This window comes from Strongylocentrotus purpuratus, unplaced genomic scaffold (genome assembly GCF_000002235.5).
Source record: "Strongylocentrotus purpuratus isolate Spur 01 unplaced genomic scaffold, Spur_5.0 spur5_scaffold_3, whole genome shotgun sequence".
NCBI lineage: Eukaryota > Metazoa > Echinodermata > Echinoidea > Camarodonta > Strongylocentrotidae > Strongylocentrotus > Strongylocentrotus purpuratus.
The window spans coordinates 15,448,262-15,581,927 of NW_022145609.1; the positions used below are offsets into that span (position 1 = coordinate 15,448,262).

At 36.5% G+C, this 133,666-nt stretch overlaps 8 protein-coding genes across 10 annotated transcripts in view; 1 reads left to right on the plus strand and 7 right to left on the minus strand.

The window, feature by feature from the left end:
* LOC100891498 (receptor-type tyrosine-protein phosphatase delta) overlaps positions 1-2,364 on the minus strand; it is a 26,241-nt gene extending 23,877 nt beyond the window's left edge. The window contains exons 1-2 of the mRNA XM_030995776.1: positions 2,049-2,364; positions 1,026-1,099 (exon numbers count right to left, since the gene is read on the minus strand). Of these exons, the coding sequence (XP_030851636.1) occupies positions 1,026-1,074 (49 nt within the window). The 5' untranslated portion in view covers positions 1,075-1,099; positions 2,049-2,364. The remainder of the gene's footprint in view (positions 1-1,025; positions 1,100-2,048) is intronic.
* Positions 2,365-8,033: 5,669 nt separating this feature from the next.
* On the minus strand, positions 8,034-23,223 carry LOC100890084. 3 transcript variants are annotated; one of them, XM_030996898.1, is made up of 15 exons: positions 22,865-23,223; positions 20,927-20,980; positions 18,030-19,153; positions 17,197-17,467; positions 16,506-16,778; positions 15,288-15,455; positions 14,778-14,939; positions 13,886-14,047; positions 13,031-13,189; positions 12,428-12,530; positions 11,395-11,541; positions 10,668-10,872; positions 9,717-9,765; positions 8,991-9,096; positions 8,034-8,500 (listed from the first exon to the last, which is right to left on the minus strand). In XM_030996898.1, the coding sequence occupies exons 2-15, from the start codon at positions 20,976-20,978 to the stop codon at positions 8,254-8,256; spliced, it is 3,228 nt and encodes a 1,075-aa protein (XP_030852758.1). In that variant the 5' UTR covers positions 20,979-20,980; positions 22,865-23,223; the 3' UTR covers positions 8,034-8,253. The 3 variants fall into 3 exon arrangements, with proteins under 3 accessions (XP_030852758.1, XP_011667983.2, XP_030852756.1); XM_011669681.2 differs by having other exon boundaries at positions 8,991-9,102; XM_030996896.1 differs by lacking the exon at positions 22,865-23,223 and having other exon boundaries at positions 8,991-9,102; positions 20,927-21,104.
* Positions 23,224-27,801: 4,578 nt separating this feature from the next.
* On the minus strand, positions 27,802-37,145 carry LOC100890328. Its single transcript, XM_030995777.1, has 10 exons — positions 37,072-37,145; positions 36,005-36,228; positions 35,088-35,249; positions 33,831-33,989; positions 33,126-33,228; positions 32,471-32,617; positions 31,777-31,981; positions 31,251-31,299; positions 30,254-30,365; positions 27,802-29,797 (listed from the first exon to the last, which is right to left on the minus strand). The coding sequence occupies exons 1-10, from the start codon at positions 37,143-37,145 to the stop codon at positions 29,557-29,559; spliced, it is 1,476 nt and encodes a 491-aa protein (XP_030851637.1). The 3' UTR covers positions 27,802-29,556.
* Positions 37,146-39,554: 2,409 nt separating this feature from the next.
* Positions 39,555-40,829, minus strand: LOC115928866 (fibronectin type III domain-containing protein-like). Its single transcript, XM_030996877.1, has 2 exons — positions 40,558-40,829; positions 39,555-39,950 (listed from the first exon to the last, which is right to left on the minus strand). Exons 1-2 carry the CDS (start codon positions 40,799-40,801, stop codon positions 39,754-39,756), a joined length of 441 nt encoding a protein of 146 aa, XP_030852737.1. The 5' UTR covers positions 40,802-40,829; the 3' UTR covers positions 39,555-39,753.
* Positions 40,830-41,112: 283 nt separating this feature from the next.
* LOC105445613 lies at positions 41,113-42,989 on the minus strand. Its single transcript, XM_030995778.1, has 3 exons — positions 42,372-42,989; positions 41,447-41,717; positions 41,113-41,126 (listed from the first exon to the last, which is right to left on the minus strand). The coding sequence occupies exons 1-3, from the start codon at positions 42,987-42,989 to the stop codon at positions 41,113-41,115; spliced, it is 903 nt and encodes a 300-aa protein (XP_030851638.1).
* An 11,999-nt stretch (positions 42,990-54,988) lies between these two features.
* Positions 54,989-62,879, minus strand: LOC593296 (elongation of very long chain fatty acids protein 4). Its single transcript, XM_792776.5, has 7 exons — positions 62,779-62,879; positions 60,214-60,347; positions 59,489-59,676; positions 58,664-58,744; positions 58,077-58,248; positions 56,326-56,453; positions 54,989-55,598 (listed from the first exon to the last, which is right to left on the minus strand). The coding sequence occupies exons 2-7, from the start codon at positions 60,311-60,313 to the stop codon at positions 55,422-55,424; spliced, it is 846 nt and encodes a 281-aa protein (XP_797869.3). The 5' UTR covers positions 60,314-60,347; positions 62,779-62,879; the 3' UTR covers positions 54,989-55,421.
* Positions 62,880-63,584: 705 nt separating this feature from the next.
* LOC593286 (ectonucleotide pyrophosphatase/phosphodiesterase family member 5) lies at positions 63,585-72,088 on the minus strand. Its single transcript, XM_792766.5, has 5 exons — positions 71,546-72,088; positions 66,953-67,263; positions 66,226-66,463; positions 65,596-65,781; positions 63,585-65,120 (listed from the first exon to the last, which is right to left on the minus strand). The coding sequence occupies exons 1-5, from the start codon at positions 71,832-71,834 to the stop codon at positions 64,780-64,782; spliced, it is 1,365 nt and encodes a 454-aa protein (XP_797859.4). The 5' UTR covers positions 71,835-72,088; the 3' UTR covers positions 63,585-64,779.
* Positions 72,089-80,134: 8,046 nt separating this feature from the next.
* Positions 80,135-95,428, plus strand: LOC105444595 (ciliogenesis and planar polarity effector 1-like). The gene is made up of 10 exons (XM_030996524.1): positions 80,135-80,262; positions 85,327-85,520; positions 86,604-86,742; positions 87,250-87,374; positions 88,096-88,322; positions 89,172-89,284; positions 89,902-90,162; positions 91,166-91,348; positions 92,205-93,202; positions 94,445-95,428. Exons 6-10 carry the CDS (start codon positions 89,277-89,279, stop codon positions 94,723-94,725), a joined length of 1,731 nt encoding a protein of 576 aa, XP_030852384.1. The 5' UTR covers positions 80,135-80,262; positions 85,327-85,520; positions 86,604-86,742; positions 87,250-87,374; positions 88,096-88,322; positions 89,172-89,276; the 3' UTR covers positions 94,726-95,428.
* The last annotated feature ends 38,238 nt before the right edge of the window (positions 95,429-133,666 follow it).

Genomic DNA, 133,666 nt, shown 5'->3' on the forward strand with positions numbered 1-133,666 from the left:
AGCACACTAATAATAAATACCTACAATTCCAACAGATAAAACTGAATTTCGTCTACTATTATATTTCAAGAAAATTAAGCAATTTCATCTCTCTAGAATAAAACTGTGATTATGATAAACAATTAAATTACTTGTTTCTCCATTGATTGCTCCAAATAGAAACCTACATATCGGGAAAGAGAGAATAAATGATTTAATTTGACTCTATCACACAATAAAATTACAAAGTACCATCTCTATTAATTGTATCGTAAATATTCAAGAGTCTAATTCTATTCACCGGGCTGTGCTCATAAGTGCTCCATGGTAATTCCCCCAACTTAACTTCTTAATTTCAACTCGGGACCAAACATTATGCCTACCCCTAACCTTAACCCTAAATATAGCCTAAAACCCATTACAACCCTAACCATGTACTTGTATTTATGAGAAATTATAGTCTGGAGCAATTGTCACCTGAGCAAATGTTGGATCACTGCCGTTTTGATGCAGAACATGGAGGTGCACAAGTACATATATTTAATACATGATGTCCCTGATAAACAAATCCCAAGTTTATGGGTAAATTACTCATTATTCCAAAATTATTTTTTAGTTAATGAATACATCATGATCACAAGAAGTTAGAAATGTATTCTTCTTTCACATGTCATACAAAGCATGATAAATAAATCACACATGGGCGCTATCAGACAGTGTGAAGTGAAATTGTCAGTAGCCCATTTGTCCAAAATAAGTAGGTGGCCGTTACCTTTTGTTCATTATGGTTTTCGTAAAAAAGAAGAAAAGAAATGATTTGGAATTATCAACTTCTCAATATCAACATCAATACAAAGTTGATGTTGATGACAGGATGACGCTCAAGATGGAAGGATAAGGCTTGACTAAACAGGTAGCACAATTTGCAATCGCTATTTTGTTTGAGAAAATGAAAAGATTTGGAATCAATTAGTAATTTGCCGATGATCAGGTGTCCATGTTCTGGGACACAATGAACTGTGAATACTAGATTAGGAATAACAAACCTGTCAATATGAGCAATGAGCACAGATACCTTCCACCTCTCCAAACCATTTTGATGATCTTCTATCGTGCACTCCTGTATCATACAGAAAAAGAAGAGGAGAAAACAGCTAGGTATAAATATTTAAGTTTTTAATTCTTGAGAATATAACATATTGAAGCTTGCATCTAAAAGCATTCAAGGAAGGCTTGTATTCATCCAGTGGCCACCTTTTATTCTTGAGTAACGAAAAGCAGGGGGGGACATCAGATTTATAAGGGGTATGAATAATTTAGTTGTTCACTGTACATGTACTTTTATTGGATCTATTAGGCAAAATACTTTTTACACAATTATTTTACAGTTTAGCTCCATGTATAATTGATTTCAATGTTGGCAGCATGAAATATACAGTTCTAACTTTATTCATGTAGCACATGTAGCAATTACTGATTAGTGTCCCTTGCACAGTAAATGTGTTTGTTTATTTATTTGTACTTTTCTTCTATTTCTTTCAATAATGAGGTAGCCAAATTGCTGGAAAAATTTAGGTCTTTGGTCTTCGGCACAGATTTTCACTATAAAATGTCATAATGTCTATGATTAAGTTGACTGAATCGGTGTACTAAAGACACAAACAGACCGGAAAGACCTAAAATGTTCCATCACAAATACAGATCATTTTCAGCTTCCTTGATATTTGTTTATCCAATGTATAATGTACAATATACTTGTCCATGTTTCAGCAGTTACATGGGGAAGATATACATTTCAAAAGAATCGGTAAATTACACCAATGTTGGGTTTAAAAGGCAACGTGCATTATACAGTATTAGGTTTAATGAACCCCACATTTTGTAAAATATACCCAATGCGGGGCAAAATTATCGCACAGTTGGGTATTAGGCCTATTTCACGCTAAACAAAATGCATCTCAATTGTTTTCAACCCAGAATTATGGGTAAAATGTTATCCAACCTTTATTTTGTACAGTTGTATTCACACCACATCGTTACATGTATCCGATAATGTTACGGAGACTTACCTCAATCTCTCACATCTATCTGCATATCTATTTGCACGCTAAGGCCCTATCGTATACCAGTCCTGTATTGGATATACATACGGCTCTCCATAGAAACCACGTCAGGAGTATCAGGGGACCATATATATGCTGTCTGCAAAGCTGATGACATTTGCTCAGGGCATGCGGCAAAGTCTCGGGGGAGGCAGGGTCATTATGACGTTTTATAAATTGGGTTCAAGAATGTAGCCATTGAGAAGCGTCGAAGTGGATCGCGTGTGCACATCTAACAGTCCCTAATGAAATCGACAAGTCTCGTTCATTATCCTACCGTGAATCACTGACCTTTACCACCTGGACGGATCATCGCTCATTCCCGGCCGTACGTGCTAACGCTTGAAGCGGGCTCGCACGCGCGGCGGCCATTTTACACTTCCAAGAGCGATACGGCTCACTATACATTACGTACTAAAAGGCTGTATTGTCTGACAATTTTTCATTACCTGGGATGTTAGCTTCAGTTTTTATTATTATCAGAGGCCTTAGAATTGAAATCAAGCCCCTTGTTTTTATTATTCTCTAGAAAGAATATATACAAATGCATAATTAATCGTACAAGGTGCACGTTAAAATTCCTCCTTCTGAACACTTTCCCAAAGTCCTCGAAGGCTATCCCGTTTCCTCTCTCTCCCTCCCATCTCTCTCTGATTGATTGATTGATTGATTGATTTTTATTCGACAAGCTTCCAACATACAACAATATACAATAATAACTAATCAAAAATAAGTCAGCTTGAACAGGATAACCCACGAAAGCTCGAGAGCTTATTTCCAGCGGGGTCCCTTACAGACATGTATAAAATTAATAAGTTAGAATAGTAATATTTACAGACAGATAAGAAAATTAAAAGAACTACTTATTAAAGATAATAATAATAATAACAACATTAAACTAATGATAGAAATGATTATTAAGTACAAGAAGAAAGAGGAGAAGGAAGAAGAAGAAAATAATGATGAGTTTGTAGAATTTCTATAACGTACGAAACCATAAGTATATACAACATGAAAAAGTATGAACCGAGTCTCGATATTAATGTTCATTTGACTCTAAAATTGTCAGCCAATTATTTTTGAATATATAGTACCCTCTTCTTCTCTTGATACTTTTTAATGCATTGCAATTCTCCTTTCTCTCTTTTTTAAACTGTCTCTCTCTTTCTAACTGTCTCTCTTATTCGAACTGCTTTCTCACTAGTGTACCTTTTATTCTCTCTCCCCCCCCCCCCTCTCTCTCTCTCAGTCTCTCTCTCTCTCTCTCTCATTCTAACTGCTCATTGCACTCTATCTGAAGTCGATCACAAGGTCCGCGGTTCGAGACCCGCAACGGCACTAATGTCCTTTGCCAAGACATTGATCTACATTTGCCACATTTAACCCAGGTGATGTAAATGGTACCTGGCAGGAATTTATTCTTTGAAATGCTAGAGCGCCGCAATGGCAGCACAGCTAAAGTCGGGGTAATAATCTCCAAGTTTGGAAGCGCTTAGTGATTCTAATACGCGCTCTATAAACCTGAGTATTATTATAATAATAATTATTATTATCTCTCTAATTCTAACTGCTCACTCTATCTCTCTCATTCTCACCGTATTTGTGTTTCTCTCCTTCTCTTTCTAATTGCTCTCTCTCTCTCTCTCTCTCATTCTTTATGTGTATGTCTTTCCAACAGCTCATGCACTCTCTCCCTAACTGTGCTCTATCTTTTATCCGTTCTTCTATCTGCTCTCTGTCCTTCTAACTTTCTTTCTATGCATAATATTTCTCCCCTTCGTACATATACATCAGAAGGTTTATTTTCAGGGTGGGTGACTGTAAAAAGTGTTCCAGTATTTTTAATTAAATGATATTAAATTGATCATGTGACATCTTGACATCTGTTCACAAAATTGTCTTCCTTTGTGGTAGTTTAGTACAGTTATTATCTATATAGGGCCTATAACAGGTGACCCGTGAAGGAATGTAGGAAGTTCAGATACTTCCACAGTTCTAGAAGAATAAAGACTACTAGTAAACCGATGGGCCGTGAGAGTAGTGAAAGTGCCAATGCTTCTCGACGTTTTACTAATTACTTATTGTATTTATATGCATAAACTTCAATATAGTCACTCATACTGTAGTTAGCATGACGTTAAATGGGGGTAAGTCTATGATAAATATACAAATAATACCCTTTTCAAGTAAGACACTGGCGTTGTTAACTTTAGTTTAAGACGTTATCGTGACTGTCTATTTCAAGTTACAATTAATAAGATAATATTAATTATGACTACAGTAGACTAAACGTTAGGAATTAAATCTACTTAGTCTATAGTCAAAATCTACTCCAAAATATGCATTGGATTGCTATAAATTTTAGTATAGATTATCAGCAATTGAAATGATCAGAATCAGATTGAATTGAGTTTCCATTGGCATTATGTCATACGTGATACGTACATGAAATAAAAAACATGGGACTACACAGAGCGCTAGACGCGAAGTACTTCCAACTTCCAACCTGCTTTTAAAATACATAGGACACATAGTTGAACTTTCGAATGTAATATCTGTCAACATTTTTTATAATACTGGTTTGAGAAATTAATTGCAGAATATGCAGGCATTTTCAACTATTACATTCCTCAAAACAAAGCTCAGAAACAGAACCTGCAGTCGAATTGTACACAAATCTGTATTCCAACCCTCTCGCACGTCGATTTTTCGGAAGTGCAACATGGCAGACCCACGAAGTCAGTCCTCTCAGCCAATAGTGTGGTACGGTATGTCACTGAAACAGCTCCCGTAGGACTTGTGTACCAAAGTTGATTTTTTTTTTTTTTTTTTTTTTTTTTTTGTATTTTTGGATTCTTTGGGGTCCAAACCATCAGAAATTGATGGGGTTTAAATTTTCCCGAAGACACCAATTTTCCTATTGCGCGTTATATATGCCATTTTGGCGCCCAATATGAAGGAGAAGTCTGAAAAATTGAACCCCATCATTTTTTGGTCAATTGGGACCCTTTAGCAACCAAAACAGCAACAACAAAAATCAACTTTGGCAAAAAAATTCTTCGGGATTACATACCATACCGCACTACAATGAAATATCCAGGTGTAGAGGTCAGTGCCGTGAATAGTAACCTGCGTGCAGTGCATATTCACCAATTCACTCACAAGCTTCTATTATTTGTACAATTCAGAAGGTGCGCAGTTATCGTAATTATTTTTAGTGCGCATTTCCTCAAACTCCCAAGCAACGTGAGGCTTTTTGTATGACATTCATATTTATCGTACTTCATTTAAATCAAGAGTTGTTATTCCTGGCTTCCTAGGTAAATATAGTATTTATTCGCCCCTTCGTGCTTTTGTTTGAGGGTACTCGTTCTAATTTTTTCCCTCATATCTCCTCAAACTACAACGGCGTGATGCCTTTTATCTGAGATGTATATCAATCATACCTTAAACGATGCTCGTTTTGCAAGTAAATATTCCATGTATATTCCCTCGTTTGTTACTCTGTTATCATAATTATATGTCCGCGGTCATTTCCTCAAACTATAGCGATATGAGGCGTTTGTAAAAGACCTAAACTATAATATCTCTTGAGATTTTAGGTGAATAGTGTAAATTCTCTCCTAGATGTTTCAAAATTCATACGTTATTGATGATTATTAATAATAACTTATCCAACTTATATTAATACGTACTTAAGTTTTAAGAGAGGCTTACCATAACAAGCCACGCTTTTCAATAAGCACCACATTTTCAAATGTCACATAGAAATCGTTTTACCTTCAATGATGTTCAAACTGTCAAATTTGTTTAAATGTCAATAATGTAATTAAACTATTGCAATTTTTTATGAAATATGCTCCATTTTGTTATGATGTTTGATTTCTGTATAACATTCGAACATGTGAAATAAATAACTTCAATTCAAACTAATAGCTCATAACGAACGACTTATCCCATTTTCTACTAGACATGTGCAAGGTGAGGGGTTGGGATCGGCCCCATCTGCATAAAACGTCGTACTGATTTTATTACCTTATTTGTTTTTACTGGCCATAAGTGAAACGAATCTTTAAAACGGGTATTGAGATTTGTTTTGAAAGTAAAAGAAGCCAAGGAGGGCAATGGAGTAATAGTACAAATAAAAAATATTACGAAATTTCAATTTTCTAAACAGCGGGGCAGAATGGGCACGATAATGACATTCCACTTAATTCTTGTTTATTTTGTTTCCTTCAGAATTAATCTAGAGGCTTTAGAAATCACGAAGAAAACTCCCCTTTTCGCTCTGTTTAATGTGCCTTTGGAAAATTCGTTAATTTATGTCATGTTTACGTTTTCAATTATCAACAATAGGATCACAAGTCAAGCACACGATACACAGTGCACAGAACAACATGCATATTAAGTTGATCAGATTATGGGTTGCCTATATTCTGTACTGGTATATAAACACGCACCCACGCAGGCACACATTAACATTGCTAATGAAAAAGCTACATAATGTCCCCCTTTTCACTCTGTTTAATGTGCCCTTGGAAAATTCGTTAATTCATTTCATGTTTTTCATTTATCAACATCAACAATGGGATCACAAGTCAAGCGCAAGATACACAGTGCACAGAACACAATGCATAAGTTGAGCAGCCTCAAATTCAGGATTGCCTTTATTCTTTAATTGTATATACACACGCACCCACGCAGGCAGACATTAACCAGGGACATGATATGTCCCTGCATTAACATTGTCAATGACAAAGCTACATATGTCCAGGGACATGATATGTCATTGTTGTATTACCACAGTACCCAATAGGATCATTTTTTAATCACGCGAATGATGCTATCTGTCTGTTTTGCAACTCATACCATCTAACCTTTAAAGACGCACGGTGGTGGGCTCTCATTGAGAATTCGACACCTGTCCATTCGGGTGTTTACCAAATCACAGGTATTGTCAATCGCCAGGATTAGCCTTAAGTTTTACGACCAACGAGCCTTACGTAATACTCTGCGTATTCCACCAATTTCCCCATATGGTAAAGTCGTTATCTTACATTTACCTCACCCGAATACTTTACTAGGTACTATATAGGGGTTATTTCTTGATGTGACTACGGTTTGTTGAGTGCAGACTTGTACACGCAATGGTATTTTCATTAAGTCTGGTGTCAGCAAATTATGAACCACTGCACATGGATACTGACGACCGCTCACTTAAACTTCCTAATATTGAAAACCATAAAATATCGAAATCAAAATCATAAGATTGAAGAAAAAAAGATAAAATGAAGAAGAGCAGGCATCCCCTGTACCCAACCACATAAATTAAGGCCAAGAAGAGAGATTTTCTTGCTGAAAAAACGGACCATCAATGGCTATATTAGGAAAAATTGTCTTCCCCTTTCGCCAAGGTCCGGCGCTACAATTGCTTACTATATTTATTTTCTTTACATCTAAAAATCGACAAGTAATGAGTTGTGACAGTCTGTGCTATATCCGGTATTAAACATATGTCAATTTCCATCTCTCTCTCTCTCTCTCTCTCACGTTATACTTATACTTACATTTTAGAATTGTAGTACTTTGTTAAATTTTATGATGTAAACGCAAACACATGCACAGCCCAATTGGGTTAACTTTCTCTTTCAGTGAACATGCCTTCCTATACTTAATTCTCTTCTCATTTTCTTCTTCCATTTACTATTTTTTTTCTTTCCTATATCAACGTTCTGTTATACAATATGTAATTTTCATAATGATATCTATAACGTTCTCTCAGTAACTGTGTTAAGTTATAATAGGCGTTCCCAACTAAAGCTATGCTTTTCGGGTTTTCGCCTCCTTTCGTATCTGAATTATTTACTGTATACTCTATGTCGAACTCATTGTTACATATATAATTTATATATGCATTATGTTTCATATTTTACTGTTGAGAAGAAAATAAATGTTAATATTAAAATACTATTTGAAAATTAAAATAGGAAATAATTATAAAGGCCATTTTCCTGTTTGAAATTTAAAAACTCCCGTTCGCCCTTCCCTGGCCTGCTCCTCACTTTATTTAAGGTTCTTTTCTTACAACTATTCTGGTACAAATTGCATTATTACAATTTCACAGAGTTTGATGGCAAATATAAAGCAAAATATTTCCTCACTGTGCAACAATTTACAATTGAAGAACCCTAGTGTCGCTCTTGTATATCATGAATTCGTATTCCCCTTCGACAAGGTCGTTATTCACAGTTTGATTAATAGGTTTTGACGGTTGATATTCGTGGTATGAATGGTCTACTTGTTGGTTTCCCGTGCTTGTTGTTGAATGTGCTGCCGGTAACGGGTCTGTGCACATTCGGTGAGTCGTGGTGAAGCCTGCCGGAGCAGCGGGGGAACCCCTGTTCCTTTGCCGTCGAGATCTAGGGACCAGAAAAGAAGAGATTACCAAGGGTAGAGAATTATTTAGACTTAGAGAGGGAATGAGGGTTAACTTGTCACATGTGATTTATTCAGAAAACAGAGAATTATAACTTGTTTGTTGCGACTGTCATTCACTTTGACATTATCCTTTGCATGCATGCTATAGAGGGTAATACAATAACATGTGAATGAAACCTATTTCTTTCTTCTATAATGGTCCATAGTTATGATTGTGTACCTAAATATTTTACACTCATCCTCTATTCATCTCTTTATTTCTCGCCTCTCCTCTCTTGTCCTCTTTCCTTCGCCCCCGTGATTTAATTTGACAGCACCGCTGTTCTACCGACCTGTCCTATAAAAAGGGATACACTTTGACATGATTTCCCCTCTCCCTGTCTTTATTTCCTTTGTTTTTTCCGGGGTTTTTTCCCGCAATATTAGCATTGATACTCTCTACTTGATTAAAATGAAATGAGTACAAATTACCTTTTTCGTTTACGGAGACAGATGAATATCACGATGACTCCGATGACGACAAGAGTCACAGCTATACAAACTATTGTCAAAGTCACATGTGTGCCACTACCAGGAACTTCAACTTCAAAATGCAAAGATATCAAATCAAGAGCAATTTCCATACCATATCAGAGATCCTATATAAATCATGTTAGGATTACATAAAGCTTCATCATACTATCTGAACATTTCAATAAATGACGGAAAAGGCTATTGAAATGGCTTATATAACGCGCAATAGGGAAATTTGGTGTCTTCGGGAATTTTGAACCCCATCAATTTCTGATAGCTTGGACCCCAATGAATCCAAAAATGCAACCCAAAAAAAAAATCAACTTTGGCACAAAAATCCTACGGGAGCTGTTTCAGTGATATACCATACAACACATTTTAACCGGAACCATGATGCCGGAGCCTCTAACCCAATTACTATTTATGACGATTTTATGGAACTAATAAATACTTGTAGGTACAAAAATTTAAAACAAAATGAAAGAAAACCCGTCAGTTCTTTAAATTATTTTCTCAAGTCTATGTGAATATAATTTGTTGGAAAAGGTATTAAATGAATAGGGAAAAATCAATAAATAGGATTTTTGAAATGCAGAAAAAAAATAAAGAATTATTTCAGCTCATAATAAAAAAGTGAATTCCTGGGTAATGGGAAGACAAAAATTAATATATTTAAATATTCACCTTTGAGTCGAATTGGTTCTATGAATGGTCCATTCACAAAATAAACATCCTTTAAGAGTGAGAAACAAGTAAACGAAAATAAAGAAGCATAAAACCATTCTGTAATGAGTATTTCAAGAAATTTAAATTCATTTTTTTTCTTTTCGGGGGGGGGGAGGAACAAACTAAGAAAGTCATAATAAGTTATCAATTCATGGTCGCGTAATCGGCTCTAAATGATTGCTTACTTAGCTTTGTTCCTCCTCCACCATTGAAAGTAAATAAAAATTATTTCGTTTTTTTCCTATTTATTTGTGTTCTTGATCGGATTTCATTACATGTGAAGTAGAATATCATTTTGCATTCTATTATCTTAATCACAAGAAAGAAGGAAAAACATGAAATTTGATGTACAAAAGGCATGGAGAATTGTTCACAAATGATGTCATCAAATTGAATATCATTTCAAAAAGCGTTAACTTCCTTATTCCTTGCCCGATTTTGTTCAAATTTTCACTGATTTTATTCAAATATCTTAAACTTTACAATAAAAGTAACTTGTATGAAGGTTTTGGTTCCCAGTTCCTAATTACCATATTCATGAATACCATATGAACAAAATGCCAATTGTTTGGGTGTGTACATGCATGCAGTGAGGATTTTATAAATCTGTGTGTGTGTTCCTACTATGAGTATTGTGCTGCTAATTATTTCAGAACAATAGTTTCAGTTATGAGGCTAAAAACAAGTAAAATTATTAATAAATAGAGAATTAAAATCATATTTCCCGTTTTTTACATATTTACCGGACGCGCATCTCATTTACCGGACGGTACTTACCGGTATTTACCGCCGGTAATTACCGCCACCGGTATTTACCGCCCAACCCTGCCCTGCTCAACCAAAAAATCAATATGCCTCTCCCCTACCCCCACCCTCATCGTAGGTAAGCAAAGGTTGTTTTTTTTTTACCCCATCTTGATGAGAAGGTGAGTACACTCTGATAAAGCAGGAATAAAAGCTGTCCGGATTCAAAGGACCACCGGTTGAATGCAGGGTCGTTGCTCTCACAGTAGCTCGTCTTTTTCGATGATCTTCATTTGCTTCGCCCCAAGTGTTGCATTCAGATTGAACTTCATATCGAGAGCCCACTGTGATCACATTGCCAGCTGGAATGCTAGTTATGATACATGAGAGAAGTTTGTTTGCATCTTATCTATAACTCAATATTATTAGCGAAATAAACACATCCGAACAATATAATTTAATATATGGCCTGCACCACAGTACATTTAATTGTTTATCTTAAACTGAAGAATTTGTTCGAGATAAAAGATGATTCAGACACGCAAATATATTTGACTTGAAACTTAAAATCTTACCCCTTTAGTACACTATCATTATGCCTCACGAGCACTTATTCTACACCATTCATGCCAGGATCAAGTAAAACTAACAGGAACACTTAAACCTGTGGCTTTTAAAATGTCATCATTTTTATTCAGATACTCGTTATGAATTCCTGAAGAGGGGGAGGGGGCATATGTTCCAAATATATCATGATCCAGTTACTTTGCTATATTGCTTACCTGAATAATAATTACTTCATATCATTTATAATTGAACTGTTTCATCGAAACTGCTTTTTACAGGAAATAAAGGCTCACTACTTCTTTACAAAAAAAAAGATCACACTTACGTCGAGAAGACCATCGCACTGAACGGGGTTCCTATCCGGTTTCTTGCGATGCTGTAGTCCCTCGTATTGTTAATGCCGTAAGCATTGTCATTGGAATTAATACTAGTTGTTTCATCATACAGCTGAACAACGATGACTTCAAAGCAACTATATATATAAGATATAGATCGAAACTTTATTGACAAGAACATTATTCTATATCATACTGCAAAATACTATGATAAGTCGTTTTGCTAATATTTATAATGAGTTATTTTACTCCAAAATGCCAGTATATAATTCAATTCAATGTGATATACTTTAATTCAATTCAGTTCACCTTGAAATGAAAAAAAACCATATCATACTTATACCATCGCAATAAGTAAAAATAACCATAACACATGTTTAAGGTGTAGGGGCCTAAATTACAGAAATGGGAATCCACCAAACATGCTAGAAAGTAATAGTCCATGCTTGTATAGTTGGCATAATATTGTAGAACCGGAGGAGTTCATTACAACCTTTTTATGTCAAACAAAATACGAAGATTCATGCATCATATCGTCGTACAGGGGCTTTTACAGACCTTGGCCTCATAATTCATTCAATCGAATGTATTTGCCTTTCCAATGTTTTTTTCGCTCACATGTAAAATAAGGGCACTGACTCGGAACCTTGAGGGGCGAGACGTTAAATCTTACAGAGAGATACATATTAGTCACAGTTTTTTCTATGTTTTACAACGTTTACTGTCATTGGCGTTATTAATCTTGAGATGTATACGGTACCCTCATATTCGTATGTTTCAAGTTCGGCATCATCACACGTATACCTGCCGATCACCCGCGAACAAGCAAATATTGTTCAGGTATAATTATCTTATAATAAAACGCTTTCGATAATACTTATTGACGTACAAATGTTTTCCTACCTAGGTGAGAGTTATTTAATGTTCTCCTTGGTTTGAAATATGTAAAGAGGGGCAACTGCCATCCTGTTCCTCTTTAAGATATGCTAGTGCCCTAGTACCAGTGATGAAAAATGAAAATACCTGATAGGTCCATTTGGATTGCGATAAGCCGGTATGTTGATGTCAAAACTGTAATCTCTGATGCCACCAGATACGATGGTTGGTGTAGGTGGTTTTACTGGAACTAAAACATCCAAAACAACAGTAAAATTCGATGGCAAAAAATGATGTCTATTTTAATCGGAAGGGTAATATAATCCCAAATAGATTGAAAATTGTCCCAAAGCTGATTTCTTAAAAGTCTTTACGATCACATTAACACAACGGGTCGGCGGATTCTTGATTTTAAAAGGGAATTTTTTGAAATTCAGGTATTGAAAGCAAGATCAATCTAAAGATTTAAAGCTTAAACATCAATGTATCATTGTACTCAAATGATAATATTCTTTAAATATGATGATATGTTTTCCTTTGCAATGAGACCAAAACCTGTCGGAATATATCTGATTTAAAGCAAGGAAAGTATGGCAATTCATTATATTTTAGTGGTAACCCTTTTTTCGAACACCATTTCAGTGATTAAACGTATTTGAATTTTCGTAAACATAATAATTTTCCACAAAGATCAAATGAACGAAACGATGGAATTATGTAGATCTTTACATGTATGTCCTGAAAGATTACCTGTTTGCAATGTTGTAAAGATCTCACTGTAGGCCAATGAACTATTCAGCTTCATATGATCAGATATCCGTAGCTCTAATGCAAACGCTACCACAACAGCTCTGTACGAAAGGTAAGGCCGAAGGACCAAAGTATGTTCCAAAATATTGGCAGTTACATCTGTATCAAAGCAACAAAATAACAAACAAATCAACCTATTAAGTTACATTGTGATTTGAGATGGGTGACCATGTAGATTTAGGTCGAATTGACATCTAGCAGTGCAACCTTTTGCAGAGAATAGTCATTTTTTGCGAACAGATAACTGTCAAATAGCTCCTATGTCATATAATGGCTTAAGTTAAATATTAGGATTTTATTAATATTGCCACCCCCCCCCCTTTCATTTCAATAGTTAGAATAAACATTTGCAAAGACAATTTATATTCTGTTCTCCATGACAGTTATTTTTCTGAGCAGACAAAGTAGAGATTTGCGTGGGAAAAGGATAATAGGAACCACCCAAATGATATAGACGTTTACGTATATATGTCAGGGATCGTTAATTTGCAGGGGCCGGTCATAACGAAATGACCTCAACCGAATTTCAGTTCCAGTACGCCCCTAGTCCAGAATCTGCCCGGTCCTTTATAATTCCCTACACACTTTCAAGCCGTCGAAGATGGCGTTATCAACAAACTCATAATTATGCTTACCAGCCCAGCCTTCGCCGGGCGTCTTAATTTGATCACGCCACCATCGGCTGGTAGCAAGTAAGTAGGGAGAGGTAGCGTTGGTGTGGTGGAGATCAAAATTAAATAGGCCAGATTCTGGTCTAGTACGCCCCATGCACCCGTTACACATTTATTTCCATACCTGTTGTATCTGTTGTACATGAGAGTGAAGAACAGCTTACAGGGACAGCATACACAGTGTACCCGTCCACAGGTCCATGGCTGAACAGTGGTTGTGTCCAGGAGACGATGGCTGAAGACTCTGTCACTTCCTTGACCGATACGTTGTTAGGAGGACCCGGTTCTACAAAAGAGTGTCAAATTATATCATGATTGACCATGCGAGCGGGGTGGGGGTGGTTCGCTAGAAAAGGGGATGAAAATATCCCCCGAAATTTCAATCAGCAAAATGATGTGTAAACAGACCTAGATCATATGTGAACAGTTGTCGGGTCCAGGAGACTACCGCTGAAAAATCGGTCACATATCATTGACCGTTGCGTTTAGTAGGAGGCCAGGTTCTGTGTAAGAACTTCCAATTGTAGATGTGTAAATTGGTTGAAATCTCCTCTTAATATAATATTTAGTTCAAAATTTGTTTGATTTTAAGAGTTAGTAGGTTGTCAATTCTGTGGCTGTCGTTGACAATCTAACAACCTAGCACACGATCGTTTCGTTTGTTGGTAAATTTGCCTTGATTGCATTTATTGATAACTTTTGGAGGCACAAGAATCTACTCCTTTACAAGTACTTTTTATACATGTATAATATAGCTGTCTAAATTGAGAAAATTTGTAAATTCTCAGGAAATATGCATAGATTTCCATCGTGGCAATGGTAATTTTATAAATTATATGAAGTATATAAGCATTAGAATAATGTATTCATACATCGAGATAAAACTTGGATCAAAATTAGAACTCTGTATTTGATGTAACTACGATTCGATTGTTTCATCCTGTCAAGGATATCTAATTGAGACTAATTAATGCCATTTCTTTCTTTCAACAAACTTCGTTATATTATTCTCTCACCGGCTTTCAATGTTGTGAATTCCTCGCTTGTCGCCTGTGAACTGTTCAGTATATCCCCGGGACTAGGTATTCTCGAGTCAATGGTGTATGCAATGACAATTACTCTGTATGTGGCAAACGGATCCAAATGTAGATTTTGGCTCACCGCTTCTGTCTTAAAATCTGGAATAAGAACAAAAAAATGAGACCATGTATATTGACTTTTGATTTGATTTGATTTACCAACAGCAATCCAGTAAACATTCCATACAATGTGTTTATATATTATACAAGAAGAGAAACTATTAGTTGGTAAAAGGGGGCAGATACTAGTACATGTCTAGCCTAACCCCTTAAACAGCTAAACAATAAAGAGAGAAAACAATTTATAATTATATTTATTCTTACAACCAATACATTAGACAACATTTGGTAAAATGTCATCATAACATGAGAAAATATAATATATCACAAAATTTATTTTTTTAATAAATAAATAAATTCGAACTAAAATGTGCATGATTATCTTGCATTTCAACACCGTGGAGCATGAGCTGGACAAACAGTTCTGAAGCTCTGTGAAGACCACGTATCCGTCGACTGTTCCATTCCCTCTGGTTACACGAGGGGGTTCCCATGATACAACAGCTGATGTTTGCGTCACTTCCGTTACCAGTACGTTGGTAGGTGGATGGGGCTCTGGCAAAGAAATTGGTAGTTTGTTTGTTTGATAACATTTCTGCATTTTCGACATAATAAAAAGTAATATACAAAGTAGGTACATACACTTTAAATAAAAATCGAAATACACATATAAAAATGTCGTATTAAAATCAATCACATAATTATACCTATCCACACAAAAACCCACATAGTTGACAAATCATTTTACAAATTGCATTTTTCCCCGGTTCCCAATATAAACAAATCTTCTGTGTGCCCATGCCTCCAGCCGTAATGCATGGCCTTCCAGAGAATTTTTTTTATGTTGGGGACTAGGTCAAAATGCAATAAATTATTGAAAATTTATTGCATTTTCTGTGTTTTTTTTTATTTTTGGAAACCGCCCCCTACCCTAGCCCCCGATGCGTACAGTCATGGTTCGGTGACAAAACAATGGCCTCGTAACTGTGATGCCCCGGGATCAAAACCGTGTCGATGTGCTATATTAGTGCCCTTTTGTGGGGCATTAATCCTCATTACTGTCATTTATGACTTGAGGGCGTAGGTCCCCTATTTAATAGGCATAGTAGCATATACATGCTTTAGCAGTCCCGCAAAACACACATTGGCAAATTATTATTCAATAAAATCTGAGAATGTATACTATTTTTCAGATCTATTATTTTTAAATAATTTTTAAAATAATTCCATGAATTGGGTAAAACTAAAATATTCCACCTTTATGAGCGACAGTGTATATGTTTAAGAAAACGCTATGAACGTTGTCATTTTAATAGAAAGAACTTCAAACCATATTTAAACTCTTTGATCCTGAACACTTTTTGGGTACAAAGTCTAGAATTCATACCACGAGTATAGATACACACTACCGAACTACAATGTCATGGGTCTGTCATTTGACAATCAAAACTACATGTACATGCTTTCCTCACTTCTTACATAATCATACGATGAAAACTATAAATGTTCGTTTAAAAAATAATTATCAGTTGAAATTAATTTTAAACGTGACAATGACATCATCCAAGAAGGATTATGAGCGACTATAAAGAAACACTTGGTTACCAGCTTTCAGTGTAGTTTGAGCTGGAAACTCCAGTCGGGTTCGCATTCCTAAGCTGTTTGAGCAGTTCATGTAGAACTTGTACTCTGTGTATGGGTAAAGTCCTGATAGTGTCGCTGGTGGATGGGTTGTTATAGCAACGGCTCTGGTGATGCCTTCCTCACTGGTTATGGAGACCGAACATGATTCGAAGAGACCAGTGTTGCCTGGACTTGTGCTCCAAGTGATGTTGAGCTGAGTCGCCATTAAGGACACCACTTCGGGATTAACAAAAACTGGAAATGCGATAGAAACACGAAGAATGCACGTAGGTTCATTAAAAGCAATCTCTAATGCTCATTAAAGAATTTAAAGGACAATCAATAGTTAGCTAGACACGTTCATGCGTACATTACATAATAACTACTGTTAATTTCAAATTTAAGTGACCTACGTAATGAATCACTTAATCATTGTTAGATAAACTCTAGTAGGAAATTTTACATAGTAAGACCTGAGCATCTTTGAGGACCACAAATCTTTGGTTTCCACAGAATACCAGGTTTATTTCTGACAATCCAATGTCCAATGATAACCTTGAAGCTCCCGAAATCTTGAACTGTTTTTTTATTACTGTAAATGATATTATAATTATGTTTATTCCTTTCATCTTTTCTTTGCGGTATAAGCTTTAGTGGTCATTCTCATTCTTACTTGGACAATCGTGTTCTTCTGCAGGCCCTGCTCCACTAGGGTTAAAGCTGCAGGTCAACGGTCTATCACTGGAGACTGCGCTGTACAGGTAAGATTCGCCTAGACCGGTCCCGTAGACAACAGCACGAAACCTGGGATAGAATGCTTGACCCTCTGTGGTGGTCTTCTGTTGACTTCGCAGAAGATATGATCCGCCACTGACCACTGCCCACTGTGAGCACATCCTTGTCCCGTCCAGTATCTCCATAGAGTAGTTTTCATTCCATGTCAACTGTTTGAATATACAAAAGCTCTTACTAGTATGTACATTTTATGGAAAGGTAGGCATCAGTTGTGTGCATTAGGAATGGGAGGGCATTCTTGAGAGTCAGATTTGGGATCGCCTTTGAATTAAAGTGGAATCTTGAAAGATTCTTGAAAGATTACTGTGGTGTGAATTTCACTAAATCTAAAGTGGCTTCAACTTCAAACGAAGTGATCTCTAGTACGACTCGAAAATGTTGATTTCCACTCCTCTGAAAGTATATCCTACCAAATGGTCGAAGTTTGGAAGAAAGAAAAAGGTGTGTTTATTTCTTCCCAACATGACATGAATATTATCTAACTGGCTGAAGCGTCGTTACCCCTAAATATGAATCCCATTGGTTTTTCCTAACTTTAAGAATCTTACGTAGTGTTTTCTTATTTTACTTCCCTATTTGACCACTAAAAGAATCTGGCTTACAGTATTAATATTTTGATAAGTAATTTTTTCATGTAAGGATAATATCTACAAGTTTTATGTAATTAAGAGAAACATTTTTATCTTTTGCTTTAATACAGACACAACTTACCGACAACGATTGGTAGTCTTTGAAGATGGAGATGTTCTTGAGGTGTTTGCATTCTGCCGTGAGTTCAAGATGAATGCTTTCAATATACGTGTACTCTTCACCAAACTCATGAACCGGGAAAGTAGCCTCCTGAACATACTGCTCAATCGGCGAAACCCGAATCATTGATGGGTCACTATTATCAGTTCCGTCACTTCTTCTCCCTTTGGGATACTGCATAACGGTTATTGGTTTGTCAGCAGAGACAAACGTCATGGTCTGAGATGGTACATCTATTGTTCGAAAGTCACCCATGTTCAACCTCAGAACTATGTTGCCATAGAGGACAGTGGTTTGATCGCGACCTGTTACAACTTGGAAAACATAACCCGAACCACGACTGACAAAAGGGCTCAACAGGAACATCTTTCCCCATGACGTGAACGGAGCTAGTTGTTCAGCTATATGGTCACAGTATTGAACACCTTCAGGGACGTTTGCACATTTCGCTCCTGTGCTTACAGCGATTGATGTGTTTGTGATGATTCTTGTTCCAGTGATGCCTGTAAACTGCGGAAGGAGCTGTATTGATTTAAATGGATGAAGAGTATATCGGAACACGTCACCAGCATCAAACGTCTCGTCAACAAACTGCACCGTAGAGGTCATATGAATTTCGACAGAGACACCTTCCCCAAGCGACGATATTGTCACAACACCGCTACCTTCCGTCGGGTTACCTCCCCACGTTATTGTTGCTATGAAATATTCCTGGCCTAAAGACTCTGAGGGCATTACGGTGAACATATCCGAATTCGATGGATCAAGGTTATAGTGAACAACAGTAATGGCTTTGTTGGAGACCACATGAACTGTAGAATCAATGGGCCCTGATGTTGTTTGGTGAATAAGTTCTCTCGGTAGCGGGTACTTACGGGGACCTGAACCCGGTGTTAAAGTGATTCGTTCCTCGAGAGATTTTCCAGGAAGTGATATATGCACGGTGGTTGATTCATTCGTAGTTCCTTGAAGGATCATACCGATAATGGAATGTATTATGTAATTTGGATGATTCGGCATGGGGGCAAAGACGAACTCTGTCCCACTTAGTGCACTAACAGAAGATTGGACAAACGTCGCCGGAGCTGCAAATTATAATTAAACATGATGATAACAGATTCTGTTAACATTGTAATCCGATATGGATAGTACATTGTAATACGACACGGACACAGTGTTTTCACATTGTAATACGATATGAATAGTACAGTGTGCTAACATTGTACTACGATGTGGACACATTGTTTTCACATTGTAATACAATGTGGACACAGTGTGCTATGATATTGTAATAATATATTATATCAAGAGGGAGAGAGGGAGGGCACCAATCTCCCTCGAAAAAATTACATGCTAAGTTACAATGTATATGATTAAGGGATAGATGTGGTATGGGGTCCAATTGTCTTTAATTCCAATCCTTCTCCCATTTCTCTCGGTTTATATATTCATTTTCTGCCTTTTCTTCGCTTACATTCGTCTTTCTACGGGGGCAGGTACTCCCAGTAGCTACGCCACTGTTATTCAACATTATGAGAGTGTTACCAAACGTCTCTGTGGCGCTTCTTGTTAGGGGCTCTGTGTTCTTTCCATAAAAAAGGAGAGAAACATCTGGCACCATGGGGAAGATGTGTCATTTTCACTACTCGTTTCTCGGTTTCGATGCACGCAATGATGATGCATTCCGTACTGACAGCAAAAGCGATGTAAATCGCATGCCTCCATAGGAAGCCAAGATTAATACTTTAATACCTGTAACAGATTGAATAAGATTTTTTTTTCCTTTAGAGAGTTGAAAGGTCAATACCAAACGATTTTTTTTTTACACACACTAGAAAACCTTTCTCTGAAAACCAATCTGATCTCATTTGCTAAATGTGGCAATGGAGGAACATTCATGTAGGTTCCATTTTTCTGAGCCCTGTTACACAAAACTAAGCAGTTGATTGTAGGAATTGATAAATCGATCGTACAATCGATGGATTGTACATCATGGTCCATTGCCAAATAGCTAGCAATCCATTACTTTTTTGTGACGAGCCCAGGATGTGTCTTGGCCTCCGTGACCCAAATTGTATCGTTGCTAGGAAGTGATAAAGTAAAGAGAGAACTACATTCTGATAAAAATGAACAGAAATATGATTACATTGACCTTGTAGAGTGCCGAACACTCCATAATGGCAGGACATTATCCTCTTTTATATTCAAATGAGTAATAAGTTACACTCAAGTCAACGATAGAATATCACTTTTGCATGATTCGAGACGATCATTCCACATTGTGTGGTTTTACCTACATTACTATTGATTCAGAGCCCTAAAAATATGCCAGATGCTCGAGAAGAAAGGCCATCAATTTCTCCATACACTGTCCGTAGATTTTGTTCATGACCTTATTGCGTTTCAGAACGGGAAATAACAAGGGGGAAATAACCTTTAAAATCCTTAAATTGGCAACTAGTTGAGAGAATCAAAATCAATGTTTTTAAATCAAAAGTGAAGATTTTCTTCTCTCAACTTTTCGACGATTAAATTGTTGTCATAGATATTAAATGCTATTAGAACGATGTAGCAATACAAGAAAAATTATCGCCAATTTGAAGATGTATGTTTGATCAATTTAACCATTTAAGAATCCTTTCCTGAAAGGGATTTAATGGAGCAATGCGATGGAAAATGAAATGTCCAAATTAATCTTGTAGCTTCGATGATATTGATTGGGAAGTCATAATTAAATTGCTCTAATTGTATTGTGTTTTTAAAATTAGCATTGGTTATGTATTAACCACTACTAAACAGAAACAGCCAAAGCTGGTATTTAAAAAAAAATGAATTACGAAAAGAAAATATATATTTACCGGACAGGATGAAAAGAAGACACATGAAGCAGACAGGTCTTCTGAACGCCATGTCTAAATACAAAGATATTTGAAGAAGAAATTACTGCAGGAAGAACGCTGCTACGATATGATAAAACTTCCTTAAATTTCGGGAATTTGGCGCGAACTTTCACATGTACGAAAGTCAATGTCAGATCGATGCCTTGAAAGAAGGATCCTTCCGTTTATACATAATCATGTGACTATGAACTGACACTGTTCTCAACCGTCATAAAAGAAAGTAATAATAACATTACCCATCATTATCTCGCAGTCGCTTGGACGAAACTTCCTTTGGCTATACAATGTATGAAATCATTTATAAACGAAAACTTTACTGGAGAAACATGATCCCAGAAACTTAACACCAAAATATTGTTTTAAGAGGAGTTGACGTTCTCAACTATTCAAGAGCATAATGTCAAAATCCTCTTCAATATATGTCAATCTGAAGAGGCTTCGTGTGGTTTGATGATCGTTTGTATTGATTACAGGACCTCGATGGCAAGTCGTTCAGTTCCTTACAAAAGGGCATTATATAATTCCAAGCATGCTCATTTCTACACAAATGCAAATTCGCACAATATCTATTTTTAAATAGTAAAGCCAAAGTATTTTGCCAGACATCTAAAGCGTCAAAATGTAATTCCTAGTTATCGATTGTATTGGTGCACATGTTTTTCAAACGTATATTTTAGAAGAACAACAAAATGTTTTCATACAAAAATAAATAAATAACGCAGCCAACTTACATTTCGCCATCATTTATGATAACAAATTTGGAAATAAGGTCGATGAAGGGATGAAATATGATTCTTAGTAATCCATGACTGGAAAGGAAATAGTTCTATTGTATGCAAAATAGACGGGTCTATATTCCGGAAAGAACTTTCATGAATTTGGAAACGTTGGCACACTCGTCCACTTACACCACTATGTTGTGCATTGTATATGTAGTGGTGACGTATATAGCAACTATTAAAACAAAAATAAAATAAATAAATTCCTTCAAAATAATTTCTTTATAAAAGCAAAGCATTACTGTTTATTGGTTGAATAATCATGCCTGGCGGGAATAAAGTAATGCATGTGCAACGCTGGTGTCCAATTCCTCAGAATTTCCCCCAAAATACACCTGTTTTAATTAAGTTACATTGGTTGCCAATAAGGCATAGATTTGCATTTGCATTTGCAAAGCATTGAACGGTCAAGCCCCAAATTGATTAGTCTGAATTGTTATCTTTTAAATCATATCCACGATGTACACAGAACAATGTGCTTCTAAGCTACCTCACAAAAACAAACAAAAAACTTTTGGAGACTGCTTACAGTTGCGCCCCTCCAAAGCTTTGGAATAACCTACCACTAGCCATAATAAATGCCTCATTTGTTTTGAGGAGCTTTTATTGTGTGTCCGTAAAGTAATCGGCCCATAGTACTGTTAAGAGTTCTATTTTCATCATAGCGGAGTAGAGTATATTCATATAGCAGCTGCGCTTCAAAAATTGAATTTGTTTTGGGGTATTGTTATAATTAAAGTTGTTTTAATTGTTTAAAGGGTATTAAATTTAATCTATATACATTCATTTCCAAATTAACACTTGAAGTTTATTGTAATAATGGGGAGAATGCTTAGAATAAACATATGTGTGATAAAAGTAATTCAGATATAAGTTGTAGTTACTAATTCGTCGCTGTTTTCACGAAGTGACGGTAGTGAGAAAAAAATTGCATTCACTTTGCGTTACGATTTTCCTCACTACCGTCACTTCGTGAAAACAAGGACGAATTGTAGTATTCTAAAAAACGAGTCGAAGTTAAAAAAAAGCATATGGCACAATAATCTATTTCACAATTATGTAGCGCTATCGAAGTTCAATGCAACTACATATTTGATGAATAGATAATTTAACATACCTGAAGCTTTTCGGCCAATATGAAGACAGTCGAAAAGTAATTGATCTCAGTAGCCAGGGCAAAGTACCAACGAGAAGAGACAATAAACGGCTTCGATTGATGGGAAAATGTTTGCTGCCTCCCAAATCCCAAAAGTAGACTTTTGAACCAAACGTTTGTCCAAATTTGGAAAACTTAGAGCATCTGGGAGACGACGGAAAAAGCAGGTCAATACAGAATGGGCATCAAACCCCTTTACACGTCGTAGGTACCTCCCACAAGAAAATAGCACATCGAAAGGACTAGTAGAGCCAATTATAATCCATAACCCTGTCTATGTTGGCAAAGCCATCACTATACTGTCGCGTTTCGGGATAGTTGTGAATTTGAAGATCCCTATTTTTCCTTGCCGATCCTCTTTCGATTTTCGAAAGCACTGTCGTTTGCTTAATAGATCTAACCGCCTCCTTTCACACTTATATATATATATATATATATATATATACATATACATACATACATATATATATATATATATATATATATATATACATGTATGAAGCATCAAAGAACTTTCCCCTTTCTTTCTTGATGAGAAATTAGCAGAAATCTTAAAGATAAAATTGGCCCCTTAACCCCCTCCCCCGCCCCCCCCCCCCCCCCCATCATTGAAAATGTTCCAAAGATACACCTGACGGAAGCAGGTATGATGGTTTTGTGAAACATCCAATGTTGCAGTCTCGCATACACTTCCTCTTATTACTCTTGGGCTTCATGACCTTATCATGCATATCCGTACAAAAACATAGCCTAACTATATGACCTTAACCAATTGAAAACATGAATTATTTCAAAGGCATAAGTTGATTTTTTTTTTAATTTGTTATATTGCCATTTTTTGCCACTTTTTCTTATTTAATGGAATAATATATGGACAGAAACTTTAAAGAAGTTGATATAACTTAATTCATAAATATATGAACGGTTATATTGAACTTCCCAAAAATTTATATCAATAATTAAACAGATTATTGCTTAAAGTTTCTTTTATAATGATCCTGTCAAACACCAATATACTCAGTAATATTGGGGAGAATAGACCACTCGGAGCTGCCGAGGCACAGGTGGCGCCAAATACATAATGATTCTGATAATAAAGAAAAGAATACAGTTTGTGTGTTATTTTCCTTGGTATCTGGATCCAAATTTCTCGAGCAAAACTACAAAATATGGAAAATCGTATTTCCTATTTCCCTTCGTGTTGTACATTGTTATCGTATATGAACCCTGTCATTGTATGTGTTTCTCTTGTACGAACACAAAACTTCTAAAATTTACAAGGAAATTATCATTTAGGATAATTTGACTGAAAATTATAGGCCTAAACGTCCGAAATGAAAGTGCAGACTACAACATCCTTCTTTCGCAAAGAATCCCCTTTTCGTCATGACGAGTATTTAGAGAGGAAAGAAAGGAAGTGATAAAAATGGCAGATATTAGGTATGTATGACGGGCGGGGGGAGAAATAAATTGGGCATCTGTTACGATCAAGCTCAGCTCACCGCAAACTATTCAATTCACCTGCGATCCGATTGACAAGAAAAAATGGAAATTATATTAGATATGAAAATCTGAGCAAACATCATCTTCCTCATTTAGGTTCACGAACATTCGAAATCTTAGGTTTATTCAAATCCAGAACAACGTTATCAAATCGTAGACAATCGCACGTCTACCGGTCTGACATCACTACGGTTCGAGTCGATTTAGCTTTTCCTTCTCCAAGGAAACGTGAAATCTCTTGAAATTTAGATTTTATTAATCATATATGTCCACTGAGATCTCAGTTCATTAAGAGCTTACATGTTAGAATTTTTAAAACAAATGCTATTGCAATTGCTTACAAAATCAAATCGTAATTGTATCGTATAAGCGTACGCCGGGCGTTACTTACAGAGGGCGATGTTTTACCAATGGAAGTAAGTGATTATAGGACACAGAATGATGATTTAGAATCGTCCTCGATATGACGATCATAACATTCATTCTGTTATTGCACTGATAAAGTATAAACATATGGAACAAACAACGAATCGAGTTTCCTTGTTTAGGGGGTTTGAATTATATCATTTTAACATTGATACATCTTAATTTCTTACGTCAAGTGTCAGAGATTACTTTCATGAGATTCAATTTTCGTTACCTTGGTTACCTTCAATTGCGAAACCTTAACAATGCACGTTTCTAAGATAAAAGATGTAACCTAAACGCTTTCTGTTTCACTTCAACGAAGGAATTAATCTAATTTGACCACTTCATATGTCACACAACCCTCCTATTAGCAATCCACTTGCTATCAACTTAATATGCAGTACGTGGTAAGGACACCCTGGATTTTATTTTTCTTTAAAAAAATGATACTTGACCCTGATATTAGAGACACCTTTTCCGATGTTTTGGAGCTGAAGAGTAAACAGACTTTCTGCGGTTAACTTATCCTGTTTAACCGCCCCCACCCCCCCCCCCCCCGACAAACAAAAACACAAAACAAAAATCCCAAAAGAAAACATAACATGGTCAGGAAAATGACGATGTACTAGTTCAGAGTACAATGTACAGGACGTAGAGGGGGTAGTGAGTTTACCCCATATAGATCTCTATGGTTTACCCCCAAGGGCCCGAATTCACAAAGCAAGGTTTGAGCTCAGACCAAGGTTTGAGCTCAAACCTCCTTTTGTTTCGTCAAACCTCCTTTTGTTCTTTACAAACCAGGTTTGTAAAAAAACGCGTAAAACGCGTCATATGACGTACGAAAACTAAGGTTTAAGCTCAAACCTCCTTTGTGAATTCGGGCCATAGAGTGTCCTTTTATAGAAAGGGACACTAATCCCATACAGAGCCATCTATACACAGAGTTTGGCTAACTTGATTTCACTGTGGTGTATATTCTTTTGTTGTGTGCTCGCCCAACAAAGCAGTAGTCGCCATATTGTGTCCAACTCGAACCGGGTCCAACTCTGTGTATAGATGTCTCTGACCCCATAGAGATATATTTAAATTATGTAGATCTCTATGGCTTACTCTCATCAGAACCATCTACACTGTACACAGAGTTTGGCCGACTCGGTTTCAGTTGGTCACAACATGGCGTATTTCTTTTCTTATGTGCTTGCCCAACACAGCAGTATACACCTTCGTGTTCCCAACTCGAACCGGGTTGGTCAAACTCTCCCAACCAATGGTACTTACTGACCCTCATGTTGTATGCTCGATGGCTAAAATCGCCAACCTATTTCACCCATAAGATTCGACCCCTCGAGATCATTCTAGTCATTGCCAAGACTTTTTTAGTTTATCCTCCAGAGCCCCCAAAGTTATGGTAAAAATGATATTTCGTCATTAAAAATACACCAGAAAAGGTGAATACAAGCACCTAGCCGCATACTCGGTTATGGCGTTATTCTGGCAGCTTGCTGCCTGGACATGAGGTGACGGTTGCCAAAATATCGATGCGTTCAAAATAATGAAGGTAGCTAGACCCCCATTTGTCTTATCCGCATTAAGAACTAGACAGTTGTGGTGTTACCCATGAAAATATATTTCCATACCTTTGGTTAGCTTTTGTTCTACTTCTGTAATATTACTCCCGCTGACTGTTAGAGTCGTGACGTCATCATTAATATCAACAATGCCATCATAAATACATTTGGGTAAACTATTTATGTATATAGATTGAAAAAAGGAGTGGCCCTAGAATCGAACCTTTTGGGACTCCTATCATAACTTTGGAGGACCTCGAAGTAGCCCCTTTAAAACAAACCATCTGTTCTCGGTTGGACAGATATGATACGAACCACTGAATACTAGTACCAGAACATCCAATGGCTGTCAATGTCTGTTACAGAATATCGTGATCGACAGTGTCAAATGCTTACCTCGAATCTATGAAAGCTACACCTGTTAAAGTATTGTTATCTAAATTCAGATTCTCTTAAAAAGTAATTTCCAAACGTGTTCAACACTAGTTATACATGTCCGTCATTTTTTTCCAGCAGCATAATTTCAAGCTAGTCCACCTAAAAATTGTGCATGAAGATTCCCTGAACACGTTCATACCGAACAATCTTTTCTTTTTGGGAGGACTGGGTGGAATATACAGATCATTATAAGGCTTGTGACTGTTTTTGCTATATCCGGCATAATTCTATTTCCACATTGATCTCTCTCTCTCTCTCCCTCGTTATACTTTATGAAAATTAAAACACAACTCAGCTTTACCCAACAGTCAATGTATAATTTTGGCCATTTTCCTGTCGAAATTTAAAAAAAAAAATCTCGTATGCTAATCCCTGGCCTTTTCCTCTTAACACCTGACCCTATTTTCGTACAGCTATTCTGGTACAAACTGCCAATAATTACAATTTCGCAGTATTTTTTTCTTCTTGTTAACTCTTTCAGGGAACTTTATTTCACATATCTACAACGTTTACAATTAACATAATTATACACATACAAAATTAAAACATCATCTTAAGCGCATTGGGAGGTCCTGCGGTCCTGAAATGCGCCGTATAAGGACGAACTATTATTATTATTATTAACATTTCAGTCAAAACTTTTACCTGTTTTTCATTAACCTTTGCTTTTGTTTTAGAATTTAAATGTGACATCAATTCATACTTCAAATCAGTTAAAAGAGTTTTACCATTCATTTTGCTTTTTGCTTTTGAATGTCTAACGTAGTTCTTATAAATAAATTAATCAACATTTTTACCAAGTAGTTATCTAACTTGCCTATATCATCTCCAATTACTAAAGTCTTCATTCAGACCATTATTATTGATTTAAACTGGGAAAAATTTATCCGATCGATTCCTTAAAATTCTCCAAACTATATTATTACAATTTAATTATATTTTAGGTGAATTTAAATCGTCACAAAGCAATGAATTGGCTTAATATAATATTCCAGACATTTAAGTGTTAAAAGATTTTTAAAAGCGTGTCTTATGTCTTATTTTCAAGGAAAAACCGGTTGGGAAAATTTTCCTCAGGATTTTATGCCTGTTAGAGGGTAAGTACAGTAGAAGGAATATAATAAGTAATATTTCATTAAAAAATTACACACTTATTTACATCAACCTTAAACAATGTTATCAGTTGTATTCAATTTTCAAAAATGAGGTTTCCTAGACATTCCACATAGTTTCTCGATGTCTCAGATATTACAATTACTAACTGAAACACCAATATAATTCCACCTACCCTATTTAACCAACAGGAAATATAATTTTCCATGTAGCTTTCTCATCGTCAAAAAAATCTCCTTATCAAAGAAAGTTGCAGAGACCCGACTTTTGCCTGCTAACCGACCATATCTAAATCCCCTTCAGTAATTATATTCAAACATACATTTCTTTTTTTTCTTCTCTTTCTTTATAGACCCCCATAAAAATGAAAACATCATCTTATTAATTTAGGTATTAATAGAATGTGGTATTGAAATAACATTTGCCACATAATAAATTTGCGACACAACTAAAACCTTTAATATCACAATTTTGCAATAATATTTTAAATAACGCATTCCTCACATATCTGAGATAACTTGAATTTTTTAATCTTCCTATCCCAATTTAAAACCAAAACTTTTTCTTTATTTTTATCTTCATAGTATCCCCAGACATTTCACTGGCTCAGCCGAAAAATGGATCCCATTCCATTCCATTCTTGTTAAATCCTGCACTTAATTATATCAATTCCGATTTTACACAGTTAATATAAATACCAGAAAATGACTAAAACAAGTAATTTACCGCAAAACAATATCTGCTGACCGTAAGAAATCAACGAATAGTACAGTATCATCCGCATACTAATTTTAATTTCTATTTTACCGTCCACGATCCCTTGACTTGGAAATCTGTATACAACATATATTTTCGTTTTGTTTTATCCTTGCAGTAAATACTTCTACCGTTATTATAAATACCAAAGCAGAGAGAGGACACCCTTGCCTCGCCCCTTCTGTATAGAAAATGATTTGGAAATCCAACGATAATGAACAACTTGTCCACTCGCATTTGTTATAAATTGTGCGAATCCATGAAATAAAAGTATTTTTAAATCCAAATTTGTCTAGTGTTTTAAACAAATAAGCATAATTCACGTTATTAAATGCTTGCTTAAAATCAACGAACGTAGGAAAACCTGGTAGACGCTCGAACCTACAAAAGTCAATAATATCTTTGACAAATCGTACATTTTGTGTTGCTATTTACCATTCATAAATCCAGATTGATAAAACGAAACAATAACATAAATTACTACTTTTAATCGTTTGGATAAAGCACGAAGAAATGCACCTTTACATTTATTTCTGTATCATTTATCAATTTCATTTAGTAATTTCATTTTCTGATCAACACTTTCTGAATATTCATTGTATTCGTCATCTTGACATATTTCTATATATTTTTTCCCCAGATATTCTAGATACCATTTCTTTTTTTATGTTACAATCAAAAGCATATTTTACACTATATTCTCATATTTTTATTTTATACAATTCCCACTGTATTTTCAAATCTAGACCACAATATTCCATCTTTTCTTTTTGGGATAACATCTACAATTTTGCAGTATAGTTTGATGGCAAATTGAAGCAAACTATTTCCTAAATTTGCAACAATTACACTCTCTATTCAATTATTCTAAATAACCCCAGTGTCACTTCTGTATATCACTAATTCATATTCCTCTTCGACAAGGTCTTTATTCAAATTCTGATAAATAGGATTTGACTTCTCATCTACCGGTTGACATTCATGGTATACGTGTTGGTTTTCCGTGCTTGTTTGTGTATTTGTGGGTAAGATGTCTTTGCACTTGCGGTGAGTCGTGGTGAAGCTTGCCGGAGCAATGGGAGAACTTCTGTTCCTTTGCTGTCGAGATCTATGGAAAAAAACAGAAGAGATTACCAAGGATAGATAATTAATTATACTTAGAGAGGGAATGATGGTAAACCTCTCACCTGTGATTTATTTAGGGATTAGAGAATTATAACCTGTTTGTTGTGGCCGTCATTCACTTGGATTATAATATCGTATCAATGGAATCTATTATTTTCTTCTATAAAGATCCATATGTTTATTTACCAAAATATTTTACACTCATTCTCTATTCTTCTCTTTCTTTCTCGCCTTCCCTCTTTTGCCCCCATCGCCCCCTTGATTTAATTTGACAGCACGGCTGATCTACCGAGTGGTCCTAATATATAAAAAGGGTAATAATAAGGGGTCCACTTGGGCATTATTTCCCCCCTCTTCCCCCTCTGTATTTCCTTTCCCTTTCCCCCCGTAATATTTGCATTGATACTCTTTACTTGATTAAAACGAAATGAGTAATTACCTGTTTCGTTTACGAAGATAAATGAATATCACGATGACTCCGATGACGACAAGAGTCACAGCTATACAACCTATTATCAAAGTCACATGAGTGCCACTACCAGGAACTTGAACTTCAAAATGTAAAGATAAAAGATTTATTAACCAGATCGCAAAAACTACCGATATATCAATTCAAGAGCGATTTCCATACCATATCGGAGATCCTATATAAATCATGTTAGGATTACATAAAACGTCATCATATTATATGCACATTTATTTCAATCAGTGACGGAAAAGGCTATTGAAATTTCCTTTGGTTGATTTTTTCCGAAAGTCTCTGCGATCGTTTTAATCGACCACATTTTCACATTAAAGTTAAACTACATGATGTATCTTAAATTGTTGGGAAATATAAAACAAAGTATTACATGGAATAAAAGGGTATTGTACGTAATTGAGATTTTTCCGATAAATACGATTTTTTAGTGAAATAATGAGTTTATGAATTTATATCATAAAGAAACAAAAATATTACAAAAAGGAGAGTTATATTGTTGTAAATATTTTCAAGCCAATTCTATGATTTAAATTATAAAATATATTAAAATAGAGTTTAAGACAGTACGCATCAACAATTTGGCAGGCCTATGTTACTTATTTTTCTTTTAACTGAAATTATTTATTAATTTACGTATTAAATCAGGCATTTTAACGGAACCATGAAGCCGGAGTATTGAACCTCATTACTGCTTATGATGCTTTTATGGAATGAACATATATACTTGTATGTTTAAAACATTTATTAAAAAGACGGAAACATAACCCGTCACTACCTTAACTTGTTTAAAGGTTATGTGAATAAAGTTTGTTAGAAAAGGTAATACTTATATAGGGGAGAATTAACGAAGAGGAAATTTGATATGCAGAAAAGATAAAGACTTATTTCACGTCAGGATATCAAAGTAAATTTCTGGGAAATGGGAAGACAAAAATTGATAAATATAAACAATTACCTTTGAGTCGAATTGGTTCTATGAATGGTCCATTCACAAAATAAACATCCTTAAAGAGTGAGAAACAAGTAAACCGCAACAAAGAAGCATTAAACCATTTTGTATTGAGTTTTGTTTCAAGAAATTTAAATTCATTCGGGGGGGAGAGGAGCAAGTTTAGAAAGTCATTACAAGTTGTCAATTCATCGTTGTGTAATCGGCTCTTAATGATTGCTAAGCTTTGTTCCTCCTCCATCATTAAAAATAGATAATAAAGAATTCATGTGAAACATTAAAAACATAATTACCATTTTCTTCAAAACATAAGTCACCCATATTTTCGCTAAAAGCAAAATTCAGATGCGAAAATAATTTTCAAATTTTCAAATTTTCATCAAAATTTCTAATGATGGGTACCCTTTTCTGCCAAAATGATGCTTAGAACTGGGCATACATTTGGATGACTAAGCTGCACACCCCCGTTCAAATAAAAAAATCAATACCCCTCACCCAACCCCACCATAGGTAAGCGAAGGTTATTTTTTACCCCGTCATGATGAGAAGGTGAGTACACTCTGATAAAGCAGGAATAAAAGCTGTCCGGATTCAAAGGACCGCTGGTGGCATGCAGGGTCGTTGCTCTCATGGTAGCTCGTCTTCTGCGATGATTTTCATTTACTTCGCCCCAAGTGTTGCATTCAGACTGAACTTCAAATCGAGAGCCCACTGTGATCACATTGCCAGCAGGAATGCTAAGGTTTCCGTTATGATATAAGAGAGAAGTTTGTTTTCATCGTACGTGTATCTTTAATCAATAGCGAACTAACACACTGAACAATTTGATCGAGATAATAGACATTTTAGACACACATATAACTGCATCGTGGTTGTTCAGGATGCGAGCGACTTGAAACTTAAAAACTAATACCCACTTTACACTATCTAGCGATTTGCCTCATAAGCCTACACCATTCATGCCAATTCCACGATCAGGTTTACGAACAATGACATGTTGTTTATAAATGTCATCATTTATATTTAGATTCTCGTAATGAATTTCTGAAGAGAGGGCATATGTTCCAAATATAACATGAAACTAGAAGGGAATGTCAGTTACATTGCTATATTGCTTAAATAAATAAATGATCTCATATTATTTACACATAATTATAAGTTTTTATCGAAATTGATTTTCGGTAGATAAAGGCTGATTACTTCCACAAAAAAGAACCCACACTTACGCCGAAAAAACCATGGCACTGAACGGGGTTCCTATTAGGGTTCTTGCGATGCTGTAGTCCCTCGTATTGTTATTGCTGTAAGCATTGTCGTTTGAATCAATACTAGTTGTTTCACCATAAAGCTGAACAACGATGACTTCAAAGCAACTATAAGTTAAAGTTTGAAAGAAGCAATTCATTACTTTAATGACAAGAGCATGATGAATATAATACCACTTTCTACTTTCTACCTTTGGTGCTCACAACCATAAGAGGTTAAAGTACTTCAACAGGCCATTACCATGACCATGGTCGATGTGATGTACTTTAATTTAATCAACTGCTCTTTGAGGTGAACACAAATCCAAATATGTCATACTTATACCATCGCAATAATGGGCATGTCAATAAACAAAAAGTGGTAAGATGTAGGGGCTTATTGCACAAATGGGAAGCCATACACAAGTTAGTGAAAGGCCATGCTTTTTTTTCCAACCAGAAAAATTATTTAGTGAGTTTTCGATAACACTTATCGATGTACAAATATTGTCCTACCTAGGTGCAAATTATTTAATTTCTCTCCTTGGTTTACAATCTGTGAAGATAGGTAAATGCCACCCTGTCCCTCTTTAAGATTTGCCAGTGCCTTAGTACAAGTGATGAAAAATAAAAATACCTGATAGGTCCATTTGGATTGTGATAAGCCGGTATGTTGATGTCAAAACTGTAATCTCTGATGCCACCAGATACGATGGTTGGTGTAGCTGGTTTTACAGGAACTAAAACATTGAAATTAACAATAAAAATCATAGGCGAAAATGTATTTGTACTTAAATCTAGAGTGAAATTTAATACCAATAGATTGAAGGCGGAGGAACATCAAACTTGTTTTTAAACGCAGAATGCACAATTAAAACGATGCATGATGGCCGTATTCATTTACTGCTACAATAAACTCAATCGCATTCTGAGATCATTTCAATAAACCTGTGTACCAGGCATTAAAACGTGCTAACCCGAAAATGTTATTTCTTAGTCCGAACATGATAAATTTCCTTAATATTTATAGCTTATACATCAATTCGTAATTTAATTCAGATAATAATATTTGTTAAATGTGAAGATATGTGTTCCTTAGCAATGTGACCAATACCTGTCGGAATGTATCTGATTTTAAGTAAGTAGGGTATGACAATTCATTACATTTTAATGGTAATTTTTTTTCGAAAAAACATTTTTCAGTGATTAAACGTATTCATCCTTTAGCCTATAGTTCCTTGAGTGAATTTCCCTAAACATAATGATTGCACAAAGATGAAACGAAGGAAATGATGGAATTGTGTAGAACTTTACATGCATGTCCTGAAAGATAATATATTACCTGTTTGCAATGATGTAAATGTCTCACTGTATGCCAAGGAACTATTCAGCTTCATACGAGCAGATATCCGTGGCTCTAATGCAAACGCTTCCACAACAGCTCTGTACGAAAGGTAAGGCCGAAGGACCAAAGTATGCTCCAAAATATGGGCAGTCACATCTGTATCAAAACAACAACATCACAAAAAATCAACCTGTAAAGTTACTTTGAAATTTGAATATGGTGACCGTGACTGTATAGATTTAGGTCGCATTGACATCAAACAATGCAACCCTTTGCAGGAAAAAAGATTACTGTCAAATAACTCCTTTATCATAATGGCTAATGTGTGTTAGGATTTCATTAATATTGATACTTCACTTTCATTACATTTTTTAGAATGAACATGTGCAAAGACTATTTATATTCTGTTTTCCATGGCATTTCTTTTTCTGAGCAGCCGAAATAGATATTAAAGGGGGAAAAAGGATATAAAGAACAACCAAATTGACATAGACCTTCATCTGCACATGAAGTTCGTAAGTGATCGAATCCGATCCATCATGTTCACTTCTCGGCCCTTTCATATAGTGATTTAACATTTTAGTTTTTAGAATTTGTTTATAATGATGTGCGTATTGCTATGAAGATACATTTACCAAAGTAATATGAACACTGTTTTTTTGAAAAAGTATCCCAAGATGTAAATTAATATTCCAACCCTATAACCTCTACAAACCGGAGGGGGGAGGACTGGCCACAGAGGGCTTAGAGAGTCTTAATTTCTTGCTCGAAATTTAGCTTAAAGATAAAGTTGGGTTCTAGTCATGCGATTGCATCGTGAAAAAATGGTGTGGAATCGATCAGAAAAGGTTGACCATCTAGCATATAAGTATTGGTGTGTACTGCAAGGTTCTGAAATTTGGAAAGTAATTTGGCCCAGTTTTTGGTAAAATTACAAGCACTGTACACAGAAAGATGTATATGGGACTACACAAACATCTGGCAGGTCCAGGTTTTTATGATGTTACATGCCATATTTAGAATAATAAGGCATTTAAAGAGCAATGCTTTTCAGGGAACATTTTTTATCTGGTGTTCTTCCACACTAGCTTGCATAATAGACAATGATAACGCTCACGAATTATTGTTCACCTCTTTCCAGAACTCAACCTTCTTTTCGATTTGTATGGCCAGGTCTTTTTTTTATCGAATTTACCCCCAACCGAATTTCAGTTCCAGTCCGCCCCATAAGCCTTTACGCAGCTCTTTCCTTACCTGTACTATCCGTTGTACATGAGATTGAAGAACAGCTTTCAAGGACAGCATACACGGTGTAGCCTTCCACCGGTCCACGGTTGAACAGTGGTTGTGTCCAGGAGACGATGGCTGAAGAGTCTGTCACTTCCTTGACCGTTACGTTGTTAGGAGGACCCGGTTCTACAAAAGAATTTTAAATTAAAGAATGATTTACCATGCTAATGCGAGGAGGGGGCGCTAGAAAGGGGAATAACAACGTCCCTAGAAATATACATGTTATGTGTAAACGGACCAAGATCATGTGTAAACAGTGGTCGGGTCCAGGAGACTACCGCTGAAGACTCGGTCATATCCTTGACCGTTACGTTTAGTAGGAGGGCAGGTTCCGTGTAAGAATTTCCAATTGTAAAATGATTTGCCTTGAATAGGGAATGTATGGTCCCTCAGATTATCCGTTGGCAAATGTTTAAATTGATTGAAATCGTTATAGCTCCTCTGAATATAACGTTGAGGTTAGAAGTTTTTTTCTTTTTTACGAGTTGGCAGGTTGTCAATTATATGGAAATATGTTGTTGACAATCTAAAAACCTTTCTTTTGTTGGAACATTTTCCTTGATAGCATTTTTTGATAACTTCTGGCAGCACAAGAATCTACTCCTTCACAGGTATTTCTTTATACATGTATAGTAAAACTATCTAATTGAGAAAATTAGAAAGTTCTCAGAAAATATGCATATACGTGTATCTCTCTTGTGACAATGGTAATTCATATTAAATCTATTAGCATTAGAATAGGTTATTTAAAACATCGAAATAAAATTTGGATCAAAATTGGGGCTCTATATTTGATTGTTCCATTTTGTTAAAGGATTTAGAAATTTAGAAATGAATGCTATATCTTTCTTTCAAGAAACTTCGTTACACTATTCTCTTACCGGCTTTCAGTGTTGTGAACTCCTCGCTTGTCACCTGTGAACTGCTCAGTATATCCCCGGGACTAGGTATTCTCGAGTCAATGTTGTATGCTATGACAATTACCCTGTATGTTGCAAACGGATCCAGATGTAGATTTTGGCTCGTCGCTTCTGTCTTAAAAGCTGGAATAAAAACAAAGAAATGAGATCGGATATATGTGATACGATAAAGAGATAAAAGAACACTTTATCTTATTATTCATTCCTACAACCAATACATTTGACAATACATGATTTGACTTTAGGATGAGTAGATAAAATATCACAATGAATTTCTATTTAAATAAAGGGTAATTTATAATAACCTGATAACCTACCCCCAAAACTGGAGGGACAATCGTGGGGAGGTGGGAGCAGCCTATTTCAGGCAAACTTTATCTACCTTAACATTTATCTCATATAAATGATTGCAGTTACAGTAACAATGAATAAACCATTAATTCACAACATAACCATCGTAATCTAAGCAGTAATATTGGTCTAGGATGTTGAAGTTCCTTGAAAGTATGTTTATCTCCATTTCTTATCAACTACAGGTTGAGTTCTTACATTTATCTTTACAAATCGGAGGCCCACATTCCCCAAAGAGGTTTATCTTGAGCCATGGTATAAATCTAAAGAAGTATAGTATACTCTCGTGTCATCATACCCTGTGTGCCACCAATAACACACGATAGAGGTTTAAACTTTTGTGTGGGTAATCAGGGGTTTCAGGGTTAAATCTAGGGTTTAATAGGCCATTTTCGTAGTGTAATCAAATTAATGCACAGATCTTTGTTGAGTGCCTGGTTAAACTTATGTCATTCACCTGTTACGAATAATTGTATTTCAATAGTCAGAATCTGAAATGCATATATCGTGATGTTAAGCAGGAAACGCCATAATGTTTGTCCTAACAATCAATAATTAATTTTTGTACATATTGATTACACTACGAAAATGGTCTTTAAGCCCCCTCTGAAAAAATCGGGCTAAAATATGCATGATTATCTTGCTTGTCAACACCGTAGAGCATGAGCTAGACAAACAGTTCTGAAGCTCTGCGAAGACCACGTATCCGTCGACTGTTCCATTCCCACTGGTTACGCGAGGTGGTTCCCATGATGCAACAGCTGATGTTTGCGTCACTTCCGTTACCGTTACGTCGGTGGGAGGATGAGGCTCTTGCAAATGAAATTGATAGTGAATTAAGTAGGATCAGATAAGATTTATTATTGATGTTTACGCCCGAGCACCGATCATGTATAAGAGAGGTGTCCGCAATATACATGTTATGTGAAAACAGACCTAGATCATTTGTGAACAGCGGTCAGGTCCAGGAGACTACCGCTGAAGACTCGGTCATATCCTTGACCGTTACGTTTAGTAGAAGGGCAGGTTTCATGTAACAATTTTCAATTGTTAAATGATATGCCTTGAATTGGGATTGCACGGTCCTAAAATTATCCATTGGCACACGTTTAAATGGGTTGGAATATATGTAGCTTATCTTAATATAACATTTAGTTTAAAAGTTGTTTCATTTTAACGAGTTGGCAGGTTGTCAATTCTATGGCTTTTGTTGACAATCTAAAACCTCAGGATCATTTCGTTCGTTAGCAAATTATCCTTAAAAGAATTTATTGATAATTTCTGGCGGCACATGAATTTACTGCTTCACAAGTATTTGTTTATACATGCATATAGTAAAGCTATCTAGTTTTTAAAAAAATAGAAAGTTCTTAAGAAATATGCATAAGCCTGTATATCTATTGTGCGATGGTAATTTCATGAATCAGTTAAATCTATTAGCATTAGAATAGTTTTATAAACATCGAAATATAATTATGATCAAAATTGGGGCTCTGTATTTGATGTTACTACAGTTCGAGTCAAAAAAAGGTTTACACCAAGAAAATTGCTAATTATTTTAAAAAATCATTTATGAACAGTAAATGATTATACATGTTCATCTTATGAAAGAGTGTGGTATGTGGTCACGCTTTGATGAACAGGAGGCATTGTTTGCGAGAGTGCAAAAATCGATTTGCGCCCAAGTTGCTTGTGTGATGTTTGAATAAAACAATTGAGATTCGGGTACTAATTCGGTCTTTGCAGATCCAAATCACATCCCTAACAAAATTAATCACGTCACACATATCAAATATCAAATATCAACGAACATTTGTGCTCGTGTGTGGGTGTGTATGTGACTTTGCTTTTGCAAAAAGCATATGCAATGCACTTCATTTGATACATTCAATTCATTCTCTCATCACTCCGCATATCCCAACATAATACACGCTGTAGGCATCACTTTGGTCCAAGTCGATTTGTGCACTCTCGCAAACAATGCCACCTGTTCATCCACGCGTGAACACACTCCACACAAAAATGATACCAAATGACTTGGGATGTAACTCTCTTTCATAAGATGTATAATAATTTACTATTCATTGATGATTTTAAAAATAATTAGCAATTTTCTAGGTGTAAACTTTTGTTTTGACTCACACAGTATACGATTTAATTGTTCCATCATTTCAAGGATTTATAAATGAGACTAATGAATGCTATATCTTTCTTTCAAGAAACTTCGTTACACTATTCTCTTACCGGCTTTTAGTGTTGTAAATTCTTCGCTTTTCGCCTGTGAACTGTTCAGTATGTAAACGGGACTAGGTATTCTCGCGTCAATGGTATATGCTATGACAATTACCCTGTATGTTGCAAACGGATCCAGATGTAGATTTTGGCTCGTCGCTTCTGTCTTAAAAGCTGGAATAACAACAAAGAAATGAGATCGGATATATGTGATACGATAAAGAGATAAAAGAACACTTTATCTTATTATTCATTCCTACAACCAATACATTTGACAATACTTGATTTGACTGTAAGATGAGTAGATAAAATATCACAATGAATTTCTATTTAAATAAAGGGCAATTTATAATAACTTGATAACCTACCCCCGAAACTAGAGGCACAATCGTGGGGAGGTGGGAGCAGCCTGTTTCAGGCAAACTTTATCTACCTTAACATTTATCTTATATAAATGATTGCAGTTACAGTAACAATGAATAAACCATTAATTCACAACATAACCATCGTAATCTAAGCAGTAATATTGGTCTAGGAAGTTGAAGTTCCTTGAAAGTATGTTTATCTCCATTTCTTGCCAACTACAGGTTGAGTTCTTACATTTATCTTTACAAATCGAAGGCCCACATTCCCCAAAGAGGTTTATCTTGAGCCATGGTATAAATCTAAAGAAGCGTATAGTATACGCTCGTACGCTCAATTAATCCTCATTACTGTCATTTATGACTTAAGAGCATAGGTCCCCTTGTTGATAAGCATAGTAGCATACACATGCATTAGCAGTCACGCATAACACACATTGTCAAATTATTATTCAACAATATCTGAGAATGTATACTATTATCTAGATCTATTATTTTTTAAATATTTTTAAAATAATTCCATAAATTGGGATAAAACAAAAATATTCCAACTTTATGAGCGACAGTGTATCTTTGTTGAGTGCCTGGTTAAACTTATATCATTCACCTGTTACGAATAATTGTATTTCAATAGTCAGAATCTGAAAAGCATATATAGTGTTGTTAGGCAGGAAACGCCATAATGTTTGTCCTAACTATCAGCAATTAATATTTGTACATATCGATTACACTACAAAAATGGTCTTTAAGCCTCCTCTGAAAATGTCAGGCTAAAATATGCATGATTATCTTGCTTGTCAACACCGTAGAGCATGAGCTAGACAAACAGTTCTGAAGCTCTGCGAAGACCACGTATCCGTCGACTATTCCATTCCCACTGGTTACGCGAGGTGGTTCCCATGATGCAACAGCTGATGTTTGCGTCACTTCCGTTACCGTTACGTCGGTGGGAGGATGAGGCTCTTGCAAATGAAATTGATAGTGGATTAAGTAGGATCAGATAAGATTTATATAAGTTTACGCCCGAACACCGATTATTCATAAGAGGGGTGTTGTGGTAGGAATAAGATCTACGAATAATTCTAGTACGGAAAGTACATTGATGTCATTCGCTAATTAATCATGATGAACCTGACTATTTCAATTCTTAGAAATTAATAACCCATTTGTTTAGTAGCATTGTTTAATAAGTCGCTTATTATGTCTATCAGTATGCTTAAGAGACTGTTACGAACATCGTCACGTAGAAAGAACTTCGATCCTTTTTTGTACTCTTTTGCAGTGATCCTGATCAATTTCAATGTTCAAAAGCTCAAATTTCATACCACGAGTATAGACACTTATAACACAACTACATGTTTGTGTCCTTTCGCGGGTTTCATCATCATATAAGCCATGAACAATCAAATCTATCCTACATGTTTTTCCACACCGCTTTTATTATTATACAATAACCAAAAGTAATTATTTATTTTAAAAGAATTATCAGTTGAAAATAATTATAAATGTGACAATATATTACAACATCAAAGGACGATTAGGTGTGGCTTAAAAGAAACCACTAGTTACCAGCTTTCAGTGTAGTTTGAGCCGGAAACTCCAGTCGGGTTCGCATTCCTAAGCTGTTTGAGCAGTTCATGTAGAACGTGTACTCTGTGTATGGGTGAAGTCCTGACAGTGTCGCTGGCGGATGGGTCGTTATAGCAACGACTCTGTTGATGACTTCCCCACTAGTTATGGAGACCGAACATGTTTCGAAGAGACCAGTATTGCCTGGACTTGTGCTCCAAGTGATGTTGAGCCGGGTCGCCATTAGGGACACCACTTCAGGATTAACCAAAACTGGAAATGCAATACAAAAACGAAGAATAAAAGAAGGTTCATTAAAAACAATCTCCAATGTTTATTGACGAATTGAAGGACAATCAATATGTTGTTGTTGTTGTTGTTGTTTTAGTTTTAAGGGCGTGTGTTATTCAATTATGAATATTTACATGCATAATAATAATCTAGACATGTAGTCTACATTTCATGCGTACATTACGTACTTACTGCTGTTAATTTAAAAGAGACCTTTAATAAAGAATAACTTAATCATTGTTAGATAAACTCTAATAGGAAGTATTACACGGTAAAACCTGAACATCGTTGAGGACCAAAAAAATCTAGGTTTATTTCTGACAATCTAATGCCCAATGATAGCCTTGAACCTCCCAAATTCAGGAATTGTGTTTATCATACTGTAAATAACATTATAATGTTTACTCCTGTCGGAAATGTTTTTGCGGTAGAAACTTTAGAGGCCATTTTCATTCTATCTTAAACAATCGCATTTCTTCTGCTGACCTTGTCCTAAATGGGGCCATAACTGCAGGGAGTTGTTTTATTGTAAAAATTGGATTTTTATTCCTTTCATCTTTTCTTTGCGGTAGAAAATAGTGGTCATTATCATTCTTACTTGGACAATCGTGTTCTTCTGCAGGCCCTGTTCCAATGGGGTTAAAGGTGCAGGTCAGCGGTCTATCTCCAGACGCTGCGCGGTACAGGTAGGATTCGTCAGAACCGGTCCCGTAGACCACAGCACGAAACCTGGGATAGAATGCTTGACCCTCTGTGGTGGCCATCTGTTGACTTCGCAGAAGATATGAGCCGCCACTGACCACTGCCCACTGTGAGCACATCATTGTCCCGTCCAGTATCTCCATAGTGTAGTTCTCCATCCATGTCACCTGTTTTAATATACAAAAGCTCTTACGAAGATATAAATTCTATGGAAAGGTAGGCATCATTATGTGTACATTAAGTAATGTTCATTTCATAAATGTTAGGAATGGGAGTGCATTCTTAGGAGTCAGATTAAGGATCACCTTTAAATTAAATTGGAATCCACTCTTAAAAGAGTAATTCAACCACTACTTTGGAGTGAATTCCACTAAATCTAGAGTGTATTCAACTCCAAACAAAGTGATATCTAGTACGACTCCAAAATGTTGATGTCCATTCCTCTGACCGTAGACACTACCAAAAGGTCGAGGTTTGGAAGAAAGAAAAGTGTGTTTATTTTCTTCCCAACATGACTGAAACGTTTAGTCAAAGAATATCATCTAACTGATCGAAGCGTTGTTAAACCTAAATATATATGCCATTGTTTTTTTTTTTTCTTATTCGAAGAATTGTTTAATGGATGGATACATAAGCCAAAGAAATAGTTCAAGATAGTGATCCCTATTTTTGTAATTTTGAATCTCTTACGAATTGTTTACTTTTTTTCTCTGTTGATTACTAACATAAAGTGGCTTGCAATATTAATATTTTGATAAGTCTTTTCTTCAAGTAAGGACAAATTTCTATCATTTCCTATAATACAAACAGACAAAACTTACCGACAACGGTTGGAAGTCTTTGAAGATGGAGATGTTTTGGAGGTATTTGCATTCTGCCGTCAGTTCGAGATGAATGCTATCAATATGCGTGGACTCTCCAGCAAAGTCATAAACCGGGAAAGTTGCCTCCAAAACATACTGCTCAATCGGCGGAACCCGAATCATTGATGGGTCACTATTATCAGTTCCATCACTTGTTTTTCCTTTAGGATACTGCATAACTGTTATCGGTTTGTCAGAAGAGACAAACTCCATGGTCTGAGATGGAATATCTATTGTCCGAAATTCACCCATGTTCAGCCTCAGAACTGTGTCGTTATAGAGGACAGTGGTTCGATCGCGACCTGCTACAACTTGGAAAACATAACCCGAACCACGACTGACAAAAGGGCTCAGCAGGAACTTCTTTCCCCATGATGGGAACGGAGCTAGTTGTTCAGCTATATGGTCACAGTACTTAACACCTTCAGGGACGTTCGAACATTTCGCTCCTGCGCCTACAGCGATGGGCGCGTTTGTGATGATTCTCGTCCCAGTGATGCCTGTAAACTGCGGAAGGAGCTGTATTGATTCAAATAGACCAAGGCTATATCGAAACACGTCACCAGAATTGAACATCTCGTTAACAAAATGCACCGCAGAGGTCATATGAATTTCGATTGAGACATCCTCTCCAAGCGACGATATTGTCACAACACCGCTATGGGTCGAAGTTATTGTTGCTATGAAATATTCCTGGCCTAAATTCTCTGAGGGCATCACGGTAAACACATTCGAAGTGTATGGTTCAAGATTATAGTGAACAACAGTAATGGCTTTGTCGGAGGCCACATAAACTGTAGAATCAATGGGACCTGCAGTATTTGGGTGAATTAGATCGATCGGTAACAAGTAATTTAGGGGACCTGACCCCGGTGATAGCGTGATTTGTCTCTCGAAAGATCTTCCAGGAAATGATATCCGCACGGTGGTTGGTTCATCTGTAGTTCCTTGAAGGATCATACCGATGGAATGCATGGTATAATTCGGATGATTCGGCATTGGGGCAAAGACGAACTCTGTCCCACTTTGTGCACTAACAGAGGATGGGACAAACGCCGTCGTAGCTGCAAATTTTATTTCACATGATAATGATCTTTTGTTTTGTAGTCGGGTATTATATTAACTTACTATCAAGTGTAAATGCTTCTTACTATACATGTACATATATTTATGTGTAAGTATATACAGCATTTTAAGTTTCCTCTCGCCATGTGTACGCCTGTATAAGTTTGTTTTACCCGCAACTACTATCCATACAGATGGAGCAAGGTGAGTTAATTTCCTAAGCGGGGGGGGGGGGGGGGGAGTTGAATCACTTGGAAAACGATGTGGTCATACGATATGGACACAGTATGTTTACATTTATAATACGATATAGACATAGCGTGTTCACATTGTAAAACGATATGGACGCAGTGTGCTTTAATACGACATAGTATGTTCACATTGTCGAGACATTTAGGACTTTTAGATTCTGGTGGACTGCTACATGTGACGTACTTTTAAGGCACTCCTAATGAACCGGCAGAAGAATAACAATTTTAATCATATAACATATCATTCGCTTCTCTTCTCTGACTCTCAAGTGTTAGGTGTTCCCTTAATTTCCTCTTAAAATGAGCAAAGTTTTCTATTTCCTTTATATCATTATGAAGGGAATTCCAATGTGTTATGGCATTGTAATAAAACGAATTCTAAGCGAGGACTACAGAGGGATCAATAAAGAGCTCTCGCGAACCCAATTAGGGAAGTGTTATAACTTTAATAATATAATTATTTTCCCTTGGTCACGTTTTGCGTGAGTAGATCATAATTGTACTATATCCACCATTCAGACAGAATGAATTGAATGTGTATTTTCTCTATATTATCTTGTGTTCTATAATACAGGCTTGAATAGAAACACACTAATAAATATTTGAATTTCTCTATTACTTGACTGAGCAGTGTTTTTTTTTTTGTACAGTTTAATAATTGTAATAGATCCCTAGGTTTCCGTGACAATAAGATTCCTGTCCTGAAAGGCATCTAATGGAGTGATTGGAGCAATGCAATGGAAAAGGAAATGTAAAACATAATTTGTATAGTTTTTATTATACTAATTAAGAATTCGTAAATCAATTACTTAAATTGGATTGTGTTTTAAAAATTTGCATTGAATGGGTATCTACCGTGTCCTTTTTTTTCGGAGGGGCATCGCACAATCAATCTACATGAAAGTATCAAACTCTCTCGACAATATAATTCTAGGAAACAGCCAAAGCTGGTACAATTTTTTTAAACTAAATACCGAAAAGGAAATATTTATTTACCGAACAGGATGAAAAGAAGACAATTGAAGCAGACAGGTGCTCTGAACGCCATATCTAAATGGAAAGATATTTGAATGAGAAATTACTTCGGAGAGAATGCTGCTACGATATGATAAAACTTCCTTAAATTTCAGGAATTTGGCGTTAACTTAACGATATTGACGAGTAGTAGTGTCAATGCCAGGTCGATGCTGCGAAAGAATGATCCCTCCGTTAATAAACGATCATGTGACTATGAACGAACACTGTTCTCAACCGTCATAAAAGAATGTAAAAATACTGTAACTCACTATTCTTTCGCAGTCGATTGGACGAAATATGAAATAATTTACAAATGAACACTTAACCGGAGAAACATGAAACTTAGAAACTTAACCGAACAAATATTGTTAAGAGGAATTGACGCTCTCAACTATTCAGTATCTTGACAAAAGCCTCTTCAATTATCTGAAGAGGCTCAGAGTGGTTTGATATGGTCATTTGTATTGATCAAAGGAACCTCGATGGCAAGTCATTGAGTTTCGCGTACGGTTTCCTTTTATTCCCGCGTCACACTGTCCCGAAGTTGACATAAGATGGACACTCGATGAAGGAAATTTGAACTTCGCACGAAGATGGCCCCGAACTTGGTCAACAGCCAACCAACAGCCGAAGCAAGTACGATGCCTACAGAAGGGTCACACGATGGCACCTGAACCACTCACGAAGGCAACACGAAGATGTGGATTTGTAATAAGAAGTGTACCCGCAGGCCACAAAATGGATACACGACGTTGTATTGAGAGTACGATGCGTTCCAACTAGGTCACTAGCGAGCTTTCGATTTTAGGCACCCGACGTCGGCTACTACGCGTGACGTCATATTTATCCCCTGCGCATGCGTGAGCTTCTGGGCCCACGTTCCCTTCCAAATCATCCGACGGGAGTCGGGGGCAATTTCCGTGATTCGCCGTCGCTGTGAAAACGTCAACGTGAGTGTAGTTTCATCACCTTCTTTTATGTTTTAGGGAATTTAATCACCTAAATAAAAGAAATAGAAATAGATTTCTTTCCTACCTTGTCTCGTAGAAACACCTGTTAAGTACAGATACTTGGAACATATAATGGGCCGTATGCATAAAAAGTAGCAATTGCTTGTGCTAGCCTTTTACTTGAATCCGTATGCATAAACATAAGCAATTGCTTGCAAGCAAATGCTTTTGCTAGCAAGCACAAGCAATTGCTTGATGTCCTCAAGCAATTGCTTAAAGATCAAGCAATTGCTTAAAAACGTATGCATAAAACGAACCTTTTGCTTGTTCTTATAAGCAATTGCTTACGTTTTTTCAAGCTCCGTCATAGCAGCTTGAGCTCTTGCTTAATCGGGACGTTCGCGGTTAAGCATCATGTTTATGCTCGTTAGAGAAAAACCAAAGTTGTACAGGAGTAGAATAAATCGAGAAAAAATTGTTCCCGAGACCTATCGGAAACTATTCCGTTTCGACAAAGAGAACGTTGAGTGGTTAGCACACAGGTTCATACCTGAACATGATAAAAAACGGGGAGGATGTCTGACAACGGTGGAGAGCATGGAGGCTACCCCACACGCATGACATTTGAATACACTACTAGTATGCGAAACCCGCCTTTGTTCTCCCATGAATGATGTTCGCACCGGCGTGACGTCGCTATTGTTGAGATCGTAAGCAATTGCTTGCTGGAGGCAAGCAAAAGGTTTGAGCACAAGCAAAATGTTATGCATACGGATTTAAGCAATTGCTTGAGCTTGATCTTTTGCTTGACAAGCAATTGCTTGTGCTTGAAGCAATTGCTTGCAAGCAATTGCTACTTTTTATGCATACGGCCCATTATATCACAAGTAGTAGTTCAAATATTGCACAGCACCCGTAGAAAGAATATGTAAGACCATGTACAAAATAATGACGCTTCTTCGCGAATTAAGTAAAGACGAAGAAACTTATATAATCTCTATAAAGTAGGACTCAGAGCCGAGTAGAGAAACTAGCGAAGAAATAGGACAAGAATTAAGATGAAGCTGAATTAGCTTTGCTGTAGATCGACTCTCTAGAATACGTGTGCTATATATGAACAGCTCAGGAGAAGTGATAAAAATAGGTGTGGCAAATAAAGCAAGCAAGTGTAATGTGCCTGGACACAGGCGTGTACGCAGGGGGGTGTTTTGGGGGTTAACCCCCCCCCCCTTGGCATTTTTTATGTGTGTATTTTTAAGAAAACCCCCCTAAAACCCCCCTTCGTTTTGTTTAAACCCCCCTTGAAAAAATCCTGCGTACGCCCCTGCCTGTACAGTATAAGCTATACCAGTACATCAGATTGTTGCACATCCCAACCCATAGGGTGTGGAATGTGCTTGCCAGAATAAGTATGTGTGGCACTCTAGTATTGTAACAGGTGTCACTAAAGAAATGAATGACAATGGAATAAAAGGCTAGACTTCAAGCAACACAATAAAGACAAGACAATATCTACAAATGCAGGTCAAGTCACTACAGTAGCTCCCCTCTAGATTTGTTATCGAATGAAAAGTAGCAACAAAGCGATGAGGAAATATAGACCTACATGTATGTTGACTTGAAAATACGAAAACAAGGCAATACTGTTGAAACACAGTAAGTTTAATATGCTTCACCCGACTTCGAAAAAGTCCACAAACCTCACTGGCCACCTAACCTGCCGACCATACCTGGTCTTTCGAATCTCGGGAGTGTTCTGCTTCAAAGCAGGATCCAATGCCAACGATGCAGGATCCGATGCTATCGGTGCAGGATCCGACGCTAAGGTTGCAGGATCCGATGCTAAGGATGCAGGATCCAATGCTAAGTCTGCGGAGTTGGATTGCCGAGGGACTTGGATAGGTGGATCTTGATCCTTTGTAGATTGAGCAGGGAGATCTTGCTCAATGAAAGCTGGTTTAAGTCTCTCAACACTGACAGTTTCACGTTTACCATTGTAATCAATAGTAAAAAAAAAAACTTGTCAGAGCGTTGAATGACTCGAAAGGCCCCCTGTAAGGAGGTTTAAGGGGCCCCTTGACTGCATCAACCCTCAAAAAGAAGGTTGCGTGTTCGGATCACGTCGGGGTCACCAGTTTAGGGAATTTAATCACCTAAATAAAAGAAATAGAAATAGATTTCTTTCCTACCTTGTCTCGTAGAAACATTAGAAATTCTATAAAGTAATAAGGCCTCAGAACCGAGTAGAGAAACAAGCGAAGAAATAGGACAAGAATTAAGATGAAGCTGAATTAGCTTTGCTGTAGATCGACTCTCTAGAATACGTGTGCTCTATATGAACAGCTCAGGAGAAGTGATAAAAATAGGTGTGGCAAAATAAAGCAAGCAAGTGTAATGTGCCTGTACAGTATAAGCTATACCAGTACATTAGGTGGTTGCACATCCCAACCCATAGGGTGTGGAATGTGCTTTCCAGAATAAGTATGTGTGGCACTCTAGTAATGTAACAGGTGTCACTAAAGACATGAATGACAATGGAATAAAAGGCTAGACTTCAAGCAACACAATAAAGACAAGACAATATCTACAAATGCAGGTCAAGTCACTACAATGTTATTCTTTGTTTTTATTATTCTATTATTTCCTCTTGCTATCTTTTGTTTCTTCTTTTTATGTTATTCTTTGTTTTTATCATTCTATCACTTCCTCTGTCTATCGGCTTTTCTTATGTTGTTCTTCGTTTCTTCCTTCTATCACCTTCTCTTATGTTATTCTTTGTTTTTATCATTCTATCACTTCCTCTTTCTATCATTCCTTATGTTATTCTTTGTTTCTTCCTTCTATCACCTTCTCTTATGTTATTCTTTGTGTTTATCATTCCATCACTTCCTCTTTCTATCATTCCTTATGTTATTATTTGTTTCTTCCTTTTATCACCTTCTCTTATGTTATCTTTGTTTTTGTCATTCTATTACTTTCTGTCTCTCCTTATATTATTTTTTGTTTCTTCCTTCTATCACGTTCTCTTATGTTATTCTTTGTTTTATCATTCTATCACTTTCTGTCTCTCCTTATATTATTCTTTGTTTCTTCCTTCTATCACTTTCTCTTATGTTATTCTTTGTTTTTGTCATTCTATCAATTTCTGTCTCTCCTCATATTATTCTTTGTTTCTTCCTTCTATCGCCTTCTCTTATGTTATTCTTTGTTTTTGTCATTCTATCACTTTCTGTCTCTCCTTATATTATTCTTTGTTTCTTCCTTCTATCACCTTCTCTTATGTTATTCTTTGTTTTATCATTATATCACTTCCTCTGTGTCTCCTTATGTTATTCTTTTTTTCTCAATCTTGTTTCCTGATTAGGTTACCTGATCTTTTGTTTTCTCTTGTCTGATGTACTTCATTAACTTAATTACACTATATGATTCTATTCTCTAGGTCATGTTTAATACAAGAATTGTGTATTATCAGAGCCTTCCCTCTTTACCCATTTCCTCTGTTCTCTATAGACTTTCCTTTCTCTTTCTCCCTTTCCCACACCTTCTGTTCTCTCATTTTGCTCCTTATCCTATAATTCTCTCCTGAATGCCATTGCCTGTCAGGCATATATCATAGCATACAATCATGTTGAGTACATATATGTATATGTGGCTTTGAAACTATTTCCTGTTGGTAGGTTTTTATCTTGTAATTTTATCTTAATTTATCCAGTATATCCATGTAGTGTTGATTCTTTTTTAATGTAGGTTATATTATGATGAACTCTATTTATGTTCCAGTCTTTCCAGATTCATTTTCAATAATAATATATACACATGCTGTTGTTGCAATATCATGTATACCATTCTGTTCATAATGTTTATTTTGGAAGCCTACCAGTACTTTGCTTATTAAAATTCACACTGTATTATTACATATTTTTTCAAATCCTTTGCATGCCTGCTCTTGATCAGGATGATGCCTATATGTACCTTGCCAGTTATACTCAATTTCATAGAATAATATTCTTGAATGCTATGTTTATTTCATGCAGCTTATGTAATAAAGATTTTTAGGATTATATTTATGCTGAATGTTCAGAATTGAGGAGGTATAAATTGTTTGTAAATTGTAGCATTTTTAAATATTTTCTTTAAATCATTTTTTAAATTAACTTTTTTATATGCAATTTTTTATTCCATCTCATTTTGTTATCTTCCCCCTTTTATCATGTGCAATATTTTATTTAAAGAATTTTTAATTATGTACTGGGAGTAGCTTGTGTGGGGGCACATGCCTCCGGGCAACAGTGATAAACTTTTTTTTCACTTTTGTGCACCCTGACCCACTTGCTGCTCCCTTTATCTCTTTGTTTGTTAATCCTTATTATGTACATGTACTTGTCTCTTGCTATGCTGTATTGTATTTGTGCTTTTTATATATGAATGGTCGAATAAATAATAATAATAATAATAATAATAATATCATTTCCTCTTTCTATCGGCTTTTCTTATGTTATTCTTTGTTTCTTCCTTCTATCACCTTATTTTATGTTATTCTTTGTTTTTATCATTCTATCACTTCCTCTGTCTCTCCTTATGTTATTCTTTGTTTCTTCCTTCTATCACCTTCTCTTATGTTATTCTTTGTTTTTATCATTCTATCACTTCCTCTGTCTCTCCTTATGTTATTCTTTGTTTTTTCCTTCTATCACCTTCTCTTATGTTATTCTTTGTTTTTATCATTCTATCACTTCCTCTGTCTCTCCTTATGTTATTCTTTGTTTCTTCCTTCTATCACCTTCTCTTATGTTATTCTTTGTTTTTATCATTCTATCACTTCCTCTGACTCTCTTTATGTTATTCTTTGTTTCTTCCTTCTATCACCTTTTCTTATGTTATTCTTTGTTTTTATCATTCTATCACTTCATCTGTCTCTCCTTATGTTATTCTTTGTTTCTTCCTTCTATCACCTTCTCTTATGTTATTCTTTGTTTTTATCATTCTATCACTTTCTGTCTCTCTTTGTGTTACTCTTTGTTTCTTTCTTCTGTCCCCTTCTCTTATATTATTCTTTGTTTTTATCATTCTATCACTTTCTGTCTCTCTTTGTGTTACTCTTTGTTTCTTTCTTCTGTCCCCTTCTCTTATATTATTCTTTGTTTTTATCATTCTATCACTTCCTCTTTCTATCTTTCCTTATTTTTATTCTTTGTTTCTTCCTTCTATCACCTTTTCTTATGTTATGCTGATTTAATCACCTGATCTAAAAAAATTGGTCACGTGACCAACGAAAGCACCGACGTGAAAAATCGAAAGCACTGCCGCGAAGGGAACTGACGTGAGTTGCGCAACGTCTTCACGTTCCAGTACCTCGTAGTAGCCGACGTCGGGTGCCTAAATCGAAAGCTTGCTATTAAGGCGTCACGTGACCCCCCCCCCCCCCCGGGTGGTATAAAACCTTCGACCAACGGTGGGAAATTCAATTGCTAATCGGAAATTAATGATGCTTAGAGCAGGGGCGTCGGACCGACTTCAAAAATTGGGGGATGGGACAAACAAAAAAGGGCACTTTCGGGTAAAAAAAAAAAAAAAAAAAAAGCACCTACGAAGGGAAATCTCAAATCGAATATATACAATTTGTTAGACATTGGTATGTACACATATACATTGTGGTTAACTTAACAGGGATGCTTTCAATATTTATTTCTCTTTGTACATCCTACAATATATTGTTTAAGCATCATACTTTGCAGTTGGGTATGATGGTCTGAATATTCAAATGCGAGCGAGGAAAATGTAAAGATTTGTGAGGTCGCAGTGCAAAAAATTACATCTTATAAAGAGAATTAAATCCAATGCTGATGGGGTTATAGTCACATTCTCATAACGGAAGACTGAAAAAAACCTTTGATATGTAACATAATTATATCATCTATGAAATCAATGCGAGTGAGTGTAGCAAGCGAGCTTTGGGAGAAATTGCCCTTAAATATTCACTTTAAATTAGGGGCACCTTTAAAAAGAGAGGAAAAGGGGACACTTATCGAAAAGGATAAGACACTTATTTCTAATACCTGAAAAGGAGCACTCACCAGGGATTAAAAAGGCACTTATGAGAATGGTAAATGGACATTTGTCGACGGAATTGGGGCACCAATCAGATTTTGATAGAGGCATTCATAAGAGTTGAAACTGGGAATCAATGAAAAGGAGATAGGTCTCTTATTAGAAAGGAAAAAGGGGCACGTATCATTGTTAAAAAGGAAATTGTCAGAGGTGTAAAGGGGCATTCATCGCCCCTGAAAAGAGGCACTGACTTAATATGAAAAGGGGTACTTATGAGAATGAAAAGAGACACTTTTAATAGTTAGGAAGGGGAAGGAGCTCTTTTGTTTTAATGGGGGGTACTTATACGGAAAATGGGGCAATTATTAGATTGGAAAAGGGGCACACGTGAAGATAAAATGTGTGCTTTATGGGAGTTAAAGTGGGTAGTTGTTAAGAGGGGAAGAGGCACTTCCTATAAATAAAAAGAAGCACTGGTCAAAGTAAAAGAGGCACCTCTCAAATAGAATAGGGTTACTATCAGAGGTGAAGGGGGCACTTGTCAAAAGTGAAATAGGCACTTTTAAATGGACCCTTTGCTCTGGAAAAAATGGCACTTTTTACGAAGTTATACTTATAGGGGCACTTTTCCTCCGTAAAAAAGGGAACTTTGGGGGTACTTAAAAAAGCCTCTGGCTATGAAGCTGGCTTTTTATACTCATTTATTCATTCATTAAAAAATGGTTTATTTCAAATAAAACTTTCATCGCGGCGTTTAGCCGAATTACAAACAAAGTTTACAAACAAAATTAAAAACACATAATTAAATATAAAACATTGCATAACATTATACATTGAACGTGAAAAACAAATTCAGGATAGATACGAGAAATATAGCTTATTGCAACATATGTCCACGTTACCATGACACATGGGAAACGCTTGAGCTACTTAAATTCGTCTGTCTTCGCCGACACCGTGGTCCCATCTGGATGTCATCGTACTATAATACGATGGTTACACGATGACATTGCGAGGGTTACACGTAGTCGTGTTGCCTTCCGAAGACATTCGGGCAGCTTCTTGTTTCCTTCGTATTGTCTTCGTGAGGCGAAAAGTGCCCGATGGCACCGATGATCACACGAAGTTATTACGAAAATGACACGATATGACATGATGCCCTCACGATGGCCTTACGAAGGGCAACCTGGACTCACGAATACAACACGAAATTGGACCTTCGCAAGGTCTTCGGGCAATTTTTTGGCAAGCCAAAGATTTTGCCACCGCTCACGAAGTTGCTGCCGGAGCCTGAGAAATCGACTGGCGTTCACACGATTGCCTCAGATGCCCTCACGAATGGCCCGATATATGCCCGCGTCACACTGTCCCGAAGTTGACATAAAATGGACACACGATGAAGGAAAATTTTCAATTCGGCTCTGATCGTAAACACATCGGGCCATTCGTGAGGGCATCTTAAGCCATCGTATGACCGCCGGTGCATTTTTCAGGCTCGGGCAGCTAAAAAGATGTAGATAAAAGATGTAACCTAAACCAAACGCTCTCTGTTCATACTTCAACGAAGGAAGTAATCTAATTTGACCACTTCATAATTATGTCACGCAACCCTCCTACTATCAATCCACTTGCTATCAACTTATAAATTACGTGATAAGGACATCCTGTATTTTTATTATTAAAAAGACATGATACCTGACCCTGATATTGGAGACACCTTTTCCGATGTTTTGATGGGTCTCATTGAGCTGAAGAGTAAACGGACTTTATGTGGTAAGCTTATCCTGTTTACCCCCCCCCCCCCCCCCCACCCAACGAAACAAAAACAAGACAAACGACATGGTCAGGAAAATGACGGTGTAGTTCAGAGTATAAGGACTGGTATAGGACATAGAGGGATGTGGGGCGGGGTGAGTTTTCCTCATCAGAGTCATCTGAACACAGAGTTTGACCAACTCGGTTTTAGCTGGTATAACAACGTGGCGTATATTCTTTTCTGTTATGCTTGCCCAACGAAGCAGTAATCGCCATGTACCCAACTTTAACCGGGTTGGTCGAACTCTCCTAATAATCAATATTACTTCCTGACCCTCATGCTATATGCTCGATGGCTAAAATCGCAAACCCATTTCACCCATAAGATTTGACCCCCATAGCATGTAAATATATACAACACTGCAATATACTTCTAGTTTATGATTCACTGCATTGTATATTGCTATCATAATGCTATAATAAAACCATGCAGGTAGCCTTTTTCTGCATGATGGGTATTTGAATGTTCGTCATTGCCATTAGTGTCACTCATATTAGTGTTGGTAAAAGTCCGTAATTAAATTTATAGGAGTCTTAGAAGCAAAACGAACATAGTGGGTTTAGGCATAAACAATATTTTCTTTATTGGGGTGGAATTTAACTGTAAATAAAAACACCTGCGTTGTCTTACATGACAATCATAAATAAAACAAGGAGCCTTGGAAAAAAGAAATACCAGATCTTGAGAATGAATGCTATGTTTACTTCACTACTTTTATATTCAGTTGATATTACAACATTACACATAGAAAATAAATAGATTTGACTCGTATACCAATGTCAATAAAACTAGATTTCTCAATCAATACACTATTTACCGACTGTTATTGTTTGATTTAAGGTGTTGTCAATACAACTTAAAAAACAACAACATTTATAGAAAAGTAATTGAAATGATTAATCCACTCTGACGATACAGTGATGGTCCCTTTATGTGGGTATTAATAATAGCCTTCAAATTAATGAGAAGGAAAAGTACAAGGAAGTAAGTATAATAAAACGATGTTATTATCAGTATATTTAAGGTAACATTTCTGTGTCAACTCTTCAGTCTTTATCATAGTGTCATATCTTCTTTCATTCGAATCATTATCATCATCGTCATCATCATCACCAGTATCATCATCATCATCATCTTCATCATAATTATCATCATCATCCTCATCTGTATTGTCAATATTACCATCATCAAATTTTGTATTTCTAATTACCTATCCGTTATGTATGGGGCTGTCGTATTATCAAACAATCTGCTTACAATGACAGTTCTTCCCTACCCAAATAATTGTATACCGGTAATGTTTTTAAATATTTGAGGAAATTAAGTATTTATGACAGTTAATCATATCATTTCATAAATAACAAGTTAAATATATATGTATTTGCTTATTTATGATTCATTGTCAGAAAAATAATTATTGTACTTTATATTACTATTGTTATCGAAAAACTGTGCACTTACATGAATGCAGAAGAAAATCAAATCAAATCAAATCAAATAATCAATTGAATGATTGTTTGGTGTTATTCGCCCAAGTAAACCACATTAATATCGATACTGCTCTCTCTACAAGCCCGTATGACCCAAGAAATGTCAGGTCCCCATCAAGTGGGTCGAGAGAGTCAAATATGGGCAAAATGCCTCGTCCAAGCCTGGATGTAAGTAAGGATCAAACCCGGGACTAGTCCTCTCGCAAAGGATTCAGGAACCTTCATCAATACACCACAGTGCTCCAACTGTAATACAAGGCACATTGACTATTGGTCATGTCTTTTGGCTTAGCATTCATGTCTTTTGGCCTATCATCCATGTCTTTTGGCTTATTATTCATGTCTTTTGGCTTATTGATCATGTTTTTGGCTTATAACTTGGCCTTCTCTGTCTTTTCTTTCTTCCTGTACGATTTACTGTAGAAGTTGCCGAAGAGGAGAACCATGGATATCGCGTAGAGAAAGACGGCATAGTTGAATCCTTTTGGGAACGAGCATTCAACGAAGATATTGAAACCGGTGTGGAATAAAACCAGGAAGAACTGGACCTATGTTTAAAAAAAGATATGATGATAAATATCAATTACAAAAGAAAAGAAACTGAAAATCAACCTATACCATTCTATTAACCATGATACACACCAAAAATATTAGTTATTCATTAAATGTGTCTGAAAATATAAAGAACAATTGAAAATAACAGTGCTATTCTCAATTATAACAGCCCTCTACAGTTTATGTAAATTCAACAAATTCAAGAATTATGAAGCTCATTGTTGCAGTATAGATGAATAACACTTTGGGTACAAAAACATAAAATGAATAATTGGGATGTACAGTATATTCATCGTTAGTTCCTGCATTTTCTCATTCGGGTGAAACGAGAAGAAAAGTGAAAAAGAGTGTGAATAAATTAATGAGTGTTTGAGGAAAGATGAAAACTATCTTTTGTGGAAAATGAAAGCATATTTATACACTTGTGTCGAAATTTTACGCGGGAAATTCAGAGGCACAACCTCCCCGACATCAAGGACCAGGAAAGTGGAATATTTCACTAGCAAATTTAACAACCTGCTCATTATTATGAGGTTTATGGGTGATGCAAGATGATTTTTTTTTTTAATGTTTGAAATATATTTGCAAGAAAATAGAGAGATTGTGTTTTCAACTCCTGAAAACATCTTCTTAGACATTTCCCATAAGTTGATGGGAGGGCTTTCCCCCACGCCACCACTGTTAAAGCGTCGGAATGGACCTTAAATAATATAATCTTACCAGCTGTATTTGTGTAAGATATTTTTTCCATGTCAAATATTTCTGCATGTGCGGTCCAAGGGCGGAGAGGGCGTAGTACGTGTACATTATCACATGCACAGAGCAGTTGAACATCGCTAAAAAGAAAGCTGCAAGAGAGAGAGAGAAAAAAAAACACGTTAATTAATGGGCCTGGTGATGCATTATTTGCTTATATTCTACCTTTTTATCGACGATACTATATAATCTTCGGAATGATTACAAAAATAACAACATAATAAAAAAAAGCAGCATGAATGTTTACGCAAATGAAACAGAACAAACTATATACAGTGCGTCCTATAAAAAAAACCCGAGAATTATCAATGTTTTATCATAACTTAATCACAATTATAATTCATAAATGACACATATTGGTAAAGCTTAGATCCTCCTCTTTCATTTGACGCAACTAATATGAAGCAATTTGAAGAGAGAAAACAAAAAAGTCATTTGGCGGACGGTAATTGAGTTTCAGTTCCTGCCCTTTTATATGACACGTCAACCAGAAAAAAATGAGCTAGGAATAACAAAGTTCTGTTTGTTTAAAGTAAGGCTTGTATTTCCATAATTTCATTAAACGAATTCGTTTTCACTGGCTGCCTGCCGTAGCAACAGACAGAATTGACAAAAGACTTAACTCTGTTTCGTTGACGATGAGCCATAGACAAATAACGCCAAAATGGTCGAGATCGGCAAGTGATAGGTCGGTTAGCGATTTGGCTGAGGTATGCCTCACTTAAGGCCCGGTCACACAGAGGGGACGCATGGGGGACGCACGGCCGGCGCATGGAAAATTTGCAATTTTGGCCAGTGCGTTGTCGTTCGCTAGGCGTGCGTCATCACTCGTTACTCGTTCGTCGAGCGCGCTGGACCAACGCTGGACCAGCGCTATGCATTCGTCGTCATTCGCTGTGTGCGTCGGGATTTTTTGAGCATGCTCAAAAGTGTGCGCGGAGCTCGACGCATGAATGTACACGCCAAAGGCACGCCAGACGTGCGTTGAGCGCGCTAGACCAGCCTCTGGGTACGGTCTGTATGCGCACTGTATGCGCCCTGTATGCGCTCAGCGCGCTAGCAACACGCTATGAATTTGGTGTCAGCTACGACAAAAGTTGGGCGCACGACAACGCACTGGCCAAAATGGCAAATTTCCAATGCGCTGGCCGTGCGTTCCCCATGCGTCCCCTCTGTGTGACCGGGCCTTTAGTTCTCGTTCGCATATTTGAGGTTTTACAGCGTTTATACCACAACGGCACCAACGAGAGAAACAATCGATGGAACTAACACGTAGTTGACTAACATTTTCGTGATTTGTGTACAAAACATATGGAAAGGTAATTTTTCCTAAAAATTTGAATTTTATGACCTTATTTGCATAAATTACCATAAATATGCAAATGAGTGAATTTTTCAAAAAATTAAATTTACCATAGTATTCTATACACTTTACCTGACAAGCGTGCAAATTTTCACGGCGATCGGCCGTTTCACGAGATCTTAGGGGGGGCATAATACCCCCCCCCCCCCCCCGGGAGCCGTATTAAGACCTCAAATAGCCCGGCCTTCTTAGGGTTAAGTCGGTGGGCAATTTGGCTGAGGTATCATCACACGTTCACGGCGACAAAGTAAGAACCTCCAAATTTAAATAATAGTAAATAATCATAAAATCATGAGGTTTCTTTGTATTTGGATCTGGATCATCTGGCACACACAACCTCCTGATCACTTACATTGTCCACCGGCTATGTATTTAACCCCCAGCCACCAGTTGACGATCATGGTGCTGTGATGGTAGACGTGAAGAAAGGTGACCTGGTTGTTCTTCTTTCTCAGGACGAAGAAGACGGTGTCGAGGAGCTCGATGATCTTGGAGAAGAAATACCACCAGCACACACTCGCCATCTGTGGAGAGACCATAGATATGACGTCACCAATGCCGTATTATCTCTGTAGGGTTAATTATTGTTTGGTTAATGGCATAATAGAAGTTATGTTGAATTTTATGCATATTCTATACCTCTATTTTCTGAACATGCTCAAAGGAATTGAAACGCACTTAATTACTTGTTGACTTTGCCTAAATATAATTTGATATTTTTCCTCGTCCTCATCTCAATTCTCATCTTAAATACACATTTTATTACATTTCAGTACGAGTTCGTGTTGTATACAGCAAGAGAGGAAGAGAGAGAGAGATAGAGAGAGAGAGAGAGAGAGAGAGAGAGAGAGAGAGAGAGAGAGAGAAACAGAGACAGAGAGAGAGAGGGGGAGAAGAAAAAAGCTAGGAAAGGTCTATGATAAACATAAAGGCACTCACCCTCAACGCGAGTGGGTTATTTGAATAGTCGACAGGATCACACATGTAGTTATACTTGGCAAGCAAGGATGACATCCGAAACTACAGGGAACAACAATGATGTTAGATATTACCAACATTATCGATACGTTTTAACCATTAACATGTAAAAGAGTGGATGAAACGGAGGAGGTCATTTGTGATCTTTAACATATAATGAAAGATGATAGAAAGTGGCAAATTGTCAAGCTATACGCTGACACTGAGCTGTTCAGGCCTACAAACTTGTTCGGTTAAGCTGTCTATTAATTAAAATTATTATGTTTATTATGTTCCTCAAAGCATTATGTAATTCCATAATCATAATATCTAGCTCTAAAAGGGTAATTTCTTTTCTTCCCCAGTTCTTAAATGTCAAAGACTGGGCAGGTCGTTTATTGCAGTCTTCCGTATTTCAAATAGTTCGACCACACCACTGTCAAGTAATAGTCTTTCAATTATTTTTTATCCTCTCACTAAAAATGCATTTCCTTCAAAAATGTAGAGGCGTCGTGGTCTAGTGGATACGTCGTCAGATTGTGGATCACTCGGTTTGCGGTTCGAGTCTCGCCGCGGCACTAAAAGTCCTTTTAGCAGGACATTAATCTCCATTTACAATTTTCCACCCAGGTGTCAAATGCGTATCGGTAAGAAGGGATTCCTTGAATGGTGTGAGCACCGAAATCGGTAGACTATCAGAGCCGGGGTAATATCGGAGTGCCTGAGCACCTTGCGTATTGGGTAGGTGCGCTGTAAACAAAATTAATATCAAATTAAAAATCGTTAGTATACAAATATTTTCCCCACCTCATAGCACATGTAGAGTGAAAGCAAGACCAGCGCGGCGTTGTAGAGAACCAGGACCGGCTTAAGCTCGAAGGGTTTCTGATTCTCCATCATCTTAGGGCCAACATGGAGGAAGATGAAGTAGGCAACCAGGATGATAGCGCATGGCAACGGGGACTGCATCAGCGGCCATTCCTCTACCCTTGCATCTGGTATAATTAGAAAACATGGGATTTTGACGATTAAGCATAATTCTTGTGTTGGTTAATTTTACGTCACCTGTTCTGATGTTGCAGAATCTAAGATTGTTTTCTTTAAAAAACAAATGTCATGATAACGTCACAGACAAATGATATCGTGTTCTTATATCTCTACTGTCTTTCGGAAAATATCTTTATTTGAAGGGTGATTTTGAAGACGTTTAATTAATAATGAAGTTATTTGAATTGTACATAAATACATTCTGAAATGCTAAAAAAAAAGGGGGGGGGCTAATTCTATATCTTGAAGCGAAATCATCATCGATTGGATGCTTTCCCTCCTAAATTGAAACATTTATCGTTTTAGGGGAGGGGATCTATATGCGTTTACCAAACACACGAGGAAATAAATGGTTACTATTATTTCCGTATTTCATTAAGTGAAAAGCGTTTTCTTTGATACCGCCTACATGGTGTTGTGTCATAAAGTACTTGTTGTATCATCTGAAAAAAGGGTCGAGTAAAATTCACGAATTAATAACTTACCTCCTTTTGAAAGAGTTGAGTTGTAAACATCTGAAATTCTGTCTATGAATGACGTGATTGGGCCTTCCTCGTGAAACCCCGATTGGTAATTCTTAGCCATAGTTTATAAGATGATTCAGTGCTGAAAATGTTAGCTGGAAAAAAATTACAGAACAAACGTTTGGTAAGCCTTATATTGTTACTCATTAGCTTTGTCATTGATGTATATTGTACGCATAAGAACAGTAGATACAAATAGGAAGTAGTTGAAAAGGGGACAATTATAATAATAAAGAAAGGACTGTTGTCAAAAATGTAGTTGCTTTATTGAGAGAATGATTATTTTACGAATCTCGCAACAACTGTCGTCTTTGAGAGTGACAGCCCCCGATATTTATACATCAGAAGATTTTTATTTTCATTCGCACTATATAGTGTTTATCGATGTCACAATCATAATTTAACAGGTCACACCTTGACAGTGCTTTTACTATCCATAATCATCACGTAACTATGATGACTATATTACAGAAACATAGAAAAAGAGAGAGAGAGAGAGAGAGAAACACATACATACACACAGTAGCGTACGCAGGACTTTGTTCAAGGGGGTGTTTTAAAATTTGAATATCGCGCCGAAAATTTCGCAATGACTCAGCCAGCCGCTGAATAAGCGGGGGGCAAGAGCACATATTTTATTTGAGGGGCCCTGGAAATTGGAAAATTACGTCCTCAGATATTTCGTTAAGTGGCTTGGAGAAGGGGGGGGGGAGCAACACTTTTTTTTTGCCTCGAACACAATTTTTTTTTTTAAACCTGCGTACGCACCTGCATACACACACATTATACAAAGAGAGAGAGTGAGAGGAAAAAAGGGGGGGGGGAACTAATAAAAGATATTATGGATTGTAATAGCCTCTTTTTAAGATAAATGAAAAAGGGAGAAACGTTACTTAAATTTCAAAGAAATGTTCAAAAAACATGATAATCAGAATTTAGAAGGCAATAACAGCAACGGTCATTGATTGTTAAAACGTAAGCCTACTTCATTGCATTCTTTCCACCGCGAAGGAACGACCTGTATTTTTAAACAGGCTACAGACAACCATGCAAGCACATCCTATAAACACTGTTATCTTGATATTATTAATTATTAACACTTTAGTGTTTTAATCAGTCTAATCTAAGCAGTATAATTATTTTCGAACGATTCTGGGATTTTTATCATAAGGTCTTGGATGAAATCAATGTTATATCTTTAAAGCTTCCGATTTTTTTCTTCTTCTGAGAAACTATAAAGCAAAGGTACAATATTCTATCTTCCATGTAATTCTGTGGTGATAACATGTGGTGGAAGCACAATAGATCTGGGGCATATTACAGTTCAAAATGTTACTTAAAACGCAGAACCTAGGATTGCAGGCTTATTTATTACTGTTTTACACATCTTAGCTCTGTGCGTTTTACTGCAATGTTTACGTTGGAGCAACAAGTTCTTAGAACATTGAAGATGCGCTCAAACAGATTTATCTCCGGTTTACCTAAATTATCTTAAGTATATATTTGTTCATAGATATAGGCTTTTTATAGAATCAAACATTGTATGTGGGAAAGGGATTATTGCTCTAAAGGGACAGGGATAAAAATCATAATGGAGACTGCGAATTGGGTCAAGTGGCGATTAGCGCCAGGGGGGGGGGTGAGAAATAAAGAAAAAGAGAAGGGAGAACGTTTAGAAGTTGCATGGAGAGATGTAGAGTGGATGATAGAAAGAGGAAGGGAGCACGGAAAGGAGTGTGAGAGAGAGAGAGAGAGAGAGAGGGGGGGGAGAGAGAGCAAGAGGGGGAGGGACTAGAGAGATTGAGGGAAAGAAGAGTGGAAAGAACGAGATGGGTAAAACAGAACAGAGAAAAGAGACAATAAGAGAGAGAGAGAGAGAGAAAGAAAGATGTAAGGACATGGGGTAAAGGAGGGATGGCAGGGAGAGTGAGAGAGAGAGAGAGAGAGGGGGGAGAGAGTGTGTGTGTGAGAGAGAGAGAGAGAGAGAGGGGGAGAGAGTGTGTGAGAGAGAGAGAGAGAGAGAGAGGATATAGAAGGGAAAAAAAACATGCGGGGTAAAAACAAGAAATAAAAGAGAGAGAAGAGGAGAGAGAGATAAGGGGATAGAGTGGGAGAAAATGGATTGAGATCAAAGAATATGCGTTGTATCAAGCGTCCTGAAAAAATAGCAGGATAGCAAGTGACGTGTATTGCCGCAATTAAAGATCGATTTTATCAATGTATTTGTAGGAAATGATTGAACATGAAACTAATACAGTTTCAGAATAGTAGAACTCACTTTACAGTGCCCAAGTGTACTTGTTACGATGTACATGCAAGACCATTCGGCGTCCTGTGGGTATAGTAGCACGTGCATGGATCATAGTGAATCTTGCAGATCAATATGACTTGTGTAGATGCACTGGATTATCGATTTGCATAATGGTTTACATGCCAAAAAAATTCTCACTTCTAAAGAAAACTCTTACAAATATAATAAGTTTATGAGCTGAAAATGTATAAATACAAATATAAATATAGTCTTACCTTTTGTTGAGACGATGTTTCAAAATCCCATTCCCCAATCAGTCGAGGATCTATCTCATTTGAAGGCCAATACATCCGTACAGTAACTGCATTGCAAGAACCCTGGGCAATGAATGGGGCGGTCAGTTACGTAACGATTACGTAATAATATCAATAAATGTTGCGTCATGATGCGTGCCTGTTCCACACGAGGATCCACCTCTAATTATCTTGAGTTGTCGATATATTGATTATCATTTATTAATGAAGAATTATCCAGATTTAGTGTTACTGTTAGTGTATAAGACCATCTCCACTATTGAATTAAATTGAATTTGAATTGAATTTCTTTATTGTCATGCACAAAATAAAATGAAGGCATAAAAATCGTCTTACGGCTCACATTTGTATAAAATATAACACTACATTAACATATCATAGACAAATAACTACAAATAACATAAATAACATAACAATGTAATATGATTTAACCTCTCTTTTGACTCAAAAGAGAGGTTAAATCATATTACATTGTTATGTTATTTATGTTATTTGTAGTTATTTGTTTTGAGAGCCATGAGAATTATTGCAATTCCAAATTCTTTTTTATGTATTCAGTTTTCAAATTTTGCTTGAACGGAAAAGGTCAATTTATCTGAATTTATCCACAGTTTAAATGTCAAAGTTGGTAGATTTACCTACTGAAAGCGCCATTGGATATGAAGGGTAAAATATACCAGAGGACAACGGATACATGCACTTTATGAAATGTCTAAATCACAATTAGCTCGAATGAAATAAGTATATAAGACAATAGCATGCAGAAATTTATGATTTAAGTCAATTTATTTATCAGATATTCAGGCAGAAAAATACCTATAACATAAAAACATTTCAGTCAGATACATAATCATCTGAGAGTCATTTGTCAGCATTTTTATAAGTAAGCTGCAGAATTCCATTGTGGTTGATACAACAATAAATGAAAATAAGTATATTCAAGGTTCAATAGAGTGTTAAATGAAATCCAACCAGTATATCAATCATTAGAGCAATAGTAAATGCGAATCAATGAATTTCTTTCATAAGTCTCTTATTAATTTTGACCTCAAAAAATGTACACACGTTTACAACAGACATTTAGTATTCTGAAACACTACAATGCGCCACGCTTTTGAGTCATCATTTCAGTCTATTTTTGTACACTTATTTATTTGTTTTAGTTTTGTAAATTCGCTTCCATTTGAGTTTTCTAAATGAATAAAGCATACCCTTCCGTAGTTTTTGTCACTTACAACACCAACACTAAATCGACCCATTTCCTAAAGTTTGAAGGTATTGACCTGGGGGGAGGGGGGGGGTAATAGAATTATTTCATACATTACTTAATATAAATTGTAACACAAATTAAAAATAAGTAATTCTATACACTTCATACGATGCACGAATTAAACTTTCCAGAAGAAAAATAAAATCACCTTCTGAACTTTGATAATAATAATTAGGTCGATCAAAATGAGTTCATGAGACAGCTAAAAATATTTTTCTAAAATATTGAATATCATTTTAATAAGCATGTATGAAATTTACGAGCAGTATTATTACTTAGGTTACGATCTATATACATGTAGGGGGGTGGGTGTTTTTGTGTTTTATGTATTAATTTGTCAGAATCTTCTCACAATACATTCAATGGCAACATAAGTAAATATCAAAGTCTAAATCAATAATTAGTTTAATTCCCTTTCCCCCGGTGTAAGTGTCTTTCCTTTTACATTTCAGAAAAAAATTGCAAAGATTGATACTAAAATCACACACGGGTCAATGAAATACATTGTGTATACGAAAAGTGTTACACACATGTTAAGAATAGGTTTAGACGTTAAGTCCTTGCAATATTCATCTTGTATTGATATTAAAAGTAATTAAATGAATTGGTGTTTATCTTAATGATATCTTAAATCAATAATGAATTAGTTCATCTTATAAATCAAACTAATAATTGGAGGAAAATGTTTATGATTAAAAGTAAAACGCTAGAAAAATAGCAAAAACAAGCGACAGAAGATGTGCAGAATACGCTATACGACCGCCTGAACCTTCTGTCGTCATCTGAAGCGTCGTCTCTGCAGTTTCTGGAGAGGTTCCTGTCCCCTCATTGGCCAGAAGAGGCTCCACGTGACTGAATGTGCCGTTGTTGGGTGCGGGGTCAACCGCCAGCAAGTGACACATCAAGTTGTACACGTCAACAGCGTCGAGTAAATCATTGGACGCGTAGTTTGATTTGAAGGCGGGGCCAGAGGCGATGAAGATGGAACGCATGCTCTCAAGGGTGTTCAAGAAGCCATGATTCCCCTTGTATCCTATGTATAATATAGAGAGCCATTGGTTGCAAATTAATTAAAATGATGACCAATCATGTTTAAATGATGGAAGAGGATTATTAAACGGGCAAGCGTTTTACAAAAAGGACTCATAAATATTTGTATTCAATATTTGTTTTAATTGTTATTATTATTATTCATTTGTTTACTATACTCTCAACAATCGACCAATTTTGTTTAGCACTCCAAGGTTATCGTGTACAACATACAATAAACAAATAACGTCGGAATAATCCTGACGAATCACTCTTCTCTAGTTAAACTTAATTTAAAAGCAAAGATTGGAAGAGATATCTGCAAAGTGAAATTCAATTTTCCAATAAATTTTATGTCATTCCATAAAAATGCCATCCCTAAAACATAAATGATGCGTTAGTCAAAGATAGATTTATAAATAAGACAAAGAACAACATCGTCGAAGAAACATATAGTTATTAAGAAATATAGAAATTACTTTGCCAGTTTCCTTCGATAGAACTGTTGGTCCAAACATGCCATCCTTCCTCCATGACCACAAGAATGGGGCTAGTCCGCCGGTTGTCCCGATAATGATATTCCTCAGGAATTTCCGCTTTAAGGTAAACGTCCATATTGGGATGTGCATCTTTCAAAGCGTCGTACAGCTCCTCTGTGCTGTTTTCTAAAGGGTTAATGCGAGGTGGAATGTATAACAGAAAGATTGTAGTCTAACGATTTAGAAAAGGAAATAATTTGGTGTACATTTTATACTCAACCTGGCGTTAAACACTGTTGAGCTTGTCATGAAAAATGAGAAATATGAAGTGGCGTGCCCCAAGGTGCTATTCTCGGGCCGATTTTTAGATTTGTATTAATCAATGTTTTAAATGCAACATTTTCTCTCGATAAGTGTTCCTGTCCCTTACAGGTGATTATTAGCTTGATTTTTTTTTTTTTTTTTTTTTTTTGGGGGGGGGGTGGGGTATCACACTCAAAACAAAGATGGAACAATAGATTTAGATATACATGAATAATTGTAATACTGTGGCTTCATGTGCTGGCATCATTATTATATATTAAACGAAAATCATGATGAAACCTTCATAACATCGTTGTGTCTACAAACCGTCATATGGCCATAAACCGAATACGGGGTCATTGTTGGTGTAGAAGTACAGACTCCTGTCAACGTAGTCATCGAGAAACACCGTCTGGTCTGGAGATACGGACGCCATGCCGTGGTCACTGGTCACGATGATATTGACGTCATCGAGCAAATCGGCTTCGGTCAGCTTTTCCAGGAGGTACCCGAGGGTTTCGTCACAGTCAGCAATACTGTTGGCAGTCTCGTTTGATTCTGGACCCTTTCATTAAAAAAAAAGAAAACAATAAAGAAATCCAACACTGGATATCAGGTTGAAAATAGAACACATTCACCTTTGGTTCTTTTTAATATAACTATCATTTAAACTCAGCCGGCGGCGAGGGGGTGGGGGGGGGGGGGGGCTCAATTCGTGAAAAAAATATTTAGCAGCGAATCAGCAGATCAGCCGGCCGGCGAATAAGCGGGGGGGGGGGGGGGGGGGTTAAGGTTAAATTGTGGTTACCATGTTTTTCTCCCCTTTTTTGCCAGGGGTTGGGCCCGTCTTTTAAAAAACTTTTTTTTTTTGCCGGGGGGGGGGGGGGCCGTGGATCCGCGTCTGTTTAAACTTGTTGTTTTTTATTTGATATGTAAATCACCTTCTTATTAATCTTGTTTACATTAAGTCTTTTCCACATCTATGATTTCTACCACACGTGTTTTTTATTATTTTAGTCTTAACGATGTTGCATATTGCATGAATTTTGCTCACTTGCAGGTGCCCTGTGTTATCCGGCTCACTGAAATAGAGTATGCCTAGATTGGCGCTCCCGTTGGACATCAATCCGACGACCAGATCGATCCGGTCTTCGTTCGGGAACGATCCGTCGTAGGCTGGCTGGTGATAGGTGGCCGTCATGCCTGAGATGTTTACACGATCTCCGGGCCAGAAGACGGAGACGGTTCGACCACCGTTGATTTGGTTCGTCACCCAGATCGGTTCTCCTCCGTAGTTCCACCACCGGGGCTCGTTATTGGCCTGGCCGAACGTCGAGTTGAACTCGGGGTCGTACATGTTGTTTCCTGGATCATAAAGACGAAGTAGAATTGAGGTACATATACAAGGAAATCATGACTATTAAACACTATATTGTACGACGTATACACTTTTGGTGTGAACGGGGAGGGGGAAGGGATGGTAGCAGTCGTATTCATAATGTGATATAGAGGGTTTTAGATTATGTAATGTTATATTTTCGTAATATTTTGTGTTTTATTTCTATGTTTAATCCTCTATTTCTGGGCCTCTAGGAAGAACAGAGCCATTTTAATAAAGGCTCTGAATAGAGCTTTCCAGCCGTTTTTAATTCTTGATTTGTATTATGTTTGTAAAATTGTATTCTTGTATGTATTTGAATTTTTATACGGAAAATAAAAACAACCAACCAACCAACTACTATCAGTTGTTTGAATGAGTGTATTTTGCAGTGTATTCTTCGGTCAAAAAGAATAAATAAATAAATAATAATAATTATTAAAGCTTATCTGCCATAGTTTACAGGAGGGATTAGAGCGCCCTGCAAGGTCACTGGACAGGTGGTTATCTCATCAACTCAGCTCTCAGTTAACATAAGAAAAAGAGGATCATGGGGACTAATGGTCACCGATTAGGCATTGTTTGTTATATAGAGGGCGCAAGTAGATACAAGTTGTTCAGTGGGCCTTTAAATAAAATATGTTCAAAAAATAATTATAGACCGATGCCCCTGCCTATAGGCTATAAGACTACATTGCATTATGTTTTCTTGTCGTGTTAAACAAAATGGAAAGGCGAGGAGGGTGTGCAAGTAAGACGAAGAGGGATAGATAGGGAAGGGGTGAGAGAGAATGGGACACGAGAGAGAGCGAGAGAGAGACAGAGAGAGACAGAGAGAGAGAGAGAGAGAGAGAGAGACAGAGAGAGAGAGAGAGAGAGAGAGAGAGTATGTCTTGATCAAAGAGGAACTACAATAGCTCGGTTTTAGTCACTGCACCTCCATAATCATAAATTGTATAGGCATGAAACATCGTTATCTTGCTTAATCAGTTATTGATAAATGTGGGTGTGTTTAGCAATTCATGTTCTGTCTCGGATAAATAATTCGCGCATTGCAATAAATATTGCCAGATGGAACGGGAAAATGGGGCAAGAAAATCTCGATTCATGAATATTAGTGTGTGTATTGTATAACATTATTTTGTCAAGACAAAACAAACTATACACAGGTACATTGAAACGCCTAAATCGTGAACAATGGCAACTCAAAGCGTGTAATACTAATATTTGAAAAGTAATATAAATATCGTTTTGCAAAGTCGCAACCCCTTCTTTGCCGAGCGATTGTTTCTCCGTGCCACGTTCCAGACATTGGAAGTGTGAAATAGAGAATTAATATGTGACATTGAAACGTGAGGTTCCCTGGTAACAGAAAGAGAAATATTCAAATTTTGATTGATTTGAGAACCAAAGGGCTGGGCGAGAAAGCTTTTCATGTTTGGGCGATACAGATTTTCATATTTGTCAAAAGAATTGGGGCTCTTTTACATGAAGTATGGTGGACAATAGTGATATTTAGCCGTTTCATTCAAGTTACCTGTTGCCCTTTTGCCCTGCATTATACAAATAATATGATGCATTTGAGCAGGAAAATGAGAAAAGGTTGCTTACAGTGTATGCGAACAAATCTATGATGTCGGTATGACACACCGAACTGTAAATATGTATTTGGTTGTATTTATAAACATTATAACGGTTTGCAATATGAATGATGACAAGTTGAAACCACTCAAAAGGCTTGTCGTAAAGAGAACCAATCTTTTCTGTTCAGCGGATCATCAATATTTTTGTTCTTTCTCCCCATAAAACGAGTACAAAATAGTATTTCCTGGATTACGATGTCTTCCTATAGCTGGGAAGGGCAGAGAGGGAGGGGAAGTAGGAACATTAGAGGGGGAGGGGAGGTAGGCAGAATGGAAAAGAGCTATAGTGAGGGGCGAAGGGGGGGGGGGGTAGAGAGGGGAATCAAAATATTAAGAGAGAGGGTGGGATGGACTGAAAATTGAGTGTTAGTGAGGGAGAGAGAGAGAGAGAAAGAGAGAAATAAAGGGGGATAGAGGGAGAGAGAAAAGAGGGAAGAGGAGGGAGTAGGCGAGGTGGGGCGGAGAAAACGGGTTTAGTGGAAAATCCTTATTTTAACTGGATACTACTTATCCTATTTTTCATATCATTTTTCAATAGTGGACTATTTTCTGATTGGAAAAGTGGATACGCGTCCAGGAAAGTGTACGAGTCCGTTAAAGTAATCATAAGTCATTGATCTTCAATCATCAATTCATCAGAAAATAATTACACAAACTCTTACTTTATATCAGGAAGTAGTCATTTTCTGGACCTCTAGGAAGAACAGAGCCATTTTAATAATGGCTCTGAATAGCCGAATAGCTGAATAGCCGTTTTTTTAATTCACGATTTGAATTATTTGTCAATTGTATTCTTGTATGTATTTGAATTTTTATACGGACAATAAAACCAAACCAAACCTAGTCTTATTTTTTGTTTCATTTTGCTATCACTAAGAAACGAGCAAAATTAGTATTAATTTATGATCACTCATAACAGTCGAAGCAATCATAAACATTCGTTAATATTAACGATAGACTGTTGAACTACGTTATTGTCACACTCTATGATGCGGATTTTCAGATAAGATTTGTGATTCATCATTAGCGAATAGATCAATAGAATTTTCAAACGATAACAAAAACATCTATTTATTAAGTAACCTGGTAACCAAACAATCCTCTGTAAGGGTTAAAGAAAGGGGTTTCACCTTGTTTCTTCACCTTGCGTTTCAACATTATGTAGGCAAACATTTTATACTGCAGGTTAGTGTGCATACATCATTTTATATGTATCATTATCTCTTAGAAAATTAATGATTTATAAGATGTTGACTTGCAAAACTCAGTTTCGTGAAGTAGTCAGTTTATTCAGTAGTAAGTCAATATTGATCTTGCTCTATCATGTTTTTAAAATGAAGACCGATACTCGCGCCTTAATGATATGAAAGTTAATTGTATTAAAACCTATTTACTGATAAGTTGTCTTTAACAAAAAAAAGAAATTTCTATGACGTAGTGATTGACAGGATCTAAGGTTGAAGTTTGAGCGCCATGCAATGGTGGATACCATGAACACCGGCGCTATAGACAGATATAAGTCATATAAAGGCCACCACCGTCATCATCATCATCATCATCGTCATCATCTCAATGATAATTATCACCACTACCATCATCAACACCATCGTCATCATCATAACCACTTTGATCATCATCACCATTACCATCATCAAAACCACCATAATCCTCATCATCACTATCCTAATCATCATCATTACCACCACCACCATATCCTCCTTCTTCTCATCATTATCATCATCATCAACATCACCATCTTCACCATCAGCATCATCACCACCATCATCTACACCACCATCATCATCATAACATCACCATTAACAACAACATCACCATCATCGTCTTCATTATCATCATCTCTACTACCAGTAGCATCGCCATCATAAACAACGTCGACACCATCTTCATCACTATCGTCATCAACATCAATTTAAAATCGCAAAAATCACTTTATGCAAACCTAGTGATCCCCTAAAAGTGTGCCATGTAGAGTTTCCCATTGTACAGTCTTTGGTATTTTTTTTCTAATATAAATTAATTCGACTATCAGCTTTCAGGAAAGGATGAAAATGTCAAGTCTGATATTTATTAATATTAATAATATTAATTCTGAAGTGTGGTAGGCTTTCACTTTCTTTAATCCATAAATGACTTCTTTGTAAGATTGAATTCGTTTGTTTTCGTTCTGTCTTTTAGATAATATTTAAACCTATTTCTAATTATTTGCATGTGCTTTGTTTCACAACCAAAAGGTGTGACAAACAGAAATTCTGTTATATAATAATACAAACGTTTAACTTGCTGAGACTCAAACACTCTCGAATCGAAGTAATCTTGTCAGCATTTGGTAACTTATATACTAAGTTATTTGCGTAGAGTAGGAGATTTATAAAGGAATCAGATTCATTATACAACTAATTTTTGTGGTCAACAAAACCATTCAATCAAATCGTCTGCAAAAAAAATGCATCAGAAGGCCAAAGTACAGTGAGTCAAAGATCGTTCCAATTCACAGTTAAGTTGAACACAACATATTAAATATACACACTATACCGGCCAGTAAGTTGCCATGCTCATGGGTTATTCTAACCGTAGCTATATATCTTTTTTAAGTAATTATACTGACCTATAATTCCGTGGTTCTCTTGGTAGAGACCGGTAGCAATGGTGTGATGTCCAGGAAATGTTTTGGTGGCAAAGGCCGGGGTCATGCCCGCCGGCTTGGCACCCATGTTGACAAGGCGATCGAAGTTGGGCGTAGCCGTCTTCTCGAGGTAGTCGTACCGGAATCCATCGAACACGACGAGAAGCAGCAGTTCCTGGTCGTCACCGTTGTCATTGCCGGTGGCAGCGGATGTGTCACCTATTGTGATGACCACGGCGACCGCGAGAAAAAAGGAAAGTGCTGACAGCATGTTGGTCTAAATATGTATATTTGTTATAAAATCAAATAAAAGCGACTCGAATTATGCAGAAGCGGAAACAAAACCTCTGTTTTGTCCCTGTGTGTGCTTTGAGAATGCAGGCAAGAGTTGGGAATGCCGGTAACAGTCAATGCAGTTGAACGACATGTGGCATTCTCTATTTTTCTATTTATTCACCTTGCAAATTAATTTCAACAATGGAGTTACTAGCCTGTTTCAACGGAAATGCGCAGAGTAGAGAGAGAGAGAGAGAGAAAGAGAGAGAAAGAAGTTTGGGGTGGAGTGCACAAGAGTTTCCAACCAAAATTATGATCGTGAAATTGAGACAGAGAGAGAGATAGAGAGAGAGAGAGACAGAAAGTGAGAGAGAGACAGAGAAAGAGACAGAGACAGAAAAAGATAGTGAGAGAGAGAGTTTGTGTGTGTGGGTGTGTGGGTGTGTGTGTGTGTGTGTGTGACAAAGAGAAAGAGAGAGAGGGAGAGAGTGAGAGAGAGGGAGAGATAGAAAAGATGTAATAATAATAATAATAATAATACTCTGTTCTTTTATAGCGCATAACACATTACATGATAGCATGTCCCTATGCGCTATAAATAGAAAGGAAAGAATTACAAGAAAAAGTCATACAAATAAGAAAATCCACTTAGAAGCAAAGAAGTACATGTAGTGTTGGAGGCTGAGTTAATGGGTGTACACTTTTAACATTGAATAAATACGTTTTAAGAGAAACCTTAAACTTGTTTAAATTATTGTGATTTCTCATGGAATCTGGAATCCCCTAGCTCTTCTCCTTCGCGACGTTAAAGATAAACTAGAGATCTGGGAGATTAAATTCTCACAGAATCCAACGAAACTTGAAATATGAATGTTCAAGATTACAAAAAAATAACGTGTGCAAAACAATTTTGGGAGAAAATGTATAGTGTATAGAAAAATAAGGAAATCCGGGTAAGTAGACCCGACAAATGGGAATTGTGGTTTCTATCGAAGATCATGTCCAGTAAGTTTTTGTGTGTTTTTTTTTATTTATCTGGTCCAAACATCCAATCTACTGCAGGACAAACAATGGATAATAAAGTAATGGATCATCTGGAGAGAGAGAGAGAGAGAGAGAGAGAGAGAGTACGAGAGAGAGGCATGTGAGTGACCAGGAACAAAAGCGAGAGGAGTGAGGGCGCGCGTTTTTTTTTTTTTTTTTTTTTTTTGGGGGGGGGGGGGGGATGGTTGTGCCGGGAATCATGCCATTTGGTGGAATAACTTAAAAGGGATTTAGAGTGGATAGTCCGGGGGTGTGGGTTTGTGGTGGTGGGGGGGGGGGGGGTAGGAGCGAAGCAGAATACACAGTTACTCCTTGATAATCATATACTCACCATGCCTTGTAAACAATCAAAATAGCTAGCTCATAGAAACGGACTTTAGACTCCTGCGTTTTCTTCATACTATGTCTTGGTCTTGATCTAGTTGGCATATTATTATTATACAGGACTAATACAAATTGCAAATAAGAACTGGAGACCAGTGGAACGGTCTAGGAAGTGAGTGAAAATGGGGTCCAGGAAACGGAATAGGCCCTTATCTATGCGATGAATTTCTTACAACTTTACTTTTTTTTTTTAAATATTCTTTTAATCACTACAATAAAGCTTGACCTCGCAATGTCATCTTCAAATTCATTTGTTGGCCTATAAATTCATCCAAATGGATGGGGAAGGGGCTTCTTGATACAATTTCAGTGAATCATAAAATGAATAATTTCGAATTAAACATGTGACATCATTTGAAATACTTTCATTGACTATGCAATAATAGTTACAGTTGTCATTTATTAAGACATATACATGTACTTATTTTAGTACATATTTTGGACATAAGTTTATATGATGAGTGGCGGTTTGGGCTTTGGGTTTTTAGGTAAGAGGTAAAGATACCCTTTTCCCATTGGTCACAAATCAACTTAAAGACAAGCAGAATCAAATACCAAAACAGATATACGTGGAGAATTGGTAGTCTGCAAGCACAGACCCTAATTTGACACTTTAACAAACAAAAATATTGTGCCTTGAGATAAGCCTAGCCCAGCTACCTACTGGTTGTGTCAATATACAGTAAGCATGTGCCCCCCCCCCGGTAAAAAAAAAGGGGGAGGGGGAAGGGGGAATAAAAAGGGAGAAAAAGAGGAAAAAAGAGGAGGAAAGAGAAAGGAGGGGAAAAGAAAGAAATGTGAAGAGAGAAAGAAGAAGAAAAGAGGGAGGAGAGAAAAGGGGGGATGAAAAAAAGAGGAGGAAAGGAAGAAAGGGGAAGAGAGTGGAGAAAAAGGAAAAGCAAAAAAAAGAAAGAAAAAGAGAAATGGAAAAAAAGTAGAGAAAAAGGAAACAAAAGAAACAAAAGTCAGCACCACGTCGAGGGGGCAAGAAAGAAACGCATAGACAATTATGTTTAAACATATTTGTGGCTTACACCCAGTAAATAAAATCGATTGATCGATCTGTATTGAAAAATAAGTCAGAAAAAATCTTGGAACCAGCGGGACTTGAACCTGCATCTACTGCTTACCGCGGGCAGCGACTCTACCACCCGGTCATCACTGGTCCATGGCACAGTCACGATGAACTAGAAACAAATACCCAAGCTCTCCCAATTCATTCTCAGAATGAATTGGGACTGATGTTTAAATAATTGAAATTTCTCCCAGGTAGCATTACATTTATAAAAGATAATTATGTTGCTGTGTCTGGTCCGCTGTGTCGGTCTTTTTACTCGATCCTCGTGTACTATATCAATGCAGAAGTTTGCCGTCGGTGAGATATTATGTCGGTAGGCCGGCAATTTTTTTTCTCCCTACGAACTGTGACTTTTTTATCGCAAAAAAAGAAACATTTTAAATATTCAGACATTGATTAAGAGTCGGTACAACGAATCGTCTTATTTCTCTGATAATTTAATGAAACGTAAAAGGGCCATTTCGCAAGGGAGGGAGAAACTGAAAAATAACTTAGTTTCTGGCCCCGGGTTTATAGGGTTAAATTTGTAGACATTGGGAAATTGGCATTAATATATTTGTCGTTAATTGGTGGCCTCTACACCCCCCCCCCCCCACTGATAAAGGTCTAGCGATGCCCCTGATAACAAAACAGCAAAACAGTGACACTCGAGATAATTTTTGCAAGTACTACTGGTGAAGTACCAGACCACCGTCTTTGTGCATTGTGCAAAAGATCCCTATATACTCTTCAGTGGAGGGGGTATTATATAGGAGAAGCAATTTTACGGATTACTCCAGGAAGTGCCTGAAAATGCGCCTAATGTGGTCCTAAAGTTGCAAATGCCTACTCAGGGAGGGGGTTGTGACCCCCTCCCAGACCCACCCCCGCTTGGTCGCTACGCTCCATCGTTTTTCATATATTTCACCTCATGCGATTTGTGCCCCCCCCCCTTCGCCGGTAAGAAATTCCGCCACTGCTTACAGATATCTCACTACAAATATCGTAACGATACTATATAACTAGTATTAGTTAAAAAATAAAAAATGATAATGCTGTTTGCCATGTTTGTTGTACAACCATATATCTGACTACAACATTATAAACATTAAACAAAAAATATCATGAATATTATCTTTGTCAAACATTATATTCCTATTTTCTCTTTCTTTATATATTCAAATGTACCAAAAACAAGGCTAGGCTATGCTTATTTGATATTCCTAGTATTGAGCGCGTTGCGGATAATTTTAGTATGGATTCAGCTTGCCCGCACACAATGTATGCACCTTCTCCACACCTTTTTGTCCTTCTTGATAAGTTATACAGTCAGTTTTCAACTGAAAAGTTGGGGGGGGGGGGGGGTTCTCTCAACTATATATATACATTAGCTATAGGCCTACATACAGTGCATATAAAAAAGAGTGTAGGGGCCAGGCGATTTTTGACAACACTTTTTTTTTATAAAGACCCTGGACCTGGTGCTCAGTCACCCGTGGCAGAACTATAATGGATAGGACAGAAGACAAGTTACTCATCCTCATGAAATAGATTTCAAAGTCGATTGATTGATTGATTGATTTTTATTCGACAAGCTTCCAACATACAACAATATACAATAATAACAGATCAAAAAAGTCAGCTTGAACAGGATAACCCACGAAAGCTCGAGAGCTTATTTCCAGTGGGGTCCCTTACAGACATGTATAAAATTAATAAGTTAAAATAGTAATATTTACAGACAGATAAGAAAATTAAAAGAACTACTTATTAAAGATAATAATAACAACATTTAAACTGATGATAGAAATGATATTAAGTACAAGAAGAAAAAGAAGAAGGAGAAGAAGAAAAAGAGGAGAAGGAAGAAGAGGAAAATAATGATGAATTTGTAGAAATTCTATAACGTACGAAAACATAAGTATATACAACATGAAAAAGTATGAACCGACAGAAGAATAAAAATTTCAATCATATAACATGTCATTCACTTCTCTTCTCTGACTGTCAAGTATTAGGTATTCCTTTAATTTCCTCTTAAAATGATCATAGTTTCCTATTTCTTTTACACCATTGGGAAGGGAATTCCAATGTTTTATGGCATTGTAATAAAACGAATTTCCAATACTACCTACTCTTTCAGGTAAGTTAAAGTTGAATCGTCTATTTCTTGTATTATAATCATGTACGTCAGTAACAAGATCGAAGTTGGATCGAATATAATGATTCGACCTAGTATGGTATATTTTATGCACATGATGCAATACGAGTTGTTTTGATCTTTGGTCGACTTCAAGAAAACCAGCTTTAGAAAGTTCGCTGTAGCCAACATGAGTTCTTGGACCAGAACAGTTGATAAATCTCACCATTTTGTTCTGTATAATCTTCAACTTCTTTTGATCTGACTTGTTTATGTTACTATACCATGCAGGGTTAGCATAGTCAAATAAACATTGAATAAGAGCAAAACAGAGTGTACGTCTTGCTTTTAAATCCATACAACTTTGATATCTGTACAAAAATTTCAGACGAGAATTTGCTTTTTTTACAACTGATTCTACTAAAGATGAAAATGAAATTGCGCTAGCCAACTCAATGCCTAAATACTTCACAGACTCTTTTCTCTTGATTGCTTGATTATTGTGTGTCACTTTGAATTCAAATGACTTTTTAGAACTACTTTTAGAACAAAATAAAATGCTTTCTGTTTTTCCCAAGTGTAAAGAAAGCTTATTATCAGTCATCCAATCGACACACGTAGACAGCTGTTCACTGAGCTTTTCCTCAATATATTTAGGATCAGGATTTGAATAGAGTAGTACGCTGTCATCTGCGTACAATAATAGTTTGAAGTCTTTTATACAAATACACATATCATTTATATAACTTGAAAATAGAATTGGGCCTAAAATGCTTCCCTGAGGAACACCGCAAGTTATAGGCATTAGTTTGGAACGAATATCATGAATGGCCACTACTTGGTGCCGATTAGATAAGTAGGATCTAAACCAATCTAAACTTGCCTTATCAAAACCCATTAGTTGTAACTTCTTCAATAAGACGCAATGATTAACTGTATCAAAAGCTTTTTGCAGATCAAGGAGCACCATACCAACAAAGCGCCCTGGGAAGTTTCTCTCCTCAAATAATCAGTCAAATGAATTAGACATGTTTCAGTCGAATAATCATGTCGAAAACCAGATTGAAATTCATAAATTATATCATTTTCTTTGAAGTATCTTTCAATTTGAACACAGACCGATTTTTCTAGAATCTTTGATGCTACGCTTAAAACACTAATAGGTCTATAGTTGCTAACATCAGTTTTATCTTTCTTTTTATAAAGTGGAGTCACTTTTGCTATTTTCATATCCTCTGGAAAAGTACTCGTCAAGATAGATAGGTTCATTAAGTAACTTAGAGGCTTAAATAAAACCTTCGCACCATCTTTTAGAAATTTAGCTGGAATCAAGTCTAACCCAGTACTTTTTGATACATTCAACTTACGTAACTCTTTGAAAACAAATTGTTCACTGATTGGTAATAACTCGAAGCTGTTTTCACGTACACCTTTTCTTTCGTAAAAGTCACGAATACAATCATTGTCTGCGCTGAAAAAGTCTTTGGAAGGGGGGAGTTTGTCTACTAATTTGGCAGCCACATTTGTGAAATGAGAATTGAATTCATCAGCGATGGCCATCTTATCATGACATAATTCCCCATCAATTTTAATGACAGATTCTTGTTCTTTTCGCTTCTTATTTTTCAATCCTAAGCTTTTTAGATTCTGCCAAAGTTTTTTCGAATCTTGTTTATTTTCTTCTATCTTGTTTTGTAAGTAAACGAGTTTAGCCCTTTTCACCTCTCTTTGGACCATATTTCTTAATACTCTGTATCTTTTATAGAGCTTCTCATCTTTTGCTCTTTTCCTCCATTTTTTGTATACTATATTTCTCTCTTGAATTAGGGAAAGAATATCTTTAGTCACCCAAGTTTCTGATCTTTGTTTTATTCTTATCCGTTTCAGTGGCGCTATCATATTCAAATTTGAGATAAAAACATGTTGAAATATTGACCATGCCTCATTTACATCTGTACAGTCAGTTATTCGTGACCAATCAACAACAGATAGTTGAAGATTGAAAGACTCTTCTGTATATTTTTTCATGGATCTGATATCATTAGTCCTGTGATGACCTATAGCCAGTCTAACATTTTTCCGTGTACAGAAAGTAAAATAATGGTCGCTAATACCTAGATCAATGACACCACTTTGACTTATTTTATTTTCTTTGGTACAACCAATATGATCCAATAGAGAAGAACATGTAGGTGTAACGCGTGTTGCCTCTTTAATGAGTTGACTAAACCCATGAAGACTCAACAAGTCAATATATTTTTTAGCCAGTGGCGATTTGCGAAGAAGACAAATATTCATGTCTCCTAAAAGAATTATTTCGTCATCCTTTTTAATGTATCAAGAATATTGGACAATTTCTCGATAAACAAATTGTTTTTCGGAGGTCGATACAGAACGCCAACAACAATTGGTTTTGATCTTGGTATAAGCAAATTTATCCACAGGGATTCCGTATCTCCAGTACTTACAGCATCCATAATATTAAATGCAATATCATTTTTGATATAGAAACATACACCACCTCCAGAGCCAGAGGATCGATCATGGCGTATGATTTTATATCCGTCTATTTCAATTTCTTCATCATTTATGGAATTGTTTAACCATGTTTCAGTGAAAGCAATAATAGACAGCCTTTTTCTTTTAAAAAGAATTCTAAGTTCCGATATCTTGTTTAGAATAGACCTCACATTGAGGTGTAAAAAATGAAGACCTTTAATTTTAAACTTTTCTTCAAATTCTTGAAAAAGAGAAGTGTTTTTATCTTTGAGGTTTGGCTGAATTATTCTTGCTATCGCTTGCTTTTCAGGTGTAACGCGCGTTACCTTAAAATAGTTTTCTTTTAGTCTATCCTCGTTTTGGCTTTCTTTCTCTAAACAATCGTCAGTAAATATTGATTCACAAAAAGATGGCAGACAACATGTTAAACAGTTCCACTTCTCATCAGGGCATTCATAATATAACCTGCGGTACTCTGAAAAACTGATAGCTTGACAATTAGTGTGAAACCATTTTTTACAATAAGAACACAGAAGGCCGTGTTGATTACATTTGACTGGCTTATCACAGTTCCCACAAGGGAACTTATATTTTCGACCGTCAACTATAATTTTCGGATCATCACTAGATTTTGTCAAACTTTCACTTAATTCAATACCCTTCTTACAAATTGAAGATAATTCGCCCAGTCTTTCATGTCCACCTTGGTACACAGTCAGTTTGGTACACATCTTTATACGCACTATAGAACCATCCTCAAGCTAGCTGCCCTTTAAAAAATCAAAAAAATCCCTGTAAGTAATCCAGCAAAGCACAGAGAGTCAATGCTAATGCGTATTGACCTTGAGCACTGCACTATTTGTTAATAGACAGTATTTAAATACATGAAGAGTCAATACAATCATAAGACACAAATGCAGACAATTATACCGATGCGGTTGATCGGCAAGTTTGACAGTGGACTCACAATTTAAACTTTTAAATTATTCTTTTTAACATCGGGAAATTGACAAAGTTGTATTTTACTGCTATTTAGGTGTCATCAATTGTCACTGAAATACCGATTTTGAGTGAAATTAGTTGAGTTTTGTACAGTGGTGTTTGAAACGTTGAGAATCAATAGCACAGCTTTTAATACACAGCCACTATAGTAATGCAGCTAGTGCTAGTGGTGGTACGCGGTATGGTAAGGGTAAACAACGTACGCATTATTCAGTTCGAAGCCGATCCGTGACTGAACCCGATTGAATGACAGATTTCAAGGAATTGATTGATATTGTTGTTTGAGTCGTACTCGAGGTAAGCTTAAAAATTAAGATTAGCACATGAGTTTGAAAATCAGGAACACCATGGTCTTTGTGTGTCTAATGGTTAATTTTGTGTTAATTAATAATGAAGCAGACACATAAATGCTTTGTTCAGTCCCGTGTATTGCAGACAGCGTTTGTTAGACATGTTAAATGTACACAATGCACACAAGATTCGACTTGAAGTTAAAAACATAGAAATCAAATGTTGTGCTTTTCCTGCAATGATTACTATTGTGCTGTGCTGAGTACCATAAAGGGAAAACTTGGAGAAAGATTATCACATTTCATGTTATTTGTGCAATAATCCTGTCATTAAAAAAAAAAGATTTGTGTTTATGGTTAGAATCTAGACCTATTCAAGAGAAAATGGCTGTAGGTAGGTATGTGACTAAAAAAATAAAAATTGTGGGATTACATTGTATCTTATATCATTGGAAAGGGCTTGAAAAACCATTTAAAATGGTATATAAACCATAGCTCTAGGACAAATATTTAGCGAGTTATGATTTTTTTTAAGATTAAAAATCTGATTTAATTATCGCCATTGTTTTACCATTGAGACCTCTCAAAATCTGTGACCGACCATGACCAATATAAAGGATGGTCTTATCAAAAATGTAAAAATTATTCATTTTTCTAGATAAAACCTTAAGGAAAGAACATGTGATAGGGGAAGAAAACCAATATTGTATTATTTGATGTACTATAGACCCTTCTATAATTAATTAGTAATTAGCAAATTAATTAGCTAACTAGTTGTTAATGAACTCATGCACTGCCACAAAAAGACAGACAAATTTCCGTAATTTCCTGACGATCAATTTTGAGGAAGTAAAAAAACAATGATTGTATGTTCCGATTTGATTTATATTCATCAAGTAACGAGAAAAATGTATAAATAAACAAATTAAATTAGTTTTAGAACTATTAAAACTTATCTTCAGGGAAGATTACGATGGTAAAGATGACATTGAACTTTGACTTGAACAAAAATGCACTTTCACATGTCCGTTTCTGAAAATTCGAAGTCGAGGCGAAAGGAAATTATTCCAATGACGTCATCAGACAAGCAAGCCAAATCTGGCGAGAAACCGCCGTTTCCACATGCAATCAAAGAGGAACCCTGCAGAGTAACTCGTATTGGGCGTGAAACTGCTGCCGGGCACGCTGAAACAAAGCCAATGTGTGCGATAGTCACATACCTACTGTAGGTCTAGGTCTAGTGATTTTATCTACCACTCATTCACTTTGTGCAGCACAGAAGATGAAGAGACTTTAGTGAATAGAAAAGGGACCCCTTTCCACCTCCATAGTAGAAATTTACATGCAAGTGTGCATACACACTGAGTACATGTAACTAGTGGCCTATTCAAGTTCAGTATTGAAGGAGGCAGATTGAAGAAGAAGAAGAAGGAAAAAGGGGATTTAACAAAATTATTGCTGACTTAAAAAAAGAGAGTTAAATTATGAAATATTTCATTTTGAAAGATAAAGATCCCTCCTCCATAATTCTGTACTTGAGACACTGTTTAGTTTCTGTAACATTTATTTTACAGGTGACCTCATAGATCTATATGAACATTGAATAAATGACTGTTTATAAATCCTTTAATACAAAATGATCAATTTCCTATAGAGTAGGACCGCCAAACTTCGGACGTTGCCAAGCTTCGGACAAAAATTACTTCAACGGCTTGCATGCATTTGATACTACTACTATCCTATCTCGTTAGTACAGAAAGTTAGGGCAGGTTGCCGTCTGCAAAACTCACAAAAAACATCGAATTCAGAGACAGATTTCAGGTAACCTAGATTTTTACAGTCCCTTAACAGGGGAGTTAAGGTGTAGAGCCTCCAATATATCGATTACAAACAAATCCTTGGCATATTTCAGGTGGTTTCTGCCAAAATTATGGGAGCTTATGAAATACTTTTTCACTCTATCGCGAAAATTTTCTAATGGCGGCCGTTACCACGGACGTAGGGGTACTAGATAGATTCCCCTACCGGAAGCTGGCGCTCTTCCAAGCTTCGGACAGGCAACATTGAGTGTCATTTTGACTACGAAAAAATAGCGCTTTCGTAAGATTTTAGCACCAAAATATTGTATGAGTGTTGCGAAAAACACATTTCTGATAGTTCTACCTAACTTAAATCTACCCAAAACGAGAAAATAATACCTATTTTCATGAAATCAACACAGTCAAACTTACCCCCGTCGTACGATTTTGATCCGGTTTCCAAACCTCCGATGAATGCGCACTTTAGCGCGCACGCTATACGTGCACTATACGTGCGCTACACATGAACGTACGTCCGAAGCTTGGCAAGTGCGTCTGAAGCTTGGCATGAAAAAAGGTTTGGCGGGTTAGTAAATAATTCTAGTTTTCCATTTCCTTTATTAATTTTCTTTTACATGACATACATAAACAGTATTTGCACAATAACTCATTCGCGACAATGGTTCTTAAAATATGATCGCGCAGGACACTCTTCAAAGAGGCAATCCAGCTAGCTGTTAAGGCCAGGAATACACCATTCACTGGCGGGGAAATGCATTTTATGAGGGACAATTTTTTTGCTAAATGTTTGTGATTTACATCAAATAAATGGAAATTAAATCTTTATGAACCATTCTTCACTTATTTGTGGCTGTCTCAAAGTGTGATAATGCTTATATTTATTCAGAAATATCCCTTTTTCATGCACTGATTGTAATATATATGGACTGAAATGCCCTTCGTGGTAGTGGATTAGGCCACATGTCTAGACATTGGGCTTTGGGCTAGTCGATTAGGCAAAAGGGGTGTTTAGAAATTATTCAACCAAAATAAGGGATGGAGTCAGGCTAAGTCATGTATTGAAAAATGTGATTATATTTCCTTGTATTGATATAATATTACATTGCTTTTTTGACCAAAATTGCAGTACACAAATTATCTGCTCGTCTTTTATCTATCTTCTAGTTCAAAATCCCCCCCTGTCTCAAAATGAAATGTATACGCGCTAGACGATCATATCGATATGGCTTGGCTTAGCGCGGGAAAGTCTGGCTAGCTGGGGCTACATGTATGTGTGTGTGTGTGTGTGTAGGCTGTAACTGGTTATACACACTGAAAGACATGTGTTGTTCATCATGACTCATGGTCTAGGAATGCAAGTAGTTAGACTGCCAACCAGGCATTGCTTGTAACAAGCTGAACGAATATTTCTTTGATAATGAGAAATAACGAATTTGGGTAGGATTCCCAATACCATAATTATTTCAAAAATTATTTTCGAATATCTGAATCACGATGAGTCTATATTTCAAGAGGAAAAACCAGCCACGAATTAATTTGAACATTATAATGGGCTGGTAAAATACTACTAGAAATTGTTGCCTATAGTAACCATAACACATCAACATAGGCAGATAAGCTAGCCCTGGCCCTGAGCTTACATAAATAAATTTGGATGAATGACCTCGACTAAACTCAGTGGAATTTCCCTTTATTATTCTTGAATATATTTGAATTCCAAAATTGTTATATTATTTTATTCCAGAATGTACAGAAATAAATACTTAACACATTTTGCTAAGGTTAATTGCTCATTTGTTGGCTAGATCTAGACTCTATAGATCTAGTCTTAATTCTTTTTGGGAAAGCAATTCCCATTACCATTCATAATCATATTTTTGACGTGGGCTAACGAGGTAAAAAAAAAAAAAAAAAATTAATTGTGTTCATTGACATTGTAGATTTAGATGTAGACTATTTTTTGTTCTTTCTTTACATAGGAAGTAGTTTTTGTTGTTGTTATTGTTTGTTTTCATCATTGGGCCAATAAGGCAGATATTAGGTCAGAGAGAAAGAAAGAAAGAGAAGGAAAGAAGGAAAAGAAAACACCTGCAAAGTCTCAGACACGGCCAGGCCAATTATTTATAGAATGGCATACACATCAGATACACTGTCTACAGTCAGTCACACAATGCACCCAACTCCACGCAGACAGCCTAGCCCATACACACATACACACAGACCATACATCACACAGTTTAGCCTACACACACACAATCACTGCTGCTGCACACATACATACACCCATCTAACACAGAGAATCGGCTCTGCTATAAACTGATTTTCGTCGAACAAAACTTACCATAAAATACAGGAAATAAATATAACATGCAAAATATGTTCACCAAAATGAAGCAAAATCACAAAGTTTTCGAAATAAAGTGAAAAAAAATAGATACAGTGAACAGAAATACCAAAAAAAAAGAAGAAAAAGAAGAGCAAAAAATGGATGGTTTATCGTCGCACAATCTAACTACAATACATGGAGGTATTCATGGCATGCGAAGTATTGCGATAGCTGTGATCGGTCTCACAAACGCGCGCGAACATGCCCTTGTTGCTAGGCAGAACTGGCGGGCAACAATAGCTTCTATGAATATTCATGTAGGCTCGTACAGATTTTGACTAAAACGACCAATAATGGGCCTTTTAAAATTCATAACTCATAGTAGGATTTTTTTCAAGTCTAAGGAAAGAGTGCTCTGATTGGCTAATATTTTTCTGCAGAGTTTGACTGACTCAGAGGTCACCAGACGTTCTAGTTTTTTTGTAAACACAGCAAACCACATAATGTGGTCGATTGTCGCGAATGAGATAATAGTATATTTGATCTTTCAATAATTAAAAAAGAATTTAATGTTTTCCCCCGTTTTGTCTTAAGTGTCAAAAGTTTGGCGGTCTTACTCTACATGTAAATTTAGGCAGGCTATTTTTTTTTTTTTTTTTTTTTTTTTTTTTTATTTATTTATTTATTTATTTTTATTTTATTTTATTTTTTTTTTTTTTTGGGGGGGGGGGGGGAGGTTACTGTGCTTCAATACAATTACAGTAATTTACATAGTATAGCGTACATGCCCATTATTCATAAGCCTTGGTTCAAGGTTTGTTGTATATTCTGCCTTTTTAGTAATCCCCACACAGGAAATTGAGAACATATAGTCACCTTGAAATATGACACATGTTTACATTATCTCCCCGATGGTTTGATGCAGTGCTGAGGTCACCCTCCCAGCATGAAACCTGACAGGTATCTGCTTCATCTATGAGTCTTCACAGGTCAAAGGTCAACCAGCCACAGTGACCCTGTGACCTCTAACCCAGTATGAGGCTGGAACTAAAGGTCACTCACACTCCCAACTCCAAGTCCAAGAGGCCATGGGAGAGATGGACATGGTTGGGGTCCAAGGTCAGTGTTTGAGCTCACTTTTTTTTAATACGTGATTGACAGTGAATCTCATTAAATTGGAAAAATTAAATGAAATTTTAAAGTAATTAAATCATATTTAAGCTTGATTTGAACTAGTATAAAATGTACACTTTACTTACATGTATGTACACTGAAGTATTTGTTTCTTTTTTATATTGAAAAATGAAATCCTTAAAAAAAAAACCTGCAAAACTTGATTATTGAAAATACTTTCGTACCTAGGATTTGCTTAATTCTTTCATAAACTAGAGTACAATTCTAGAGGCAAGTCTTTTTTTTCAAGCACATCTGCTGTACTCATTGATAGTTCTAAAATAACAAATTTTAACCATTATTAAAGCATATTGTGCAGAATAATGCGGACAGCTGTTTATCTAATTGATGCTGGGGTCGAGGTGGATATAAATGTATGTACATGTGTGTACATCATTTTGACATTTGACATTTTTGGCATAAAATTTAAGAATATATGAGAAGACATTCCTTCTAGATTTAATATCATGAAAGAAGCTATCGCTAAGGAAGGTAGAACTACATTCATCTTCAATAATCGTAAGAATTCTTTCTGTACGGCACTATGGATTATCATGAATAAAATTATGAGTATTATTATTTCATGATGAATAAAAAAAAAAATTGTTATGTAGAATACTGCTTGCTGTCAACTTTTAGACTGATTTTTCAATACATGTATACATGTATTCTAAAATTGAAGAGTATCATTTCATGCAATGATGACTAACATCAGAGTATAGAATTTGATTTGTTATTTTGGTAGCTCCTTAAAAAGGTGGAGGATAAATCAAAATCTACATGTGCCTGTTCATTTGTTGATATCACATGAACCCTCCTTTTTTCATCTATATGGCAACAGATTTGAAATGAGATCCGTGAAAAAGTTTTAGGATAGATTGGAAGTTACAGGTGCATTTTAATTTGTTTATTTTACATAACTGATGATGAACCGTTCTTCCTTTCATCTATAATGGCAAAACATTGCATTGAGATGAGATCCATAAAACCTACAAATTCTCCCCCTCCCCCTCTCCCCTCCTTGTATAGACTGGATCTGTGCTGCTCTTGGCCCAGGACCGAATCAAGGTACTCTATCTCCAGGAGAAGGGGAGCAGCTTTAAGAAGAAAGTGACAAAGCTGAGCAGCCTCCAGAACAGTGCCCTTGTCACCAGTATAACTAGAGATGGTATGAAAACTGAATGTTTGATACTTACAAAAGATCTATGTTTGTCATAAAAAACACTGTTTTCTTATTCTCATGTACTTTGATTTCTCTTCTGTATTAATTTTCCTTTGTAATTGTTTTTGTTTGTTATAGTGATCTTTTATTTGAATTGCTCTTTTGTCCCACCAACATGATTCATATAAAGAATACATTACTTTCCTCTTTAATGATATTCCAACACTTTCAATCTTGCATTCTGACATTGCGTGCTCCAAGCTACAAGGTATCAGAATTAATAGAATGAGTCTTAAATAGAAAGATGTTAACTCAACCAATACGGTTGTTTAGAAAATCATTTTTAGATTTTATTTAGAAAGGTAAACTGTCAGTACATCAAAATACCTAATTCTTGCTAATTTTAATATAATTAATATATTATAATTAAGCAACATGAATTTGTTCTTATTATTAATCTTTCTTTCCTCTTTGCCTAACGTTGTCTAATTGTCCAACCTGTATTATATTTAGGACAATATCTTTTGGGTACCTTGAGTCTGGAGACATCTTCATATGGAACAAGGATCAAGATACATTGAGAACAGTGAAGGGCCATCCCAGCATTGGAGCACCGACACAGCAAGGCTCAGGGCACAGTAAGTCTTTAAGGCGCGACTGTACTACTTGTAGCTACTTGCGCCCTCTATATAGCAAACAATGTCTAAACGGTGCCTGTTGGTCCCCACGATCCTCTTTTTCTAATGTTAATTGGGAGGTGATGTGATGAGATAATTCCCTGTCAGTCTCCTTGCAGGGAGGTCTAATCCCTCTTGGCCAAACTAGCGCAGACGGGCTTTAAATACATTTCGCAGGATTAATGCATTGTAAACTTATTATATTTGATAATAAAGCCTAAATCCAAAGGTACACCTCCGAAACCTTACCCAACCACAAAAACTTTTTGCTGAGTTGGTGATATATCAGTGGGAGAATAAAATGGTTCATGCTGGGGCTTTGGCAGAAGGTCTGTTCCCTATCTGCAAATGGAGCTAGCTTGCTTTGAAACATCAAGGTAAGGGATGGGGGGGGGGGGCTGCTGAGGGTGTGGTATGATGTGTGAGGATGAAAGTAGTTTTGTGAATTGTTCACAGTTTATTATCCCCGTCAAACAGAAATCATCATTTTGAAGAATGATTGTGCAATATGTAACATCAAAATTGGCTGAAGTTGGTGCCGTGGAAAAATAAACTAAACTGAACTGAACTGAACTGAGCATATGCATGACCCTGCATTTATATTTCATGTACAATTACATGTGAACTGTTATTTGGACATGTAGTGATTGTTCAATTGTTATCTTTACTTTGCTATTTCTAGGAACTGAAAGCATCCAGCTCTTTGCTTCAAACGACCTGCGTAACATCCTCCTCGTCAAAGGCCACAGGTCCATCTATCTCTGGGAAATTGACCAACCAGAATCGGCCTTGCGATCAAGGGAGTTGGAGCTTAAAGGAACGTGGTCTCTGATCGGTGGAGATAAGGCACCACTCCCAGGGGCAGACTCAGCTGAAGCTGTCAGCGATGCAGTGTTCAAGAACGATCATGTAAGATGTGTGCTTAGAGCCAGGTGTTGTTAAAGGCATCATTTAACAATGTTAAATCTGAGATGCATGGCCCTACGTGTTATCAGTGTCTGTGATATGGTGTAATATTGACGCCCTAACAAAGTTGCGCTTCAAAATGATCATGAAGTGCCTCAAAAAGTAAAAATGACCGGTTTTACCATACTCATTTTCCCCAATAGACTGTAGTGTTATAAAAACCGTTAGGAAGACGCAAAATTTGATTTTGATTTCCAATCCTTATTATCTTTATAATCAGACAGGCGATCGGCTTGTAAAAGTCATGGGGTTCCTGACTGACCTAAAGGTCTATAATTATGATTACAGCGTGAGCTAAATCCCGGATTTGTTTCAGAATCTGAGGCAATGTTACCGAGTCACTAAATAATTCTGCATGGAGCTAATGTTCTTCTGGTGCTCAGTTGATGAAGTGAATCTCCTCTTTTAGCATCTTAAAGGAAGATGGTAGTCCATGTTTCCATGTGCAGTAGGTCATAATTTGCTGAAACCAGGCTTGCTGGAATTACCATTAATGGGTGTACAGGTCCTGCACACAGCAAACCCATGGTCCCATCAAGAAATACCCTGTAGTCTCTTGGAGAGTCTTTGGCTGAGGGAAATGTTAAACTTTCCCATTTGTTAAGTGGAAAATGCAGAACATTACATAAGGCCTGTTGGTCACAGAAGTGAAGGCTAATCCTGGTGATTGACAACACCTGTTATTGGGTAAATACCAGAATGGTCTGCCTATAATCTGGTATAGATTGTCAAATTGATTAATTTTGTTATTTTATTTGAATGTAATTTAAAATTTGCCTTTTAACTGTACAGGTATTGGGGCGGAGCTGTGTGTGGTCGGTGGTATTCTACCAGGGGGATGATATTCAGATCTCAACAGTACTGATCAGGTGGTTTGAACCCTGGCACCATGGAGGCATGCAAAGGTGAGGGTCCTGTGGTTAGGTGCCTGTGAAATTAGAAATTCAGTTTGTTAGATACATGTTTATTTGTTAGGTACGTGTATATATGTTTGTTATATATTCAGTTCAATTCAGTTCAGTTTAATTTATTCATTCTTCTCAAGCATAAAACCAATATTAGAATATATACAAAAATGGCAAATATACATAGTAAGAGATAAAATTTGTATAAAAACTTGTACAGAGTAGTTTTCAGTAAAAGGAAAAATATTTACATGTACATGTAGATAGGAGAAACAGAGAGGTAGAGATGAATGAAAGAAGTAGTTATTCACAATGACCCAGCAGCTTTCCTGAGACTTGTCCACCATAGCAAACTATTGACATGCAATGTTCTTACAGAAACAGTAAAATTGGATTTCATTCATAACATTTGAACATTTTTTTTCAATTTTATTTTTCTATCTATTCAAATGAAATGTTATACAAAATAGTGTCTGCCAAGATTGAAAAGGGTTTTACTTTTATCAATGCTGCAAAAAGTATTAAAGCCCTTTTGTTTTTTAATGGACGATATGATGGCATGGATTTGTTAACTATTAGCAGACATCACATACATACCGATCTACTCTCCTGTACAGGCATCCTGCATTCTCTGTGCGATGGCTCTCAAGCAAACATTCCATACGTAGTCTATCGCCCTCTAGCTGGCCGGTGAACCACCACGGTGCCCTGGTAGCCTCCTACAACAACTCCGGTAGCGTGCTTGCCATAGCGCTCAACCAGCGGTCGCCCCACGAGGCCAAGATGGCGTTTGTATCGCCCTTGACAGCTGCGGCTACTGTCGTTGACATGAAGTCCTGTGGATGTAAAGCCAGGCACCCTCATGCGGATCATGTGAAGTAAATATCCACTTTCCTAATAGTAAAGTTTTTGGGGAGTCAAACAATGTTGGATGGGTGATTTCAGCATGCTTGTGATTGGTCTATGGTCAGGGTTGCTATGGTATTATGGGGAGTGGCAATGGAGAGTGTCAGTGACTTGGGTTGGGCCTATAAGTCATAGTTCTTGGAATGTGGTTCCTTGAAGTTAACTCTCTGGGGCGGTCATTAATGGTCAAATGCTTATAAAAGAAAGATCATGGGGGTCAGTGTCTAGGAATAATGGGGTTCTGTCTAGGGATAATGGGGTTCTGTTTTAGATCATTGAGGTGAATGACTAAAGGGAGATAGAAGTGATACAAGTACTACATAACACTACACTATGAAGTTTTTTTAAAGACAAAGTTCATGTTTACAATGTATTTTATTTGACCATATGTAGGTACCATTACTTAATAACCCTTGGGCAGCCTCCAAGTTCACAGGAGTTTCTCTCAAGGAATATTTTTCTCTTCTTCATCATGGAGCTGTTTCTCTTCAAGAAAGAACAATTCTTTGTTGTGCGAGTAACTGTATTTATGTAATTTCCAAATACAGTTACTGGCACAACAAAAGCTTCCCAGGAAGCCTAATATTTAAATCAAGAGAAGTTGGATTAAAAGTCTTTTAAGATGATTCAGTTGGCATTGGGCTGATTAATATGAGTCCTTCCAATATGATGTAGCATAAACTTGATGGCATTGATCTTGTACATGGTAATAATACTGCTCATATGTGGTACATATACGTTAATATATACAGTCAAACCTGTCTACAGTGACGGCCCAAGGGAAACACAAAAAGTGGTCTTTGTAGACAGGTTCCTTTAGTACATGCTTCAATGAGAAACCATTTTCAAGAGAAACAACAAATGTGGCCTTTGTAGACAGGTGGTCTTTATTGACAGGTGGTCACTAAAGCAGGTTTGACTGAAGATATACTTGTATAATTGTGCTATGATTGTCCTTTCTTGGTTGTCCTGCAGGACCTACTGGATATCAGACATGACCTGGACGCACAACGACCTCTTCCTGGTGTGTATCAACAAGCGTGGTGCCCTTGCCATCTTGCCTCGTCTCAGTGAACCCATACTCCTGCAGAGTGAGGGCTGCTCAGTGGAGCATCCTCCAGCATACTTCTTGCCAGTACTCAATCTAATCACCGTCTTGTAAGTCATCGATGTGAAACCTGGGCCCTGTTTCATAAAAATTGTTATAATAATAATAATATCAGATATTTATATAGCGCACATATCCACTATGCAAGGTACTCAAGGTGCTCCGAATATTGCCCAGCTCTGCTAGGCTGCCGATTTCGGCGCTCACAGCATTCAAGAAATTACTTCCTACAGGTACCCATTTTAACACCTGGGTGGAGAGTGGCAAATGTAGATTAATGTCATGCCAAAGGACATTAGTGCCGTGGCGGGACTCGAACTGTGGACCCTGTGATCCACAGTCCGACGACTTATCCACTAGACCACACCACCTCAATAAATAACAAGTCGCAATAACTGTTATGAGCTACTGAAAAAGTAGCATCTGCAGGTTGGCTGGGAGCAGATTTGTCAAAGAAATTTAGCATTTGTTATTGATACTAAGTTTTATGAAACTGGGCTCAGAAGGATTTGTGTGTGGCCCAAATTTGCAGAAGTCCATGTTGTCAAAATAATTGAACCACATCACTGCTGAAGTCTATAAATTAGAGTTTGATGTTGGAAAAGTAACTGTTGTTTTGATATGTTATTTTTTATTTTGTTATTTATTGGTATGTAGGGGAAACCATGCATATTAGGTATAAAGGGTCCGTGGTTGAGTCAGTTGTAGCCCCCCCCCCCCCCCCCCCCCCCCATTTATGCAAGGTGTTTGTGCAAATGATTAAAAAAGGTTCCAGGTATATTGAATTTGAGTATGACGTTGAGTGGATAATCGAAACTTTACAATAAAAGAAATGGATTATAGTGGTCCATGTATGATATTAGCTAATAAATATTGAATCACTTCTTTGTTTTTCCTTCCACACAGGAAGCCAAGTTCTCTTGGTGGTGACCGTCCACCATCCCCTACCAGCTCCCTCACATCGGAATCAGACGACGGACGACAGCGCTTCTCTGTCTCCTGCCATTCTTCCAGTCCCATGATCCTTTGCTCTGACGGGTATCTAGGGTTAGTCATGGAGCTTCCTGCTGACCTGTCCTGCTCCAGCATCCTGGGAGACTACCTGAGCGAGGGCGCTACAGCGCTTCACCTCATGTACTCTGCGCGGGACCTCGGGCCTGTTGGGCTGGGGTCGTTACGGCGCGAGCCAGCAAGCCCCCACCTACAGTCGGCCCAGCAAAGGACGTTCTCTAACATGATAGACATGCTGGCCACTGCCGACAGTGTTGGACTGGAGAGTACACGGAGCAGTGAGGTCGGGTACAACGGACCCTTCGGAAACATGACCTCCGGGAAGATGATCTTTGATGATACCGCCATGATGGCGTCCACGCAATCACTTGGGTTCCTCCCCATGGGAAATCATAGCATCGAGTCGTTGATTCAATGGACCCAGACGGCCGCTCTCAGTGCTTGGGGACTTGGCATCAGCCATGCAGGACCGTGGGATAACCGCCTTGAATACCTCATGCAGTACACGATCAGAGTCTTCATGGCTTTATTCTGGATACTCCTTCGTGACGACGAAGACATCAAGCTTCCAAAGCAGACGCGAAAGAGCGTAAGTGGGACTGAGGTTGGTGCAATAGATCAGAAACTCGGCAAGGTGCTATCTCTTTACAAGGCCATTCTGTCGTCTTCCTTATGGGACTCCTTTGGGAGTCACTCCATGTACTCTTATCTTCGCTTGACCCGCTCCCTGGTCAAACAACTCCTCAAGGGTCAGGTGTGTGACCAAGCCAGTATGACAAGGTGCTGTATTGCGGTGCTACACACTTCTGAACAAGTTCTATCCAGGGTCTACACCAGGAGGCCCGTATCAGAACCTTCTTATCATCTTTCTCAGCTGAGCTTCCATCCATCCGGTATGTCATTTGAAGGTGCTCTGACACCTGCTTCGATGATAATTTCATCAAAGATTTAGGGTTAGGGATAGAGTTGCAATTGGCTTTTAGTTCGGCTAGGTATAGTGTTTGGTCAGAGTTGAAGTAAGGAATTAACTTAGTGTAAGGAATCTACCATGGAGCTATTGTTTGCGGAAGCATATGTCCTACAAGCCATTTTGACATTTATCAATCTACCGGTATCTAAAATTTATTGTGAAATTTGAATTTTGTTAATCTATCAAATGGAAACCCATTTTGCATGAGTATACAGTGACTTTGAAGAGGTTAATTTTCCAATCAGCTAAGTGAATCGTTTGTGATTTGTGATTTTTTTTTTTTTTGGGGGGGGGGGGGGAGGACAAACAACTACTTAACAAAATATGCACATTGTCAAGGCCTAAAACTTCTTCTTTTGGAATCATGCTCACAAAAAATTTGCATGAATTTTTTTCCTGTATAAGGAAAAAGATGTCTTGTTTTTCCTAGTCCATATATTCAGTGTATAGCATGCCACAGATCTTCATATTTTTCTGCCAGTAGCACAGAGGTTATTGATGTTCGTACAGATTTTCTTTACATTGGTCATCAGGAAACTGCTCAGGTTAGATCCTGCACTGCTACAAGGCTTATTAACAAATGCAAGGACAACTCCAAGTAAACAAAAAGATTGTAAATCCTGTTTACTGTCATTATAGGTCAGTCTCCTCTGCACCAGACTACTTACATGTAGGTAGACTAAGAGGTACTTACATACAAGTAGATCTATACCATTTTTTTCTCTTTTTTTTCCTCACTGCCTTCCTTTCAAGGAGATTTATATTTCTTATTGATTTAAATAAGTAGCACTTTGTTCATGATTTTGTTTAAAGCGGTATTAGAATACAAAGTATTAGGATAATAAGAGTGCTCTTTGGTGTCTTACCCTATCCTACCAACCCCCCCCCCCCCTTCCCCCTCTCCAGAAAAAAGGGTCCACTTCTGATTAACAGGCTTTGTTAATTAGAGGGTAAACAATGATGCAATATTTTCTCCTGGGTTCAATTTTGTCAAAGACATAGGGGAAGACAACTTGGGTTTGTTTTGAGGGTTAATGTGATATCGATGGTTTAAGTTTCAAAATTGACCATGGTTACACATTTGATAAATAATAAGTACCTACATTGAGTGTATTCTATGATTTAGTTTTACACATAGTTTGTCTTTTAATTTTTTCCTTCACAGATACAGTAGAGCATGCACTAGCCGGCCAAAGAATGCACCATCTTGCCATCATGCCCCCCTCCTCGCCCTCCTCCTCATCCTCCACCAAAAAAAACCGTAAACAAGCAACTCGGTCTGAACGATCCAGATCAAGAGGAGAGGGCTCGGCGAACAGCCAACGAGGCAAAAGGAGAGAAACGAGGAGCGAAACATCCTCGTTACCATCTCCAAAGAGTGACCTGGCCCCAACCCAGGGACAGAGGGCGCCCTTGTCACAAGGTGGCGCAGTGAGCAGAAGGTAAGTGATTTCCCGTGTGAGAGGTTTATTTCCTCAGCTGTGTTTGCACATGTCTGCATTGCGATCATGTTGGCGCTCGCGCAAGGTAATCCACTTCCTGCATGCATTAACGCTCGACTGAGTTCACACGTGGTCTCCATTTACTTCTTCTATTCTAGGAGGTTAAGTATTTACCAATATGTTGTGTTGACATGACAAAGGAAACACGTGTTGTAGAAGCTGTCTCGAAAGGATACCTGTCTACAGTGGCCAGTCTTCCTATTTCCATTCTTCCTATTTCCATTGGCTGGCCTGTATACAAAGGTTTCACTGTATGCATATTCATAGGCCACAATTGTTTTGCAAACATTAATTATAAAACAGCTGTGTCATTTTCATTACTACAGTATGCCAAATATCCCTCAATCATCCACATAGAAAGAAATAAAAATGTACATACACCGAAGGTCAATTGAAACAATTCATACCCAGCATTTTTTCAAAAACATAATTTCATGAGAAGCACACAAGATATCTCTGTGCACACACTCAGGGCTACCAAGGCTGTGACCAAGGGAGAATGATATGCTAAGAATAGAACCAAAAAATGCTGGAGGCTAGAGAGTTTCCAACGGTGATACTCCCTGCATGCAAGCTCAATTGTTGATTGATTGCATTTAGTTCTAATACCTGCATGTATTTGCTTTAATCGTTATAATGAACCACCTGAATTTATAAATACTTCCCCGCAACTTTCTTTCTGAGCAGATTATAACCCTTTTTCTCATTCTGACACTATAAAATAAAACAATTAGCCTGTTATCAAGACTGTGCACTTTATAAAAAAACTATCTGAACATTTACATGTATAAACTGAAAGAGGACTAATCTATTACTCCTATGCTTTTTGCTTTGTTTATTTGGTGTTCTCTGGTGGAGTACTTTGGATAAGGAAAAGATATAATAACATAATAATAATATGAATGATAACATTTTGTATTTATTTTTATTTTGTTGTGTGGGGGGGGGGAGGGGAGGTGATGTTGGTCTCCTGTAATAGTGTGTGTTCTTTTCAAAAATGCTGTAAATTGACATTGGCAGCGGCACGTGGGGGGGGGGGTGTTGGATGCTAGGGGGCTAGTTTGACCAAGAAAACCTACGTATTGGGAATCAATAAATGTTTAAGGAATCAATAAAATGTTGAAGTTCTTAAGTCATGTGGTTTTAACAGCTAGGAAGCAGGCCATAGTCAAGGTTAGATCAAAGGATTGTCCAAGGTTGGAGGATTGCCAGTATGGAATCAGATTTTTTTTTAAATTCTTATGATTCATGATTATGAAAGGTTCTTCAATCTTTCATTAAATACAAATGCATGCTTCTAAAAATATCCCCATGGCCCTCTCAATTAATCTTTCCAAACACATTGATAAATTCTTGTGGCCATTAGACAAAAGAAAAGTATGAACTAGTTTGAACTGCATCTCGGAACAAACATGAGCTTTTACTTTGATTTGCATTATTTGAAATAATTGTTGAAATTGTTGAAAACTAAACTAGCTTTTGTATTTTAATTTGGGGCTGTGTTTAGGGTTTGCAGAACAATAGTCATTGTTTTTAATTAATGTTTAATGTTCAAGCAAGTTGTAATTGTAGATGATACAGCATTGTCCAGACAATAAGTGGAATTCAATCAGATTTAGATTTTAGCAGAATATGGGCCAATGAGTTTTATAAAGATCATCGTTACTTTCTCAAGTACTGGCCAGATCTGAACAAAATTACACGATTCTGTGAATTTCCCATCATTTTTAAATGCTGCGTTTTCTTCAAAACTTTCCTTTCCCCAACTTTTGAAGGATATTTGGTCGATTATTGGATACTCTGGCTGGAGCCCCATCATTCCCTATTAAGTATATTTTAGCAGAGGTTAAAGTCTGTTATGTGCTGACAATTGCTGAATTGCTTGAAATAATGAGTTCTCATCAAGGGTTGTGATCATTGCCACACTTTTTAATGCATCCTACAAACTTCTTGACAATTCACTGTATCCTTGCATTCTTACATGTATGTGCAGCCTAATTCATGTGCTGGCAAACTCACAAGGATGTTCATTGCCTGCAAGGGAAAGTTTCATTCTTCTTCATTAAAAGAGCCATTACACTTTTATGGAAAATATATTTGTATTTTTTTTTCTCAATATTGCTGCATTACACCTTTGTAGTAATGTTGCCAATATAAAATCATTCGGTCTTGGCTTTCATCATAAAAAAAAGAGATATTCAATTAAAATGATGTCTTTAATTTTCCATCTGGCCTTTCCCTCACCTATTCTCACTTCCTCTCCTCCTCTTGCTCTTCCTTTTCCTTGCTCATCCTCTCCACCTTTCTTCTCTCTTTCCCACTTCCTTCCTCCCATTTCTGTCTTTTTGTCTTTTCCCCTCTCTCCTCTCTTTCCTTTCACCTCCACTATATGATCAGCTATTAAAACTCTCCCCAACTTTGCCTCCCTCCCCTTCTCTCGATGCCTTCTTTCTCTCTCTTTCCTTTTCATTTTCTCCTCTCTATCCCTCTCTCCTCCCCCTCTCATTCTCCTCTCTCTCTTTCCTCTTTCACCATTCATTGCCCAGTGGATTAAGATTCCGTGGAACCACATCCAGGTTCATTCCCTGGATAACAAGCCCCTTGCAGATCAGCTAGGAGACACTGATTAACAGGGTGCAAACAGGGATGACTCACACCAAATTACGAGCACATCTGAACAGATCAAATTGATATCATCCTGTTTTGAGCTCACAAAAATGTTCTGACTACAAAACCTTTTCAGCTGCAGCCCCTTCTCTTTGAAATAATTTACCATTGAATTTGAGAATCATAATTTCCTCTAAGAGACCTTTAAATCCAAGCTGAAATCTCATCTTTTTAAACAATTCCTGTACTTGGCACTATGACACTCATCTAAACACTCTTATTCTTTCTATTTTTCTTGTGCGCCTCGGAATAGAATTGTCTCGATAGACAGCGCTATTCAAATGCCTATTATTATTATTAACGTGTAACGTCAAACCTGCTTTAGCAACCATCTGTAAAGGAAGACAACCTGTCTATAAAGACCAATTTTGTTGTTCCCCTTGAAAGTTATGGTGGTGGTTATTTTTACCTGACTGCTAAGAAAATTCTTGTAAGTAAGCAAAGTGGTTTCTCATTTAAACGTATCATGTAATAAAGGAACCTGTACACAGAGACCACCTGCCTTTAAAGCACACTTTTCTTGTATTCATTGAGTGGTCTTTATATACAGGTTTCACTGTATGATCATGAGTTATCATGTCTGATCCAGGGATTCAGCTGGAATGGGATCACTCGGGTAGGTCATTTTTGAAGAATTCCTTTAAACCCATTGCATTCTGGAACCAAGTGTTCCATTATTGAAGCCTATGGGAATAAGAGAATTCCGTAGTCAACAGGTTAACATGCAAGTTGTTGGACTGTGGATCACGTGGTTTGTGGCTTGAGTCCTATATAATGTCATTTGGCAAGACATCAATCTCCATTTGCCACTCTCAATGCAGGTGTTAAATGGGTACCGGTAGGAAGAAATTCCTTGAATGCTGTGATCACCGAAAACGGTACCCTAGCAGAGCCAGGGTAATATTGGAGTGCCTTGCAGAATGACAAGTGCCTGTGTTCCCCTTTCCTATCAAATGAATACAATTACATGTACATGTATATTAACTAACTTAAGAGTTGGGACTGTTTGAACTGTTTTATCCTATTAAGAGATATTGTCATTTAGTTGGATAGTATACAGTGTTCTGTTACCTTGTGGAATTATGTTCGATTTAGAGGAAGGGAAAAACATGTATGAGTCATTTTGGGTTACAGCGGGGCTAATTGTACGCCAGCCAGTGTATGCATGTAGCTGTCTTCCACACTTGTATCGAATGAGAAAAGATGTGCAAACAGGTTTGTGTAACCACTTCCCTTTCTAAATCATTTCCCCTTCCCCTGGTTCCCCCCTGCTATTCTTCCTGTCTGTGACTTTCGTCTCCCTCCTATCCCACTTTCCCTCTAGTAATTTACAAATTGAGTTGTCCCATCCTGATTGCAAGTAATGTTAATCTGTTGATGTTAAATTATTAGTCATCAAACATTAAAGCCCCAATTTCACATGGATTACATCCTGTCAGCTTGCAGACACCTGTCATTTGCTAGACCACCAGTAGACATGCAGGTCCATACATTGACATGTCATGGTCACATAGATACGACTTTGGACTATGGATCAACTACATGTATATGCCCCTTGGTACAAGGAGTTGCGTTTTATCATGATCGATGTACATGAAAGCCGCCTATAAAGCGCAAGCCAAATCCAGTGACTGGTTTATCTGCAAGTGATTCAGACCAAACCCTATTAAGTGTGGAGGGGGTCAGGAGTGGCCCTTCTCCATACCGGTACGTACATGGAGGCCTACAGTACCTGCATACCTGCCCTGCTCCAGTGGCCTAGGAATCAAGTGGTTGAGGCTTACTCGATCTCCAGGCTGGACGAGTCCTAGTTGAATTCTACAACACTTGCCCTGGCAACTTATGATCAGTTTAAAATTGCTACACTAACAGAATTCCCAACTTCAGGGTCCAACACTTATAAACCCTAACCCTAACCCTAAACTTAAACCCAATTACAATACATTTCCTAACCCTATATCATTAACAAAATACAACCTTTTAAAGCAATTGTTGCCCAGAGCATTTATCAGATAAACCTGAGCGGAGCACTGCATTTTGCATCTTTGCCCAAATAATTTGGATATACGTGCATGTAATTTGATCTTGAAAATTCTGGAACACTTTTTCAATTTTCCCCAACTGAATTGCATCTTTATTTATAAGCAAATTCACCTCCATAAAGTAACCTCATCTCCCTGCCTTGAGCCAAGTTTGGTGGCCCACACGTCTGGCTCATATACTGTACAAACCTCTACATGTATACGGACACGTATACCACGGTGACCCCTAGTCCGCAATCCGGTCACTTAAGCCGGCCACGCACGTACGCCAGCTATTCCCCACTCCTGATGACGGATAGTCAACCTGTTCGAAACGTCAAGCCCCTCCTACTACCCATCCCCTCCAACCGGCGCTATATTTCTCTTTAGAACTATAAGCTCAAAGAAAGATAACCAACAGTCATTTTCAGGACTCCCCAATCCCCCCCCCCCCCTCACATGGTGCAACCGTATAATAGCCTACTTAACTGTATACATATGTAGTCTCATGTCATGTATTGAAGGAAATTTCAAATACTTTTTGATAGGTGACAATTCTTTCCCACAATGTAAACAAGTTCGTTCATAAATACTTTTTCATAGGGTGCATGTCTATTGTAGATGAAGATGATAGGTAGCGATTCATTTTGATTTTTTTTGTAGTACTATTTTTCTATGTGAGAAGTATACTGTAGCCTCAAAGACTGATACTACCGGTAGGTCCATTTACATTTACACAGTCCCAACAAACATTTTGAAAAACCATTGGTTTTTGTACTGCCATTTGAAATACTTGAACAAAAAACTTAGAAAACGTCAGCGTTTGACAGTTGTGTTTTTTCGATAAGTTGTGTGCTTGCACCAAAAACTGGGAGGATTCACACTCTGTCAGCATTTTAAAAAAAAAAACACTCCAGAGGTGGGTTTGTTTTATTTGGGGTTCATGGTTAGGTTCTTAAAAAATTGATGAAAATACCGGAATGTGAGAAAACCATTGGTTTTTGCTTGCAGGGTAAATGCTGCTAATGTGTTGTTTCTTTATATCAGAAAGTTTCAGTCAGAAAACAGACATCCTTATATCAGGAATATGCATCAAAATTCATCTTAACGTTTAAATCAAAGTTAGAGTTTTTAATATTCTGCTTGACCAGTATCTTTTGATGAATATACAGGGTACATGTATACATGCACGCGACATGCAAAATAATTGACGGTTTGATACATTAGAAAATATATGTTGATATGGAAGAGAACACTTCATCTGTTGAGGAAGACTAAACGACATGAAAATTGATCTTTTTGGCAAGTAATCTAACCTCAGTGTGTGTAACTGATGCAGCAAACAGATTAAGAATTCTTCCCACATTTCAGCAGGGAAGAAAAAAGAGAATTCAATAACCGATGGCTTAAAACTTACGAGGAAAGGAAATACTATCATGTTTTGTCACTCCCAAGTATAAGGTTTCTTGCAAAACATTCCACTATTATGTGTTTTGTGTGAGTTTTTGGATATGTGTGGGCAAGAAGAGAGATAGAGAAAGAGAGAGTGAGAGAGAGTGTGTATGTGTGTGTGAGATTGAGAGAGAGAGAGATAAAGTGAGGGAGAGTGAAAGAAAGAGGGGCGAGGGGGGGGGGGGGGGTGGGAGGGATTCATTAATTTAGTCAGACTGGCAGACAAGGTTTTATATATGAAGAGATCAGACACCCAAGTGGAAATTCATATTCAAAGAAGGAAGATAATGAGGGAGAATTTCTGACTGCTTAAAGAGAGATTACAATCAGGATTAATATTGGCATCATAAGAAGTGTAGTGACAATTATAAAGATACTTGTATTGCAGATGACAAGAAAGATAAAAAGATCGTGCAAAATGAAAAGGTAGAAGGCATTAGCTTTGTGTGATATATTTTTGACTGTTTGAAAAAAAAGTTACTTTTACAGATAAACAATTATATGGTGCTCTTATTGTGTACTCAATGTTTAACCTTTCTACGCCTCTCTTTCCTGGGAAGTTGCAGTGAGAAAATAATGATAAATAAAATGATAATAAAAAGATAATACTACTCCTTATAAGTAATTGACTAAAAAATATTTTAATGACAGGCAAGAAGATTATCATCATAAGAAATATATCCTTCCCTCTTTAAATCTTATCTTTTTCTTGAAAATGAAAATGTCCCATTATGTTTTTGTTGCTTGGAAAAATCTTATCCAAGGCAAAGTGTCAACGCAAACTGAACTGGGCATCTTCCCAACCTGTCATGGAATGTAGAAGGAGAGTGAGAGAGTGGCATTTGACAGGGACTGGGCGGAACTGAAGCAACATTTTCTGGCAGTCACCTACCCATTCATCCCTCATTAGAGCAATTATCCCAGAGAAAATTACTGTGCGTTCAGACTTCAGACTACCTGAACACAGCTTTACTAGAATCATGAAGCTATAAAGTGCATGTTATTGCTTGTTTTCTAGTCTGAACCTTATGTATTGAAACATCATATAAAGAAACGTTATATAATGAATCGTCATATATAGCCAAATGTATGTTTGACCATCGTTTTGATGGAAACTTGATGGGGAATTGGTCCGATTCTTGTCTGAATGTTGTATCTTACAAACTTATTTACCATTAACTGGGAGGGGCTTATCATGAGTGTGCACTGCTGATTGGCCAGTTGTCATGTCAACCAACTCCTACAAAAATACTTTCTTTAATATACAATTTTTTCTTTATAATACGATGGTGTCTAGTCTGTTCACATGTCTGCCCCTTTCACGATTATTATGATGATTCTTATCGTATGATTTCCTGTAGTCTGAACAAGCCGTTAAACAGCTCTTGTTGAGCACCCTTGATTAAATTGGCAATGGACAACGTACACAAGATAGTGCCTAAGGAGTTCTCTTCCCTTTTCATCTCATTAAAAGGCAGATTAAAATGATCAATTTATGGGCTGTCACTATGTCAGCTGTTTGATGCGACTTACGTAATTGTAACTATGGTTTTTCCTGCAGAGGTTGCCAAGATTTGTGCCATTTTGTGATGGGAAAAAAACAACTTCATGTACTCTTGTCCCACAAGTGCTTTCAAGTGCTCAAATGCATTACCTTCAGTGACAGAAGCTCCTAAATAGTATTATCTGAGAGCCAAAATGGCATTAATTATTACCCATCATCATCTCCCTTTTGGCTTTTAATAGCAGATGATTTCATGGAAATGTTGATGGATTCTTTTGACTTCTCCTCTATATTATAAACTGTACAGTAGTCTTCTGCAACTTACAATGTACATATAACATTACACATGGTAGAACATGAACAAATAGAGGCTCTTTTGGAGAAAAAAACAAAACCTGTAGTTCCATGCATTGCATTGCATTGCATCTAAAAAAAAGTACTTTCTTAGTCTGCCTCTTTCCTCCTCTATCTTGAAATAGAATATTTCATTTCCAAAATGTAAAGGTAAAATTTCCAAAGTTACCAATCAATCGATGGTAAAGGGATAATAAATGTTATCAATCCGCAAACAATTTGTTAAAAAGATTGTTAGACCCACAAATCAGAATCTTGCATCAAATATCAACTAATTTTGTCATTAATTCAAAGGATAATGCAGAAAAGAAATTTCATATTCATACTTTTTTGTATAGAATTTACAAAGCAAATAGCATCCTGCCTGAGAAGGGGAATTCTGAGGGTTGAAACTAAGGAGGTTAAATAATTTCTTTAGATAATTAATATAGGGAAATCCATATAATCGGGAAGTATACATTTCCTTTAATTTACCAAGTACTCTTAAGTATATTGATTTAACCAAGGGGATTATCTCTAATTTAACACAATTTCATATTCAATGAAATTATTTGAGCTTTGTAGCACTTTATCCTCCTACACATATATTATGATTGTGGCATCACCTGCTAGCTTGTAAGCTTTGTAATCTTAATTAAACAAGATCCATTATTGCATGTTTTTCAGTACTATGAGCCATATCTCCAGGAAGTAATGTCTATTTTGGGCTACATCACATGTAGCTATTCTATGATAATAATCTCCCAATGCTAATTTTGGCCACGGAAACTGAACCAAGTTTTATACGTAGCATGGTGAAACTTTGCCACCTGTGCGCAAACACTGAGTATGACATGCATTGGGTATTTGTAATTTGGGTAGGGATTCTAGGGAATCCTAAGTTTTACGTATAGCTTGCAAAGTTTTTGTTAAATTTGAATGTACATCATTGATGGCTTAATTTGTATAAAGAAGTAATGTATCTTTTAAATTAACGACATATTATTCACTTTTTATGAATAATGCTTGACCAAAATAATTTAAACCAGATTTAGTACCCTCCTCTCCTGCCGTTTTGATGTGCTACAATTTTTGCCTTTGAAATACTAATGTGAAACAGTTGGCGAAGATTATTGTTATGTCCATTCTCTCTACTAATACATGTACCTGTACATTGCAATATGAATGTAGGAAGGACAGGATAAAGACTGTGGAATAGCAACACATTTTGTACAGAGTCAACAAAGTCTTCAGTATAATTAATAATTGTTTGCTTTTTATTGAGCTCTTTTACAGAATACTGATTAGAGTGCTGAAACAACAAAAACACAAAATTTGTATTTGTAACAATAACATAATACTTTTACCACTAGTAGTAAACATATCAGTATTAAAGATAATACAAAAGTTTTGGTATAGGGTCATGAATTTGGTTTGAATGAACATATTAGAAGCATATGCGATCCTACAATATTCAGTGATCGTTGTCGCAGTTGAAATCGTGTCTAAAGTTATGCAATTGTATTATACACTCTTTATGTTGTATAGCTCCCTCTCAAGGTCAAGATATTACTTAAGCTATAAAACAATGTTTCTTGACTAAAATTGACCGATTAGCTAGTCTCGTTTGGAAATTATATATCACAACTACATATTCTGAGATTTTCATTGTCACAGCTACCATTGTACGGCCGTAGGCGCTATTTGAAATTTATCAAAATTTACAAGGAGCACCGGTAAATGTTTATATTTAATTTTTCTCGAAAGCAGAAGTGTTTTAGGGGCTAAATTTTCTAGTGCTTATAATACATCCACAGGGGCATCTAAATATATCAAAATTGTATAGGAACAACATCCACCCAATTTTCAAAATTTTCCAAAACTTTATATATTGCCTTTAATGTACATACTGTAAAAAGATTGGGCATAATATTTGTAGATTCAATATTATAAAACATAAGGATTAATACTAGAAATTTAATTCGTCATGGGGACGAATTAGGTGGTCTGTCTTCAAGTCTTATGATGTATTATAATATTTACTATATTGAGAAAGGGAGAAGTTATATAGACATTTAAACAATGATGATCATGATGATGATGATCTTGATAGTAATGGGGATGACGATGATGATGATGATGATGATGATCATGATGATGTTGATGATTATCATCAACAGACCACGATGACATCAGACTGAAAAAAATGAGAGAACATTTAGATAGTATATAGTCTCAGCTACAACATACTCAAAAATCAACAAAAATCAAGCCGAAATAACGGCGATATTGCTCGCAAAAGACAAGAATGTAGAATCCAGATTTGAGAAAAAGTCATCTCCCATAAGGATTACACGCAAAAAGTAATGGATCTAGTGATAATAGGGTAATAATAAAGTAAATATGGTTGTTTATTACATTATTTGCGATTGTACGTGTTTTAATATTCAAAGGAGATGGTAGAGTGAATGGTCAAAAAGAAAAAAAAGTGAAGAAAAAAAAATTGTTGGAGACGCCCGGACTCGAACCAGGGACCTCGAGGTCGGAAGTCAAGTGCGTTACCGATATACCAAAACATTTCCCATAGAGATTACACGTAAACGGAAAATGGAATGCACAAATCCCACTTTGTGATTGAAATATGAGCATGATCCCGGCATCTGATCGAAAAATAAAGGGCACAATTGTGATAGCTTATTGTCTCAGCTACAACATACTCAAAGTTCAGCGTAAACAAAGCTAAAACGACGGAGATATTGCTCGCAAAAGACAGGATGTAGAATCCAGTTTTGAGAAAAAGTCATGTCCCATAGAGAATACACGCAAAATGTGAAAAATTGACATGCCTCCTTTAATCGCAAAAATACGCCATGATGCCTTTGTCAAAATGAAATTTCGTGGTGACTGCATTTGTAGAGAATTGTCTCAGCTAGATCATATCAAAATTTGAAAGAAAATTGATCAATATTGACAGAGATACAGTCTATTTTCCAGAAATCTGCTGACGTCATAATATGCAAATTGAAATTTTGAGTTGGGAGGCCATTATGATGACGTCATGAGTTAATTGAGGGTCAAATGAGACATGAAATCATATTTCCAATTCATACTCTATCAAAATATGGAAAAAAAATTGGGTTCAACTTGCATCCTAAAGCGCTACAATGGATTTTGTATAGGCATGTTTTTGCCCATGTATGCTATGTATTACGAGAGCTCGCACGCACGGACATAATCTTAAACGGACGCTCATTCCGTTATTACTGGTCAGAAAAAGGTGAACAAGGTATCAAAATGCTTGGAAAAATGTGTCAAACATGATGACAGAAAAAATTCAGCGATTCTATGTTGCAAAATATCAGTACGCGCGAAAACGCGCGCCCATCCGCGTGTGCGCGTTTTTTTGCAAAATGCTTGAAATGGCCTGAAACGTATGCAAAATTAATTTGAGACGATTTGGAGCATTTTTATTTTTTGCGCGCGCGCTGACACGCGGACGTACGCATGCGCGCGCGTTTTTTGACCTGAAATTGACCGGACGGATATTGACCTTAATCATGATGAATATGAATGAGAAATGCCTTTCCATTATGAAGATATGATCATGAGTAAAAAGTACCAAAAAAAACACAAAATGGCGCCTGGATGACGTCATGAAGATTTGATGACCTTGAAAATGTTACTGTGACGTCTCATGACAATGACCTATAACTGTGTCAAAATTGAAGGATATTGATTCAACCGATCTTGAGTTATCCTGTGAACAAAAAAGTGTGAAGAAATAAATAAAAATAAAGAATAATAATAATAATAATAAATAAAGAAAGAAAATTCTGACGAAAACAATAGGTGATCTGTTTTCAACAGACCACCTAATAAGCAATGGCATCAGACATATAACCTGTCCTGTTGAGATCCAGTAAAGTGTTAATTAAAACATTTAACACTGAGTTAACATCTCTGACTCACAGCAGCAAAACGAACTTGACTTAATTTAATTAGGATGGGAAGAGTTGGGTGTTTATTTAAAAGTACACTGAACTCATATTCAAATCCTGTACTGAATATTCAGTTTTCAGTGCATTCTGATTACAGCTGTCGAATCGCAATCACAATGCAGTAATCTCAAGTATTAGATCAATGCTCTCTAATCTTTATTCCCCTTTTCAGGAAGATGATTTTATGAGTTACCTATTATATCCTGACATGTTACAGCATATTTTAGGACCCTGATGCCTGGATCAATTAACGCTGTTCGAACCTGGAATGCATTTTTTCTTGCCTGGTATTATATACCCCATTTCTTCGTTAACCTGTCTTCGGAATCTAGGTTCATAATTTCACGAAAACAAAATCATCTTCAAAAGAAACTTATATGCGACATGTGGCCCAGTTTACAAAAAGGAATCAATGTTAATTTTCACCCCACTTGGCCTACAGTGTACTCTGATGGACAACTTTGGGGTTAGATTTTGTTTATTTTTAAGATTATTTTTATAATTAGGATTAGGATTAACATTACCCTATAAAGCCTTCCCCCTTAATAACCCTTATTTATGTTCCAATTCGTTCAATAATTCATTTATGTATATTTTATGTTTTAGTGTTGTATGTCTTTCATTGTATAGTTTATGTTGTCCTGTACATTGTTCTTTAAAACATGTAACCTGTACTTATTTTGTGTTTCCCTTTGTGTTTGGAAAGTAAAGGTGATATTACAAAAATTGTGTGCACCCCTTGTATGTTCATGTATTTTACACATTTGTTTCAAAAGAAGGATTAGTTTATACTACCTTTCCCCACCTCACATTGAAAACAGAAAATATATGAAAACAAGGAATAAACATATTCATGTATCTTCTGTTCTGACGGCCTTACCATAATTCTCCAGAATATTGTTATCCATAAAATTTGTACAATCCACGTGATTGTCACGTCAAGCAATAGTGTTGTAATTTCCAAGTGAAATCCGATAATTTTCAGTGAAATCAATTCTCCCCCTCTCTGACAGGAAATGAAAAGATCTTAATAGCGGGATCTAGACCTAGGGTATCCATGACAACTAAACCTGCTATCCGGAAATGTATGTTTAGACCCCCCCCCCCCCCCCCCGAACCCACTTCTCAACATTAATGCATCAGAATCAAAACTTATTCAACATATTTACAAACAAATAAATCAAAAGTATCATGTAATACAGATATGGGGGAGGATTGGAAAATCATGGTTAAATGTTCGAAACTTGGAGGAAATACATGTATATCAAATAAAATGGAATATTTGATTTATAAATATCAGCTGTACAAACTGTACAGTGTACATAGAAAATGTAGGAATTCATAATGGTATTATAGGGGATGGGGGTGGGGGTGACTTTCAATCAAAGAGATTATGTAAACTAAATCACATACACTTTTAATTCTCTTCACTTGTGAGTGATCGATTGACGGTAGAAATTGAATAATTGCTGACAATGGTCAGGTTAGTATTGGTCATTTTATGTTTAATCCCAAGTTGAACAGCTGGTTTTTTTTTCATGCAATTATAGTGCATAGACCCTGCTCCTTTTTATGCATTTTGGGGACTGGATAGATTATGATTTTTTTTAATGAAAAATCAAATCAAACATCTGTCGGTCACTGACATTCAGGCATTTTCATCTTATCTTTCTTTCATTTTGTTTAATTTTCATCAATTATTACAGATGATTATTTTCCATAATTGGTTAAAGAAGTTTGTTTAACAGCTGAAGAAACATTGACATCTATGATCAGAAAGAAAATCAGTTTCCTACATTTGTTGTATGTATGTAAACACATCTGAAAAGAATTTGAAAGAGCTTGATTCCTCCAATTTAAATAAACTTTGATTATCAAAAGAAAGTCTAAAGTTTGTCACTCTATTTAAACTCATCATATTTATGTGAGAGTTTCTAGCAAAATCAGAACATTAAAAGAGAAATCTGTCATTTTTGATACATTTCTCTGCTTCCCACATTTTAAAAACACTTTTAGCAATCAGGGTGTAAAATTGTTTGTAATTGTCCACACAATCTTTTAAGGTGAAAATATTCCATTTTTTATGTTTTCTTTGTTATATTGCTGTCTAAAGCACTCCAGAATACTGTTGTTTCCATTCAAGTTTGATACTGAATCATCTGTTTGGAGCCAGAAGGGTGTTAACTCTCTCTCAAACTAAAGGTTAGTGCCCTTTTGGCTCCAAACAGACAGAATATCGTCCTTGTTTTCACGAAGTGACGGTAGTGAGGAAAATCGTAACGCAAAGTGAATGCAATTTTTTTTCACTACCGTCACTTCGTGAAAACAGCGACGATATGAAGTTGACAGTGACAAAGCAAGTTTTCAGGGTGATGCATGAGTACTCTCAAGGCGGAGTCAGCCACCAGCTTCACCTTCATTCATTAGTAACGTTCAGACGACATTCGGTTAACTTAAAGTTTAGGTCATGGTTTAAAACTTCAAAGTTATCGTGAAATAGGGACCATGCAGACGCACCCTTGGTTACAAAACTTTACTCAAAGTCATAAACCACAAGTGATCTTTTGGTTAGCATGATAAACACCAGCAGTGGGGGACCCTCGCTCAACTTGAGTGCTTTGGGGATGCAATTAATTTTAAAGTTAACGACCAGTTTGGGAAACGCCCCCCTCTCAAAAACTGAAACTGAAGCTCTTAATACCAATCATGTGAAAGAATATGTTTTGACTAATACGTAATGATACAAATTTTCCAAAAAGCCCCACTCCACTACTTAAAGCTACTTAATTGCGCCCTCTATATTACAAACAATGCCTAATCGGTGATCATTGGTCCCCATGATCCCCTTTTTCTTATGTCAATTGAAAGCTGATTTGATGAGATAACCACCTGTCGGTGACCATGCAGGGAGGTCTAATCCCTCCTGGCAAAACTAATGCAGATAGGCTTTATTAGTGGATCATTGTTTAGAACTTTGCTATTTCGCTATTTAAAGTTTAAAATTACGATGGTCCCGTGTGGCACAATCCACCTGATCAAGTAATTGCAGGAAATTACATGATGGAGTAAACCTTTGTGATGGACAGTGGAGGTCAATACTTGTACCCCTTCAGGAAAGGGCAGGGATCAAAGGGGATAATCTTAATAGGTCTCAATTTGGTAACTCTTGACCACACCTCAAATATCTACAGTATGGGTTTGAATTAAAGGTGACATGGCTTGATATAATGATAAGGGAAAAATAAAGACAGGCCAAGAGAAACAGAAACCTGCTTTAGCAACCAACCGTATTGAAAGACTACCTGTCTAGATAGAGACCCCGTTTTTTTTGTTTCCCTTGAACATGGTTTCTCATTGAAACCTGTACATACTGTAAATACCACCTGTCGATAAAGAACACTTTTCATGTTTCCATCGAGCGGTCTCTATGTACAGGTTTCACTGTATATCATTAGTTCATAAATTATACATCTACCATCAACTGAGGGTTAGAAGGGACAGAGTGCTCATCACAAACAGACCAATTTTTTTCTGACATTATCTTCCTACAGTAGTACGTTAGCATACATTGTTTTATCTATTTACCTACAATGAACTGCAGTATATCATAACTTAAGTTATTAAGTTTCTACATGTCGAATCAAATCAGACACTTCCAATGTATAAGTGTCCAATAATTTATGAAATTTCAAAAACTAGTGCAAGTTAAAAAAAAACAACCCTTTCATAATATCTGAGTCACTACCAGACACTTCTAATGCAATTGTCATATCTCTTTAAACTTTCAAAACTAGTTCAAGTTGAAAACAACCCTTTTGTTGTCTCTGAGTCAATATCATACTAATGCATGATGCATCCATTTATGATCAACTCCCAAACCTTTGTTGTATACACACCACGAACCCCCTTCATATTTTGCACAAAAATTGAATAATATTCTTGGCAATTTTCCACTGTTCATAATCCCTGATGGCCCCCATTTATTGTCTTCGTCAGATTGTCGCTGGGGTTCATGACAGGGGAGGCGAACCCGGTTTCGGGAGAGTCAGGAAATTTGATTAATTTACACCTTTTTCCATACTTTTTGCCAAACGCAGAATGCATGCATTAATGTTTGGGGCTATTAAATCCATGTGGAGTTAAAATATGCATTTGATTTGGACAGTTGGGATTGTGAGTGTCATGAAAGTGGTTCTCAGCGTAAACAAAAATGCTTTTAGAGGTAATTCAAACCATGTTTTAGTTTCACAAGAGCATGAATGTGTTTTTATCTTTTCTGTTCAATCCATATGACTAACAGATTTTACAAAATGAAACCAAAGGTACGATGTAATATTTCTCAGTGGAAGTGAAATTTTCCAGAAAACTTGAAATTCACCATCCAAGTGCATTCATGAAAAAAAAGTTAGTATTGACTCACATTTTGACAATTTGAGCTTTTGGTTATTAAAACTGTAAAATGATGGAATCACATTTCAGATCTTAACTAATAATATTATGTACAATCTTTCTCCATTTGCAGTAGAATAAGAAAATCATAAAGTGTATTTTTCACTTTAAAGGGTTCCGGTAACTCTGTCTTAGATCCTTTAAAAACAAAATTGAGTTAGCTCATGCTGCAATGATAATTATAAACCTTTTGGTCAGTCAGAAACCCCATGACTTTTACAAGCTGATCGCCTGTCTGATTATCAAGATATTTATGATTGAAAATCGAAATCAAATTTTGCAGTCTATTGGGGAAAACGAGTACCGTGGTAAAACCGGTCACTCAAAGGTTTTTACTTTTTTGAGGCACTTCTTGATCATTTTGAAGCGAAATTTCTTTAGGGCTTGAATATAACATGATATCACAGGCACTGATAACATGTAGGGCCGTGCATCTCAGATTTAATATTGTTAAACGATCCCTTTAAGCTACGTTTGTCTGTAGATTGTTGATCTTATGCCTCATTTCGTCATCACTAATTGAAAACAGATCAGACTTTCTGTCAGTCACAATAATGGTACATCAACAATATTAATTCCACAGAGAGCTATATATCCAGTTGATGCGGTTTCTGTGCGGCCATGCTGTCCTAATCTGCAAATAAATGTCGAGATCCTCCTGCCAAATACTAACCATTGTCTGATTGTTTGGCTGTAATTGTATCTGAGGGTTAACATCAAAAGAAATTAGCAGATTTGATTCGTTTCAAGTTTCAAGCCGTCTAACATATATTTTGTTTACGTTCATGTTTTATATCACATCTGAAGTAATGCCAATGGAATTGACAGTACCCAGCCAAGCTTTTTAATCAGTGATGTCTGTGATTTGATACATTTTGTCAGAAGCATGGTTTTGTTGTGCTTAATCTCCATTCATGTGAATGATATTTACATTGAATGGTTTTAAAGTCAAATTAGAGCTTGACTAATACATACACATTTGATATTGTCCAAATTATGGTTTCAACATCAAGTAATTAAATCAAGATATCTGATTGAATAGCTTGTTTTTCTCAAAATTTGAGATCCACGCAGTTCGAAGTTTCACCAACTCCCAGTAACACTCTATGAACAGTCATATTTATACCTATCATTATTTCATTGTCAGAACCATGCATTTTTACATAAATATATATTTAATTAGGATATTGTGTAACATACATGTATGCCTTGTTCGATATCTACCTTAGATTATACAAGTAAATATACATATTTTTTAATGTAAATCATGATCAAAATTTGTTTCACAAGAATCCAACTGGGGGGGGGGGGAACTGAAATCACTATAAGATTTTGCCTTGTTCGATATCTACCTTAGATTATACAAGTAAATATACATATTTTTTTAATGTAAATCATGATCAAAATTTGTTTCACAAGAATCCAACTGGGGGGGGGGGGGGGGGGGACTGAAATCACTATAAGATTTTGTAGACATCCAGTCACGTCCGCATCTTATGAAGTAAATTATATTAATCACTTTTTTGCCTGGCACAGAGATTTTAATGATTTCCTAAGTGAATTTTCAAAGCTACCTGACTGAGCTTCCTGACCAGATTATGTTCATACTTACACGGGGTGAGGCAAAAAGCTGTCAGAGAAGGGTGTGTTCTTTTGTTCAAACCTCATAGTCAGCTCTCAAGTATTTGAGAATGTGCACCTTTCAGAGAGGAATTGTCTTCTTGATGATACCTATTTGTCCCCCCCCCCCCCCCCTCCAGAATGAAGAGTCTTTATCCAGGTTCAAGCTTGCTTTATTTTGAATCGTAATTCACAAAACGACTGTCATGAAGCATATCGTGTTTTAATAGCTAGGTGTAACCATTACCATTATTAGTGGTGTAGTAGTGTTGCTTCTGCTGCTACCAGAAGCGAAGGATATGTGGTGGGGGCACAGGTCTTAACCGTTGATGGGAAGAGGTCGGGTGTGGATTGTATGGGGAATAGTATGATCTTATTTTCATGTGCCCTTTATCCTCTTCTTTGCCTATCTATTTTTTTCTCTCTCTTATTTTTTTTTTTTTATTATCTCTCTATATTTTATAAAGAAAAGAGTTTTGTCTTTTCTTTAAATAGAAAAGACAAAACTCTTTTCACCATCTGTTTGTGGCGGAGGGGTGGGGTAGGCATGTCCTGTCAAACCCCTTGTAGCAATGCTACTACTTACATGTACCACCATGTATAGTTACTCCTAGTCTACTACTACCACTACTACTAATAATGCTGTTGCTGCCCATTGTTTCACCTACAAAGAAAGAAGGAAAGTATAGTCATTTTCCCCAGGGTAGTCCTTCCATAAAGATTAAACACTTTGTAAAAAGGAAGTTTGCCTTCTTAGGGGGAACCCTGAAAATCCTAATCCAGAAGACATGCTGAAAGATATGCTAATTTTCTTGCGTAACCATCAAGTTTTCTTGTTTGCTTTGAAGTAAAATAATTACCTTCAAACTATGATATACTTACATTATTAGTTACCATTGGCCAAATTTCAAACTGTAATGATTACAATGTAGGATTGGTGAGACTATTTTTACAGGGACCTTTGTAGGCATTATGGTGCAACTTTGTTTGGGTGACTGTCCTAGACTAATTAAAATGAAGCAATGTTAAATTCTAATTTGAATTTAGTTGTGATATAAAATGTATTAATAAATCAATTTAAACATCTACTAATATTTTGTATATAGGTACCAAGTTTGAAAAGGCAAAAAGAATTAATGGAATAGGAGAGGGGGAGAGAGAGAGAGAGAGAGATGTGTAGGAGTAAGGAGAGCAAGGAGGAGGGAATATTTAGAGAGGAGAGAGGGAGGGGAGGGGAAGGGGAAGGGTGGGGAGAAAGAGAGAGAGAGAGAGAAATGAACAAAAAAGAAAATTTATAAAATCATACAGTCTGATATAAAAAGCAATTACATTGTATTGTCTTTTGGCCAAGTAAACAAAACAAATTTTTAAAGTCGTTAAGTGATGTCTTTATTACCTTGGTTTATGTCCGATGCATTGCCAATTTGATTTGATCTAAAAGCTATTCTAATTCCTTGTTACTTCAATGTTTTAATAGCCACAATGATAATCTAATTTGGCCACAGAAGATAATTTGAGGAATGCGGTTTTTAGCTCAGCCAATAAATGGCAAAAAACCATTGGAAATGTATGTCGGAGAAGGCGTGTAAATATAATATTGCCTGCCAACAAATACATGAGAATTTGAGAAGGAAATTACAATAAAAAGCCAGTAGTAGAAGTAAACCTGGTATAGTCTGATTCATTTCACTAAAGCCAGTGTATGATGTAAATAACTAGGCTGTGTGTGAAAATTGCCTTTCCATCTAAAATGTCAATTTTTCAAGGACAAACTGTATTTCTTTTTAATATTTTACAAGTATTCTGGAATTACAGATTTATTATGTATTCAGTTTGATGCATTTATTATTGTTTGAAACTTTGAATAAGAATTGACTGTCAAAGATTCAATATTTTTGTATTTATGAGATTTGTCTTGATTTGTAGTGGGAGGAAATTAGTACAGTCTGGAGATTATGAAGTATGTGGACATATTCGGAAGTTCATTGCACATGAAAATGATTAAAGTGTGAATGTTCTCTCCCGTCTCCCTGATTCTATATGAAGTAAAAACAAATGATTGACATGATGACTTTGTGGCAGCAAATGTGATATCAATGACACCTGTGAAACAAGTGTGAAATCGCTGGTCTGCATCAGAAAGTTATGCAATATATCTTAGTTCAACACTCTTTGTTCGTTGGCAACGTTACCGCAAACAATTTCCTTAGCAACAACCTGAAGAGACATTTCCTTAAGAAACCGCCATCTACATGAAGCTGTGGTTTTAAGGAGTGGTTTTAAGGAGTACTAGGTGTCACACTCATTTACCAGGTAACACCAAAAACCACAAAGGAATGTTGGGTGTGATATCTTAGGATTCTTTTAATTATTTAAGTAGGAAAGCTTGTTGCCGAGCTGCCTGTGTAGCTGTAGTAATGTCTTTGACATTAATTGTTGTTGAGGTACCAAATTGTGCTGGCCTGATTCATTTTCTTCTCCACACAGTTTACATTAGCTATACCGGTATGTGGTTTTAGTCTTTTACCTGCTGAAAATGTCATATAAAAGTGTACCCTTTTTTCTTTTAATTGGGGGGGGGGGGGTGAAGAAAAACTTTCTTGAGTTTCTTCTCAAACATTAAAGCTAATTTGAAGAATTTGCAAAGTTTGACATCATAAAACTTGCCTCATGAGGGTTAAGGTTCAAAAAATTGTTTCTGAAAAGGCCCCTGAAAGGTTTAAATTGAAGACTGCCTTGTTGTATAGGTGTCAATTATCTAGTTCTTCAGACTTCAAAAAATCATCTGGTGCTGTAGGTCAAATCTAATAAAAAAAATCACACCTGTTGTTATCTGTTGATGTGTCATACAATAGGGTTGCCAAGATGGAAATTAGGATCCCATTATAGATATGTAACAAGATGAGTAATCCATTGTCACTGTCGTATGTTATTTTAACGAATGAACTTTATTGGGGGCACCATGGTATGATATACTGTATAAAAAAAAAACTGAGTTGGAGGAACGTCCTTTAGTGCCTTGAGTCAAATCGAAGCACTTAGTTGTACAAGTTTAATTGAAACTGTAAAAAAGATAAATGGTTTACGATAGAGAGATAGAGATAAATAATTTGTGGTTCATGTAGACTAAACACCAGGGCTTATCTTGTATTTCACCTTTAAATGTTTTACATTATAGCACTGATGCATACATGTAATTATTATAATTTCTCTAACATTTTTTTGATATTTCCTTATTTCTGTTGCATACAGTATTTCATTATTTTGAGAACAATCCTTTATTTCATGAAAAATTAAAGCAAGATGTACCGGCAGCTCAATGAACATGTACATCCCTAAAATATTTTGGACATTTTCCAAAGGTGAGAATTATTTTAGGTCGTTTTGGATTCGATCATGTGAAGATGTGGAAGGAAAAGGCACAAAGATTTCTTTGAAATTTGTAAAAAGTAGGAGCATAATACTTCCATCCATGATTTTATAACTTAAATATTTCAATATTTTTCAAGAAATTCCTCATTTCCTCAAACCTTGAAGGTTAATTTGCCTCTGATTCTAAACAAAATCCTGGATTTAGCTCATGCTGCAATCATAATTATAAACCTTTAGGTCAGAAATAAATCCCATAAGTTTTCCAAGCCAATCGCATGTTTGATTATCAAGATATTTGTGATTGGAATTCGAAATTTCAGAAACCGTTTTCCCAACTGTTTTGAACAGCTTTGATAACACTATTGGGAAAAATGAATATATGGTAAAACCCTTCACTCAAAGATTGTTACTTTTTTGAAGCACTTCATGATCATTTTGACGCGAAATTTTGGGTTTCAATATTACACCATATTAACACAGGCACTGATAACACGTAGGGCCATGCATCCCAGATTTGTTAAACTGGAAACATTATTAAACAATGCCTTTAATGGGAAAGGGACAGGTGGGTCGGTGAAAGATGGGCTTGTTTCCAAAAGTGAGCAAGCTATAGGTTTCCCATTAACCGGTTCATATTCAAGGGATATGTGTTGTTTTACAAGGATGCTGCAAGGGAGATTTTAGATTTCGAAGAAGCCTTGCCTCAAATAGCAGCATTTTGGAGCAGAAAATTATCTCCGTCTCAGAGCAGCGCCACTCATCCAGGTTCATGGGAGTCAAGAAATTCCTCATTTCCTCAAACCTTTATGAAAGGCGAAACTGAAAGATTCATGGGCTCCTACAGCTCAACATATCCATAAAATATCTTGGACATTTTCCAAAAGTGAGAATTATTTTAGTTTTGTTTTGGATTTTGTCATGTGAAGATGTGGAAGGAAAAGGTACAAAGATTTCTTTGAAATCTGTAAAGAGTAGGAGCATTCATACTTCCATCCATGATTTTATAACTTAAATATTTCAATATTTTTCAAGAAGTTCCTCATTTCCTCTGACATTAATAGGGACGGGACAGGTGCGTTGGTGAGAGATTGGCTAGTTTCCTTAAGTGAGCAAAGTTTCTCATTAACTGGTTCATATGCAAGGGATATGTTCTACAAGGGGGCTGCATGCAAGGGAGATTTCAGATTTCAAAGAAACCTTGCTGTAAATAGCAGCATTGTGGAGTAAAAAATTCCCTCCGTCTCAGAGCAGCGTCACCCTTTCAGGTTCATAAGGGTCCAGGGGTAGTCACACATTTGGTATCCCATGATGCAACGTGAGACACTGTCATGCAGTAAACTCCGCTGACAGCTGCTTCCTTGTTTTTTCCTCTTTGAGCGCTTCAATTTCGGGATCATTTTCCCCCTTCCAGGCGATAAAGCAGGACAGATTTCTCGCTCAAGAAACTTGTTTCCCCGTTCACTCATGAGAGTGGGTTGAGGTTACTTTCTTTCGAAATTTTTCTAACAATACAAGTTTCAACTTTTGTTGTATTTTAAAAATAAAATTGACAGTAAAATTTGACAATGCCTATTCACCTTCAGAATTTGATATGTATGGTGGTCCAAAAAAAAAGGATACCGTTATATAGAATGTTCAAGAAATTTGTTTTCAGTTGAGGAATATTTTCATGTTTAAGACATATAATGGCTACTAGAAAGATGTTGCAAAATCAGCAAGGAAACTTACTGCCTAAAGGAAGTTAATAATTAATTAGTTGTAGAACATTTAAAATATCCTCCCTGCATTTATCTAAATTAAAAACTACTTGATCTATGTTCACAGATTTTGATATTTTCATGTTCACAGATAATTCAGTTTAATTCCACAGAGAAATGTGTGAAAAGTGCATATTTTATAAATACTCATCTCAACTAGATTGCTAGTGATTATGTTAAGGACGTTGATATTTTCTTTTCCATTACTGCAAGAGCAGACACCCGTAAAAGGGTGCAATAACTAGGTTCATTTGCGTCATCATCCCGAGGAATACTACGCTTATCTCGTTAATTCTCTCAAATTTGAAAGGAAATCGAGTATCAAAAAGATCTCTGTAGAAAATCATTGCGACTAGATTCGCACTTAATTACTTTCTCTCAAGTGATTTACATCGAGGACTTGCCGCCTTCTCACTCAAAGCTTATAGAGATTTGCAGGAATCTGATGCGCCTTTTAGGAAAGTTGTTATAAAGATGTTTTATCAGGGAGTGGGAATTTTCATCGTTATGATAAGATTTAAAAGATTAGACCCACATTCTGAGATTGGAATGAATAACCGTGTCCTGAATGCGTCTCTTATTGACATACATTGTATATCAAACTGTAAATGAAATGCTTGTATTCATCTTAGTATTATATGATTCAGTTTTAAAACATAAAGAATTGTATGAGTGATTATGTGGGATAGAAGTAGAAACAAATTATTATTGAATTTTAAAATTCTTCTTTTTGGATGATCACAGAAGTGAAAAATAGGTCAAGAAAAGTGCATTTATCGATCAATCTACAAAATTTATATTCCCTAATAAATGTATGTCAGGAAACTATTACTTTATTTATGTCTATAATCTGGAAATAAAATGAACACATCAATTGAACAAAAATAACAAATTATTTTCACTTTTATCAGAACTCATCACTTACTTTTCTTTAACTTTTATTAGCTTGTAGCAAGTACTGAAAATGCCTGAACACGGCTGTACCATTAGTATTAAGTGATCCTTTCTCATTATAGTTTTCTCTTTTTATGAATCAATTGTAAATTTTTATTATAACCCATAATTTATTTTCTCATTCTCATATGATTAATACAGGAACCAGCCAGCCTCAGTGTGTAATGGGCTTTCAATTTTTGTCTCTAGATAATGGAGAATAATTGAATTGATTAAAAAATATGTGTGGCACTCATTTACCCAATTAGCGCCATAATTACAATGGACACGCCGTCAACAAACAGAAATTGGATAAAATACACAGGGACATTTTATGTAACAATTTCCTTTTACCCGCAAGACTAATTGAGTAATGTTTTTTTTAACTGAAACAAATGCTTCCTTGAATATATCCTTTCATGAATTATCAATTCCAGCTAATCTTCTAGGTTAACTGAAGTTTCCTATAAAAATTGCCTTCAGGTTTACGTTCAGTCATGTTGCTTGTTTAGAAAGTAGATTAATAATGGCCCAGTTCCGCTGTAAGGCTATGTAATATATTTCTGCTTAAAGTGTGAACACATATTTTTATTGTAAATACTAATAAAAAGTGCTGAATTGTACTTCATATTTTTTTTTTAAATTTGAAAATCAAATGGTAAGATTCTCAGCCAGATTCCCAGATAAATGATTCACAAGAATTTTTTAAAATATAGATACTTCCGATTCTAGCTACTTACAATGTACGTATATTGGATATTTTTTTCAATGTGGAAGAATCATTACTAACAATTTCAATTATGAGTAACATAATCATGTGAGACTGTCTCTCTAGATTAAATTAAAAATGAGCTAGATTGACACCAATTTAAGTCCTTAATCTTTAAATTTAGCTTATGGTTTTAATCTGCAAGGTTATTGCATAGTTGAGGACTGTGCAAATGCTTGCATGGTTTTGAAACTTCAAGTTTACTCCAAGTTTTAAACCACAATCAATCTTATGGTTATCTAAAAAACTGTGTGCGGTTTGTGGTCTAGCTTTCTCAAAGATATTTGCCACACATAAGAAATTAACTATGAGGAATCACCAGCTTGTAGTTTCATCGACTGCTTGCTTGGCTTGAAGTTTCAGAATTCAAATATTCATAGTTTTGATCTCTGCAACATTGGTAGTATATCGTTGTTTTTAAAATGTTGAGGTTTCGCGACTTAAAAGCTTAGAACTATGAGGATCATGTGTGAACATAAGCTCATATGATTCTTGCAATGAAAGGAAAGCACAATCATGTTTATTGCATACCCTGGATTATCCCTAGGGTAACTGAAGTCCTCCGAATGTTTAATCCCAATATTGCAGAAACTGAACAACATCAGGCACTGGGCCAAACAGAGAGCAAGGTTTTGACAAAAAACATAATTGACAGATAGTCTGGAGGTCAAGCTTAATTTTGCCAACCAGGTGTATTAACCTCATTAGGCCTGTCCTCATCAGCTCGAGTTTGCCAAATAACCCGCTATCTTAACTATCCCTATTGCAAATTAACCAGTTAATTTGCATCTTCATCAGCCCGCAGTTGCAATTAGAGCGATATTTGGTTGAGAAAATATCCCAAGAAATCATGGTCTTGTTTACAAAATATCCCGCTATTTGGGAAATATATATTTTGCGTCTGTCCAAGCTAGTTTGTGATGAGGGTATCGGTCTGGTGAAGTCGCAATTTTGAGCTTCGGAATAATATCCTGAGTCTTTTTGGCAAACTCAAGCTGATGAAGACAGGCCTATAGTTATCCTTTTTAAAATGAACCTCTCATTAAGGTATTATGTTGTTTCAGCAAGGATTGGGGATATGGGGAGTGGCAGGTGAGGAAGGGTGGGAAGACAGATAGACAGAATGACAAAGAAGCAAGAATGTAAGAAAAAGAGAATAATAAAAAGATTTTGTCGCTGTTGTCGAATTGTCAAGAGATGCTCCAGCCTGGTTCAGTTAACTTTCGTAACATTTACAGTTCTATATACTGAAATCAATTTGGCAGTCCCAACAAATGAATAGTACCTACCTACAGAAGTTTAGCATGTACTAAACACATAAACAGAGGATCATTTTGTGTACATAATATGCACAAATCTACACTAATTCTGATATTGATGTATATTTATTTGATGACCTGACATTCTCATTCCCATTCATTTCAACAACTTCACAAATAATTATGTAGGAATTCATGTTTTCTCTTTTCAGTAGATTGAATCAGGCTGGGAAGCCTGTCAGCACTTACTAGTCATTGAGTAAGTGCTGACCTGGGATGGAAATATCATGTGCCCAGCACAAAATTTGTTATTTTCAACAAATTCTTTTCAGGACCTGAATGCTTTATCATGTTTCATTTCAGGCTCTAAGGGAAATTGTACTTCCTTATTTTCATTTAAGATTAAGGGGCTCTCTACAACACTATCCTCTATTTATAGCATTTTTGACGACAAATTTATAGATTGGGAAATGGGGCTTTATTTATGGACATGCTCACATTTTTAAAACATAAAGTTAATATTTTTTTTTATTAGTGGCTTGATATTTATAATTCTGAGTCTAGACACCCAGTCTTTTCCATGTTTTATCTGACTGTATTTGTGGCTTGGCTCTCTTTCTCTCTCCCTCTCTCTCTCTCTGTCTCTCTCTGTCTCTGTCTTTCTCTCTCTCCCTCTCTCCCCCTCTCTCCCCTCTCTCCCCTCTCTCCCTCCCTCTCTCTCCTCTCTCTCTCTCTCTCTCTCTCTCTCTCTCTCTCTCCTTTTGTACTCACTCCCAGAACATAGAAAAAAGCCCACCATGAATCCACAGATGCAAAATTATAATTGTTTTAATCACTGGCTAAAAAAATTGTGCCCACTATTTTGTGTACAATGATAATATGTGCTATTGAATAGAATATACTTTCCATTCGGTTTCTTTTGTGATTGATCCTGTACCTGTTATTATTTATTTTTTGTCTTTATGTTCGTGGGGGGGGGGGGTGGGGAGGGGGGCGGGGATGGCATCCCACAGCTCCCACATATAAAATGTTTTCCTGCATCTTTTCCTAATGATACACATAGCTATTGCATGTGTTTCATTTATCAGAAATGCTTCTTCTTCATTTGCTAATTGCTATGTCAAATAAGTCTATCAAATCTCTTTCCATCCAGATACCAAAATAAGCAAGCAATTTTAGTCAAAAGGTCACATTTAAATGCATTTCACAAGTGCACTCCTACATTTTCTCAATGATCTACACGTAACTTCTACATTAGTACATTCAATCATGATCTTTAAATACACTCTCTAGCTAGAAACATTGATCTACCTCGTTCTCTGATTAATCTAAGCACACCTTTTCTTTCTGTCACTGACTATTACGATATCAAGATCTTCGAGGGTGTCCCTGTTGCCCCAAAGTCAGGGAAAGTTATCAGATGTTTTGCATTGAGGGAATTTCCCTTCTAAATGATTCAAGACTTTCTGAAGCGGTGGTACAATTAAGTTTCTTAGTTTTACATAGGAAAAGAATTCTGTAGAATCTCCTTCTGCAATCTATTTGAATGTCCGTCTTAGTGAGCAATCTACTTTGTAAAAACCAGTTTCAACTCTAATGTAACCTTTACGGACCTTTGCTGTTGGATTAGGTTAAACATCTTCAACGTGCACTTCGTTAGGCTTTCATCTTCAAATCACCAAATCTTAACCTTAATTCTGCACATTTGCTATAGTCAAAGGTTAGATGCTGCTTGTAAGGTTGATATACATGTAGAACATCTTTCTATAAGCTATTATTCAAACTGTCATTTTCAGAGAAATTATTAATATTGTTTTTATGATTCTTCTTTTTCAAAACTTGTAAGATAATTTTCTGCTGTTATAAATCCCCATGCTCTTTTCCTTGTTTAGTCATATATATATTCACAATATAGGCTTTAAAAAGTGAATACCCTTTACTCCCTCTCTTTTCTCTCCCTCCACCCCCCCCCCCCCCCTCCTTTCTGCACACTCCTGTCAAAGCCACCTAATCACTTCCATTTCATATTATAATGACACGACCCCCTTGCTGTAACCCCCTTATCTTCCCCTGTGCTTTCCCCCAGGTCTGCAAGTCTGCACGCCCACTCCTCCTGGGCCCCCGAATCAATATCACTTCAAAACTTCAACTGAAATTCAACGATTACGGTTGCTTGTGTCAGACTTGTCAGTGTTTTGACTCAGTGTCCTGCTGTCCACTTTTCCGCAGGGGCCCCACATCACAATGCCCCAGAAATGAAAACTGAAACCCGATAGATACTATTGCTTTCTTGGTGCTTATGTACTTAAATAGTGCTCTGACTTGATGAGTCTGCTGTCCTTTTTACTGGGCCCCTTATAAGAGAGCTCTAGAAACTAAAACTGAAACTTGATAACAGTTGCTCATTTGGTGGTATTATCGTTTTAACTTGATATTAAGTACGAGCTCATACTGGCCATATATCTATGCTCCAGTAACTGAAACAATTTCAATGATTATAACAACAATGGTTGTGATAGTGTTAAGGCATAATCATAATCTTTAGCAACGTTCACATGGTACCGCAGTAGTTTTAAAGTATGCAAAATCTTGAAACTATATAAACAACAATCCACTATTAAATCAAGGCAAGAGTGCACATGATACCGAAACAACAAGTATTCAAAATTAACTCCAAGCTGGGAAAGCATTCATTTCAACTATGTGTAAACTTGGCAATGTGTAAACTTGGCAATTGCATCCGCACAGCACATGACTTTGAGTGAGGACCCGACCCCCTCGTAGTTATTGTGGTTCGTTAAGTTTTATAACCACAGGTGTGTCTACACGGTCCACTGCAAGAAAACTTTGAAGTTTAATACCATGTTTATAGTTTATAGCGAATTGAAATCTTATTTTGAAACTAGGTTGTTTAACACTTTGTTTTACACTGGCTTTAGATTTTCAACTTGGTCACTTCATAGAAATGAGAAACTGATTAATTAGCAGTCAGGAAGTAGAGGAAATGCTCCAAAAAGATTATTAGTGTATGCTTGGAAATTCTGTCATTTCGTATTAACGTCAATGTACAGGTACCCTTGGCTTGATCGACACATATTATGACTCACTTGAAAACCAACTTTTAATAAAAACTGAAAAGTAATGAACAAAACATAAAAGACAGCTTTAGCATTGTTTATGTGTTTATGTTTTACATTTACATTATATATGTATGTATACAATTGTTTACCAAAAAGTTTTACAGAAATGATCCCCTATACAAATTTAAGTTCGTCGCGAACTCGTATTATGCTCGTGGTAAGCTTAATAAGATCGTTTTTTAGGCTTTAAGCTCGTAACACGCTTCCAGGACGCTAGTAACGATCTTACAAAATCTTCACGAGCTCGTGAACGAGTTCGTCATGAGCTCGTGGCGACCTCGCGGGTAAAAGGGGGAGCTCGTGGCGAGCTCCTGACGAGCTCGTTGGTAAAAGGGGGAGCTCGTGGGGAGTTCGTTGGTATAAAAGGGGGAGCTCGTGGCGAGCTCGTGGGTAAAAGGGGGAGTTCGTGACGAGCTCGTTGGTAAAATGGGGAGCTAGTGGCGAGCTCGGGGGTAAACTGGGGAGCTTGTGGCGAGCTCGTGGGTAAAAGGGGGAGCTTGTGGCGAGCTCGTGGGTAAAAGGGGGAGTTTGTGGCGAGCTCGGGTTAAACTGGGGAGCTCGTGGCAAACTCGGGGGTAAACTCGGGAGCTCGTGGCTAACTCAGGGTTAAACTGATAAACCCAGCCCTCTAGGGTGGACACCAAAGTTTCATAATTTTTTTTAAAATATCTATTTGATTCAAAATTGAACAATTCAATGAATTTTATATACACAATGTAGAAAGCCTTTCTTGTGAAAGATTAGAACGATTATAAATGAAGTTTTCTTAACAAAATTGTATTTTGTATTTTTCATATACGGTAATGCATGTTATGGGTGGACACCAAAGAATTTTTAGAATTTCAAACATGTGCTGTTTTTTTAACTATAACATTTTAAGGTTCATCTTTTTTTAATTGATTTGATCCATGGAGTTCTTCCAAGAAATAAACTGGGAATTGTCAAAGTTGTCCATATCATGCAGAAGCACCAAATGGAACGTGTGTTGCATGGTGGACACCATGCATAACAACTGTTACAAGATGTGAAATATGGTGATTATGAAAAAAATTTGCCATGCAACCTAAGGTTATTAATGACATGAGCATAAATAGATTCAGCACTTACTACCAGACAATAATTAAACATCAGATAGTCATACAAATTTAGAGAATACTCATTACCAGGAACTAGGTTTTTTCATGTCACGTTTTGGTGTACGTCCTAAAAAGGGCAAAAAATGGGTCTCACCTTACATAAAAATTTAAACCTAGGGTTTTGAAACACAATGTTATTTAAGTTATCTCCACTACATATCTGCATTAAGACATGGACAAAATTATCACCATAGAATATACTCTTTTATTTTTATACTTGGATCTGAAATATCCATGGTGAAATCTCTCCAGTATCATAAAAATACACATATGCAATTACATTGAAAGTTCAGAAAATTTATGTTGAAATTGAAACAATAGCTTTTTCATGCTGAAGTAACCTGTCAAATTTCTTGTAAATTTAATTAAATTCTTTTGAAACTTTGAAACATTTATTTGCAGCATACCATAATTGGGAAGGGGGGGGGTGCCATTTATTCTGACTGTATCATATATTTAACACCCTGAAATGCCACTATCAGGTATTACATAAGACCACACACCCAGTGCTTGATTCGAGGTCAACTCCCTGTTTCTATCTTGCTCTCTCCTTATGTACATAGGATCCCCCCTGCTTAGACACAAATCCCTATTCCTCTCTTCTCCCCTCTCTCACTTTCTTGTGTACTCTCTCTTGTGGAATTACCACTGGTAGCATTCCTGATAAGAATGAATTGATTAAGGCCCATTTGGTCAAGTCTTTTTCTATCTTGCTGTTGTGGAGAGCAGACATGGGTTTTGAATGGTATTGCAGCTCCTTTGTTTTAGGTAAGAGAAAAACTAATTTCTCACACCTTTTAACTAAATGTTCTATTGTGTATTTATAATAAGACTAGGCCAACAGTTAGGCCTACCTCTCTTATACATTTATGAAAGAGAAGTGTACAGTAATGATTAATGAGATAATGTATTCATTCTCTTTCTAGTGAGATATCTTTTCATATATTGGGAATTTTGTTTATCTATCTAGCACATAGTATATTCACTTCAATAAAGTAACATTAGATATCTATGTGATAAGGTTATATTCATGTAAACATTTCTGTATCTTGAATGACAAACCCTACCTTTTAGGCAACATGAGAGCACAAGAATGCATTTGGTCTGAATACTGAAAACTAGTTTGCTAGCAGATATAAGGGATTGTTCTAGAGATCCTTTAGTGTACATGTATCATTACTTGGTACCCTGGGTTGGTGAATACACTGACAAAAAGGGGGGATGCTACATAGTTATTGTATGAATACCGCTTTATTATTTTGGATCTTTGTAATATTATGAGTGATTAGAATGATGGATAAATAATTACCAAAATGGATAATAATATTTCTTCAAAGGCAGAGTATTATACAGTTTAATTACTCACATATTTAATTTCATTATACAGTGTAATTATATAATTTGGAAATCATTTATTCATTCATATTGTTGTGTGAAGTTGTGAACCCTGCATACAGGTAACATGCATTATACAGGGTTTGTATTGACTCTTATAAAGAGCTACTTGTTTTAAGTTACATTTTATGTTAAATCTTTTCTTTCTGTTCTTTGATATATTAGTGATTTAATTGATTGATATCCCAGAAGTAATGAGCTTTTAAATTGCCCTAAGAGTATCACTGTATTCTTCACCAGCTAGCCAACTGAATTGCCCTTGCATGGCCAGCCTGCAGATGTTACCAGGATATTGAAAGGCTGATAAGTTAGATAAATATATATGCTTGCCAATAGCTCAACAGGATCATCAAGTTCACCTCTATATGTAGACACAAATTTGTTCTCAATGCCAACCTGCTGTTAAGCACGCCATTATAAAGCGTGCAGCCATTTTTTCCACGAGATTGTCAACGAACTCGCCACGAACTCGTTGACGAACTCGTTGACGAACTCGTTGACGAACTCGCCAACGAACTCGCCGACGAACTCGTTGACGAACTCGCCGACGAGCTCGCCAACCAGCTTATCGGCCAGTGACAAGCGTGTATATTTCGAGCACGCCAACGAGCTCGCCAACGAGCACGCCAACGAGTTCGTAGCTAATTTGCATATTTGGAACGAAACGAGCTCGCTGGCGAGTTCGTCTGCTTGCTCGTCAACGAACTCGTTGGCGAGCACGCTGACGAGCTCGCGTGTAAGCGTACTGAAATTTGTATAGGGGCACATTTCACTGTTATCTTTTTAGGACAAAAACTGATCAATTGAGGTCAGTCTGGGGGCAAAAATATGAAGTAAACTGAAGGTGTATTTGCCTATTTGGGATAAAGATTGGTACTTGAAAAGTAAGGGGTTTTAATTTCATGGTAACATATTGGGCTAGTGTAGTACTTTAAGCACCTACAGATGTAAAAGGATATCATTGGTAAAAACTTTGAAGGTAAATGCTCAACAAAGAATCTATTCCTTTCGATGTATTCATTCATTGTGTTTTGCGACTTTTGCCACACATGTAAATAGCCCTTTTTATTCACAAGCAAATTAATAAAGGGCTCGAGACAGTTCAACACCATAGAAAGGAAAACTCTTAAGCTTAAATATTAGAGGGGTTTTAATTTCAAGGTAAAATCTTGGGCAAGTCTAGTACTTTAAGCACCTGAAGGTGTAAAATGATATCATGGGTAAAAAATTTGAAGGTAAACGCTCAACAAAGAATCTCTTCCTTTTGATTTATAAATTCATTGTGTTTTTCCACATGTAAACGGCCCTTGTTACTCACAAACAATTTATTTTATGACTCATGAAATTTGACATCATAGACAACTCCAAGGAAAAATGAAACTTGAAAATTAAAGAGTTCAATTATTAGTGTTCCATTCAAGATAACTGATGCCTATATGTAAATAAGAAGTGACACTATTTCAATTTCCATATGCAAAGAGAACTTAAATGTTGTTCTCTATAGATTGAAGGCAATATTTATTCAGACAATAGGAGTTGCGTACATGTGAATGCCCCTACCCAATCTCATTTTACAAATCTGTAACTTTCATGTACCTTTATTACTGACCTATATGTATTAAATTCATATATTGAATTTACCATGAACTAATTCATGAATTAGATGTAGACTGTAATCAATTAGCGCAAAATGACATATAAATTTGGCGGAAAGTATATCAAACTGATTTCCCTAAATGCTCCCAAGTTGGACAATTCTCACTGATGGATTTAGCTGCTGTCAAGCAGTGAGACAAGTGTTTCAATAGAAACATCTAATTTTTATGAAATTTTGAGAAAAAAGCAGAGACATTCATGATATGATTTATTTCCACCATGGGGCTGAATTCATTTCCTTCGAAAACCTCTTCCTCAGTTTTTGTTTATTATAATGCCACATCCCCTCCAATAAACCATAGCAGAACTGATTTATGGCATCAGTTTCGATCAACTTTCCTGATTCTAATGACTCAAAATGTGCAAAAATATGATTTGCATTAGGGGGGAAATAGAAAAATCCTTTGATTCCCTGTAAACTGAATGTGGTTTTTCAATGTACATGTTAAATCTGTTTACAACTTTGGTAAATTTTAATGTAAATTTGATTTCCTTTCTTACAGATATTTTTGTTCTGACAATCTATGAAGCTTATTCCAAAGTTCAAATAGTTCAGGCGAACTGAAGTTAGTTGAAAGACCAGTGTCCTAAAATGATGGGGATTTTTCTTCCCCTCTCATTCTAATGTTTTACTTTCAATCCAAAAATCTTTGAAATGTTCAAAAGAGTTAGGTTATTATCATCCTATATAATTTTTGTTCAAAATCAGAGTCTGTGATAGAACCAACCAAATGTTTTGTACAATTGCATATCATTGTTGCTATGTCAAGGAAGCCTCTTGCAAGCTTTCATGTCATCAAGTCTCAAGAGCATCTTTTTCTCAAAGGGGATCGTGCACAAACATTAACAAATTTGTAATGAATTGTAACAAAAATGATTATGTTTCTGTTTTAAATGATTAATTGTCACTATTGGTTTAAATTAAATAGTTTAATAGAGCATCTCCCATCCATGACTTTGGACAATCTTAAAATTTACAAGTATTTTCCAGAAAGAAGTTTTAAAGCTAAAACAAATACTCATCACTAAGGATATCTCTCTCTCTCTCTCTGGTCCCTAGGATATTCACTTCCTTTCTAATGAGGTAGATTAAGAACTCTATCATGTCGTAATAGGCATGTCTTCATCAGCTAGAGTTTGCCAAATAACCTGCTATTTTAACTATCCCAATCGCAAATCAACTAGTTAATTTGCGTCTTCATCAGCCCGCAGTTGCAATTAGCGGGATATTTGGTCCAGGAAATATCCCAAGAAATATTGGTCTTGTTTCCAAAATATCCCACTTTTGGGGAATAGCGTGCTAATTTGCGGCCGTCCGAGCTAGTTTGTGATGAGCGTATCGGTCTGGTGAAGATGCAATTTCAAGTTTTTGGAAAATATGCTGAGTCTGAAAATAGTGAGTTATTTGGCAAACTCGGGCTGATGGAGGCAGCCCTAATGTCTCTGACAAGAGGATTTAGGTGGATAAACCAAGGAGCTTTGAAGTCAGAACTCTAACCATGTCTTGTTTTAATCCAACGAGACTGCTCACTTAAGCCTAGATTGATGATACAATGCAGGTTCACTGTCAGTTCTACAAGCTCAATCAATTACAGGAGCTGTAGTGCTGCAATTTGTCATGTATTTTGCTCCAGAACAAAATCTTATAAATCTCACAAAAAGAAGTAGAATGGAGAAAATGAAAAATGTATTTTGTATCATACTTGTAAGGGAATAGGAGGACAAACACGACTGATAGAAACTTGAGTTGAATGCCAGAAGACTGACAAGTTAAAAAAGCATAATGTCATTATAAAATTGAAATCCATCAGTTGCCAAAGTAGGGTAGCACTGATTAACTTTAGCTTGCATAACTTTAACAAACTTCCTGAAGAAAAGTTCTCAAGATTTCTAAAGGAAAGCTTCAAAATCAGGTAATTTAACATCCTAAAATCAGAAGCCTGACATCTAAAACATGCCATCCTGTATTTCATAACTTTAATAAAAGGTTTTCAAATTAAGAACAATCTACTGGATGCAAAGACCTCATGCAGTCAAGCAGAGATCTACACAAGATCTGAACTGATTTTTAGGAAAAGCTGTGATCTGATTTCGTCTCAACTGAAATAATAAGAAGGAGAAATTTAGGATGCCAAAAGATTGGAAGCATTTACCTAATTCTCTGATCTGATGTATAAAATGGTTATATCTTAATGCGAACCTGAAATCTACAGGAGATCTGAACAAATTCTGTCACATGAGAGGATCACAATTTTTGTGAAACTACACCAAAAATAGACTAATCAAGAAATGTTTTAAGTGCAGAGGGCTTGTCAATCTAAGTTGGAAGTTGGAAGCATTTACCTAATGTTATCATCTGAATAAATGCCTGTAAATCAATTACAAGCACATGGTTTGAGGAAACGTCATATGCGTCAAAAACAAATTTCTCACGTAACTCCCAAATCATGGAAAATATCAAGCTTCCTGGATAAGCTCAGTGAGTTTATCCCCCTCTTTTACCTCGACTGGGGTTCTTTCAGAATTGTTTGTGCAAATCGTGCAAGCATGCCTCGTAACTTCCTGATCCTGGTTGCTCATGAGAGCATCAAGTTACCATGGCAACAGCAAAGTCTAAGTCCTAGCAGGCATGATTCAGAGCGTATCTGGCGAAGTAAACAAGTGGATTGGTGAGGGAATATTTGTTTAGCATTTCTCGGTTTGGGGGAAATTTTTGTGGGCTTGATGCGAAGATGAGAGATGTAGTGGGTCTAGTGTTGATATATGGATACTTAAACTTTTAAGAATCCAAGTTAGATTTTAGATTTAAAATAGAATAAACACAGTGAAACCTCTATTTTCTGATGAACCATGGAGTTTCCTTTTATGCATGTTAACAAAATTTTCATAAAAACAAACAAATGAACAAACAAAACTGATAAAAATAAATAAGTTGCTGTACAGTGATAAAATGAGTAATAATAATTTGAATTGAGATATCTAATTATATTATTCAATTGTTTAATGCCACATTCGCTCTCAATATAATCACTCTAAACTCGATATTTGACCAAGCAGCTATTTTGCTGGTTTGTAAAAAATGTTGATGATACTATTACTCATATAACCGTTAATACAGCCGACCAATTTTTCGTCTCTTCTCATAGCCATTGCCTAATATTCTTGTTCAGGGCCATGAAATTTGTTAAATTTTGTGGAAATTATAAAAGTAACAAGTAGACTCATTTCTGTTAACATTACATATGATAAAGCAATTAATTTTGCCTGGGAAAGCCAGTGACATCATTTGTCTAATTTTAAAGTTTTAGTGTGACCGGATGTGAAGTAACTTAAACTTAAATGCACAATTCAGGTGATATACCTTACTGATAATATCAAAACCAAGCTTGGTAAAATTACCCATTTTCTTGGGATAAGGATATCAATCTGATTTACGCATATTTCAAGGATCAATTATCAAGGTCATGAAGTCTAACCACATCCACAATAGAACTACAATATAATTGGATTATGATCTCTCTTCTCAAATGGACCTTGCTGTGGTCGGAATAACCTGTTGCCCTCTGTGTAACACCACTCATTTTGATGGTGTAAATAGAGGTTTGCATCTCACTGCTGCCACCAAAACACTCTAGAAATAATTACTGAAGCACCCCACAATCAATCTAACAAGAATCAAACTTGGGCAAAGAAAAAGCTAGTGAGATCAAAACTGTACTTATTTGAGTTAACATCTTTATTTTGAGTAGTTCTGTTTGCTCCATATATCTTTAGATTCTTCATTTGTTTAATTTGGTGTGCTCCTTAATTAGCTGTTTCTTTGCCTGAGTTGGATTCTTGTTTGATTGATTTGGGGGTGCTTCAGTGTTTATTTTTAGAGTGTTACACTTTGCCAAAGATAGTTTAAATAAAGCAAAAGTTTTATGTATGGTATACTATTTTGGAAAACAAAGCTTTAACTTCTGTGTTGATGTTATAAATATTTTCATAATTTGTGATATTAGATATGGCATCAAGAGCAATAGAAATATGGCACTTTGAATTTGTTTAAGATCAGGCAAAACAATGAAGGGTTATTTCATAATGATGAGTAAGAGTCAAATTTGCTTTTTTTTTCCATTGCTATTGAAAAAGATGAAATCAATGGCATTTATTTTGGAAGAAAATTTTACTCCATGTATTTTTAATCTTCATTATCTTGTCATGCTTTTGATTTTTTTTTCTTCGTCCGAGCCCAAATTCGTTTGAATGTTATCATTCACCCATTAGATACATTTTTTAAATATTGGGACAACACATGTGTTTAAAATCCACATAGGCCCTGCCCAAGTTATCCCCACCTGGTAGTTAATGGGTTGAGATAAGTAATGATCAACTCTGGTATTAAAATCTACGGTAGGGGCATTTACACTGTCTTCCAAACACGCCAAAAAATGCCAAACCGGAGCCTGGCCGCGATGTTACCAAGGGCAACTACGCTTTACCGGCAGAAACGCCAAGCCCCAAACATTCCAAAACGAAGTGTGATCTTTTGGCGTGTTTTGGCGTGTTTTGGCGTGTTTGGCAAGTATAAACGCTCGCAGTTGTAACATCGCGATGTTAGGAAAAGTGACTTGAGGAGCGGGGCTAGATGTCGTCCTTTTGAAGACAATGATAGAACGATTAATACAAAGAATAACATAAGAGAAGGTGACAGAAGGAAGAAACTAAGAATAACATAAGGATAGACAGAAAGAGAAAGTGATAGAAGGACGAAATAAAGAATAACATAAGGAAAGACAGAAAGAGAAAGTGATAGAAGGAAGAAATAAAGAATAACATAAGGAAAGTGATAAAAGGAAGAAATAAAGAATAACATAAGGAAAGACAGAAAGAGAAAGTGATATAAGGAATAAAAACAAAGAATAACATAAGACAACGTGATAGAAGGAAGAAACGAAGAGTAACATAAGGAAGGACAGAAAGCGAAGGTGATAGAAGGAAGAAACAAAGAATAACATAAGGAAAGACAGAAAGAGAAGGTGATAGAAGGAAGAAACAAAGAATAACATAAGGAAACACAGAAAGAGGGATTGATGGAATGATAAAAAACAAAGAATAACATAAGAGAAGGTGATAGAAGGAAGAAATAAAGAATAACATAAGGAAACACAGAAAGAGGGATTGATAGAATGATAAAAAAACAAAGAATAACATAAGAGAAGGTGATAGAAGGAAGAAACAAAGAATAACATAAGGAAACACAGAAAGAGGGAGTGATAGAATGATAAAAAACAAAGAATAACATAAGAGAAGGTGATAGAAGGAAGAAACAAAGAATAACATAAGGAAACACAGAAAGAGGGAGTGATAGAATGATAAAAAACAAAGAATAACATAAGAGAAGGTGATAGAAGGAAGAAACAAAGAATAACATAAGGAAAG

Excerpts from the sequence above, each read along its gene's own strand:
- LOC100890084 (XM_011669681.2), bottom strand. The coding sequence starts at position 20,978 with ATGGCGTTCAGAAGACCTGTCTGCTTCATGTGTCTTCTTTTCATCCTG. Across the intron at positions 13,190-13,885 it reads ATGTACAACAGATACAACAG|ATGTAACTGCCAATATTTTG; the intron begins GTATGGAAATAA and ends GCTTTGATACAG. Across the intron at positions 12,531-13,030 it reads CTTTACAACATTGCAAACAG|TTCCAGTAAAACCACCTACA; the intron begins GTAATCTTTCAG and ends TGGATGTTTTAG.
- LOC100890328 (XM_030995777.1), bottom strand. The coding sequence starts at position 37,145 with ATGGGAACCACCTCGCGTAACCAGTGGGAATGGAACAGTCGACGGATA. Across the intron at positions 33,990-35,087 it reads ATGTACAACGGATAGTACAG|ATGTGACTGCCCATATTTTG; the intron begins GTAAGGAAAGAG and ends GTTTTGATACAG. Across the intron at positions 32,618-33,125 it reads AATCCAAATGGACCTATCAG|TTGCTTTGAAGTCATCGTTG; the intron begins GTATTTTTATTT and ends TTTAACTTATAG.
- LOC115928866 (XM_030996877.1), bottom strand. The coding sequence starts at position 40,801 with ATGGCGACCCGGCTCAACATCACTTGGAGCACAAGTCCAGGCAATACT. Across the intron at positions 39,951-40,557 it reads TCAAACTACACTGAAAGCTG|AGCCTCATCCTCCCACCGAC; the intron begins GTAACTAGTGGT and ends TTCATTTGCAAG.
- LOC105445613 (XM_030995778.1), bottom strand. The coding sequence starts at position 42,989 with ATGTTCAATTCTGGTGACGTGTTTCGATATAGCCTTGGTCTATTTGAA. Across the intron at positions 41,718-42,371 it reads AAGACTTCCAACCGTTGTCG|GTGACATGGATGGAGAACTA; the intron begins GTAAGTTTTGTC and ends ATATTAAAACAG.
- LOC593296 (XM_792776.5), bottom strand. The coding sequence starts at position 60,313 with ATGGCTAAGAATTACCAATCGGGGTTTCACGAGGAAGGCCCAATCACG. Across the intron at positions 58,745-59,488 it reads CACTCTACATGTGCTATGAG|TTTCGGATGTCATCCTTGCT; the intron begins GTGGGGAAAATA and ends TGTTCCCTGTAG. Across the intron at positions 56,454-58,076 it reads ATACATAGCCGGTGGACAAT|CTTTCTTTTTAGCGATGTTC; the intron begins GTAAGTGATCAG and ends TCTCTCTTGCAG.
- LOC593286 (XM_792766.5), bottom strand. The coding sequence starts at position 71,834 with ATGCTGTCAGCACTTTCCTTTTTTCTCGCGGTCGCCGTGGTCATCACA. Across the intron at positions 66,464-66,952 it reads ATAACACAGGGCACCTGCAA|GGTCCAGAATCAAACGAGAC; the intron begins GTGAGCAAAATT and ends TTTTAATGAAAG. Across the intron at positions 65,121-65,595 it reads TATCGAAGGAAACTGGCAAA|GATACAAGGGGAATCATGGC; the intron begins GTAATTTCTATA and ends TATTATACATAG.
- LOC105444595 (XM_030996524.1), top strand. Across the intron at positions 90,163-91,165 it reads CCTCATGCGGATCATGTGAA|GACCTACTGGATATCAGACA; the intron begins GTAAATATCCAC and ends GTTGTCCTGCAG. Across the intron at positions 91,349-92,204 it reads CTCAATCTAATCACCGTCTT|GAAGCCAAGTTCTCTTGGTG; the intron begins GTAAGTCATCGA and ends CCTTCCACACAG.